The 144,179-nt window shown below is 41.1% G+C and overlaps 3 protein-coding genes and 1 long non-coding RNA gene across 4 annotated transcripts in view; 3 read left to right on the top strand and 1 right to left on the bottom strand.

Moving 5' to 3' along the window:
• The first annotated feature begins 33,265 nt into the window (after nt 1-33,265).
• clmpb (CXADR like membrane protein b) lies at nt 33,266-98,092 on the top strand. The gene is made up of 7 exons (XM_018698949.2): nt 33,266-33,737; nt 80,636-80,787; nt 85,543-85,747; nt 88,551-88,718; nt 90,081-90,203; nt 90,744-90,885; nt 92,898-98,092. Exons 1-7 carry the CDS (start codon nt 33,554-33,556, stop codon nt 93,232-93,234), a joined length of 1,311 nt encoding a protein of 436 aa, XP_018554465.1. The 5' UTR covers nt 33,266-33,553; the 3' UTR covers nt 93,235-98,092.
• A 4,134-nt stretch (nt 98,093-102,226) lies between these two features.
• Nucleotides 102,227-107,002, top strand: LOC108898856 (uncharacterized). The gene is made up of 3 exons (XR_001963497.2): nt 102,227-102,330; nt 102,430-102,585; nt 106,650-107,002. It is a non-coding gene; the product is annotated as an uncharacterized LOC108898856 (long non-coding RNA).
• Nucleotides 107,003-118,206: 11,204 nt separating this feature from the next.
• gramd1bb (GRAM domain containing 1Bb) overlaps nt 118,207-144,179 on the top strand; it is a 153,710-nt gene continuing 127,737 nt past the window's right edge. The window contains exon 1 of the mRNA XM_051065538.1: nt 118,207-118,602. The gene's annotated coding sequence lies outside the window, so the exon portion shown is untranslated. The remainder of the gene's footprint in view (nt 118,603-144,179) is intronic.
• Nucleotides 138,368-144,179, bottom strand: part of LOC108898862 (NACHT, LRR and PYD domains-containing protein 3-like) — a 9,612-nt gene continuing 3,800 nt past the window's right edge. Inside the window, 8 exon segments of the mRNA XM_051065534.1 lie at nt 138,368-139,174; nt 139,342-139,388; nt 140,011-140,184; nt 140,825-140,998; nt 141,101-142,695; nt 142,697-142,905; nt 142,989-143,217; nt 143,380-143,458. Coding sequence (XP_050921491.1) covers nt 138,567-139,174; nt 139,342-139,388; nt 140,011-140,184; nt 140,825-140,998; nt 141,101-142,695; nt 142,697-142,905; nt 142,989-143,217; nt 143,380-143,458 — 3,115 coding nt within the window. The 3' untranslated portion in view covers nt 138,368-138,566.

Below are 144,179 nucleotides of genomic sequence, written 5' to 3' on the forward strand. Positions count from 1 at the left end.
AAAGACTATATCACCACAGGTCCAGTCTAAGCCAATTGTCAAAATCATCTGTTTGCAAGAGAAAACAATGGTCTGTGTTCCCAAAAATACTGTTACAACTGTGTATTTCTGCACTGCAAAACTGTGCACAGCTACAGCAGGTTTGGCAGGATAAAGCAACACAGAGTAACAATGTTAATATTCTCCTCCTTTAACTCTTCCAAATAAACTGTTAAACTTGGAACCTTATTTTAAAAGTAGGAGCTGTCATGATGGCCCATGCCCTCCAGACTGTGTCTGGCACATTATTAAATTACTAATTTTATCTCTGTAATTCACCTTTCAAGAAAAACATTATCATAAACAATGGCAAAATGGACCCATGGCTAAAACTATACATATACTACTTTATCAACTCACTGAGAAATACTGCTGAACAAGAGAAATGAACAGTGAATATTGAACTGGGGATGTCAGTCAGTCAAACTGTCCAGGCAGAAAAGACAGGTGTTGCTTTACTCCAAATGAAGAATTTCTTTTGACAGTAAATCCCCCATTACAGTACATGGAGACAACACTGCAGGTCAGTAGGATGGAGAGACTTCAAACACAAACTGCCGGCAGGAGTCTGTCAGATCGATAGCACCTCTGTGTGCATCTCTGCCAAAACAGCCCCAAAGACCGCCGTAGAGGCCTGTTGCAGACAGCACAGGAAACTTTTCTACAAGTTATGTGAGCAAAGTAGTTAAACTTTAACCATAAACTCACTGAACTTGATACACATTTGCAATAGTGGGGCTATACGTTATATTCATGTTATTTTAAAACAGAAAAACTTTTTGCTGTAACATGCCATCAAATGCAAGAGACAGTCAGACCCAAACACTAACTTACCAACTGACCGTTGACCGAAACTAAAGTCCTCATTGTTGCCAGCAGGTATAAAGATGGTGGGTGGGCAATAGAAAAGTTTAATAGCAGCTACATAACTGCCTTGTTTTACATCTGGGGTGAAAATGGGAAATACCAGGGGAGAAAGGCAAGCACGTTTAGGGGCATACAAGTTACACTGAATCTTTAGAAATAAGGACATGCTAGAGAATTCAAGAATTTGGGGAGTATGTGTGTTTCTGATTTAGAGGACAGGCCCAAAATTCTCTTTATCTTTATCTGGCCACTAATTTGAATTGAAAGAACTGAGACATGTAGCATGATGAATGACAACCAAATTTACATGACAACCAGAATAACGGTTTTGACATGAGCTTGGAATACACTCTTGATAACCCAGGTAGATTCTGTTGGTTCAAATGAATGCATTATTCCAGAGATAAAGTCACGCCACGCAGCATTTGAAAAGTTGTCGCCGTGAATAACTGCCAGGATGTGGTGAACCACTGAACCGTTGCCTGTGTTGTGTCCTCGCGTGCTGATATTAATTTTTGCTGACAGTCCCTTCCCAAAACCCCTTTATCACCCATTCTCCTGGACATATTTTTGTAGCATGTCAAAAGAAGGTCTCTCTCCCTCAATCACAGGGATGCAACCTTCCAGATGCAGACACACAAGTTTTCAGGTGTCACGAAAGTATGTTGCTACAATCAGCTGCCCCATTCTGTGCAATGATAAGGAAAAAGTTGAGCATGAAAGAAAAAGGAAAATAATAACACAGCGTCACTGGACTTGAGTGAATGACTGACTCAACTTGTTATTGAACTGTGCAAAGCTGACAAATAAAAAAGGAGATGAAAACACAGTATGTCAGTTCTTCAATTTCACGCAAGACTGCCTTGCATCATTGCAGTGTATCCCTATAATAAAGAGCCTTTGCGTTCTGAATAGTGATTACCTCTCCTCCTTCAATGTGCCACACAGCTGCTCATCTAGCTACTCCAAGGCTTCTACGCACACAGCGGTGGCCTCACACCTGACCTCAATCCAGTCATATGAGGACACCAAGGTGTTTGTTTGCCTATGCGTCTGTATGTTTGTTTATGTGCTGAAGCGTCTGTTAAGCATTTATGTACAGGTCACTTGTGACATATTAAAGAGGGAGCCACAGAAGCAGGTGTCTTTCTATTTCACCTTTGTCTTTGTGCGTTCCGTATCGACTGGGACACCTGTCACACGAACAGCCCTCTAGGGTACTGCACCTCAGTGAGGAAAAGAGAAGAAGGAGAAACAAAGTGGTGCAAGAGGAATTAGGCCGACAAGGACACCTGTCAAACTAGCAGGCAGGTTGCCCAACATGGTCTAGCAACTGTGAATGTGATCGATATTGGGCTGACGTCGTAGACAGATGCACACACAAGCATGATCACACACATACCCCTAGCTATCTATCCTAGCTATCTCCACTCCCTGATTACCCTAACTCACTTAGTTACGTGTCCACTTATGCCAGCAAGAAAAATGTCCTGCATCAGCATTGTGCCGCTGGGCCGTGTTTGCCATTAAGCTTTTGATTGCATTATGGGACATAAGCATGATTGATGCAAGTAGGGAAAATGGTGATGCTGCAGAGAAAGGACAGTGCACCTCCACAGATAAATCAATCCATTTGCAGATTGATCATTTCGATCATTGCATACAGTGCATGGCTTGTTCAAGGAAAGATAATAGTCAAAAATCTACATTAAAACTATATCAATACACAGAAAGACAAAGTATATACACCCAGATGTTATGTTCCAAACCTCATAAGTGATAGATTACATTTTTAATCATTTAATTCATATTGGTGCCTAAGATGTTGGGATAGTCTGTGATTATAGGAGGCTATTAATTCTACAGATTGTCTTTGACTGATAACATCACCAGTCTGGCACCAGTTGTGCCAGATGTGATGATTTTGACTTACCTCTAGTCTTAGTAGGTTGTATAAATGTATTTTTTTCCACACTTTGTTAATAATTATTTAACCATTGTTGATTTTGTTAATTTTTGTCTAGTTTTAGTCAATGAAAACAGAAGACATTTTAATCCAGTTTTTGGTTGTGAATCTTTAGCCACGGTAACTTTCCTTTACCGAACACCTATGGGTAAAGGCATAGATGGTTGACAGCCTATAGGAATTCGACACTATTCTCACTATTAGCCTATAAACACGAAATATAAGCAACTGAAATTAGCATTAACGTTAGCTGCATCCATAGCCCTTGTTATATTTGTGTATCTTACCTCTGTGTGTGGGTCTGCATGTTTTCAGAGACATAATGTTACTGAAAAGCGTAATGCTGCCTATGAGTGCAGCTATACAGCTAAATCAACTCCTGAAGAGGAGATAATTGGAGTAGTTGTGTGTGTGTGTGTGTGTGTGTGTGTGATCTGCACTTCACTGTTTTCATTGCATAAGAATGGCTTAACATGACTGATTGAGTGGCCAATTTATGATAGCTTAAACAGGTACAAAGCATGGGGAGAATCTGTATATTATTATCAGTATTTTCTCAAATGATAATAGAAAATATTCCACAGTATTTGGTTATTATGAAGGGTTTTAAGGTGATGGTAAAAATTTAATTATTTAGAGCAGTAACACAGGCTGGAAATCAAAGATGAACTATTTCAAACATGATGCAATGGTACCTCAGGATAGCATTGCACTATAAGAAATAATCCGCCGTAATAATGCCTCCCAATAATCCCCTTGTAAAATCATTAATTCATAGCCTGATCAACTGAGTAAGGAGTAATTTACTATTATAATATGGCATTTGCCCTTTACATTTGGTCTGGATGCTGAGTCAGAGCATTATTCTACATTGCTACTGCCGAAGCCTGCTCCTCAGGGCAGGGTCTGCAGATGATGACCATGACTGATGACTTGGTTGTGCTGTTCTTGCCATTTGCGTTTCTATTTCTTAGACCTAACATAGGGATTACTTCCATATCACTTCTAATTAAATCAGATGTACGCCTGATGCTCCGTTGTTCTTCACTCTCATGATAGCTCTGTCACATTCACTCATCGTTGCCATTTAATTCACTCCAGAGCTCGAGCTCTCTGATTTACATCCTGATTTTGTTCTTACAGCTACAGCTAAACATTAAACACACTGTCATTGTGTTTGGGGGGATTTGGTTACATCTGCAGTCGAGTTCACAACAGCATACTCCATTTTACTTCTCTGCCATCCTTTCCCTCCTCTCCCCCGCTTGTCTTTTCTTTCTCAGAGAAATGACAAGCCGATGTTCTGGAGCCAGCCAGACACGCTCTAGTGGACGGACTTCGATGTAATGAGTGACAACTGCATGCTAGTCAGTCCCAGCAAATCAACAGTGAAAACAGAGAGAACTGATCCGCAGGCCTAATGGAAACCACTGGTCCTGTAAGTGCCCATCTAATGGGCCGGACACACAAATACACACAAACACACACACGCCCACAGAACACAGTAAGTCAGAAGAGATCAAATCCAAGGATATTGTCCGTTCTCTCTAAAAATATCTCTCATGTTGTGTAATTCTACAGATTTCTGTCACCACTATGGCTTGACTACATAAAACTCTGAGAAAAAGATGGACATTTAAAATAGCAGAATATGCCTGTGCCAAGGCTCAAGGGAACTAGTGTGCCCATTAATAATTCATGGTCAGACAACAGGAGAAAGACAGGTTGTCAGTAACCAGATTTTTTTTCCTCCATAGTGTGAAAATACAGGATACTCATGGCTGCAGGGGAGGGCAACTCCACACTTCTTTTCACTTCTATTCTCTTCTCAACATCCCCGTTTTTTTCCTGATGGACCATCTGACCAAACCATCCCTCAGTTCCCCTAGGCAGAGCTTGGTGGCAGACAAAGGTCATTAGTAACCGTCTGGACATTCTCCCCAAACAGTACCCACTATGGGAAAACCACCCAATATTAGGCCATGCGCCTATCATATTGTATTTCCTGCAAACTGATGATGGCTGGCACCTCTGTTGACAAGTGTAGACTCTATGTCCCCCAAGTCCCAGTCCTGACAAGATCCTGAAAATCCTGGACACCTTGTCTCCAACACCCCTTCAGTCATCCCTCAGAGGCTGACTGTGGGATGGATGGAGAGAGGCAGGGATCCAATGAAGGGAGGGGCTCGCTGGCAAAAGGCTCTTAGCAGCTCCTTGTCCATGCACTTTGATACACATGAGACTGGCAAAAAGTGAATAACAGGGAGCTTTGTGAGAAGTAATCAGTCAGAAAAAATCTGGAAGGTCACTTTACTGAGATAAGGTGAGTCCCTTCTTCTCGGCTGTCACTTTTTATGTGGGATCAGATCGTCTTTTTGGAAATGAGATGGTTATATTTGGCCTCTGTCAGGTATTCCGCTTAGGGTAAGTCATGGGAGACACATGCAGCATCCAATCCACTTTTCTGCTCTGTTCTCTTGAACACTAAAACAGCTCTTGTTGATTACTGAGACCATTTGATGCCAGGTGGCAAGACCTATAAAGCACCATTTAATAAATGATGATCTATAATGGTGGTGGTTCACAAGTACATTTAACCTGTGAGTAATGCTGTCATTTTCTCACTTGTGTGGGTGCTAAAAGGCAAGAGTTCCCATTTGCCCTAAATGAACGGTGCAGATGGGTTGCACAGTGGTTGGATTGTGGTCTGTGACTGGCTTTTGCCTGAGCTAAATTGAGATCTGTTGGGGGAAACCACTGATCTTCTACGTATCCCTGCTGATGCTTCTCACTAAATGTAAAGGGGCAGGAATCCTTTCAGAGAGAGGCATGTAGCGTAACAGTGTGCGATCTGTGTGCCCGAAAGCCCAACTTGACTGTCTACTCCAATTATGATGCTCTCTTTAACTTGCTATCTGGAGTGTGCTACTCTTCATGGGTTTTCGCTTGTTTGGCGCCACAAGGTAACTGGCTCAATTACAGCCCTCATTCAGAAAGAAGTGTCTGGATGTAAACACATTAGCCTCAAGGAAAGAAAGGTAGAAAGAACAAATAAGGAGGCAAGAAATGTTGAGAAGTACATAAATGCTCTGGAGATCTTTGTACTGGAACTAAGCAAATGTACCCTTTCCAAATCCACAAGTCAGCATGACTCATATTAATGATTTCCTGGCATATGATTTGAAAAAAGAAAGAATGCTCTCTGTACCTGGGCAGGTAGTCAAAGCTGGCCCAGCTGTGTGATGCTAGCTCCCTCTGTGGGCACTTAGCCAACATTTGCATTTATTTACGCTGTAGCTTGCTCACCCAACAGGCCTCGATGATACCCTGCCGGTATTATCTCATCTGCTGCCTCGTGACTTAGTGCAAACTTACATTCTCACCTTAGGGCCCCTTACTTAGACGCAAGCTGAATTATGCATGATCATTATACACACATACATACACAAACACACACACACCAGACTTAAAATATATATTACGTTGTAGCCTGTTGTAGCCCACACAACAACAGTGTGAGACTGAAATCAAGTTTAAGATGATTTGAAGTGTAGATACCTCACCTGCTTTGTCAAAGGAACTGAGTGCTTATCCTTCAATGTCTCATCATCATCTACACTACAATAGTTGTAAATCTCAATTCAATACACTGGACAATCCCATCCCCCTCATGGCGTGAGGGGCACCAGGTTAAACACTGTCCGGTAAATGCATTAATTTAACTTTTTTGTACCAACTGTAGTTTCCTTCAATAAAATACAAAAATGCTACAAAACAATGCTTTTTTCAAACAGCAAAAAAAAAAGAAAAAAAATAGCACTGAGATGATAACTGGAATGGCTAGACCAAGGATGCAATGTTTTCACTCTAGGCAACATTTTGGAACATATAGTAAGACATAACATTACAGGTCATCAATTTAATGCATAATTACACACAGTACTACTTGATGTTTATGTAAGAGGGTGTAATTTGTTCTGTCAAGATGTTATTTTAGAGCATTTTTGTAATCCTTTGACCACTATTTGTGGTACGTCATGCCACTTAAATTGCCAGTAATATTTCCTAATGTATGTGACATTACACATCTAGATATTATTTGACCGCTAGAGTACAGCAGCACACAAATTGGTCGTCATTGGGATTGAAAAGATAAACAGCTTTTGTTATGAGAGGCAGTCTTCACAACAAGACAGTGAAAAAAATGAATATGTTACCTTTCACCTTAGTGTTTCTTACAGCTCGTCTTCATTAATGTGAGATGAGTGTTGTATATAAAACAACATCGCCTCAAACAGTTGGCCGGGCTCCATGATAGATGCGCAACTTGGCTGGCAACATCAAGTAAACAACAAAATGACTGGAGGTATAAGAGAAAATCCATGTTAATAGGTTGCTGAAGAATGTAGACAGGGTTAATGTCAAGATTAATATAAAAATGTGATTTGCCACAGATTACTGATTATCCAATGAAAAATATAATTACTAATGTCATCCAATGAAAAGGTCAAATCCACTCAGTTACTTGTGTTAAGTCTTTTATTACTTGCAATTAGATTAATAAAACAGATTCCTCAGCTGACAGAATGCTGTTATTTTTATTATTATTTTATTATATTTATTATATTCCAAATGCATTTTCCCTACAAACATATTCCTAAAGTAATCACCTATTTAACATCATCTGTCACCTTATTAATCTTCATTTAATAACTGCAGTATATTACAGGTACCATGTTCTGGAGCACTGAAATTTAACAGGCTCACTCAGAATGAACTGTCCATGTGATACAATTTAACATACAGTATAATACCAGAGCTAAACATAGTTTACACTAAGCAGAGCCATGATGACTTAAGTGTAAACTGAAGATTTCCTGCCTGGTCTAGACTTTAAGTTTGGTTTCTGTCATATAACCTGCCGTGTAAACAGAGCCCAGTGTCACAATGTGTGAAAGAACACTGTGGCGTGTACAGAAAGCTCAGGTCTCTCACCTCTCTGTCTTTTCTCAGCCTCTGTGTCTGTGTTCATCTCTGGTATGCTCGAGAGAGAGTGGGTATGTGTGTGTGAGAGAGAGAAACTGTGTGTATGTGTGTTTCTTTCTGTGTGAGGGAGAAAAAGATACTGAGAAAAGACAAAGAGAGACAGAGACAAAGACAGACTTAGTTGTCCTCATGTGCCTCCAAAACCGTCTTGTTCCTTTATTCACATATCTACAAGGCAAGGCAGTTTTATGAAACAGTATCCTGAGAGTTGCCATGCCCACAGGGTCTCCTTGTTCTCTGTAATTGCTTTCACTGCCATTAGCCAAACCAGCTCTTACTGCTCCGCACAGGACATAGCCTGTCATTGTCACAAGCAAGCAGGCACTGACCAAAAATGGCCATACTTTCTTCTCCACAGGCCCATCTCTCAGGACGCCTCACCAACAGATGTCCAGGGATTACCCCATCCCAGTGGAAAGACACAGGCTCTGTTTTTGTTTATGAATTTGCTTTACTCACTCGAAAATGTCAAGTATTTTTAGACAAAGACAGTGTTGAAATGCTGAATGAGTGGGCTGCAAAGAACATGCATCAACACACTGGAAATTTTCCGTTCTGACAGCAGGTGATGCCTCTGCAGTGTGGCATGGTTTAGTCTGCGCTGCAATCTGTGTACCATTTCAATTGAATGAGACACGAGTTGCTTCATTTGAGGGCATACTGCAGTGGTAAATCATAATTTAGCCTTTTTCATTTTAATTCAGGAATATATATGAATGCAGAATACATTTTTGCGTTACCAAAGGATAAAGCCTCCAAATATTATAATACATATAAAACAATCAACCCACAAACATATAACCTTAAACTCAGGCTGAAATAAAATTAAAAAAAAACTCAAAAATAATTCATATTATCACTACAGTTCCAAAGGCCACACAAGCTTTTAACTAACTAGGGGGTGACATGAGCCATTGTATAGATGGCTTAAGTCACCACTTATTGCCTTATCAATAGTACATAAGTAGCATAATGTGGGCAAAAACATCTCATATCAACATTTGTAGGCTACAGGATTAAGATGTAATCCAGTCAGCAGCACACCACGGAAACTGACGGCGCGTCTTCCTAGTATTGCTCAAACTCAAACAAACCACAAGTCACTCAAACACTGCAATGAGAAACATACCCCCAAAGGCCTGAAGAGACATGGTTTCACAAATATATTCAGAAACTTATTTTTCAATTATTTTGAAAATTTGATAATTATGCATAATAGCTTCAGTATCATTTTACAATATTTCCTTATGAAGACAGTGGGGAGAATTTAAATTTCTGGTCATCTTTCAGTATATTAGTAATCTTATGTATGCTAATTGTCCCATTAGATGCTTACTAATCTCTGTATATATCAATTAGCTGAATCAGTGGTTGCAAGTGTGTCCCTCCATCAGGTAGTGTTTATATGCCTGCTTGAAATGTGTGAAAAGGTAATTGCTGTAATGTAATATGGAATCTTATGCCTCTCCAGACTTTAGTGTATATCTGGCCATAGTTATTAGTTTTTGTAAGCTGGTTCTGGAATAGGTCCACGCAAAATTGATCCAGTGATGCTATCCTGTCTCGAGTTGTGTCTTGGATGTAGAGCAATAAGTGTTGGGGTGGAGTTATTGTTTTGGATCTGAAAGTAAAATTTAATGGCTCTATAGATTTTTTGTCTGTGGTGTTTTTGTGTAGGTTATAGTGTGTTTAATTATTTACGTAGAAGGATTTCAGTATGTGTTGCCTTTGCCTTTGCCCCTTTATCTATCTATCTATCTTAAAAGCTCCTCTGCCTGTCAGTTATTCTATTCCCACAATGACTCCCTGCCATCTGGCTATCTGATATATTGATACATATTAGCGCTGTAGAGACACACATTAAATGGTAAGAGAAAATTTAGTTAACCCTCTCTCACATGAGAATCCATTTCCATCAGTTCCTTTGCAAACTATTTATGTTCTCTGCCTCCCACACACCTATTAACCTTTAGTTTCACTCAATTGAATTTGTGAATGATTCTCTTGTGAAGGCAAAACCAGAGATAAATTCTCCACTGGACTGAGGTAATTGTCTATCGATGGAGATGTAGCAGTTTGAAGTGGTGGCTTGTGCGAGGCTTTGAAAGAGGTTGTATGAGTATGTGTTGTAATAAATGCTGCAGAAACACACGCCCATTCACACAATCACTCATACTCTAAGGACTGCTGCTTCAGTAGAAAGAGAGACAGGCAGGCCGGCAGAGAGGTGACAGCATCCAAGCCAAGGTGACCCTCTTAAATCCATCAGCTTCTCGTAAGTGTGTGCATAGCTGGGAAATACGATGTGCTCCAGAGGGAGCAGCATGCCCACTAAATGTGGTTTCATCCTGGCATGAAAACACGAGCATCCAGCTTTGGATAAAACCTTCTGTATTCTGATGATGTTTCAATGCTTCAAGACCCAAACTGCTGTTACAGTACAACAGTACGAACATGAATGTAGCGCTTCATTCATTCAAAAAATATGTTTCCAAATGAAATACATGATTTTGAAAGTCAGCTGAATGTCACAAAAATAATGGAAAATTCCTGTCCATGTACAGAAATCAGTACATTAAGTTCCATGACTATTTTACTAACCACCTTGAGAGTGGGTTGTACAGTATGACAGTATGATACATTTACAAACTGACATCAAAGTACAAAACTGTTTTCTTTATAATGGAAAACTTTAACAACATGCATTTATATTTAAGAGTTCTTGTGTGACAGAAAAGTTTGCATTTTGTATGAGAGATTTTAACCCTATTAACCTTGTTATTGCTGAACTTTGCCTTTGCCCTGCTATCTGCATATGTTTTGCTGCAAGAGTAACACAGCTTCACCAACAGTTATTGTTTGACCAAGGTCACCCCATCTCGCAGTGGAACTTTACCAGGAGTGCCTCTAGAGAGGCGTAGTATGAAAGTGAGTGTATTCATTGTGCATGGTCCATTTTGTCTGACTGTGACATTACGGTCCCTTTTGTACAAATGCTAGAGGATAATAAAAGGTAGAAAAGACAGACTTCTCTTTTGAAAATTGTATTAGAATTCCAACATCATCTGATACAATAATGGCAGGGTATGGCAAAACACATCTGCACTATATTAGACTTAAGGTAAATTTTAAGATCTGATTATTATGATATATTATTATGAGTTACAGTGGCTTGAAAGGAATAGTTCAGCATTCATATTCTTACAGATTTAGGTTTGCTGAGCTGGTCCCAACTAAGAAGGTAGCAATAGCCCCCTGTAAAACTGCTCTTTGTTCTTTGTACAGATTAAATAAATGATAACGTGCTAATGAGCAAGCTTTAGAGGTGCTGGTAGGTGAATTTTCTTTCCTTCAGACAAAACAGGTTAGCTGTTTCCCCTTGTTTGCAGTCTTGTTTGCTAAGCCCAGTTAAACAACTGCTGGCTGTTTTTACCAGATAAATATCATAGTGTTACTGCTCTGTACTCTTCTCCTGGAAAGAAGGCAAATAATGCTATTTCCCAGAATGTCAAGCTATTGCTTTCAGAGAAACAAATCTAATTTTTCATGTAAATAATATTTTTTTTAGGACGATAAAGAGGTCTATTCAGCCAAACCTTCATCACATCATTGTTGTAGTGTGTACATGAGTTGTCAGCCCTTAACCAAGATTTTAATAAGATAGTTTATTTTGAACAATATTAAGGCATCTGAAGAGGTGGAAAAAATCCAGTATTTCACTAGAAAAAAAAGAAAGACAGAAACATCCAACCATTCATTATCTATACCGATTATCCTTAAGGGTCACGAGGGGGCTGAAGCCTATCACAGCTGACAGACAACAAAATTTTGCATAACATTTTTTTCTTCTTTATACCTATAATAATTTTGTGACACCTCATCTTATTGATGCCAGCATCTTCTCAAGAACTACCAAAAGCCATTCATGGTGTCTGAATCTTTGTAAGTTGAATAATGGAATTAAAAGTGCTCTGATATTAATGTGCAGTCAGCACATCCCAGCCAAGCTTCTCTCTTAACACAGTCATAAAAATATATATATTTACCTTCCTTAGATGTAATTAGTGTTTTCCACTGGGACTGTGAGACAAGCCTGCTCCCTCTGATATGCAGCTAATTGCAACCACCTTCTTGTACTTTAAAGGTCACAGGGTGCTCCTCCCCCCCTTGCTCCTGCAGTGCAGCAAGTTACACAGGATCATCCTTCAGGTACTGGTAGTACCTTGCTGACAGATGGATGAGAATATATTCATTGAACCATAACACCTCTGGGTCAATTTCACTGACGTGGTTGTCCTTGGGTTGTTGTTGAGGGAGGACTTCTATAAATGGTGGCACTTTTTCTTTGTCTGAGCTTACTATCTCTTTTTCCACACTTTGACGCCAACTCCTCTCTCTTCTCCTCTCCCTCACTCTTACCCCCCCACTGGCAAAAGTGCTGGCTCTTTCCTCCATTTCCTTTGAGCAGACTAATTACAATAACTACACCTGCGGGATCCATTTTTTGGTTTGACACATTGGGTAATAGAGAGCAGCGATTAACTGCTGTGATTCATTGTTCACGCTGCAGTCACGTGACATGATGAGAGTTTGCTCTCCCCACCCAACGTGAGCAGGTAGACAAACAATCCTATGAGTATATTTTAATTAATTAGCATACAATAATAACAGTTCTAGAGAATTTTAAAGTTATTTTTCCTCAAAGCAGCTTTGATGTCAAAAATTTGCAATTAGCAAGACAAAATCAAAGAAAACAGATTAACCTTGCGTGTCTTATTAATAAGTAGATTTATATCATCAACTGACAGTTTATAAACCTTAAATGTTATATAAAGTGTGTCCCTAATGACATTGGCCAATGGGCACAGTAATGTGTTCTTCTGTAATTGTATGCACCAAGCAAACAACACTCCAGCTGAGAAATTAGCCAGAGGAGCACATAAACAAAATGTGTCCCAAAGCTTGTTAGCCCTCCTTCTATCACAAATTAATTAGAACAAAGTTGGACTTTTCCATAAAACAGCTGCAATATGTCCCTGGAGATCCAAACCCAATAGAACCCAGTGAGTGACACCTGCCAGCAGACAAGGCATCTCTCTGCACCTCCATTAAGGCAGATTCTTCAGGGCAATGGACTCTCCTTTCTTTGTCCTTTAAAATCAAGGGGGAAAAAAGAAAAAGATAATCAATTCTGCTTTACTGTGGTTCTCTGTCCCTACATACAATAGTAGGATGGTGAATGTCTTGTAGGAGGATAGCATCATATGGGGAGGGGGCAGTGGAAATCAATAGATAGTAAATAATAATACTAAAAACAGAGTCACTAGATTAAATGTAAAATAATAATAATAATCTCTACTGTGACCTTTTGTTGAAATGTTCCATTTGGTTAATAAGGCCATAAAGATCAAGCATTTATATTTACATGTCAATTGCATTTGGAATGAAGAAAGAGTTGGACCGTCAGAACTGAGCACTGTCGTCACCATTTTTCTCAGCAGAGTTTCATTTTACTGCTCCAGTTATGGCAAGTAATTGAACTCTGGACTGACCATTCAGAGGTCCCATTTTATCTACCAAGCCAGAGGTGAAGAAACCTCTTGGTAAGAGGTGCAGAGGAAAAGGTCTCTCCCTAGAAGATGAAAATGATGACGATAATCACCTCTTGAGTGAAAAGAGATAAGAAGTGGAGAACTGAAAAGGTTTTCTCTTAGGGTTTAACATACTTGACCTCATGGCCCTGTAAGATCAAGCAGTCAAAGTCAAAGCTTGATGTTTAAAGTCAAATCTGCCTTATTTTTTGTACTGTGAAGGGGATTATTGAATGTGTCTAGAGGCAGGAATCCGATGTTATACAAAACATTTTTTACAGCAAAGCTATTTCAATAGTTAATTTATTTCTCTGCAGCAGAGTAGACCGATCAATGTTGTATTTCAGTCTGCAGAACATATGTGAATCTTTATTCTTTTGTAATGTTTCAGAGTTAGTGCTGACATAACATTTCTCTCATACTGCATACTAATGGATTGAAACCAGGGCTTGAATTAATAGGGTTAGTCACTCACCTAAAGTACAGTGTTAGGCAGTCACCTACTTTCCATCCACCAGACTTAAATTTTCCAGTGCCCAGGGACATCAGCTGCCCTGTTAAAATCTCCATCTGTCCAGTCCCATCTGTGTAGAAACATGGATTTGCTGTCTGCTTGCTCACAGGTGAACTTGACCAGTGATCAAGGTGAGCAACCACCTGCAGTATGTGTACTATGTATGACAGTTGGGTTGAAGTGTTTCTCTTGAATAAGAATGAAATTATAGACTCCCTGAAATTGTATTATTTGAAAGGTGGAATGACCTTGGAATGAGTCAGTACACAGCATTATGATCAACAGTATTTCCTGGAGAAGCCTAACTGTAGATGAGAATGTTTTTTTTTCCTTTTGTATTTTCCATGTGAAATAGAATAAACTTGGACATTACAGGGGTCATTACTAATCCTTACTAGGAATGTCCTGAGAAGACAAAGTGCTATGAGGCTTCTTTTTTTTCTAATGTCAGCAACGTGCCAACATTGGGGACAGTTCATCAAATATTCCTCCTAAAGTCATAGTTCCACTGACTAAGCGTTATGACCTTTTTTAAATTAGCTGACTAATCCAGCCATGCTGCTATATCATTCAGTACTTTTTTCCATTCACTGGGCACATCTGAAACAAGACAAGGCTATGCAGGAGGAAACCATCTGGCCTTTGACTTGGTGTATCGATACATTATTGAAAACATCCCAAACACAGCATTGTCTTACTCTAATGTTCCTGCCTGCATGTCCCATTAAACCATCACTCTAAGCTGCTAAGCAGTCAGACCCACTCAAACTTGTCTTGTTCATCTATGTCCAATGATGATCAGCTGAGGGGCTTAAATTGTAGAGGCAATCTTGGCATCTCTGCTGTCTAAATGTCTTTTATTGCCCAAAGTGCTTTGGATCCTAAGATCAAAGAAGATGATGCATTTATGTCCATGTGAATTACTTTATAAATTCCAAGCAGAAAATATCCCTGGTTGCTCTCTATTCTGTTTTTAGCTTTTAAGCTTTCAAGTGTGGATAGATCTCTGCTCCTTTGTTGTCAGTTCTATTCCACTCAGCACACTTTGAGCTGTAATTGTGCCTGTTAGACAGAGAAAGTCTTAAGAAGTTCAACAAAGTTGCTGTCATGGTGTAAAAATGAGTGACTCATTTACGGTACATGTACTGTGGATTAAAGAGGAGAATGGAACAAGGCCTGCAGAGTTTTCACTCACAGCAATAATCTCAGGGATCTTATGAACTACTTTCCACAAGAGCTAACAAAGACTGTCCCTAAGGGACAATGACTTGTTATCCTAGATTTTTACATTGTACTGAAGTGTTACATAGACTTGCAAGAGAGTGCGGACGTAGACTTTAGTCAAAGGTTGCCCAAATCATTTCTGGATCAAAGTCTGTGACCTTTACACTCTTGGCTATTTTTGTTAGTATCAGTAACTGCTGAGTAATCTTAATACTGGTATCAGATATCTAAAACATAAAGAAATCTCTGATTGAGTGACATAGTGAAATATTGCCAGATAGGAGCGAGATAGAACTTCAGCTCATCAAAATTTCATGTTGAATCCAATAATATTCAGAACAGGTCTGTAGATATTGAGTTCTCTTCACCTGCCACTGATGAAGAAAGCCACTTGCATGATTTGGCTTTCAACCACCACATACTAGACAAATAGTGTTGCTTCCCAGTAGGATTGACAAGACTAGCAAAACTTCAGCACATAAAGAATTTTGTTCAGTGTAAATATTAAAGTTTTAAGTTGATGTAAGTTCAAATTAACAGTTTGTCTGATGTACTATGGACATGGTCTTAGATTTAAAGATTTTTTATTTGATCAATGCAAACTTGATTTCATGGTTGAATTGCATTTTTTTCTTATTCATTAATGAGATCAACACAGTTCTTCAAAGATGTTTGTAGGTCCGCTCTTGCACAATCAGACGACCAGGTTTGCCTCTGACTCCTGAAAGTGGAGTCTGTTTGTCAGGAAGTGAAGTTTTAAGCCCCGCAGAGGACCAGACTGGAGCCTCATGGCAGCTCTGCAAAAGGGAGCTTTATATTTAGCAGTTGAACAACAGGAAGGAGAAAAGGAGGCCAATTCTACCTGGCAAGATATGTAGGAATGATGACATACGGCTCAGTGGAGTGTAAACTGAGCATGGGGAGGTTGGTACAGTTTGATAGGTTGAACACTGTTGGGGGAGAGGGGGGGTGAAAAGTGAGGTAAAGAGAGAAAATAGACAGTGGAGCAGTGACAGAGGTTCCACTGGACTCAGGTCAGAAAGTTTCTGATGATCAGCCACAGGAAGGACTTAAAGGAGTCCTAGGATGCTCTAGTGAAAGAACGAAAAGAAAGGAGCATTCAAGTGCAGTTATAGTTCATGCAAACACTGGCTTATTACCCTAGTCAAAGTCATATTCTGGAGAAGCTATTTATATGTATTTAGATATCAAATACACCTGTCTCTGTAAACACTTAAAAGATGAGCTACAACAATTATTAATGTGGGAAAAAGGCTAGAGTAACTAGTAAGAGCTTTAAATGCATCCCAGATAATATTAGCATATTTCAAGTTTGCTCTCATTGTTGAAATTATTATCAGAATATGACCTTTTACTGTTGGTAGTCACATAATATTACACAGAATACTTGCATATCAAAGTAAGAAGGAAAAACAAAAGAGTTTGGTATGATCATCCAACCCATTCCCAAAGCTGGAGAGCAGAGATTTTCTGTGCCACCAGTGGATGGTTTCAGCATACTGAAAACCCAGCTCAGTTTGCATTGTACTGATACTGAACACTGACAATAGTAGTAATCTGGGGACTTGCTGATTGAACAAGTCAAGATTATTTGTAATATTTTAGCAAATATATTTTGACATTATGTTCTCACCCATTTAGTTGTCCATTAGTAATTACCAATACATTAAATAGCTATTTTATTTTCTCACTTTGTGACAGATTCTTCTCATCTGTTTTTTGTTGGGTTTTTTTTACCATTGACCTCTCTTCATCACAAGGCTTTTGTACACACGAGTGTACTGTGCTGACAGCTCTCAGTATTGGCACGTGACCCATATACTGAAATCTCAAACTTGGCTCAGTATGCAATTGGTGGTAACTGCATGTTGGAGATACTGCTCATCTCAGTGAGTGCCGCTTTTCAGTGATTCGTTCAGGTACCAGGAAGCCAATGAATTCAATGCTTGTCTCATGACAGGCTGCAGTTACTGTGCCTGCAGGGTTTGGCGAGGCAGGCTTTTGTAGCTTTGTTGTTAGTTTTGTTGTGTTGAGCATCGGTGTATTAGTGTATGAGAGGACTTGGACTGTCAGCAGCTACTTCAGTATTCACCTGCATGGAAAATATAATACATGGTCTCAGGAAACTGTTTACATGGCTTTTTATTTGTCATCCAAGATATCATAATATTGTGCTTAAAACAGAAGGGATGAATTGCATCCGGGCTTTGAATTGTCTGAGGTTTGTCAGAGTGACAGTGGAAAAATTCAGTTTGACATCCAGCAGCCCACAATGAGTAGTTTAAAACACGTAGTGCAATGTGCATGCTCTCAATTCTAAATGATCACAGAAGACAAGCATCATCTTAGCCTACATTACAGCTTGTTGTGTTTCCTCTGTTCCACCTGTATCCTGCACAAACCTCTGCTAGACCCACCTCCACCCACCCACCCCCTTTAAGTACTGCCAGCATTTTAAATGCAAATAACATATCAGGGCAAACTATACAGCAGCCTGTTTAGGAGGCATTTTTGTAGATAGAGATTAGTGAATAATTTAATGGCAAATCCAATCTGCAAGTCACAGGGGTGGCATGCGTGTGCGTTAACTTGGCTTACAAGGTAGTGCTGCAGGGGAAGGCCTTCTCTTCTTTTCATTACAGAGGGCAGATTGGGAAATAGATCAGGCTCTGCATTCATTAGTGCGCACACAGAGGCGTGATTACGGCACACAGACGTCCAATTCCTCACCTGTCAGGATTTTCTCACAAGGAAGTATTTATCAAGGGGAAAATGAATGTTTCCCCTCATAAACACCTTTGATTTCAGCTTTCTCCAGGTATGACAACCATTAGCAGTTAAATGGCATTAGGTGCAATTAAAAGAAATGATGGGGAGGTAATCACTGGGTGCCCAGAGCTATCACCTCTACTGATGTGTCTGAAATATGCATAAGGAGAAGAAGGCGGTGGCACAGAACCAGGTTCAGTCTCTAATTAAGAGAGAATGCCCCCAGTAACTCAGATGTCACGGAAACAGCTTGATGGTAAAATCTCAGGGGATGAAAGGTCAAGTTAGAAATCCAACAAATCAAGATACTGTATGTACACATGGTCTAAGACTATTACAAAAATCCCTCAAGCACACTTCTCAGACATCACAATTTAGTATTAAATGGTTTTTGATCATACTCTTTAAAATTTTAAAAAACCTTTTCATCTCTTATGAAGATCACTTTAATAACAGCCTTATGAATCAGAGCGCACAATATGCTAATTAACAAACATCTGATATCCAATTCCACAATTCATTCTCACTTGTGTATTTTCCTTGTTTCAAAATGTTATCAATAAATAATGCTGACAGCATCCGTGAGTGTGACTGAAATGTAAATGAGATTTGGTTTCTAACTCCCTTGTTCCACTCCTTGTTCCACTGTTGGCTTCTGGTCTTCCAGGGAGTTATTTTTGAGCTAAATTTGGGTCACGACGCGCAAGGTGTTATTTTTAAACATCAGCCCCTTTAGCCAGTGTCTGAGCCACAATAACTTCAAGCAGGCTTGATTAGCATTTTTAGGAGGACAGCTTGGAGATTTGGTGTACTTTGTTGGTCCTTTTACTTCTTCCACAGATGCCAGTTATTTCAAGCACATGGGCAGATGTTGTGTCTGGCTTTGGTCAGATCCATTGTGATGTAGAATAAGACAGATCACATTTGAAAATGCCCAGACTCTCAGCATATTGAAGTGAAAGGGGTTGACTTGGATGCTCGCATGGCACTGTGAGTCACACAGACGGGCTTTAATGAGTTTCTAGGTTCCGTGTTACAATCCTCAGTGTCTATATTTGGATGTTGAAAGGCTTACTTCTCATATTTGTTCCGGAGTTTAACTTCGCCATTAATGTTTGGCTCTGGTGACTGACCACATTTTGGCATGGGGTAAATGATATGTGAAAAATTGCTTCCAAGGCCGCAGTAGGCGTGTGTCTCATTGATGGCTTTTCCACTTGACCCCTTTTCCATTACAGAATTTGACAGAGCTAGTATTTAATATTCTGCTACTATTCCGGGCCTTTCAAAGATCCAATTAGGCTCCTGAATTTGCTGGATTATGACACGACCATTTGGGATTTAAAAAGCCTCAGTTCAGTCTTTGTAGAGGAATTATCATAGATATTTTAGTGGAGAAAAATTTAATTGGTGCTCTATTTGTGTGTGAAAACATACAAACGTGTAATAAACAATCAATTTGCCCTCCATTGTGAACACATTATGTTTTTTTCTGAAACTTTTACACGTCACAAATTATAGGCAATTACACCTGTAATGGGATATCAGGTATATAGCTGTAAAATGCATTTTATGACAGAAATTGTTGTAACTAGCACTAATAGTTTGACGCCATCAGGAGACAAAATGTGTTTTTGTAATTTTACAGCTAATAAAGCCCAGAACTCCCCAAAACAATCCTCTGCTAGTAGTGTAAGTTTATTCATGAGGTGTTCTCTGAATGATCTCATAGTAGCACATTGAGAAAATTCATTATTTACTACACTTAATTATGCTATTTGGTTCACACCTGCTCATGGTAACATACACACACTAATGTCATTCTGTTCAGTAAATGTATGCCATCTTGCTTCGAGGAGTGCTATCAGACATTTTAGTGGAGGCACTGGTAGGGAAAAGTGTGACCCACATGTTAACAACAGAGTCCCTGTTACACTGCGCATCCAATTTACACCTTCAGATGGTTTACTTTGAAACAGTATCACTCTTACATTGCAACAGCAAATTAGAAATCATATTGCAGACAACTGGCTGTGTTTGTTTTCCATTGCCTCTGAATTTCATCTGCCGTGCTTGAATGATGCCCCCTCCCCTCAAGTGGTGCAGGAGCCCACACCATTTGTCTGAGCTCTTCCATTTTTTATGTGCACAGGAGGTTTTGCCGTTTTTGTTTTTTTTTTCTTCTGTCACATTTTGAGTAATTTGTTTGCTGAATCACACAAAAGCCACTCTCAGTTCAACGAGCATCCCCAAAATGGTTCAGCCAGGAAAAAAAAGTGTGCTCCTTCAAGCACAACTCTCATGTCCATGCAATGTTCTGATATTTTCCCCAGTTGTTTTGCATGCCAGGGGAAAACACACATTGTGTATTCACCAATCACAAACAGCAAGTGACAGAGGATATTCCGCCACAGTGGCCAGATATGTAAAATCTCTGGGAATGAGTTTCAGTCTGCGCTTTGCCAGAGTGATCTGCAAGTATAATGGTTCTGGCCTGCACGGGCTTATCCAAAGTAAGGGAAGTATTTAATGAATTTAAAAGACCTATTTAGTGTTACACCATTGTGGAGAGAAGCATCCATCATTTGTTGGACTACTCACTCACAGCCTTATCTACTTGACCATGACATTGCCACTGTAGTGGTACCATGGAATGGATATAATTAGAGTCATTGTATTGGACTTTCACACAGTTAAGTGACCCGAAGCATGTGATGCTTTCCTCTTAAAGGCTTTTTTCTATGTGTGGTATTCAACCAGGCTCAAGGTGAATTCTTACTGTGCGTGTGTTTTATGGCATGTCTGGAAATGATTCTTGTTTGCTGTGGACAAGCAAGTGATACATCACCATACCATCTTTGCCTTCCACTTCCTCTCCATGTACTTCATTTCTGTCTGTTGGAGCTCATTAAACAGGGCTAAGGGACTGGGTTGAAGTGAGCAGTATGTCCTGAGGAGGAAGCTTGTCTTCCAAAAGCATTACCATAACCTAGCACATCTATCCTCCAGGCGTGCCAGTCCGCCTCGCCCCACTCTGTTTGCAGTGGCCCTGAGCTATGTGTGTATATTTGCTATTATTAGGTGGAGATCTGCTGGAAGGTATAGAAAAATGCCAGGGAGGGCAGCTATTTTTAACAGCTGGTGCTTGGCCTTGATCCGTCTTTTCCTTCCCACTTTTTTCCTTTTTTTCGTCATATTTGAGCACGCTGTGCGCTCTCTTGCACCGCTGCAAATTGTACCATGTGCTGGCTGGGCATCAGTGCATTGCCCCCTCTTTCAACTCCCTCTCCACCTCCATGCCTATGTACTGATAAATCACAGAGCTCTTCCACCTCTTTTACCTCCCACTTGGTAACAGACGAGTAGATGCAGAAGTTGACTATAGAGAAAAAGGAAATACAACAGTGAGACGTACATTAAGGGTATCACAGATTTGTGTAGGGTCTATTTTTAGAAGATTTATCTCACATCTTTTAATTTGACTCGGCTAGCAGCCAATTAATGAACTGCATAGCTGAGCTTTTAAATAAGTTTGTGCAGGAGCTATGCAAAAATCCATTCATATAGTCAGTGATATACACTAGTCCTCACTGACATTGCAGTGCTAATGCAGGCAAGAGAACCCCTCCTCTTCCACTATGCAAGCACCACAAGCTGAGAGCAGCCACAGAAGCAGCTCTCTCTCTCTCTCCCTCTCTCTCTCACTCTCTCACTCACTCACTCACTCTTTCTCTGTGTTCCTCTCTCACACGTGTGCTCTCCCACTCTCTACTCAAATATTTGTCTTCACAGTTTTGTTTGACTATCATTTCCTTCTCTCCCTCCTAAAATTACAAAACACTTCTCTCTTTCCATTCAGTTTTTTTTTCTTTGACCCCTAACTATCCCTTTCCATCCTGCCAAAAGAGAAGAAACAGGTGGAGGAAAAAAGCTAAACTCTTTTTCCTTCCTTTGCCCTGTTTCAGCTGCTTACCTCAGATGCACAGAGCAGAAGTGTTATCAGCCACTTTAAAAATCATCAGATTAGATAATCTCTTGATTGCCTTGATCATATTGTTTCTGGGACACTTTTGAAGAGAAAGACATGAGAGTGATATGACTTTGTGATAATATCATCCTCTAAAAATATCCAATTTGTGAGCTGTCATTCCAGACCTAGAGTGTAACAGAACAGTGGAACTGCTCCTCTATTCTGCCCATTCATCTGTTTAAAAAAAAAAAAAAAAACATGATTTAACTGTTCTGCTTCCAGAGAGTCTTTTTGGTATGTAATGTGACAGGTATAATTATGACAGCCATATGGCATTTTCTTATCTTTTATATTTTGACAGTGCAGAGGTCATTCCACCACCCGTGCTCAATGCTGAAGTTATCAGTGTTGCCAAGGCTACCGCATGCAGGATGTGAACCAAACTCAGCACACATTATTTTCTTGTTCCATTTTTAAAGCTATGACCGCAGTCAACAATTCATGCATAGCCTGATGTGTTCCCACTTTTATACATCTGATTATGAACTCCATGCTAGCATAAAGGAAGCTGTAGCTTCTGAGCTTCTGTCTCATTTGAGTTGGTGGTTGGAGAATCAAAGTGGTAAAAAAATAATGCTTATGTTAATTTCCTTTGGCACTAACCAGAGATTTTATCAAGACTGTGGGCCTGTAGAGTCAACCTCAGCTATTACACACACCATAGCGGTGAATGTCATCACCCACAGAGAAAGAGCACAGAAAGAGAGGATGAAGGTTATGAAAGACTGTAGATGGAAAACGAGAGAGGAAGTGACAGAATGAGAAGACAGAGAGGCTGCACAGCTGGCATCGGCCCAATAAGTTCATTTTGTGGGGCCACAAATCAGTCAGTGTTATGTGAGTCAGAATCCACAATTTGTGTTTGCAGTGAAACGGCAGCAAGTGCTCACAGTGTTGGAGTAAGATCAAAGTGGATTGCGGTGCAAGTGAACACACCCACTGGAGCGGACCTGGAAAACATTTTGCTTTTAATTCACTTAAGTTCCTTGTTTAGCTTATTTAATGAATACATGCGTTAGAAGCATTAAATACAGTCCTGTTATCCACCTACAGCTCAGCAGCTGACCCTACGTGGTGCAGACCAGTTCAGTCATGCATAAATGGCAACTATCCCCATGAGGCATGTCGTGTAGAAAAAAATACCTTGTTTAACCTTATCTTGTGAGTGTACATTCAGTAAAACTGACTTTCACCATTTTATACAAGAGAGTAGCATTAAGCCTGACACTTACTATACCAGTGTAATATATTAATAGTGAATACTATTAAGTGGATATACTGCAGTGAACAACACACTGATTTAGCTACCAAATCAAAACACACACATCCTGGAATATGATGTGAATACAGACCAGGATTTATCTGTGATACATCACAGTGTGTCCTTATTAGAAATACCTCTAGAATAGATTTTTTTTCATGTGCAGCAGCCATATCACTCGGTACAGTAATGAGCTAGGTGATATTTAGTGGGTGGCCCTCCAGACTAAAGCAAAGTGACAGCTGCATGCTAGGTTGTAATTTGTTTCTTATAAAACCCCAGTTCGGTGTCCAAGCTCATTATATGTGAGAATGTGTCACAGGCTGTATTTCACTGGTAAGTAAACAGCAGTTTCAAGTACACAGAACCTCCAATCTCAAGCGCTGATGCAAGATACAATCATATCTCTGCTAAGCTATGTCTGACCAAACTGCAGTGTTATGCATCTGACACATCATAACTGCAGTTTTTCAGTGTAATGTGGTGTCATGTTGTTGAAATTTGCATTGGTTTACAAGATGTTGGCTCACCAAGAATTAAAAAGAAAAAATGACTTGTCATTCAGATTTACGTATCAGTCCAGACGACCTAAGTGCTTTCTTAGAGAAATATTTAGACAAATACCACTTAAGACCATGGATATGTTAAGTCTCTGCCTAAGGACAGTTCATTCACTGTGTCTTAACTTGCACCAGTCTTTCATGAAGCTTGAAACCACTGAAATGTAAAATCCTGGTCGGCTCCATTGACACTCACGTCAAAATGTGCTGTTCAATTATACATGGCTAATGGCAATAAATACAATTGAAATCTAATTTGGATGCATATCAGCCAGTGCACCCTTCATTTCTTATTTGGCACTGACAGATTTTACATCTTAATCCACAACAAACAAACAAAAATATGAGATTCAAGAGATTAACATTTACCACTTGGCTAATGTTGATTATATGATGAAGCCATCTGTGTTTGTCAGGTTTGGAAAGATTCAATCTATTGTGCTGCATATTGTCATCCTCAGAGCCCATGTTTTTGATTAGTTCTCATAATTTATATATATATATATATATATATATATATATATATAATAATTGCACAGCTCCCCTTGCCTATCACCTGCCAATCAATTAATTATGTCCCAAAACAAGAAGGTGGCTAATGCTAGCTGATTAGCTCTTAGGATACATTCCCTGACAATAAAGAAATAATAATATGTATCAGGAACAAACAACATATAAATAAACAACATATGACGCTTTCAGCAGTATTGCACTGAAAAGCTTTTTTTTATTATTTTCATCTGAAATATCTACTGCCTGAAGGTTCAACTGGTGAGTCTGGAAAGTCTGGAAAGTTTTTACATTCAGTTTTTACATACATTTTACATTTCACAAAGAACGGCAGCTGTTATTAGCCTGAATATACTGTACCTCTCAGACAAGTCAACAGCAGAACCTGATTCTCCAGCATTATTTACTGTGTTCAGCATGTTCCAAATATACAGCTAGCTACGCAAGATAGCTGAACACACTGTGTCATGATAGAAGCAGTGTTTACCAGTTACTCAATAGCAGAAGCAAAAAAAAGTCATCAATATTATTGTAATTTAGTGTTACACAGTTAAAAATTACTGCTGTTTCAAAGCTTCACCAGCAGCAGCACCTGTGTCTATCAGTCCTGTAGTTTGTAAATCCATCTTGTATGTATGTTGCTCTACATACAGCATCACCAGACTTCCTCCTTTGCTCCTGGCATAATTACCAGAGCTGCTAGACATTGCCTAACTGTAAAACATAACTCTGTCACAATACCCTTTCGGCCACAATAGCCTGCTTGCACATTTTGACAGGAGGACAGTCTTTTTATGCAGTATTTTTCAAATTCATGCTAAATATCTCATTTTGAAATAAATAACCTCATATTGTTTTGAGAAAGATCTCTAGAAAAGTTACTGCATGTAAAATTCAACGAGTTCTGTGTTAGGCCTATTTATGTGCTTTGTGCATTTGAATAAATGAAAATAGCACAGTTAGACTATTTTTGTAGCAAGAGGTTGAAGCAATCTCTATTTAGAGTTAGCTGCAGGGCATCCCAGAGGACCCGGGACTTGTAGCTGCATTTGATTGTGTTTCTTCTGTCCATGTCTCTGGAGCATTTGCATCTACTCAAGCGTGATCGTTTCCACAGAATGTGCCACTTTACCTGATTCAAACATGATTGACATATGAGGCAGACTGAACCTCCATTATAATATTCATTACCTACGTTATTGGAAACCACACATGCAGGGCTGGGCTCGCCACCTCATATGCAGGCAAGCCTTCCCAGGAGGTAAGAGGTTACTTGTGCCTCCTTTCTCTAGCTTATGTTAGTCTTATATGGAACTACTTTCATCATGAGTTGTCCCATCCAAGCTGTGACTGTGTGTGTGCACAGCAAGATCCCATCAGGACAAATTAGGAAGACCATGAATAAACTTGTCTGTGAGGAAGGAGGCAGAGAATCAAGACAGACATTGGAGTAGCACCTCTAAGGCATTAAACTGATCTTATTTGATTTACCCCAAATGGCTGGCTTGGATAAAACCAGAATGCTGGCGCTAACTGTTGTGCTTTCATTAGAAAGAAGGAGTGATCTGTAGAGATATCTTTTTTTCTAACTTTGCTGATAAATGAAACCTGTACCCAGTCCTGAAAGGTCAGGACAGAGATTGAGGCTTGTGTCCACAGCCAGAAAGGTGATAAATCGAAATGGTGATAACCAGGAATGAACTTTTTATCCGTATGGTTTGTTGCTTTGTTTTTGATAATCTGTTGCTATATCATCCCATCCATCAACAAAAACAGATTTGATGTGAGTTGGTAGACAATGTCAGTCATTCAGAACTGTTTGTTTTCCCATTGTGAAAATGAGAACTGAAAAGAGAACTCTTCTTGATCATATATTTTCACCTTCTCATATCTGTTTTTTTTTTTTTTCTTTTATCTGTGATCATGTTACAAACCATCTCATTTTTAGTGTGTGCATGTGCATGCTAATTCAGCTGTTGCTTGTCAGAGCTTAAGTCAGGAAATCATGCAGAACCAAACACCAGTTTCGACACCCTATGAATGGACAGATCAATTGATTGATTTTTGTAAGTGTGGAAATCCTGGTCGCCTGCAGATGGTCCTAAAATCTCCTCAGTGTGATTAGCAGCTTCCTACTGAGAATGCTAAGTAGCCCAAACAGCACACATATCAGTGCTCAGATAGAGGGGGTCAAGTGTGTGCATGTCTGTGTGTGTGTGTGTGTGTGTGTGTGTTTTGGGATATGGTTTTAGTCTGCTAGCAACCTTTGGCATTTCTCCAAAAGCAAAGTCTTCTAATTGTTTGATCGCTGTGATGAGACAATGTCAGTGCAGAGAGGAATGTGTTTCTCCTTTAACTTTTGAGAAGGAAAGATATTTATGGAGCATCACTGATATTTCATCAGAGTAACCAAAGCTCAGTGAGGCACATAGGAGCCTCTTGATCATCTGTATCAAAAGAAATCCCTGCACAGTCAGATGTATGTGAGTGTGCATCACATGGTCCATGTTGCCCAATAAGGGTATCATTGCTTTGTGCTGAACTTTTCATTTCTTGTCATTCTGTCTTGGTAGGGCTTGTCAAAGAAATGATCTTGCTTCACTGGTCACTGCATCAGTCACGCCTCAGCCCATAGTTGCTCTAGAAAATTGCCTGGGCTTTAGAATAGTCCCCAGCTCGGGGCATGGAATTGTCTGTGACCAATATAGTTTTTTCTTTTGGAAAATGATTTGTGTTTTTTTCCATCTCTTGCACAACATAATCCTAAATCATTTTTTATGTCTAGTATAAAAAAAAAACCCACAGCTCATTTTATCCTTTGGCTCTATGTGTCCCTACTTTATTTATTTCTTTTTCTGTCTTTTTTTAATTTTATTTTTTATTATTTTTTTGGCTTGGCTTTGGCCATGTCTTTATCAGACAGGAGTTTAGTGTCCTCATACTGTAGAAGCAAATAGCCAAAAGGACAAACTAATGTGCATGTGTTATTGCACTGTAGCTGCTAGCCAGTCATTCCTCAATGCTGACTTATAAACAAAATGCCCAGCCACTTAATACAGCAATAATTGGTTTGGTTAATAAGCTGGAAAACATCTAACCGATGTGAGGCAAAGTAATTTGCGGTCATGTCTGTATCCTCCTGAATCCAACAGTCACTCTCCTTTTAGCTCAGTTTTGCTTTCCACCAACTCCTGTGGGAAATATCTTGTTATTGAGCTGCAAATTCCTTCATTATGTTTACCAGCTACTTGCTAATCATGTCTGTCTACTGCTTGGTATTGGACAGGTAGCATAAAGTCGTGGTGTAAATGGCCCAAACAGTTAAGTTGCATGAAAATCAAAATAGTAGATAGCGACCACAAAGCTCCACAGAGCTAAGGGGAACTGCAGAGTCTGTGGTCATTCTCTCTTCTTCTTACTACTATTGTTGATTTAAAAAAAATAATAATAATGCTCTTTAAGTGTAAATGGACACTTTTTATAGTACATATATTTCCCTCTACTTCCATAAATGATCTGAATACCTTCACCAGAGCATAATTTTTATGCTTTTTTTTTGGTCTCTCTCCATATGAGATCATTTTACATCAACATACTGAAAAATGTCCTTTTGGCCTTAGCTAAGTGACAAATCATTTGCTACAAACAACCCTTTCAAAAATACAATCACACATTTGACCTTGCAGGCTCTACTGGCCAAGAGAGCATAAGGGGATAGAGAAGCATCCCTCAGTCATTTAAAAGACAAATGGAACAGGTTTGTTCAAAAGCCCCTTGACATCAAGAAGAAATCTTCACCTTTTAACACACACACACACACACACACGCTATCCGTTTGCACAGCTGCCTTTCACTAGTGGAATTACAAGTCGTGGTGTCTTAATGTGCAGAATTGTGCCTCAGTTTTCATTGGGTGCAGATTTAAATACCACTACTTAAGTAAATGTTTCCCCAGTGGTATTGATATAGTATGTGAAACTGAGGTTAATTCTTAAATATGCCCAGTGGTGTTACTCTCAAAGTGTTTACCAACAGCTTGGTCATTTCCTCAAGTGATGAATAGAGACATGCTGAAGATGGATGCCTCCCAGCTACACCCACACCTGACATACAGTATGATGCAAAGCGTCTGCTGATTTACGCCAGCTCCTCGCCACCATATGGTTCACATCACTCACTCCCCAATGACCAGGATGGAGAGCACTTCATCAAGGAGAGGGCAGCAGTAGTAATAGTCACAGTTAGGATTGGACAAGGGGGAGGGGGGAGCGACAGGAATTTCAAAATCAGCCAAATCAAACAAATGCTCTTAGCACTCCACCTGCCCACCCCTCCCCTCCGCTTATTCCACAATCAAGCTGGCCTTGTTTGTTTGCTAAACAAAAACGGACTCGCAAGCTCTCCATCCTGTGTCAATAAACCTGAAGAGGGAAAGCGATCAATGACAAAGAAGGCATTCAATTTACGTTTAAATCTGAGGCTAATCAGCTAATTTGCTTGGTTCAATGTGGTATCCTAAGCTCCCCACAAAGGCTACTCAGATGTCCTGGTAATGAGCATAAAGACTGTTTTCTCATTTTACATAAGTCAGTTAACTGTGGTTGGAGGGGTTGAGTTATACAACTCCACAGTTTCTCATTTGTATGAGCTTATTTGTCAGAAAAGAATGCTCCCATGGAATAATGGGGCCATAAAAGAGCAGAAAAGGTGCTTTTGGGAACAAAGTGAGTCACTGAGGATTGAATTTATGCTTGGGTTGTATTCCTCTTATTAGTAGATCATGGTAATAATGCTCAAATTAGTTTACAAATAAATAGTTTTTCTGTCAGGACAAGCTTTAGAGATTATATATTTTTATTTTAAAAAGGTCATAAAATGTGATTAAGGTGGTAAAAATGAAATACTTGGTGAGACTCACATGAAATTGCAGGATTTCAGTTCTCAACTTACCGATGACACCTTCATGGTGACAGTGTGGTGTTCTATTATACCTTTTACTAATGGAAAAACATGTCTAAATAGACCAATAGACCTCCTCTAATTAAACATTTACTGGATTTTTCTTTTCAGGTGGTTTCTAGAGACAGGCAGGATGCAGCATTTTCCTGTATCCGCTGGTGTGGAAAATTCCAGTGTTGAGGAAAACAAATTCTAATGCAGCATGCAATGTGGTGGAAATTATATTCAGAAGTGATTGATCTGTTTATCCTGGATTGGAGCGGGCTACAATTTAACATTATTACCTTTCCCAAAGCCAGAGTCATGCGATTTAAAATAAACAACCATCTGTCTTATTTCCCTCTTTCAAATGACACCATCATGCATGTTTGGTTTATTCAGCTGTTTGCTCTTGCTTTTCTTGATGAATTCATTCATTCATTCATTCATTCAATCATTCCCACTCGGCACATTCATTTACCTACAGACCAAACTAACAGATGTCAAATAAAACTGAGTTTGCTGTTGGGTTCCTGGATGTGATTCCGTCATCTGCCTCCCCTTTAATTAGAGCATGATAACATGTTTTTAAGCTCTATCCCTCCCTGCCTCATGTTTCCTGTGAAAGGCTCATAAATAAATTGAGGAGGAACATCTACTTTTGAACTCACTGGGCTTTACAGTACAAGGAGACAAGTGTGCTCACAGAAATGTGGAACAGGAAGTGGTTTAAGATGGGTATTAGCTCCTTGTCCTTTATCACAGTTCATATCTAATCTGTGGTACTGATAAGTTAAATTTTTGGAATTTAGTTAAAATCTTTTCATCTAAGTACTGCACGATCATAGACACTGTAAAATATAATTATGTAACAAAAAATGTACACTTGTTAGTAGTCTCTTTACAACCATCTCTACACTTTACAGCACTGCTGGTACACATCTCTGACTGGCTGTCAGGATCTGCTGCATGTATAAGGAGAGGCTAAAATAATGAGCACTGACCTGGAGTACATTTGTTTTATTGGCTTAAGAAGAAGTTGATAATTTGAACGTTCCTGAGGTGGGCTTGGTATGGCACAGGAGGAAAAGAGCTTTACTGACGCATAAACAAACATCTGATTTGGATCAATAAGCCGAGTGGCCAGTGCTGCCTTGAGATGCTCGCCATAAATCTCAGAGGGCCACCCTCTCCCTCATTAAATTATAAAGGATCTGTGAGCCGTGAAACACTAACAGCGAAGCATCACACTGATCGCTAAAAATAGAGAGGCCTAAACAAAAGAGGCTTTTTTTTTTCTCCACATCCATAGTGTTACTCAAGAATCCTTTTAACTATCCACTTCTCTCATTCCCTGAGGTCAGGAGAAAGAGGTGACCAAAGCCTGGCATCCCGGGCGTGCTCGTGTGTGTTTTCAGGGTGTCGTCCATGCGTCAACAAAACACTAACACATTCCCGTGATGTCATGATGAGGGAGATACAGCTGTTCTGGCGGATGGGACCAGTCTTGCAGAAGCGCTCTGTCTCTGCCAGGAGGTCCGAGGCGCGTCTTGTTGCTCCGACTTAAATTACAAATTCACTTAAAGTACATAAGTCAAGAGTGCTCCTAGCTAAAATGCAAGCCGTGTTGAGTCTGGAAGATTTTTAAAAAATCATGGACCTTGCACTTAGGAGGATTACATTTTCATGCGCTAAAAAGAAAAAGAGGGGAGGAGAGTCCCAACACATCATCATCATCACCTCAAAAAGGGGGCAGGCCACATGGCAAATGATGTTTTATTTTAAAACAATATCATGCATTTCTCCTAATGTCTTACAATAAATTTCACAACTGGTCATATGTTCTCAGTGCAGTGAGAAATGGGTGTGTGGAGATTGCTGTGCTCTGGGTGATGTGAAACTAATCAGGGAGAAAGAGCAGTTTCCACACTAGTGACTTTTCAAGGCCCTGTGGTATAAATATCAACCATCTGTGAGGCCATCTGCATTGGGGTGCTATATCATGCACCAAGGCCAAGCCACCAAACACAGACAGGTTGCCTCCCATGGCACTATCTACACTGTGTGCAAGAAGTAACCTATCGCACAATCACTACAATCAACAATGGATGTGCCCTCATCTCTCATAGTGGTCTCATTCATTTATACACAAGTGAGGTCATCTTTTAAAGGAGCAATCATGATAACCTCATTGTTGCATGATGCATTTTGCAGCTGCATGGTCTGCCCTGCCTCTAGATCTCACCTTTGCGTAGAAATATCTGGGGGGAAAATTGAACAGTGATGTAATATATTTTGGCTATCAGGTGCTTTTTTCAATCAAGTGTTTGTATCTGGACTGTAGTGATTTCAGGGGCAAACATGTCCGTTACAACCAGCCATCCATCATCATTTGACAGCTGATATTGCAACAGTTGAGAGTGGTTTTTGCTTTTGTACTTTACTGCACTGTGTTATAGCTGACTTCTGTGAATACACACTTCTACAGAGATGAGTTGCAATGAGGCTGTGACCTTTAATATTCAGTTGGAAACACAACGAAAAACAGAGCAACATGAGCAAAGGAAAAAAAAAAAATGTTGAGCGTTATTATAAACAAAATGCCTGACCACATGAGACTGAGGACACCACTTTACCGTGTCGTATCTGCCTCTTGTAACATCTGGAATTGTGTTTTTGTATTTGATGCACCCTCTGTGTCTCATCAACTGTTCACTGTCTGCATGTGTTTCTTTGTGTCTGTGCGTTTGCATTGTGAAAGAAAAGGAGAGACAGAGACTGGATGTGTGTGCATGTCTACTTGCGCATGTGAGACATTGTTTCAAGCTATCTACTTATTGGAACGGAAAGGAATGGAAGGAGGCTGGTGCTGAAGAGTAGGCCACTTGAGGGGGAAAGGGATCGCAAGAGAGAGCAGAGGGGCCACCGGGCGAGTGAAAATCCTTTTGTTATATCTGTAGATTGTTGAGACACAGAAGAGGGGGATTAATTTGTCAGTACACAGCAGCAACCCCCCCTTTTTGCTGTTTGTTTACCTAACTTAGACCATGCTGCTCTTGTAAAATATCCTACGCAAAGCCAGTGAAGGGATAAATCTGGTGTGGCAGTTTTGAAAAGATTGATAGAATAATCCTAAGATTGAGAAGCTGCTGGACAAATAAAAAATGGTAAGCGAACAAAAATATGCCTTCTGGTTCAAAACAGATGTTTAAACTGCCTTTGATCACGAGCATGCGTCATCACAGCCTGCAAAATATAAATAGCCAAGAAAATGTATCATGCTTTTGAATTTTAAACATACTGCTCATTTTGTTTCTTCTCAGTTAGCCTGACAGTCCAAATTAATTTTAAAAAATATTTTAAAAAACATAAATAACTAAAGCTAATTACTATAGAGTCTTGATGGGGCTGCAAATAACAGTTATGTTCATTATTGATTAATCTAATGATTATTGTTTTGATGGATCAGTGAATAATAATGTATGTCTATAGCTTGGCCTATAAAATGTTAAAAACCACAGTTCACTAAAGCCCAGAGTGATGTCATCAAATTGCAATTACAAGAGAAGTTTTGGCAGTTTTGGTAGAAAAATGATTTAAATGATTAATCAGTGATCAAGTGATTGATTAATCGATTAATTGATTAAGTAACTAATTGTTTTAGCCAAAAGAAATACAGAGAAGACGAAATTCAGTGAATAATGAACTTATCACTTTAAACCCTGTATGTAATTGTATGTAAATAAGACTATTAGCTCATTACATAATCTTCCTCAAAGTCAACTTTAATTCCGTTCTTATTAAAGAAATCAGCTCCCTCATGCCCGCAACGCCTAACAAGAGGACCCACACCCTCCCAACCAGCCGCACAGTGTTTGTTGCAGGATGCTCGGGCTGTGTAAGAGAACTTCAGACTCTAGAGGTCTCCATCCTTCAGCATCCCCTCATCATCCACCTATTCGCCCTCCTCCTCCTCCTCCTCTTCTCTGGCATTTTGTGCAGCGGAGGAGGAAAGGAGGAGAGACTGCTGAGTAGGATACGGAGGGGACCCTGAGACAACACGTCCCACGCCAGAGCCAGACAGCCGGGGAACTTTGATTTGACGCCAAGTAGCCTGCGATGAAAATGACGATGAAGAGAAAAAGCCACGTTTCTCCTTCTTCTCGGGAGGCTTAGATATGTCGGGCGCGTGCAACATATGATGTCCTTGGACTCATATGCTCAATGAAGATTTATTTATCTCTGATTTTGCTCCTCATTTCGCTGATGGTGCCGCTTCGTTGTGCCTGCACTTAGGTCAGCCGAATGAATTTGAAGGCAGTCTGAGCGCATTGTTTCCAGCTCCGTTGCATATGGGATTTCCAGCCGTGATGTCTGCAATATTTCGCTCTTTGTTTCTGGGTAAGTCACTTCCCATTCCCTTAAAGGATAATTAATTAATTTAAAAAGCAGCGGAGTGTGTTCGTCTGTCATTTGTCACTGAGGATGTGGACACTGATGTCTGTCCTTACTAGATTTACAAAGATTTATTTGGGTGTACAATTTTATTGTTGGAACACGTCAGTAACAACACATCTGGCAAATGTTTTCAGCCCCGATTTAGGATGATGTCAGAATATTTTTCCCTTTATTTTTGTAGCACTTGCGCAATTGTTAAGATCTCGTTATTTATATTTACATGTCTTTGATAAAATGGAAAAGCACAAGTACCCCTTGATTTCATAATCACAGGCTGCTTTGTTTGGGGGAGCTCGCAAAAGGAAAAATTAAAGGGGGTAAAAGTTCACCTGACCCCTCCCTTTAAATCTGCCGTCCAGATTCTATCGACCATGTACCTATGTGCATGTACTGAAACCAATTTTTCAAAGGCGCGCTGGCTGCAGATAAACAAAATGCTTTTTTAAAACCACTTTTCACCATCATTTGTAATGTTCCACGTACAGAAACCACTAAGACCCTACAGGGTTTGGTATTTTTCATATGCTGTTTCTTATTTTTTGGCCCAATTTGACATGAAACCTTTGTTTTTCTTTGGAAAGTTAAACATTAAAGGGTTGATTGAAAATGTTAGTTTCTTATGATCACAAATTTTTCTATCAGCCATGACAGTAATTAATGTTATCACCACTACTAGTGATACTAATACCAACACTGCTCTTCTTACTACCATTGCTGCTGTTATTACTGATATTACAGTAATATGCTTAGAGCCTGGAGGAGATTCCAGGTGCAGAGTTAAATGGAGGCTTTTTTAATTCCACTGTGACTCCACTGACTGGAAGTTACTGTAGCACTGTGAAACAGTGTGTAAAAATGACTTCGAGTAAGCAGTTTCACACTCACCACTACTGTCTCATCACCTGCAGTGAGAAGGAACAAAAACCCCTCAAATTTCCCTAGTTGGATGTAACTGGAGTTTACAGTCTGCAGTGTCTCTGGACTGATTAGTATGAAAAAGTTTGGAAACCCCTGAGTTAAAGTAAGAGTATTTAAGAGTGGTCATATGAGGAATAATGTACTCAAGACCAAGTAGCTCATTTGCTCTGGTTTGAGTCCAGAAGCCGTGCTCTAGCCTCCTGTACTTGCTGTCCATACTGCAGTGTCGAGAGAAATCACTAGCATGCATTTATTTTTTCATTTGATTAGTTTAGACAAACAACTGATGTTATTTGCTTATGCTTGATGTGGCTTGTGCTGTAGGCTTGTGAATACCTTAAGAGTTTGTTATCTTCAACTCCCATTATTCAGTTACTTCCATACTGTGATGACCTCTCGGGGAAAGTACCCTGCCCCCTGCTCAATGCATTCTGGGAAAGGCTACATTCCCCCATAATATGAATAAGATAAGCAGCGCAGAAAATGGAAAAATTGACATATTCCATGGTCCTGCATACATGCTGACTTGTTAGGGGTTACATTGGTCTACCAGTGAATCCAGAGTATGTGCTCAGTGGTGATGGTTACTGATCCTTGGTTTAACTAAAGGAGCTGACTCGGCATTGGACACTGCAGTCCAAGACATTTTTTAGTTTAGTTCATCGGTCTTCTTCAAGCTAAACACTAAGATTATCTAGATACCAATGCCCTGATGATGATGATGATGATGATGATGATGATGATAAAAACACAACCAGTTCCTAGCTGGCACAGTGGAGTCGGCAATGGTGAGGTGAAAACATTAGACATTAAATTACACAACAATTTATTCCCCTAATAAAAATAATAACAATACGCTTTTCTTAAAATAACCATCAGCCTGTGCCAACAGTATTAAATGACTTCTTGTTGCCATGGTGAGGAATTCTCTCCTTCCTCTGTCATGTCACAAGATATGACTGCATAAAACAATTCATGCAGCTGAAAAATGATATTACGCTGAATGTCCAGTACAGCTGCAACCTGGGTCATGCATCTCTCATGCGAGAACAAAAATATCTGCCAGTCAGCCAAAAGAGCAAGGAGATGTATGTAGCTTTTCAGGCTAGGCTGCTCTGCTGTGCCAGACTGAAGGACATTTTCCTTAACTTATAGCCTTTATTAATTCAAGATCAACACCAAGGCCAAGTAAAGAGAGGAAGTGGCTGTTTTATTATAAAAGAATCAATAGTCATTAATAGAGGCTCATTTCCTTTTTATTTGGCTTTAGCCTCGCAAGTCATGAGACATCCTTAATTTAATATCTGTTGGAGATGTAATATCCACTGTTCACATTACAGATAAGTAGCACAATTAATTGCCACAGAGAGTTCTGTAGCTCCCTTCAGTAACTCTGCTGATACAAAGTAAGAAACAGAACAAGGTCAAATAAAGTAACTCATGGTGCAGTGGTAGATTTGGCCAGGTAAAAGGGACTAGTGATGGATTGCCTATCTGTCCTTGTGCCAGGATTAAATGATTCTGAATGAGGGGATTTGAAAATGACTGTCCAAGAAGTAATAACATAGTGTAAGTCACTTGACAGAAATGTAATTGGAAAGAATGAGCAGCCTTTCTATCCCAACCCTGCACCCTTACATTGGAGTCTTATGCTTGAGCATCTGTCTGTAAGAGAATGCAATGTGAATAATCATGGGAATACAGTACGGTCTTAACATTAGTGTGTGTGAGTTGATGCATGTGTGTCTACATGCATGTGTATACTGTTTGTGTCTAACAGTGAGAATATGGCAGTGTCTATGCACGCATGCTAGTGTTAGATGTAGATAAAGAGAGCAGTGGTTCCAAACAGAAATTCTGTCCCTATTCTATATTTAGCATGTCTGCCGGGGTAGGCAGAGGATCTCTGAAATGTGAAGATGACAGGAGCCTCCTGAGCCAGAGGTTATGAAGTGACATCTTGATGTGTTTGCGCCTGAATCACACTCCCACACACACACCCAGGCACAGACTTCTGACATTCCTACAAACCCAGAGACATTTCGATATTTGACGTCTAGTTACCATACATTAAGGCTTCGTTTTGATCTCCTTTTGGCTCACATTATTCTTCAGCATTATCACGTGGCATCCCCTATGCGTGTTTTCATATTCTCAGCTTCAAAAATATTTGTTCTTTGAGATCATGTGATGAATTTGGCAGATCTGTTCTGTGGGATCTGAGTTTGCAGGATATTTGAAGCATTTGTCAGTTAGGTGTGGAGCTTTGCACAGTGCATTGAAGTCACCTTCATCTCACATTGTAGAAGCATAAAGTTTGAAATGACTTTCTGTGTCACCTCAATTGGCAAGTGCAATGCATTTACACAAAGTTTATTTGATGATTGTGGTTAAGGCATACTAACACTTTCAACATATTCTCACACAGTCTGACCAATGAGACAATGCAAAGCATCACAGAACACATAGTATGTACCCAGGGATCAATATCCAGTTCATACTGCATTCAAGCTGTAGGACATGCAGCACAGTATATCTGCAGCTGTTGAGGAAAAATAGCAAAAAGCTAGCAGTGCATTGCTCCAGATAGTGAAATGACTTCCTTTCCACCTACAATGTCAGCTATTTGACATGCAGAACAAAGTGTAAACAGATTTCCATCAAGAGAGGATTGTATTACTCAAAGCAAAAGTGGCAAATCTGAATGGATCAGCAAGGGCAGAGCAGATTGGAATACAAAACCTCTACCAAGGGTGACTGAAGAGGCCTACAGATGAGTACAGAGGTCCAGCCGTCCTCAAAACAATTGACCCATATCATTAACAAACACTGATTTGCCTTCCAAGCACTTTACCCTGGTGTGCACAGCCTTTGAATGACAGCGTGCTTCCCTGAATAACAAGCCGTCCTCCTTCTGTACCTGAGGGATTCTTCATGTTTCATTGATTATGGTGCTTTTAGTCAGAAGGTCTTTCTATTCTGTCGCAGCAAGCTGGATGCCATGCTTGAAATAAGAGTGTTTGTAGGTGAAAGTGTGCCTGCTTTGTAGAGTAAGTGCTTTTTTTCCTACTAGCAGAGGGTCGAGGTCAGCTGTATTTTTATAGCAGCCCAAGACATGCAAGGTAGAAAATAAAGGTCACAGTGTCTTTGTTGGACAGTTTTTTCATTTTCCTCCTGCTTTCTGCCACACCCATAATTCCAAGCTATCCACGTATCATTCTGTATGGGCCTTTTGTCACTTGCATCTTGTAAAACACAAGACACATGCCTAGACAGAGCTGGGTTTGTGTCGTGTTTCTGACCTATAAACCCTCCCCCTTTTCATCCTTCACTGGGAAAATTACTGCCAGATTATTTTGGAACGTATGAACAGGAACTGCCTATTTCACTTTACTGCTAATCTTTGACAGATGTTCTGGGGAGGCTCACATTCACATTAACTGGAGCCACATGCGCAGTCTACACATGACAGTACACCACACCAGCATGCTGTACTGCTGTACAGTACACAAGCAATTAAAGACACACACGTTTTAAGCAGATAAACTAACACACATACACATGACAGCTACCTGCTGTTTTATACACTAGGTGTATCATTTTTATTGATCAAAATTCTCATACCATACCATATCAGATTGAGGAATCATAAAGTTTTGCAACAATCTAGACACTTCCATTGTTAAAAGGTGTTGTTAGGTGGTGATATTTTGCAAATGATATTTTGTTTAATTGCTTAAACAGTTAGCAGTAGATAAATGTTTTAGTCAAGTTGCGGAAAGCACACACACTTGGTTAAGGTTAGGAAAAGATCATTGTCTTGGTTAAATATTATGTCAACAGTGAACCAATGCAGTAAATAAATGTAGCACTTGTTCTCTTGAAAACAACATTATCCAGGTCGTAATTACATTTTCTCACAGATCATATTTGGCAATACAATGTGAACTGAATAATCAGAAAGTAGTCAATAGATCACTCGAGAAGGAAGATAACTGGCAGTCCTATATATTTCCGTTCATTTTGTTACTTCTGCTTTACAGAAGGATAATTTGGATCAAGCGTCCTATTATTTGACCTCAAGACAGCAGTGACAATAACAATCACCTTACAAAATAACCCTTTACCTCTTAAATCACTTGACCCCACTTCACCTGGATCTCTCACTAACTGGCCTAAGCAGAAATGCATTCAGTAAACCATGTCATTAACAACATCTTTAGCATTGCATTATTGCATCAGGAGGATGTAGGAGTCCCTATCCATTATGGATATCTAACAGTAAATCACATTACAAAATTACAACAAGAAACCCAGCTTGCTCTCACCTCCCATTACTTGTATGATTATAATTTTTTATTCATCTTGTTACTGAGTGAGTTTAGCTTGTAACATCCCATAATGTTTTGCCATAATGTCTGTAAATTCTGTCCTATTTACCACCATCTACCTAAATCTATGTCTTTTGTCATGTTATATAAAAAAGTAAATGGGATAAGACAATGAAGGAAATAACCAAGACAGCACATTTAGCATATTAAGATCAGCTACTCCAAAACTAAAACAGATGACCCTTTAACACCTTGAGTAGTTATGACTCTTAAAGGTTTCATTGGCCTCTTAGTTCTCTGTAATCTCTACAGCCATGGCCATACCCTCCAAAGGGAGGATTTCTACCCTATTTGCAGTAGTGAATAACCATGAAAGTCAATGAAGCAGGAACAATTACTATTACTACAATTACAATTATTAGCTATTTTCTTAGAAAACGTGGAGCGATTTGGTCCTTGTGAGCATAAACATATTAATCAAGGTCTATGATTGTTTTATGTAAGCAATGAGGAGATCAAAGAGTGAGCTAAACGGTGAGATAAACTCCGATGCTGTTGGTGAGGTGGAGCATGGAATTGTCTCGCATTGATTCACCTCACTGAAGGTCTGTCCTGATATTAATTCTTTGCAGCTATTGACATTGTTGGAAAAAGGATTACATCTATCACCAACCGAGTGCTCTTCGGCTGCGAGAGCAAAGGTGATCAAAATTCATACGTCTTGCAAAAATACCATTTAAAATGATTTGTTTATCAGCGGTGGGGTTTGAGATACTATCATTGCAGAGCTCCCGGCCCTGTTGTGGAGCTTTCAAGTGCTTTCTGCTTTACTGAAACCTGGCAGTGCGGAATAAAGCTGGCATGCTTGTCTTCTCTAAGCAGAACATGCTTTTGATCTATGTTCACTGTCTCTGAAACCAGGTATGTCTCTGTTTTCTGTGCAGCTGCTCGACGCAACTGTGCAGGAAAATAAACAGCTCAAAAAGCAAAATCCCCATTGCCAAGGTGTCTTTCACTTTCAAGCAGCTTAGCATAGTGCTTACATCAGTGACACAAAGGAAGAAAAAGCAAACTATTGATGAAACATTTACACCCAGCGAGCAGCACAGGAGTGACATTGGTTGTATTACAGTAGAGGTCAAGCCTGTGTGCCTCTTCAAAGATTTCCTCTGTCACCTTGAAACCTGTTAACATGACAAAGGTTGACCAAATCTGATGGTGCTGATTGAATGTCAAGTCAAGATGATATCACCAGAGTGGACCTTGATTGGTGTGTTGAGCAAGTTATGTGCTTGGCTAACATTTTCAGTGAGTGACAGAGTGTCAAAACCACAGTAAACCATCTGCCAATAATTGATCATTTCTTACCAGTCGCTTAGCGCTTTAATTGGTCATGGGGTGCACCTGTCAGACTCCAACCTGTGTGGTGCCTTGTCTCACACTGTGATTATTGATTATCATGTCCAAATATCAACTTGGACATTCAAACAGCATCATACTGGTGAAATGAAAATCAGCAAGAGAATACAGCTCACAGCTAGACTGCAACCACGGGGAATCCCCCTCCCCTCCTCTTAAATCTGAAAGCAAAGGATTTTTCATGCAGACAGAAAGAATTTTGAAAATCTCAAAATATTGACTTTTCTTTCATTCCTATGTGGCATTCAGCTGTAATTCAATCCCCACAATTGATTGCAGATGAATAAAAGCAACTTGCATTTTACCAAATAATGGCAACCCAGGCAAGGCTTATTTTCTTCGTCTCCTGCTTTTCCAATTGGGAGCTGACTGAATGAACAGAAGGAAATGTTCCACGTCGCTCTATTTAGACGCCTGCTGTTCCTTTCAATTTGAAGCAGTCTATTAGCCCAGCAAGCAGGACACTCCATTAGGTGTTTTGAACCCCCGTGCTACATTGTCTCACTCCATTTCCTCTTTTGCTTGCCAGTCTTCCCTAAAGCGTTAGTGGCTTTAATCAGCAGAGGCCCTTCTGCCCTTCAGACATTTATCTTCAGCCGCTTTTGGTCGTCACCGAGCAGCCTGGAAAGACTAAAGATGGATGGTGTTTGGAAGGGAGGGAATTCAGTGGCCATTGATTAGAGTGGTGGAAGACAAAGTGGTCACCTGCACAAGACCTGAACACCATCTGGAGGATCCCCCTCCACTCTTAGTGCATGATAGCTGAAGTCAGGACTCAGCCATCTGTCAAATTTAGATCTGTGCTGAGCGCAAGGAAAAAAGGATTTTGGTTGGGTACTAAAAACATTCAGCTCATGCTATAGCTTTAAATTGTAGGCCTAATCTGTTTATTGACTGTAATAAAATGTTGGCCTTTAAAGCTCTGCAAGATGTGCAATTCTGCTAATTAATTCTTTATTGGGATGAAATCCTTGGTCATCAGAACCTTACCTCATGTCAGTAGGAACTGTAAAAAAAAGCAATAACTTAGGTCCAGCCTTTGGTGGCCACTGCTGTTCTCTTGCAGTGGATGTTGTGTGATGGATGGTTTAATTATCCAACCACAATGCTAGCCACTGGGTCTGTCATAGCACAGCGAAAACATTGTGAACTTAATATCATTGATCAATTGCCAAGTTGTCCACAAATTAAGTATGTAATGCCACTGACTGAGCTACAGCTCTCCCCTCACTATTTCATATTAAATAGCACACAAGCCCTTTATCAGGCTGAAAGGTTGAGAAGTTTGTTCCCACAGGAGATTGAGTCACTTATTCAGAGCTCAGACTGTGTAAGTGTAAGTGGTGGTGTAAGTACAATAAATATCGCTAGGGCTAAAAAAGCTCTTTCCCTCCTCTTCCTCCCTCTTCTTTTCCCTTTTCTCAGCAAAGAGCGTCAGAACAGATGGAACCACCACCTTTGTTTTTTCCAACTCGTTAGACTTGACTTGTTGATGAAATGGAGCCTTTACGCTATGCTGCACATGCAGATGTGTAGCTGTACGTTTTTTAATGTAGCCACTGTCAAAAACTGCCCTGCAGTACGAGTGATATCATCTACAGCCTAAAGAACCTACAGTGTGAATGTTACATTTTTAATCTTAAAACAGCCCTATGTAGCCTTTTTTTTTCTATACTAAGACCAGTTTTCATGATCAAGAAAGCAGCACTAGCTTTGCATCCTCATGAAGTGAAGGTGGAGTTTGTTTTTACCTCTTACTGCTGATAAACACAAATGCTCTCTGCAGCTGTAGGCTAGTGGTGCTCTTGTGATTGTGTAAACACACTACAGTAATGGAGTGTACCTCAGAGAATAGCAAACTGATGCCAACAATTTTGCAATCATAACTTGCAACTCATTCAGTGAAGATAATGGCATGTTTCCTCCATTTGTGTTTGACATCCATTTCTGTTTAGTGCACGCTTGTTTAGCCTGGCCCATCACGCAGCTTGTCAGACTCAGCTTATAGAGCACCACATCTCTTGTCGGGAGACAGACAGACAGGGCCTTAGGACTGCATTCAAGATGCCTGTCATGGTTTGGCATTGTTGTCCAAACTGTCACACTTAAAATTGTCTTACTGTGGTTGCTGGATGAGGATAGTGATGTTCCTCAGCGTGTGAACGGTGCAGCAGTGAGTGAAAACTGTGCTGTACTCCGAGTTTGACGTCTCCCTCAAAATTATTAAACATGAGGCTTTTTTTGGACCTCACATTTTCTCTCAGCAGCAGACATAACTTTTATTTTGTGTGTCTTTCTTCAAGAGGGAAATCAAGAGTGTTAACATTTGGCTTGATTTGCTGTCTAGGGTCCAAAGACGCTGTGGAGGAGGAAATAGCAGAGTTTGCAAATTCAAGCTCTTAAAATAATTAAAGTTGGCATGATGACTCTGCTTTCTAGATGGGTCCAAGCTCAAAAAAGACAGCTTTGGGAGTTACACCACAGTAACAGCAATCTATACTCTGAAACTAGGAATAATGAAGGTTATAATATGCAATGTGCAGATAAGATGAAATCAAATGCATAATTCTGTCACTGTGGAGTGAAATTAAGCTTTTGGCCACTGACCCGTCATACTGGAAAACAAACATTTTTCCATTTAGAGGGAGATGCTGTTTACTCTATTAACCTTTCCTCTCGGTTGCACTCTTGACATTGAACAATGTGGAAGAGGCCGACTCCTCGCTGGCCCTTTTGCTAATGAGGCAATTAAGTCTATCCTGCCTTGGTTGAGCAAGGGGCCGAGAGAGCAAGGCAAGTCATCTGCTGTCTCAGCAAACACCAAGCATCTTAGCCGTGCCGCAGAATACATAACAAGCCCTACTTTGTTGTAGTGGTCGCCCAGTCGTTGTGGTTCTCCCTTGTCAGTGCGACCCTTAGCACAGCTGGAGATCACAGGCAGCATCAGGCCATATTTATCCATGTGCACTGAATCGCAGCAAATGGAAATGGAAGAAAAACACTGAAATAAAATTACATTTGCGCTCTATTTGTGCAGCTACAGTGAGCGGCAACTGTGTAACATAGCCACAGCTATTTTCATATTTTGGGATAACACCAACACCACATAAAGCACTGTTTAGGGATCAAGTAGTGGACTGTTATTTGTACTCCCTGAATTACAATCCATTTCAGAGTAAATGTTGCTTAATATTTTGTTAATGCTTCAGAAACACAGAATATCTCAGAAATTGTACTGTAAAAAGTAAAGGAATAGAGATGTTGTATTCAGAATCTATACATACATATATATATATATATATATTTGTATGTATATTTTAGCAGTAGGGTGGCATGGTGGTGCAGTTGCTAGCACTGTTGCCTCACAGCAGTAAGGTTCTGCATTCGAGCCCTTGTTTGCCCAGAACTTTTCTGTGTGGAGTTTGCATGTTCTCCCTGTGCCTGTGTACGTTCTCTCCAGGTATTCCGGCTTCTTCACACAGTCTAAAGACATACAGGTTAGGTTAACTGGTGACTCTAAATTGCTCATGGTATGAATGTGAGTGTGAATGGTTGTTTGTCTGTATGCATTGGCCCTGTGATGGACTGGCGATCTGTAGAGGTTGTACCCTGCCTCTCGCCCAATGTCAGGTGGGATAGCCCCCCCCCCCGCGACCCTTAATGGATAAGTAGTATAGATAATGGATGGATGGATATTTCAGCAGTGAATGTACAGTATATTAGTGCTGCCTGCATTTCCGACATAGCCTGATCCCTGTTTCATTTCTTAGCCTCTGAGTGTTGACTTGAGTATTTACCTTGTTTCTTTTATGTTATGAGTTATTCATGCAGCTAAAAGAGCTCTTGCTGGTAGACAGACTGAGAGGATGTGACTGGAGACCAGTGTCAGGAGTGGTGCACACTGTGGCTGGAGATTTACCGTAGAGTACAGGGGAGCAGAATGAGGATGCAGCGCTGATCCGAGTCCCACAAGACCTATAAGAAAAGGTTCTGCCTCTCCTTTTCACCTGTATACTGATAACTAGAAGAGCAATCCACTGTGTGTGGCAGAAGGAAAGATGCAAATATACAACCCTGTGAATGCATATGTGATTGTGTGGATGTCAACGTGTGTGTTCATGCCTAGTTTTATCATCAGATACCCTCTCTGACACATGTTCGAGGGATAGCGTGGAATTGCAGTTGCCTCAAGAGCTTGCCAGGATAACGTTGATTGCTGTAAAATGTGCTGATACTCAGTAGTCTCTAGTTCTCTGGTTTAAAAAAAGACACCCCCGTTACCCAATTAAATGAATTTGACAGCAATTAGCATGTTTCTTCCCTCTTAGCCCAATGACTGGCTGGTATGAGCAGCAGCTGTGTCATACAAAAGGGCCCTGCATTAGGGCCTAAGTTAATGTGTTTAAGGGATGCACAATTCTAACGAGCGATAACGGCAGGCTTACGGCTGCTCAGAAGGGATTAGGGGACATAGTTGTCTGTCTTAAAGCTCAGGCTTAACCATCACACTCTTTTTTCCCTCCTCCATCTCTCCTCCCTGGTAATGAATCGCCAGTGTTTCCTGACATGAGGCGCGAAAAAGAACGTCTCACTCAGCAGGGAACGAAAACGGCTGCTCATTAGCCGCGGAAAGGTGTACGGAACCAGAAAGAGAAGATGTCCGGACAGATTTGTTTGAAATCAATGACTGTCTTCTGAGGCTTCCTCTACAGTATGTGGCTGCCACAACTTACCAGACAAGATCCATAGGAGCTTACATAGACAGGCAAAGGTGTGCTTAAACCACACAGATGGATGTAGAAGAAGGAAGAACAGAGTGAGCACTGTGGCTCCTTTTAGAATCAAATTTCAGCACTCTTGTGCAGCTTTTACTGTGCACTTTAACATATTTGCCTTTTCCATGTGACCAGATCAATATTAAGAGATTACCTCAGCTTGGTATGAGACACAGATGCCTCTGAAGTGGCAGGATTGGAGAGTGACAGAGCTCTGGTTTTCAGTTACAGGACAGTAAAGATGCATAGTGGCAAGGGCGCCAGAAAAAGTGCACAGTTAGCAATAGGCTGCACCGGCAACTGACCACGTGTGTTTACTGGTGGCTACAATTACTGACATTAGACACGACAGGTTACATGCCTTTTCCGCAAAATATACTGAATAACACAGAAACCACCTTCATCGCACATACACAGCCTTCCTTTTCCTCATTCTAAACTTAATCCTTCCCTCTACATATACTTGGGTAGAGCTTTTATGATGGCATTTCACTGAGAAATGATTTTCAATGACTATTCATTCAATATTCACCTTGTGCCTTGTATTCATTGTGCGCTAATGTCACCACTCAATAGTCTGTGGCTACATACCCAGGACAGATGTTTGCTTCATGTATGCTTCATGTATATGTTTCATGTATAGACCTGAGCATTGGTTTTTCCAAAGCAATGGAAGCAGTGTTGTCACTTGCCACCCTGTGCTGCCCCTGGGAAGTGTATTGGGAGACCTTCTCATTGACATGCAAGTTAGCACCATCTTGTTGTCTGGTAACTGTACCACACTGGGTCTTCAGGGAAATCATAATGCAATGGCGCCAGCACATTTTTGATTATGAAGAAAGTTATTGCGTTGAGGCATGGAGCTCTCCTTGCAACCTGGATAGAGCACCGCCCACCCCGGTGTCTCCTTCATTTCCTCGCTTCACTTCTCTGTTGTTGTCCTCCTCCTAAGCCAGACCAGCTGAATATATAATCACCTCCTGCAGTTGTCTCATAGAAGAAAGAGTGGTGATTATTTGTGGGGGGAGAGCAGGCATTTAACCTGCTCTGTCCAGTGGGTGGGGATTTGATGTATTATGTCACGCATTATCATCTGAATGCATTATCATGGATAGTAGAACTTAGGTTTTGAAAACCCTTGTTATTTTACATATTGATTTTTGCTTAACTTCACCTGTAGCTGAGCTAAAGTAATCCCACTTACTGTTTTTTTTTTAATCCTAGCTGTCACAGCGTGTAACATTTTATTTGATAGGAAGGTGGAAAAACAAATAGATTTTATTTTTTTCAGGCCCCAGATGTTCTCTTTATTGCTATTGTTTGCCTACATGGCATTGGAACGCAATAGAAGTATGAATTATGTTTCACTAGACTGACCAGCATGGTCATTAATCCTAATATTTAGACTGTAGCTGCCATCCACTCCGAGCTGCAGCTTGACTACAAGTAATCATAGCCATACACCCATGTGTATTGTGCTGCAGGAAAAACACTACAAGCACAGAAGCTCAGTCCATCAATCTAAGAGGCCAGACATTTTTTCCTCCAACCCTGGGTTGGAGGATTTTACATGGCACCCTCCCCCATCCTGAAGGAGTATGTTTATGAGCTCTTTTTCTTACTGTCCTGTCTCTTCCCAATCCCCTCTCTCTCCTAAGAGACAAGGGGTCTGAGCGGACGGAGTGTGTATAGCTTTCCGCTGCAGGGTCGTGATGGATGGCCACTCTAGCTATACGCGCCTTGCTCACCAGAGGCCGGCCATATTTCTCCTTCACTGCCCACGTAGACCTGCATCTACATGAGGACTGTCAGGGATGCTGCTTTCTGTGAGCTCAGCAGGGCCGAGGAGGAGCATGTGATTAGATGTAATGGAATAACAGTAATCTGATTCCAAAAAGATCACATCTGTAATCTGTTGTAGTTACTGTAAATATGCAGTAATCAGATCACAAATGCTTATGATGCTTCAGAGTGATTGCATTGTTTAGTACAACCGAGGCATCTAAACTGTGGAATGTTTCATATATTGCAGAATTGTGGATTAAAGTGAGCCATATTTAACTGAATGCTTTTATGAGAGTGTGACGTAAATTAACAATTCTAGTAGCATTACCTGTTACAATTTTCTGCAGGTAATCAGCACTTTAAGTAATTGCCTTTGAGTGTAATCCTCCTAACCCTCATAACTGGTGCTGCAGTGAATGGTGGGCTGGTTGGGGTTGGTGGGATATGTGGGGGGATGGATGGATATGTTGAGGTGGAGTATTAGCAACGGGATGACCTAAGGGCCTTATTGGAGGCTACTGCTCGGTCATAGAAGGAATAAACGCTGCAGGGTGCTCTGCATGGCAGTGCGCTGCTGCTTTTGGGTCAGAGAAATGAGGGGGGAGAGAGAGGGAGAGAGAGAGGATCTGTCATTGATCCTGTGGCATTAGTCTGGGCTGCAGTCATAATGAAGCGAGTACTGTGTGCTCTATGTATGTGTATGTAACTTACAACTCCTGTAAATATCTGCATCTGGAGTGTTTATATCCCGCTCATTAATTATAACTCGTGTGGACACAAATAAATCACTCAAAGCGTGTGTGCACATCCATGTGTTTGTGTATGTGTGTATCCCCAGATGGCCTCGTGTGAGCATATTTGTTGTGTATGTGTATTCTGTTTGTGCAGGTGTGTGTGAGTGCATGTATTCTCACATGCCTGTGTGTGAACATATTGCAGGGTATGCATTGTCATAGTGTGAGTACACTATGTGTATGTATTTCCCTGACTTTCAGTGCATGTTTGTGTTTGTGTGTGTGTGTGTGTGTGTGTGTGTACACAGTGATGAAGCAGGAGAGGCTGCTTGGCGACTCATCCATCATTTCCCCTCCTGGCCCGCGGTGCCCTCAGAGGAGCGTCGCGCTGTCACGGTGACATTGGGCTCATTTTGGACTAGAAAAATGGTGCATCCACCCCCAGTGTTGACGCCGCACGTTGCCTCCCCCCCTACAGCCAACTAGCCAGCTTAGACGCCGCAGTAACAATCCCTCTATCGGTCTCAGACTTGTTCCCCTGCGGTCAGCTTTACATGCGGTATCCACAGGGACAGACTGCTAATCAGAGCCGGCGCTCTATTGAAGGGCCCTCGTTTGTCCACGGCCGTTTAGTGTAGTTGCGTCAGGTAGGCTGCCACCTTCTCTGACTCCCCTCCCCCACCCTGCTGGATAACCTTGGAAAGGGTGGAGGTGGGGAAGCAGATGTGAGAGAGAGGGGGAGAGATGAGACCATTTTATGAGTGTCCCGCTGTCTCTCTGCCACATCCTGCATCTCTCCCTTGCTGGTAATGTACAGGGTGAGTCAGCATGAGAAACTGCAGTATAGCAGTCCAATCAATCTGTTTACACTCTGAAGAGACAATGCCAACACGGTGCCACCAAGCCACTGCTAGTGCTGCTACTGCTGCTGTTTCATGACCCAATGTGGTGTATGTGTGTATGCGTGTCCTCCAACTCGCTTCATGGATTTGCCTGTGCAGGACAGCACTAGCAAAGATAGGGCAAACTTTCACTGCTGAGAGTGATAGTTTTCATGGTCAAGGAGACATGCTGGGCTATGAATTTATAATCGAGCAAGAGATGAGGGAATGAGGAAGAGGAAGCAGTCTGTCAGATAGTGAGAAAATTGTATGCTTGTGTGATATTTTCCAGTTTCAGACCAGTGTGTGCTGCTGCACTACAGCACGCCGGGTGCAGCACTCTGCATGGTTTGTATTGCAGGTAGGCTCTTCTCTAAGCACAATTCTCTGAGGACAACCTACACATGGCTGATATAAACAGCAAGATCTAAAACAATCAAATTACTTCATACTCTGAAGCACACAGAAAGTGGGTGCTATTTAACATAGACACAAGAAGAGACAGACTGTTAGTACAGACACTGATAATCACATAAACGCATACAGACATAGCTTAACCAGCAGCTCTCTTATGTAACTGCAGTCACCACATTTTAGTGTCATTCCTCCCAAAACGACACCTTGTTGTTGGACGAGGGGAGGGGATGAGAGGGAAACAGAAGCAGGGAGATAAAGAAAGGAGACAGACATAAAGGGAAAGAACAGAGGGACACCAGGCGAGACAGACAGAGGAATATGAGCAAGAAAAGAGGAGTTTGGGGATTGCTGCATGTCTTCCCCCCTGCCATACTACTGTGTCTGCAGCTAAAACAGTTGCTTATCAGTCCTGCCACAGAGAAAAACATGCATGCACTGTATACACACATATCTACTGATACATCAGCAGTGGAACACACACAGACACACACGCACAGCTTTCCCTCAATAAGCCTCCTTTCATAGATAACCCCTCTCCAGCTGACAATAGCAACAATAGCATAAATCCTGATCCCAACAACAACAACAGCGATGGACAGCCGCGTCCTTCACTGAACCCACGTCAGCACATTCTCCCTTCTCTGACTGTTCTCCAAACCCGTCTTTTTATTTTGAAAAGGATCACTTTCCAGAGAAGCAAGCATCCTGTTAGGACATGTCGGGTTGGTGGCCAATTGATCAGTCTGTTGTGTCACTTGAGATCAATTGCCATCCTTCCTCTCCTATTGAAGATCTGGTTTCTTCCACTTGCCTGTAGCAGCGTGCCTGCCGACCTCATATTCCCACCTGACCTCACCTTTCCCATAAGTCAGGCTGAAGGTCACATCTGTTATTAATTTGTGTGACCTTGTTGACTGTAATGTCCTATTGAGCAGTTGCGTGCCCGTATTGTCTTTCATACAGCCCTGAGAATAACTTCCTTCCTGTGTAGGGATCAATAATGTAGTGCGGGCCGTAAGAAATAGTACGCCATTTGCCTTGCAATAATGACAGGAATCATGGAGAATATATGCTAGCCAGCCTAGAATCAATAACCCTAATGTAAATGTAAACTCTTCCCTTCCTGTTTCAGTGACAGTATTGTGGCTTGTTTATGTACATTTCTATATACTAAAAGCAGGTAGGGTTGTAGGGTTACAAATATCACTCACTTTTCTTTTGAGCATCACAACCAAGCGTTATGATGCAGTGCTCCATGGCCTCTTATCACAGCCTCTCACCATGAAGGAATAGTGAATAGCACATTTCAATCATTCTGTCACGAGAGAACTATAATCTTTTTCTTCTGCGAGGCATATGTCCTTCCACTTCTAACTAATCCTTATTATGCCTCAGAAGCGAAGGTCATTGTCAAAGCCGAGGGGTGATTAAGTTAATCCACTTGTTTTCTGAATCCGATTTACCTCATTTTCCAAACTAGGGAACAATGTTCTGGCACAAAGACATCAAGATGATAGTGAGGCACGCATTAAGGAGGAGGGCCCCTACACTAGAGAGGCTTCTATTATCTGTCTAAATCATCTGCATCCCATTCTGCTTCCCAGTTCTATCAGCGGATTTCTAATGACTGCATTCAAAGCTATCTCTGCCATATGGAGAGTGAGAGTGAAAGTGAGAGGGGAGCACCCAAGTTAAAAGCAGCATATTCATGAATGGATCTATGTCGCTGCAGTGTGAGCCACTAGCAAAGCAAGGCACAGCGCCCCGGTGAGCAGGAGCCCTGTGCTGCGGCCGGCCAGCCTCAGTGAGTTACGCAGTGCAGTGGCATACAGTTGACTTCATTAGCAGGGCCCTCCCTTCAAGGGGATGGGTTATTTACTACTGCACCAGGCACAGACAGATGCTCCACTGATATTATACTATAGAGATTTCTGCAAGAACAAATAGGTGCGCATAAGTGGGTGAATGTGTGTGTGTGTTTAAGGGGTAAGGCTGTTTATATCCCTTACAGGAGGCACATCAAGTTTATGGAAATAAAGAGATTAAAATGTATGCATGTGTGATTGTTTTTAACTGTAACTCTGCATGTAAGCTCACATCCATGGATGGCTAATGTCCATGCATGCACATTATTATGTTATGTTATATGTACATATTCATTCGTATGTCATGCAAGTCTGCATTTATGAGTATTTGTTTATAGATTTATTAGTGTGTGTGCCTTTCAGTACATTAGCCATTAGCTGCCCCCTGTCCGATCCCATCACTCTCCTCTGCCTTGTCGTCTTGTGCCGTGTAAGCTGCTGTTAGTAGTAGAGAGAAAGGGAACCAGTGTGAGAGAATAGAGTTGGCAACACACAACACTCATATTTTCCCAATTATAGACAATGTTTGGCTCACAGACATTATTTTCATTTGCAACAGAGTTTCTACAAAGGACACTCAGCACAGATGAACAGGTATTGTGTATGCGAGGCATTTTTTTTTTACTGTAATCACTTGTCTCCCAACACAGTCCCAAGGCTGCAACTCAAATCTGAATGCAATTGCCAATGAGAGAAAACCCCAGGGGAAAACAGGAAATAATTTAAAACTTCAGCTTACATTTTCACAAGATCATGGGCTTGAATGGCATTACAGCACACTATGTTTTCAGTCTTTACTTTACCTTTGAATGTGTTCCACTATGCAATTACGGAAAAGCAGTGAATGATAGTTGTAAAGTATGTGATATTTAACCCGTTCAAGCTTCTCGTGTACAGTAATAGTCTCTGCAGGGGCCTGTACTAACCTGGCAGAAAATATTTGTTTTTACTGTCATGCACGGACTTTTCTAGTTTTCCTCTCCTATAGTAGCTACACACAAACACTCTTGTCTGATGTTACAAGTTATCAGCCTACCTCTGATGAAACATGAACTAATTAGCAAACCAACAGGGGAGATCATGTTGTCTAAGTTCCCATGGTGACATTTTTCTGACTGCTTCTTTTGTCCAAAAAAAAAAAAAAAAAAAAAAAAAAAATCCAGATGTGTGTCTACTCAGTTATATGCTCATTTTTGTGACTGAAGCCAATTTTTTGTTGTAGTTGTGGACTGTAATATGAAAAGGTGTTTCTGGTACAGTTTTTCTTCACTGACTGCAGTAATAAAATCATCATAGAATCTGTAATTGAATTACAGACTACATGATTCTTGTAAAGTATGATGTGGGCCATAATATCCAATATATGAGATGGTGGATATTTATTTCCACTTCTCTCCTGACCTGCAGTATGCACATGAAATGGGCCCCAACTCTGCCTGAATTTGTCAAGCCTGTTGGGAGCTTGGGCTTGGCTGCAGATTTTCTTTCATATTGTGTATCACAAGCATGAGGCAAGAGAGGAGAGGAAAAGACAGAGAATGAGGAGGCAGAGAGGGAGACAGAAAGACAAAGACATAGAGGCAAAAAGAAAGGGAATGTGATTGAATGTGGGGCAGACAAATAAACAGACAGTGAGTTAACAGGAAGAAGAGAGTGAGGCACAAGTGAAAAAAAGTGCAGATGTTTAAGAGTGTTTAGCAGATCCTGTTGTGAAGCTCTCAGTCAGTCATAATAAACAGCCCTAATTCACAGTTAAAAACACCTGGAGCCCCTCTATCACTTATTAAGTCAAGCTTATAATCATTAGATGGGGGGGGGCAACTCCACTGCAGATCTAACAGCACTGTGTGTGTGTGTGTGTGTGTGTGTGTGTGTGTGTGTGTGTGTGTGTGTGTGTGTGTGTTACTCCTCTCCTCTCTCGTCTGTCACTCCCACAGCTTTGCAAATTAAGGTGTGACCAAGCCAGAATGAGATCTCTCCATAGCCAGAACAAACACCATAATAGGCATTTCCAGCACAGACCCTATTATTTTTCTGTGACGGGTGTGCTGCACTTTATAAGATGTTGGTGTTTTTCTTATCAGCTCTGGTTCCTCGTGATCTTCCCTTCCCCCAGAAGATTTGAATCGTAACGTTCTTGTCCCTTCCTGTAAATGTCTTACTCCTACGCTCAGCAGTAAATGATTATATAACTAAAAAAGAAAGGAAAAAAGCTTGATTGCTTTTAGGTGAGAAATGCATAAATGACACATTTGTTTGAAGAAAAATTGGAGCAGATCAGGGTCACCTGAGATGAGCTGCTTTTCACTTTTGACTATTTTAAACTATTTTTGAGCCTCTAGCTTTAGAGACAGGTTGTGTAATCCACTGGCAATATTATTAGTCTTTTTCAAAGCCATCAAACAATGAAAGATGATTCTTATGTTTGAAAATGGAGATGTGAAAAAGTCATACTTAAAAATAATGTCTGAGCCACTTTTGGGTTTTTGGGGAGCAGCCTTTAATAGACCTCTGATGTTGGTGGAACAACTGGGCAGAACCTAAGATAGCTGTCCCCATTTATTTAAATATCTGAGGGGGAGTAAACTGTACCAGGTTAAAATAAGTAATGTTTCTCCCTCTTGGCTTTGGACTATGAATATAATGCAGCAGGTTGGATGAGGTGTGTTTAACTTGGATTCATTGTGAGAAAGGCCAGAGACTTGGTGTGAAAGCTCGCAAAATAAAGGGTGCTTTTATCTTCTCTGTTGTTCTCCACATTTGTGCTTGCAATACAGTTTCTGGTTGTTTATGTAGCTGGCCTCTGGAGCTAGAGCAAACTACAGTCAGCAGAACTTTGAAGTCTTCCACTTTTCTTCGTTGCTGGATTTCTTTCTCCCCTGCAGCCCACCACCCAGGGTTTCTATGTGTCCACTTCATTTGGCAAAGCAAGTTTGCTAAACAAACCCTTTGAACCCTGCCTGACTTAGGTTCATTTAGTCGAGAGAGCAGAGGGAATAATCCATCCCAAGATGTAGGAGTCACACCAATCTAAATATTTTATCGCCTCTGATTCTGGAAGATGCCTGAGTCTGAAGCAGGGAAGAGGGAACTTTAGCTGAACTTAATTTCTGGAAAAATCCCATGACTGCATCCACCACGATTAAGGCTTAAATTAATTATTACGGAGCATTTCATTAGAGAAAATAAAAAAGTATATGCCAGGGGCAGCTTAATCGCAGCCCATTTCCTTGCTTTATTGTTTTCTGAGTGACTGTTCGTGATGATTGAGGCATGCTGGTAGTGGCCAGTGTGGGAGTCGATCCTTATCACTGGAGTTCTCATGGCTTTTGCCAGATGGAGCTCTTGGTGGCAATTCCTGAGCTACAGCACAGTGAAGTGCGAAGTGTGGCACACTGATGATAGAGAGCCTTAATGGTTTTAAGTGTTAAACCTTGTCTCCCCACACGTTCCTTATGGGCTATTGGAGTTTATGTTAATTAGCTTGTTTAACAGCCCAGCTGACCTTTTTTTTGGTCTGTCTAATATGTTCTTCCTTGAATCCCGCTGCCTAGAAATGATTACAGGTACTTTAATCAGGGATGACTATGAGTTTGGGTTTTTAAAGAACACCATTAGCTGAAAGACTAGACCCTCAGGATTCCCACCCTTTTGGTGGATTTACACAGACTTTTGTTAACCCTTTCCCCTACAAGTAAGTTAAAGTGCATCTGTTCAGGACCCTGGCTATCCAACTAAATCAGTGTCTGCTTTGAGACTCTGCCTGTCCCTACAAATTATCTCTTGCCTCACCCTGGGAGCTGGAGCGCAATGATCCATTTGAGCAAGAACGACACCTCCCCCATTACTCTCAGATTGAGCTTGGCACCCCTCACACTGCCACGCTGGTCGTAGACAGGGCAGAGTGGAACTCATTTGTGTGGAAGAAGGGGTGTTTAAGCGCATTAATCTACCCTAAATGGATAAATCTGGGAAATTTGAACAGCCGTACCTGCATCCTAATCAGACAAGACACCATTTACAAAAGCTCAATTTACAAAAGCCATTGCATCACCGACACATGTTGGAAAATTAGCCAGGCGAAGAGAGAGAACGACAGCAAAGCCTAAGACTCTGACATGACTGATTATAAGATGATTTAGTGAGTGAAAAGCGGTTTTGACTCACTGAGAGAGCCATTGAAGACAAGCCTCAGAGGGTAACAGAGTGTGGTTTATGTTGTTTCATTCTTGCCTATCTCTGAGGAGAAGGTAGGAGACGAGGAGTCTGCATAGCTCAAGGTGTGTGTTGTTACTTATTGAGAGGGCAGGTAGAGATCAGAACTCTGGTCAATAAAACACCATTTCTCACAATAACTTGTAACTCCTTACTTTGTTTCCTCTCTCTGTCTCTGTCTATTGTTCTTCAACCATCATCTTTCACAGTGTGCCAAATAATTTGTCGAATGTAATTCCTGCAATCAAACAATTATGAGAACAGTCTCTGCAGAACAAATAAAGTAGAGAAGGAGCCACATCAGGCCCCGGAGGTGCACCAGATCAAGCTTTGCATATTTGACACAGTTTCCATTTTACTTCTCTGGAAGCCACTGATTCTGACACCTCGGCTCCACTTCATCTGCATAACCCCTAATTTACTAATCACAATAAAGCTGCTAACAATCCAAGTGGAAATGAGAATCTCTTGATGACAGTGAGTGCAAATCCTCTGGCATGCAATCAACATGTTTTTATTTGTACTGTTTTTTTTATGCTAAAGCTGTTCCCCATCAGTGTTAATCACTGCCTCTTGGTAAAACTGTACATCTGTAATTCTGCTTTGCATAGGTTATCTTTTGAGTTATGTGTTGAATTAGCAATTCATATGAACTGCAACTCCAGCATAGTACGTTAGAATTCTACTCAGTATATTAAGTTGCTAATTAAAACAATGAAATAAATCACAATTCTTCAGGCAGTTCATTTCATAAGTAAACTCCCTCATACTAAATTGTGGGCAGAATACATTTTGTTACAGAAGAAAAGTTTAGGACGTCACTTAGCTGGTATGTTAACATGGAAGAAGAAGAAACCTAAGAGTGTTTAACTTTAGAGGCCTGTGAAGGCCCAGTTGGATTCACTAAATGAGAGGCCAGGGAGCTGAAGGAATCTGGTTTCTCAGTCACCGATGGGCTAGGATAGGTTGGATGGGTTGGGTGCCAGATGTTTGTGGACATGCAAGGAATATGGCAGGGTTGGCCCCATACAGCATGCTGCAAAATGTGAAAAAGCTTGGCACAGTCAAGGCAGCTCTCTCCTTGGCAAGTGTATGCTTGTGTGCAAACTTCTCCATCTTAGTCCTGTCCTTCTCCCCGGCCTAGTCCCAACCCCAATCCAAAGACATTTGTTTCTCATGATGTCACGTTTAACTATTTCACTTCTTTTTCCTTGCTGTTGCTTCTTCCCTCTCTTCCTTCCTCCCTCTTATCTGATGTGATTTATTAGAGAATGACAAAGCATATTTTTCTCTCTAAAAAGAAACCAAAGCTACACACACATACTTTAAGATATGATATTAGTTCACTACAAGGGTATGATATTGTTGTAACACATGCTTATAAAATAAACAACCTTATTTGAATTCAAGTGATGGAAAGAAGGAAGCTAATCAAGGAAATTAGCAATCACTGTCATGACTGCAGCTCCTCTCACTTTTTGCTGTATTGGCATCCGGTGGATCTTTGCAATCATCTCAGCAGTGATTCCTACATAATCCTGATTGGCTTTTCCATCTCAAAGTGCAGAATCAACTATATTACAGGTTTAACTAATAGTAGTTTAACTGCCAGCAATTGATCCAATGAAGAAGATAGATTGAATGAAGTTATGTGTCCACTGCCCACATTCGTCTTGCTGAGATGTCTAGTCTCAAGGTTGTTAGTCCTCTTGGCCCTTGGTTATTTCATCCTGGGTTTATGGCATAGCATTTTGCTAACTTATCACTATCCTGCCTAAGGGGTCAACCAGAGGGCTTGATTGGTGACCTTGCAGGTCACTTCAATGACGGATGGCCCGTTAGCGTCACAGGGGAGCACCCATGCGTCCCTGAAGCTGATTAAAACAGGTTGATGGGCATTATTTACTGCATGGCCCTGGTGTATATTTGTGCATCTGTATGTGTGTGTGTGTGTGTGTGTGTTGTGTGCTCTGTTTACATGTGCATTTGTCCCAAGGACTCTGGCCCTGGCAGGTTCTTGGCCTCATAGCTCCCCTCCCATCCCCCATCCCCCAGTTGTACAATGGATCATGTGAGGGAAGGAGAAAGGGGCCAGGGAAAGCAAAGATGGCTGTCATTTCTTTCTGTTGGATGTGTCACCTCTTTAGCCTTGGTGAATAGCTGGTTGAAGGTTGAGGGCTGCTGACATACGCTCGGACCATGATATGCCAGAATGTGCTGTTTGTGTGTGCGTTGGAGTGTTCATGTTTTGTGTGGCCTATTAGCACATACTGTATGTCTTTGCACGTGCATGTATGCGCGTGCATGAGTGTATATGTGTGCACCTTAGACGACATTGCTGCTGATGGCTTGTCACTGATAGTGGCCCCACCGTGAAACGAAGGTCACAGTACTCTCTGGGATTCATCTGGCTCTCTCATAGGAGTACTGCTGTAGCTGTCAGCTAATGAGACAGTGGAAGGGAGCAAGGGAAACAGAGGATAGATAAAAGCCCTGAGAGAGAAAGAGAGGGAGGGAAATGGTGTGTTAATGAGAGAGAAGAGAGGAGAAAGGGGGATAGGTAACGAAGAACAGAAAGGAAAAGAGAGATGAGTACTAGAGGGGCAGAAATATGGAATCGGGAGATGGACAAAACAAAAAGTGAGAGAAATGAGAATGAGCACAAAAGTAGGAAAAAAAGAAAGCAAGAAATAAACTGCAACAGCAAAAAAGAGGACATCAGATAGAGACAGAGATGTGCTCGTGGGAAAACAGCAGACAATGGGGACAAGGGAAGGAGGGGGTAGGGGTGGGGAAGTCGAAGAAAATTAAAAACAAAACTCTACTTCAACTCAAGCAAGCCATAAAATGTGCTACCACAGAGCAGCAGAGAGCTGTTGCAGAAACAGTAAGGGTGTGGCCTCCTGCAGTCTGCCATGCACCACACCTTCCTACAGAGAGTATCCTGCCCTGTCGCCTTCACATCCTCTCTGTCTTCTTGTCTTTCTGTCTGTAACTCACTGTCTTTCTGTTTTGCTCCCTTTTTGACTTCTCCTCTTTTGTTTCCCCTCATTCCTTTAGAGAGCTCCCAGACAGTGCCTTGAGGCCACCATACTCAGGAATGATGGATTGGGTCGAGGGTGCATGGAAGCGGAGGGGGTTGCGGAGCACTGCAGTGTAGCATGACTGATGGGAACATGCATTATTTTCCTGGAGGGCTTGGCCAGCGAGGGCCAGAATGTAGTATATCGCTGGTGCACGCTAAAAGGGCCTGCAGCACAAAGAAAGGGGCACTTTTTTAATGGTCATTTTGTAACCCTGAATCATGACCTGCTATTTCTATCAGTGTGTAATAGCTCATGGCAGCGACAGAGGAGGATATTGGCAGATGTTCAAGCCACACTACAACACCAGCTTCTTGATAGTTTGCCGACCAACCCCTATTCTCCTCCACAGACTTCAGAGCAGTTAGCGTGTCCGTAAAAGGCTGCTTGGCTGAGACACTATCCAGTGACTCACCCCCACCATGGGACATCATCCCACACCCACTTGCCTCGCTGTCATACAACATACATATGCATTACTTCGGCCACCACCTACCTCAGACTCTCCCTGTTTTGTTTTTACTTCTCCAGGGTGAGCGCATGAGGTGGAGTCATTTACAAAATGGCCATAAACATCCACCCAGCTGCTCCTGCAATGCTTTTAAGTCTTGTCATAATGTTTTAACTTAAAATCAATATTCTGGACTGTGAATTTCCTGTGAGTTGGTTAAAAAAAAAAAAAAAAAACCTCTGTAAATGCCCCATCCATTACACTGTGCCTGTCGTACTGTGCATATGTACTGTAGCTTCGGCCCAGCTCATTCATTTATAATGAGTTGGTTATGACTCCCCTGAGTCATGCTGGAGACTAGAGTCTTACTGTTCAGTCAACCAGAACCTCCTGTTGGAGCAGGAAAGGCAGGGATGTGCCACTATACAGTGTTAGTAACACAAGAGTGGAGAAATGCTGCTGTGATATTAGCATGTCGTGTATGAGGGGGATCAGAATTACACTTCTGTTTAGCACACAGCATTTGGTTATAATTGTAAATTTATCATCACAGAGCAGAAAGGCATAAGAAAATAAAACTCCAGCTGTGGAGTTTTTCAAGTGTTTTTGAAGTGAAGCTTAATATGACCCATTTGAGTGAATTTCCTGAAGCCTGAATCTGAAAACTGGCAAAAAGAAAAAAAAGAAAGGCCTAGGCTTGTTGTCTATGTAAGATACAGTTTTTAGAAATTAACAGTGCTCATCTTTATAGATGGTACACAGTTATTTTCTTTCAACAAAATTATATATAACACCATTTCCTTAACCTACTTGTCTATAGATGTTTGATTTATACATCTCTAAGTAAGAGCTTTTAAGTTCCTGTCATTCAATTCTGCTTCATAGCTTCAAGATTTATGTTCAAGTCATTAAGGTATAATTTCGTAATGAATATTAGGTACTAAAGGAAGCTCACAAGTCTTTTGCCCTGCACTTCCCCAGGCAATGAGCAGAATTTCTTTATGATCACTGCATTTAGTACATGTCTGAAATTTTACTGTCCAATTTATGCTGCTTGATTCATGTAACCTACATACAAAACAGTCAGTTATAAATGAGTATTTGCTCATGACCTCTGTGCTTCATCACATGCTTTTCTTACCAGTCATATACTCAGGTCTTTCCTTTATGCTTTTAAAATGATCTCTGAGGAGACCAGACTGTTGACCAGACAATCAGGGAAACAAGACATCAGACTTTTATCCTTTAATACTTGCCTGTCCAGAGAGAGGATTGAGAGATCATAAGTTTGCCTTTGGGCTATATACATAACATTTTGTATTTGAGAAAATTAAAAAATGAAATAAAAATGTGTTCCATAATTAAGGTGGCAATTCTATGTTGAGTCAAGCAATTTTAAAACTAAATATTATCCAACTGTGGAAGACCGAGAACCCAGGCAGGTTGGGTGGCAATTATTCTGACAGGGAATATTTATAATAATAGTCATAATAATCACAGCGGTGATAGCCTAGATATAGTCTGCCTGTGTCAAATTCACTCTGGGAAAAGTTCAGCAGTTCCCAACCAGTAGTATCAGATTTAACCCCATTTGAGCCCAGTCACGTCAGTGTTTCCATAAAAGCATTGTAATTCAGCAGAACAGAATCCTGTCTTTGAGGTGTTTGTCACTCAGCAGTTGTCGTCACACAGCTCTTTAACTTTTATTGCTACTTATGAGCATTAGTAGACAGATCAGTGAAAAAAAGAATTTACAACAACAAATAGTCTTTGGCTTTAGCTAGGAGTTAATGTCTCTGCCGTTGTTAAAGATACATGTGTTTGTTCGGCTGCAAAGAAATATGTATACCCATCTTCAAAACGTCAAGTAAACAAGCCTGGAATTGCATGTGGCCATCTTCTTTCTCTGACAAGCCTACTAAGTGATCTGTTCTGTGATATGTCTACCTCCTGTGACTAGTGATATTTTCCTCTGGTTTCAAACTGGTAAATTTTGTTTTCTGCCCCTGAGAGTAGTTTTGCAGATGACATGCTTATCCAGCCGCTTAAAAGCTCTCATTATTTTGGATTACTTGAGCGAGTGCATTACTTTGGCATTTTATTTACACAGTTATGCTCAGTCAGGTTCACTGTCACTCATTTGTTTGCCACTATTTTAATATTTTTGGTTTTTTTGATAGCTTGGATGCATTTGCCAAATTGTTTGAATAGGTTCAAGGTTTCCTCAATAATTATATTAACAATGTGTCAAGGCTCGTTGCCGTTTAGCCTTACACCAGAACCATTGTCTGTAAAATTCTGTTTTATTATATTGCATTATCTTGTGCCTTAGCCAATTCACTCTGTACGCAAAACAAGTGGCAACCCATTATATGTTTCATGTCAGCAGTCAGTGTTCATCTGTGAAAGGATGACTCCATATTTATAATGAAGACAGGACTTAGTGTGAATTCACTTGAGCTGTTGAAGACAGTTGAAGGCACATACTGTTCTACACACTGCTGTCACAGTCCAGCCATCTCCTCTCAGCTTGGATCTTGTGGGACTCTCTCAGGTGTTTTGGAGTCTGGGAACAGGGGCTTTGTGAGGGGAAGAGGCTGGTGCCAAATGACTTAAACCTAAACACTGTGAGAGCACACTTCATCCCCTCTGTCTCCTGCCTTGTGTTCCTCCATTCTTTCATCTGTCCCTGCCTCTGTCTCTGCTCTCCTTCTGTCATATTCCTGCTCTCCCTCCTCTCCATACCCCCACCCTCACTCCTTCTCTTCCACCCTCTCTTCCTCCATCCTCTCCATTTTCACTCTGCCTTTGCTTTTTATCTGTGTTTCTCCATCTTTCTCTCCCTATCCTTCACTCCCTCCATCACCCCCTCCTCTCCTGCTGTGATCTAGCTGGGCTGCAGAGAACACAGAGCCCGAGGACAGAATGTCAGGAAGTCAGCTCCCATGAAAGGCAATGGGTCGCCACCATGCCTGTATAAGGCCAGATGACTGGCCAGTGCTGTGTGTGTCAGTGTGAGTGTGTGTGAGGATGTGTGTGTTTGTCTATGGGCATTTGAGTAAATTTACTTACCGCTGTGCATTCTTGTGCACGCGTAAGAGTTTTTGGGTTTGAATGTGTATGTGTGGGCATGAGCACTCACTTGTATATGTCATGTCAGTGTGTGTGTGTCTTTGTGTGACTGCAGCCCAGCAGCAGGCTGACGTGTGCCGTGTAGCCACAGGGACCGAAGGGGTTCTGCTCTCTCTCAGCTAATCCAAACAAAGCTCAGGCTGAGCCAGAATGAGGAATGTCTGCACTGTTGGTCATAGACGCAAAGGGTCAACCAGGATGAGTGTGGAGGGGTTAGTGTGTTTGTTTTGGTGTGTGCATGTGCGTGTGTTTTGTGAGTGTCCTGTTTTGTCCTTGCATTTTCCTTTATGTGTGTGTTTGCCTGCATCCAACTCAGTATTCTCTTGGCATACATGAGTCAAAGCTCTGTGTTAACTTGCAGGAGCCTCTTGGTGGGCGGGCTATTCTTATCCCCAGACTTACCTGATTGCCATGTATAGTCACAGAGAGATGATAAATTCACTCCGGCTGGAACATATTCAGTCTGCACCAGAATCATACACAAGGGAATTAGAAAAAACCCACATACACACACACAAGAACACATACCCCACTGCACGACTTTTATTTCACAATATCTATGTGATTCTTCATTCTATTCTGTTCGTCGTGTGTTTATCCATCTTCTTCTTCTGTTTATCTGAGTGTGAGTGCTTCCTCCAAGACTCTAGGCTCTGTATACGAAAACAACTCATTCTATTTCCTGAAAGTGGAAACCTCATGTAAGGTTTTGTTTTGTTTGGGGGTTTTTTTTCCATTCCAGTAACATTTGCACAACACATTCCCTTTTGGCTCCTTCCTCAGATTCCTGTTGCATTTCAAAACTCTAACCAATGACAGTGGATCTGCAGCTTCCTCTGGGTGACTGGTGAAATACAGTCAAGGTTTGGAAACTTGTCTGTTTGTGAAAGCCAGAGGGATCATTAGGCGTTTGTCATCAACAGGGCTATTGCATGTCATGGGTTTTCCAGTGAGCTAAGAGGACGCATATGAGGTTTGCATTTGCAGCCAACTCAGTGAAGATCATAGACACTGTCACAGCACACTGCACCTTTGTCTTGAACTTAATCGTGTTAACAAAAGAGGGATTTTAATGTTTACCCTACCGCACAAGCTAACAATCGAGTTGAAGAAATCTGACGCATTCTTTAAGAAAACACAACCCAGACCTAGCCCAGCTGGAAAAATCTAGGGAGCAGAAATACTAACCTTGAATCATGATGTGTGAACACTCTCAAAGCCACTTTCCTCTGAAGAACTGCCATGTATGTGAGCAAACAACAGGAACTCTCTTCACTGCAGTGTGCTTACAGTGCTGCTGTGGTCAAGAGGCTATGGTGAGGCCAGTAGTCTGGCACAAGTGGAGACACCCATCACACACATTAGTGTCACTGTGGTCAAATGAGAGAAAGAGGTTGGCAAGGAATTTGATATGTGATGTCCAGCAATGTGGTATGTATGAGCTTGTGTGTGTATTCTGTGCACACAATGAGGGTTTCGAGCCAAAGGACTGTATTTCAGCTTAACAAAAGAGACATTAAATATCCCTTTTTGATCCAGTTTTACATTTTGGACATTTTTGGATGATTTATGGATTAATTCAGTCAACATTTTGTGAACATAATGGATGTGATGCTGGATACTGTAGGTCGTGTCAAATGATTTTTGTCCTATAATGTCACTAATGGTCTTTTTGGCTTTGCTGGGTTTTATATGTCTGTGTGAGTGAGAAAGCAAGAGAATGAATGTGTGTGTGTCTGATTAGTCTCCATGTGTCCCTGGAGCCCATCGGTCATGGACTTTAGAGCAGCTGTGACTGGTTTGACCTCTGACCCCTGAATATTTTACTCCCAGGGCACTGCATCTACAGACTGATATTTTTTCTTGACTGCGTGAGAGCATAATATGCATTACAATCTCTTTTGTCCTGTATGTTATTGTTTATATTATACCACTGAAGTGCAGTGGTTCTGTTAGTATAAAACTTTGCAATGCATCAGTGACCCTGCAGTAGATTTTTATGTGTGGTGATAATAAACATTTTCTGGCACTGAAAACTAAACTTTTGCCTCCTGTGCACTTTCTTTCACACTTCATTGTGTAGAATTCCTGGCAGTAATGAAACAATGCAGCAGTGGAGCGGTCCATTTACAATGGGGTCCGGTCCATTTGCGGTGGCACGTGTTCAAACACTTTAACTATTTGGCACACTGGGGGTCTGGTGCACTGTAGCATAGCTTGGTCCCAAAAGTGGAACTAGTTAGAATACAATGAAACCACAGTCGCTTTATGTAAACCTCCTCCCATCCATCTATAGCTCGCAGCCACAAGTAACACTGCCATTTCACAAGCAGGCCAATTAAAAGCCAGTGACATTCAGGTGTGGGAGACAGAGTGACATTAAAACTAATTCCTGCTAAAACCCAGTGACATTACAGCAACAGTCGGCCAACTAGAGCACACGCATTCACTGACCATCTTTAATCTACTGCGTTCTTTAGTGAAGAATGTTGTACTGTGTAGGGAAATTGCCAGTGGGAACTCCATAGCAATGAACAGCCCTTCAAATGTCATTAGGCATTTTTCTTAGCGCTTTTAGCAGTTGAGATGATCTACATATACTGTACAGGGGAGCTGGGGGATTGAGGAGGAGGGACACGGCCTCCTCCTAACCGTGATCAGAATCTAAATCACGTTTATTGCTGGGAACATTAACATGTTAGATGCATTTGTGATCCATACAGAATGTAAACCTGCACATGGTTATGTTAGTTATGCATGGTGCGTATGAGTAAAGGGAATTGCTCATTGTTACTGTAGTGACAAGAATACATTAGTTATTCAGAGTGGATGTTCTAAGAAGAAGGGGAGTCCCCCCCACCCATTCTGCTGTTATATCCTTGTTCTCGTGCTCATGCAGATGTTATTCCCACCCCCCACCCCTACTGTTGCATTAGTGTGGGATAGAAGCAAGGCTGTAATAAAGGACATCTCAGGGACGAAGGACACTGGGGCTTGAAGGTCATACCATGGAGTCTGTAGCACATTGCTTAGGGCAGCATTACTCTCTCACTCAAGTGTGCATGCACACGTATGTTTACAAATCTGCTAGGTATGCACAATATAAGTAGTGTGAATGTGAGTGCATGTGAGTGCATATACCGCGCCTGTGTATGTGCTAGCACAAATGCATCATTAAGTATGCATGCTCTATCTAGTGAGTATATGGGAGAAGAAGAGGACATTCTGGCTATATGCTGGATGTGTGTTTGCTCCCAAAGACCTCGCCTGAGGCTAAACTCTTCTGCTCATTAAACCGTACAGGAGCAGTCTTCTTCCCCATCATTCCCAAGCAGAGCACCTTAATCAGCATACGATGCAGCCCTGGTCACACTGCTTACACGCTAAATGAACATCTGCATTAACAAGTCCAGCAGATATTGCTCATATATATCCACATACCACATGGTTATGCAGGTGCACTGATACACACACTATCTATGTATGGTGCACATGATGCACACAGACTAGCAGTGGTGACAGATCTCAGGTGGAACAAAATCCTCTGTCTCTCTGACTGACCTCCTCTTCTATCCCCCTATTAGCCTGGCTTCTCATGCGGAGCCACAAGTGTCACATCGCATCACTGGAAGGCACCACTAATAGAAATATTAATATGGGGAAGATGAGAGAGAAAAGCTTTTTTCGCCCCCTCTCTCTCTCTCCTTTTCCCCTCAGCAAACAGATTAGTACCTAATCCACCAGGGATAAGGGGAGATAAATTGTTCCTGATTGGCTGCATTGGGATAAATAAACACATGTCTGCTGCTGCAAATGGATCCGCACTGCAGAAGGCAATTTTTATCAAGTCATTTCATCTCATGTTTAGCCTTAAAATTGTGCTTCCTTTGAGATAATTGAATTCTGCCTGTGGGATAACTCCACTTGTTTTCCAATGCAGTTTTACTTATTTCAGGAGTTTTCTCAATACATCTTGAGATGAAAATACAATACGATAAATCAGAGCCAAAGCTTAAAGGAAACTTTTGACTTTTGAAACAAATTCATTTGTAGAGAATGCAAATTAAATTTCCTCAACCTTAAATGACTTTCAACACGGATCTTTAGCTCTTTCTTTAAGCATTGGTTATGGAGTTCAAGCCAGTGTTGCAGTTCAACGTGGACTCTTTGATATTTCTCTCAATATAAGATGCTTTTTTGTGGGCTTGCTTTTAACAAAGCTGCATTGCCACCTTGATCTCAGCTTTGGTGTTTTTACTCAAACCCTGCTACCTCTTCAGACAGAGTTAGTGGTTAGGGATGTGCTAGACCAGCATGTGGCACACAGGAGCAAATCTGAGATGTCTGAACAGTTTCTTCTTCTGGGCTCAGGGGAGAACATTGTCATCGTCCTGGCATTGGTCCAGCCATGCATGGCACAGGCATTATGTACTCTCGACTGAGCAGGTGCAATGCAGGGGCAAAAAGTGTGCTTTTACGGTGATGACTGTCTGTGTGTGTGTGTGTGTGTGTGTGTGTGTGTGTGTTGTACTGTAAGGCTGAGAGATAAGAGAGATGTAAGATAGATGATGATAATGGGGGATGGGGCAGTGGAGCTGGTGGTGGTGGTAACCTCACCCTTTAGGCTCCCGGCCTCCACCATTTCCCATGTGAGAGCAGACACACAGGGGATGGAGAGTGAGTTTTGAGATGCCTGTGTAGTGTAATTCACAGCAGAGATCAGAGGAGATGCTGTGTGGCCAGTGGCACATTTCCTCTGGAGCAGGGCTACATCTGCTTCCCCACCATAAGAGAGTTTCTCACAATTTATCTTAGGGACAACCTGGTATAATATTTGAACAGTTCCACCACTAAAGATAAGGCTAAGTGCTTATCTCAACATTTTATTAAGGAAGCTTTTGAGAGTGTATCTACCCAGAATTCCCCTGCCTGCTGGCTAGAGGTTTAAACCTGCTGTCCTAAGTTCCTAAAACAAGAAATTCATAATGACTTAAGAATATACCAGACTGCTTGTAAGTCACCTGACGTTGTCCAGACAGATGAGATGGAACCTGCAATTTTATCCTGGCTCTCTGACTCACTTTTCAAAATGATAATAGCTATGCTGGCACACCCATGCAAGTTCCAGGTTGCTTATACACTGAGGCCTTCTCCTGTGGTGAATGTTGCATGCTGCAACACATGGACACACAAGTACATGCCTGACCTGATGGAAAGTTAAAAAAATATATATATATATGTGTCGACATTCAAAATTTAGGCTAATGGGTGTCATTTTTATCAAATTTGTCATCACAGGAGAGATGGAGGCAGATGTAATGAGAGAAAATAGTTCGAAATGCAGCTGAGCTTCACTTTGTTATTTATTTGTTGTGCTGGTATAAATTGAAGAGAAAGTGTAGGATGAAAGAATTGCCTCCCTGAGTGAGCAGAACATTCTCAGTGGTGTGCCACATAAACCTTTCACTGGTCAGAGGCTGTTTTTAACCTTTGTGTGGGATCCAAAATGCCAAAGAGCCAAACATCTTTCATTAATCTCAAGACAAAAGCTCCTGCATCAGCACAACCTGCAGAGTGCCGGCAAAGTGAGAATCATAACCCGAACTTTTTGAGAAAAAAAAGAACCCACCAGGCCCAGGCTGCTCCCACCTCTGTTAGAGCACACTGCCTACACCGTTTTCCTCCTGCACCTTGTTCTTTTTCTAATTAGGAAGGAAATACTGCCAATGGCTGATGCATAAGGGACAAAGCACTTAGCATGTCTGGCCCTAACTAAGATTCTACATTCTGGTTCCTAAAATAAATCCATTTATTGCTCCCTCCTGGGTATGCTTTCTCATGCCTAAAAGGAGCACGATGTTGATTATAGCTTTAGCTGCCACACTCTGTAGACTACCCAAGCTTAAGCTGTGTGGCCAAATTTAAATGAAAGGACTGTGGGACATGAATTTGCATAATACACACATGGAGAAAAAGAGGGAGCTCGAAGGTAAAGCCTGAGATGTGAAGTGACTGTAAAATTAAAGTCCTGCTAGCTTCCCCCTACCAAAATATTCACCCCCAACATCCAGATGCTATAATGTGTTATATTACTACCTCAACTCAATGACATATCCTCAGATACACCTCATACTCATTCATCCTAATGTTTAATTCACTTGAAACTTCAGCACAGGGCATGTTTTCCCTTTTCCCTGCTTCCTTTTTCTCCATCTCCCTGTGGCGATGTCACAGGGGATTAAGTCACAGAGGCCAAGGGACTTGTTTATGATTCATCTGGAGGGAGGCTGGAGCCGGTAGTAGTACCCACAGGGCAGGCAGCTAGCAGGCTACATCCCCAGCTCCCTCGCTCTCCTGTGCACTAACACAGGACACTGAGCACCGAAAAGTGTCTAATGGCCCTCATAGAGATGACGTAGAGAGAGAATTCTTGTTAAGTCACATTACACATTTCAAGATGACGTAAATCTTTGATGTAAATCCCGCATCATGGTGCATAATATCAAAAGTGTATCAAGATTGCTCTTTTAGAAAGGCGATAAAGCATTAATGAATGCGTGTTTGTCATGTTACCTTCCTTTTGGTCAGAGGTCATTGTGTAATCATCTTTGTACATGTTGAATGGTTGGATGTCATATTGTTGTGCATTACTAAAAAGAACATATTCTCTGTATTTAAATCAGTTTATGATAAATACTAGGACAAGTCAGTGAAAAAAGTACAGATAATGTAAATTACTTTATGAGAGATGATGTATAAAAAATAACTATCTTGTAAAATGTTATTATTTTCTTATAATTTATTGATCTAAACTAAATTTGACTATAGTATTTTTTTTGTAGCATACCAGGTAGATTCAAATACAAAGTACTGGTGTAATGTGTTGCCCTCACTGATGACATTTGAATCTCCTCCAGCCCAGTCTGAACTGACTGCATGTCAGATTTTTAACAACCTGTTGGAGTTGATTAACTGCTATAATAAGTGCGTGTGCATTGTGGTGAGGTTTGTTTTTAATAAGGCGTCTCACAGTAGGTAAACCACAACCAGTGCTAAAGGTTAGTTTGAAACACATGTTCAACCACAAAACAAGCTCATCTCGTGCCAGGTTTTTCTATTGTTCCACTATTAGTCGTCTCCTTTGTTTGGAATGAAAAGTGGTTTGTTATTAGTGACAGACTACAGTAGAACAGTGTTATTCAACATCACTGTGCTGGTGTCAGGGGAACTAACATATTACTGCAGTTCAGTGGGACTTACTGTCTTCTTTTAATTGCTCTTTTAATTAACTTGTGTCTAGCCTTCGTCTTGTCAGAGGATGCCCGAGCTTGCCATTTAGCACAAGGTAATGAGATTAACCTCTCGTTGACCAAGCAAATGTAGATTACACATTATGACCAAATGAAATGAGCTGGGCTTTATTTACTCATGTGTACAGGCAGGCGGCAGGCAGGCGAGCCACAACTCTCTCAGCGGTAACATAGCTAAAATGTCAAGGGGATAGAGGGGAGTGTGTTTGGCATCGAGTCGAGAGTGTGGCCGACCAGCTGCATGGGGAAGGAAAGAGAAAGCAGCCCAGCGATGGAAAATGGTACTGAAATTCTCCCAGTCTGCCTTGCTATATCAGGAGAGGTGAATGCAGACAGTCGATGAAAACAGCCCACTAATCAGTCAGTCACACTCACACAAGTGTTAAGCTCCACACATAAACACAGACACACACCTACAGCATCCAAACTGTCTGTCTCATTCTCTTGCTGTTTTGCTCCTCACATTTACTCAGAAGGAATGTAAATGACACCCCCTCCCTCCATTTACACACACATGCATACAATGACATGACTTCCAGTGTAAAAGACTAAGCATACTAACTGGTCAAGGCAGGAGGAAACAACACGTGGCATGTTTGGCTGTTTTTCTCCCTCCTCTTTCCAAGTGGATTCTTGTTGAAATGACATTTATGACATTGCTCAACACTGACTGTAATGTCTGTGGACACAAACATGAACATTATGCCTCAGAGATCTTGAAAACAGAGTCATATCCTCTAAGTATTCAAGATTTATTTTTAACGCGCACACTACACCCTTAAAAGTGCATTGTTTTTTTTGGGTTACATGATACTTTATACGACCCCACACAGATATTCTCAAAGAGGCATTATTCAGTCAAGCATTATCCTAAAATATTTCTTCACACCAAAACAGGCCCCACTATTGTCCAAAATAAAAAAGGCATAGGAATTTTTCTGTAATTCAAACACTGATTTTTGAAATGAAATGTGTCCAAAAGCATCATGGCTTTTTTATTTCTTGTAATCCATATCAATACAGTGTCTAACTTCTGTATGATGCTAATAATTCTTGCTCCACAATTCTTGCAGATTGCCCTCATTTCCTTTGGCACATCAGTTAACAGTTTCCATGCCAATGTCCTACTTCAAACATCCTCAGCCACTGTACTCCCCTCGAAAGAACACAATGGGACATGACAGATTCCTCAGTGTTTTATAGGCAAATTCAGTCAAAATTCATCTTTAAAAGAGGACTGTGGATTTATTTTATAAGTGGAACTTCAAGAACTGGCTGTGCTTTATTGAGGAAACCTCTCCTGGGACGACCCAATTGCACAGACTTTGGTCATGACCTTCGCCCTGTTTTCTTCCTTGCCCGGGGTGTCACTGCAAGCGAATGTCCTTCTCCGAGCCGGAATAAGCTGCCTTGGCCCAGCTAGTGCCGCACCTCGTTTTAATCAGGCTTTGGGGAGTGAAATATGGGCCTGGCGAGCAAGCTGTACCCGAGCTCCATTCATCTGGTTTCAATCTTCTCTCCGCCCTCGGATGAGGCCGCGTGGGCATTCCTTTTCCAGACACTGGGGGGGTGGGAAGAAGTGTTGCTGAGCAGCACAAAGGGCAGGCTTATTTGTTTGGATGAGTGTGTGTGTGTGTGTGCGCGTGCGTGTGTTTGTGTTTGTATCACTGTTAAGAGCCTGCAACAAGCAGACAGGGACTAACTCTGGTTTCTTAAGAAAAGCTGCAAAGGCTTTTATATGGTGATCTTCTTCAGAAATGGACAAAAGGATTCATTTAGGACATTTAACACGTGAACATGTTTTTTGCTTTATTTTTTTATTGTTGAAATAAATGCATTCCACATACATTCTGTATGGAATATACTGTTTTTTATTAGATACAGCCCAAAGGCACATAACACACTGTGGATACTTGCTCTGTCTGTTTGTTCCACTACATGTCAAGTCAAGTCAAGTCAATTTTATTTATATAGCGCCAACTCACAACAGAAGTTATCTCGAGGCACTGTACATATAGAGCAGGTCTAGACCGTACTCTTTATCTACATGTTTACACACACATGTACAAATATACTGCACTGTAGGTGTGTTTTATGTGTGTGTGTGTGTGTGTGTGTGTGTGTGTGTGTGTGTGTATGTGTGTGTGTATACATACGTGTGTGCATGTGAATAAAGTTAGTATCCTGCATGAATGGGCTTAGCTAATCATAAGGACAGATGGTAGGTTGGTCCATTAGTTCTCCTAAATGAGCCTAAGTGAGGCCTTTCCTGGAAGCCTTGCAGCCCCTGTTGACCTCCCTGGTGATCATGCAGCCACCGCTCTGCCTCTGTCAGCTGCCCCACCCGTCAACACCTTTCAGTATACAGCTGCCAAAACAGACGTGGCATCAGCTCACCTCTGGGGAAATAGCAGCCATTGACGTGTCCTTCCTAGTCACAGGCTTGGATGGATAGGTTACCTCTTTGTCCTTTGCAGGAGCAGCAGCTACAGTGTGAACGACTGTAACAATGTCATCCTCTCATTTGTGTATTAGGTGTTTCCTGCTTTGTTATTTTCCGCTTAACCGATCGGGTAAAATGATATGTAGGATGCATACCATAGGACTGGCGACAGCGCTAATATGTCAGTGACGCAGTGCTGGGCGGATGGAGAGAGGGAGTTAGCGTCCCGTCTGTTTTCAATTAACTCATGAAATGTACAACATGGGAGCTGCTCTGTTGTATTCAGTTCCTATTCTCCCGTGGATCCAGCAACGTAAATTATCTTCTTTTCTGCGAACGGCTTCACTGTCTAACCCCAGGTGAACTTGGACTTTAAACAGTGACAAGAAATTGCAGTGACCTAAATAACTGAATTAAATCTGTGTATGCAGAGATGCGAGAAACAGGAGAAGAATAATAAGGTTAGTGTCCAGAATCCCCACACACTCCCCACTATGAGCTCCCAAAATGTAGTGCTTACATGTCCAGACTGGGGCTATCTCACAGTGCTTCTAAAACTGAGCTTTAGTGCTGCTCCAAATATAGCACTAGCTCTAGGCTTGTTTTCCTCCCATTCCACTTTTTCGTCTCGTGCCAGCAAACTTAACCATATAGCCTACTGTGGCTTTTATTGTCTTCCCACAAGTTGTTAAATGGTTCTTTGAAACACCATTGGGGTATTGAATTGCATTTAATAAAAGTCAGGGGTGTAGTACTTTATAGTGCATGAGGTAGATAGTATTTGAAGTTTTCATCGGTCTCACACTATTGTGAAGCATCCATCATCAGGGAGAGCCTGGGCGACCGCGATACATTCCACTTCCTGTGGTCATACACCTAGTCAGCTCTATTTTCAACCTAATGGACATAAAAAATTGCAGATTGCAGCAAAATGGACTTGGCAGCACAAAAGCTTATTAAGTATCGATCGGCTGAGGTCAGTGCCCATGTCCAGCTACTCCAACAATGTGAGAGGAGTTCGTTCACACGCTTGCCAGCCACAAATTGAGATTAGACCACATAAATAACCAGGGAAATTGAGGAGCATTTTGTGTCCTGGGGAACAGAGACCTGGTCCCCATGGTTGCCTGATGTTCCGAGAAAAGCTGTAGGAGAAAAAGGTTGTTTATATGTGCACTGTGGGCGTTATGGCTGTTTATATCATAGCTAGCCCATCTGTTCAAACTCCAGCAGTACTTTGCTGATATGATATCATGCCATACCAATGCCCACCAGGAAAGCTTTAAGTTGATCAGCAGCAGGCAAACCTGTCTTCTACAGTGCTTTAATGAATACAGCTCATCTTGTTTTCTCTGCACCATCTGTCAGCCATGCAGGGTCAAACAGAACTTGAACTCAATGAAGAATAGCATTCCACTGTGTTGTCTTTACTGTGGTGTCTGCACCTACACCAGAGAGCTCTGTGATGAATATTTTCTGCTCTTATTCACAAAGCCATGCCAAGAAAAATACCTTAATGCCACACAGACCTAGAATATGCTCAGCCCTGGGACAAAAGCTTGTTGAAAACGAAGGAATAGGAAAAATGTTTTATGCAGGAATGGAAGCAAAGTTTTCTTTGTGAGGGAAACCAAATTTGATTTCTGTCAAAGCAAATATAATTTTCCTAACTGGATTTGGAGTTGTTTTCTTTTGATAGCCCAAATCACTGACTTACTACTTTGAAACCAAGCAAAGTTTTCTCTTCAGTCTCAGACACATGCTAGTGAAAATGATGTTCTTGGCAAAGAAAAAAACGGGTTTCATTTCAGAATGAAGCATTTTTTGTGTGTGTCAAAGGACTCACTCTCCTCTGTCCTCCATTAAAATGTGTTTTCTCAGTGGGGGGATGGCAGGTTTATTCAAGGCTGTGTGCATGTGCTCCAGGGAGGATGTGCCCTTTATACACACGCACGTACCCACACACAGCTTCAGTGATAAGTTTCCGCAAGATGTCAACTCTCCCTCCTCTTTGCTGCATTCTTCTCCATAGTCTCAGATTTGGAGACGGTCATGCAGAACAAAGTGAATGTGCACACACGCTGGTTTGTTTAGGCTTTGCCAGATGTTGGGAGGATCCCTTGCTGCAGCAAAATAGAGAGGTCACTGTCCAAGCCCCATTTAACTGAAGCGTGTTATCTGGTGCAAAACAGACCATTTGACATTTGGACCTTGTTCAGTCTCGACACATTAAAGGGAGGAAAAAATTGTCTTGAATGGTGTTTTTTGAAGCTGAATTTAACTCTGTAAAACGGTTTAACGCCACACAAGCTTCTGGAGATTATTCTGCAAGTCAGGCTGAAGTCTCTAAGATGCATTGCTGTAATTAACATTTTAAATGGGGACCGTCCTTTCCAAAATGATGAATTGGTTTTTAATTAAAAAAGAAAAAAAACTTCCAGCCAATGACAATCACTGTTTTCTTTGTGCAAGAGACTGGAGTTTGTCTAAGTCTTTACTACTTGTCACTCTTTCCACTTGGTCACGTGTCTAGCTGTGGAAAGAATTAAATGTCAGAGTGCATACAGTACTGTGCAGTGTCTCAGTGTTCTTTTTCTTTTTCAATATACTGTAAATGCTCATTGTGCTCATTTTTGGAGTTTTTGTAAAGAGAACCCAAACCCAGAATCGTAAACTGGATGGATGGTAAAAGCAAGCGGACAGGCAGCATTTGTCATGCAGGTTGGTTAAAGTTTTGCATGAGAATGAGAGAAAGAATGAAAGTGTAACCCCTTATGAGAAGCTTTGTGCTCTTTGGACCGTTTCAGGCCAAAACCAGAAGATTTATGGAGCAGCCATAGCATCTTGGACAGCTACACCCATGAATGCGAGTGACGCCACCAGATGCACTGTTGATAAGATGTGTATAGCACTGTAAGCAGGTTTCACTGACTCTCCCTCGGGGAATGGTGCAATTAGCTTTTTTCCCCATCTCCTCCCTGCTTCCTTATTTTGCAGAGGGAAAATGCAGAATACTTTGGGGGAATTAAAAGTGCTTGTCGTGAAACTGATTTCGGATCTATTTTGGTGATCTGTCAGTGGGATGGCGTCCCTATTGCTCGACATGACAGCAATGACAGGGCCATGAAAGGAATGCTAATGAAGGCAATAAGAGCACTACGAGGTGAACATTTACCACAGGGCCTTACATTATTCAGACCTTGGTGGTATTTCATCTCCTTTTTCCCATTCCCATTGGTCCCCTCTCTCTTTTCCCATTTGCCACCTCCCTCCAGGTTCAAGGGATTATTGTGGGAATGATTCTTTTCCTTCTTTTCCTCCTCAAACCCACCCATTACCGCTCCAGCCAGAGTTCTTAGAAACCTCTCATCAAAGATGAACATGAACAGGATGGCCGTCACTTTTACAAGTTTTCCTTTCAAGTGACTTATTCTTCTTGTGACCCTATAGTACTATGGATAATGGAAATATAAAATGTGACACTTTGAAGCTAAATAGCATAAAACCAATAAGATTTTTTTCCTTTCTTATTATGTCATGATTATTTTAATTTCTATGTTTAATAGTTAGCTGGCTAATGCAGTATGGCTGTCTTAGGTGATAATGGAGGTGATACAGTCTCTTTTTTTGTGAGATTTCAGCTGTGTCTTACAGATGTCATTCATCAATAAATGATACAATGTCAGTAAAATCGTACTAGCTGCTTGTCAGTTGGATGTGCTTCTTGAGGGGACACAAAAATAACAAGTTGTGGTAAGATAATCATGAAGTAGTGACATATTTCAAGCAACAGTTCTTACTATACCTTACACAAGGGTGGTACAGTAATAAGTAATGAGGAAGAAGGAAAGAGTTATTCAGGAACTACTTGTAAGATATTTCTAATTAGCAGTTAGGTCTTATTTGTTCCTTACTCATTTCTTGGTAATGACTGTATGTACCTTACTATAAAGTGTTACCGACAAAGGCTCTGTGTCAGCAGAAAGGAGCGTTGGTCGCTGGGTGTGAGGCAAGGAGGATTATGGGATTTTATCCCATCAAAGCGCCAGCCTCCAGTCAGGGAAAAAACAGCCCCTTTGATTTTCACAGGAGCAATATATTCATGAGTTGGACCTTGAAACTACAAGGAGACTAGTGTAGTGTGCCATATGCAAAACATGTGTTTTAATGGGGCATGATAACTTGGTACATTTAAAGAGACTTACCCCTTAAGAAGCTTTAATTAAAAAGCGAGTTGTGGCTTCAAGAATAAAGGACTTGCTGCAAGAGTGTGTATGGGGGTTGTTTTTATAGGCGCTCGGTTTCCACTAACAACTGGAGGCGGCCTCTTGTCTGCTGAGACATCTGAGGATTTCATGGCGTTTCAAGCTAGTCTTGTCTCCAAATCCTAAAAGATATCGAGAGGAAAGGGCAAGATGTAACCTCCTGTCTGTGAATCTGTGCCACATTGGTGGTATTTATTATGTATATGTTTGGCATTTGAATAACCAATTCAGGTCACACGAGTGCTGTATGTACTACTAGTGGGAGCAGACACAGCCTTTTAAACAGCACGCTGAGCTGTGAGTATTTCACTCTTGTCTCATCAGCCCTGTGAGCCCTCTCAGCATGTCCCCAAGTCAGCTAAAAACTAGCTTTATATCAGCAATAAGAATGGATGAATTGTATATTCGCCATGTCAGATTTTGCTGGTTACATGCATGAAGTCCTATATTTTAGAGAATTTGTATGGAGCCCAAAAATGTCTCTTTCACCCACATTTTATCCTTGATACACCAGTAGTTGACAGAAGATAAAACAGTTCTTGTTCAGATTGGCAGGGGCGGAGATGATTGTTACTTTTGCCTGCTTCACTGAGGCTATACACGTTACTCAAATGTGACTCAAGACTGTATGCCTGATGACAGCTGTATTCCAAATCATAGGTTTGTGTTCTGAGGCGCTGATTTACTGTCAGCAAAAGATAGTCCCTCACATCTCTTGTTATGCAGACAGGCAGCAGTAGAAGTGCCTTTGTGACAGCGCATGTGTTCCCATAAAGCATGCATCATACACACCAGCAGTCACGCATCTACATACAATGTAGATGGGCGCACATGTATGCTATACAGAAAACCCAGCGTGGATGCACACTACAGGAAATTGCCGACAGAAATAAAACAGTGATACCACCAATCTTTTTCTCCTTTTGTGCATCTGTGCAACTTTTGTCTAAAACCACCTTTGTGATGGTATAATCCTTCCTCCACACCAGTGACTTACAGCAAGTGCTCAAAATAAGGCACTGCACCATCCCTCCACCCCTCCTTCAACCCATTTTTTTCTGTTCTTTCACCACCACCCCACCACCCCCAATCTCTTGCTGTCCCTCTCCCCCTTTCTGATCTGCTGCGTTTGAGTACCAGAGGTCATAAGCTTTGGACATGGAAAAGGCCCCAGCCAGACCGATGTGCTGACAGAGGGGATATGGGGCTTGACTTTGGGCAGTGTGAAAGATCCAGGCCTGCCTTGTTTGTCTGTCTGTCCGTCTCACTGGCCACACTATAATAAGATTGCAGGGCTCTGTAAGGCGGATTTACTGGAGCACAACTCCCCCTAGGGCCTTTTCATAGAAATTGGTTCCTCCATATTTCACCCTAGCCTCTCACTCTCTCTCTTTGTCAAATGTGTCTATCGTTCTCTCTCTCACACTCCCTCTCTCTTACTAAACCTCTGGTGTTAGTTCCCACTTTCTTTTGTTAATTATGATATGCTTCTTTCCTTTCTTTCTGTGGGTTAATATTGAACTTTGCCACAAATGGAAGCATGAAGCTGAGCCAAACGGAGCTGAGAAAAGCAGATACAATGGAGGAGAAAGAGAGTTGGAGGATATGGCATGGGATGTGGCACCAGTTACCATATCACAAGTCCTCTCCACATTTATCTCTCCCTCAAGATGGCCATGTTTATTTAGATGGTCTTTCCTGTGTCCCTATGGAATCTCATAAAGACATGTGAATGGTTGCACACCGCTGTGACCAGGAATCTTATCTAGGTTTAAACTAATATGGTTCACAGTTTCTATTTGTGGGTCACCTTACTATAAGTTTAAAGCCAAGGTCAGGAACCAAAAACACGACTGACAATTCCATTTTTCATACTCTGTCTGTGTAGCTGCCACAGACATGGATTCTGTTGAGTCTCATAGTTGATGTTGACACAAATGATGGGGTCTTGCAGTCCAACCATCCCAGCTGTGCACACGGTGAATGAGGCCAATCCAAATGCGAGCGCAAACTCACATCAAGGCGAGCTTATTTTGGGAGCACTGTGTCATCCATTCCACAGCACAAAAGCCCCTCTGCAAGACCATAAATAAGTGGGAAAGTGGGGAGCAGCGACCGTATATCGTATACTAACCAACCCTCCGCCAATCTGTCTGCCAATTTTTTCTGGCAAAAATGAAGACGATTTTCTTTCCATCACAGATACAGCATATTTGCCTTTTTTCTGTGAAATACAAACAATTTATGGCACTCGAAGCCTCACTGTTGGGCAATGAAGCACAGTTTTGACATCCGTATTGCCAGAGTTTGTGAGCTGACCCCAGTAATTGTTTTTAAGGTCAATTTAAAGTCAGCTGGAGAAAAGTCAAGTACTTTGAGTGAACAAAGATTCCAATTCCCCGTTTTCTTCGGTCACCCTGGCCCTATCTATCTTGCACATGAACTCTTACATTTACAGAACCTACAGTTGAAGCGATGGGCAGTTAAGGATGAGGTGGTAGGTGAGAAAGGAAGCAGGGATTTCTTATCAGGCCTGCTACGCAGTGCCAGGTTCAGCCCCGGGCTGCTGATGAGTGTGGGAGCACTGATTACAGAGGCTAGCCAAGGAGCCAAAGGGAGACCGTGGGCCCAGGTCTCCCATCAGACCCCTGTGCCACCATCAAGCATTAACTCGCACCATTAGATCCAACTGGCTGCACACACACACACACACACACACACACACGGTTTGATCACTCTTCCTCTTCAGTATTCTTTATACTGCAAAGCTCTCTCCCTCTCTTCTCTGACATCCAAACTAATATCAGTGGGGAGTCCACAAGATGAATGACCCTGCAAATTCTGCATTAAAAAGTCATAAACGGGGATACCTTCAGGGTCCAGGAGTTCCTCTGTGTGGAGGGGTGGCCCTTATTTTTCTGCTGACTAATGATTTGAACCGAGCAGGTGGTCCAACAGAGCAGACGGACCTCAGCAATTCGTCCTGTCAGTACTGGACTTCCAACGGGGCACACAAACACTCTCACGCCAACTGTGAAGTGCTCTCTCTCTGTCCAACTGGTGAATGCCAATTGGAAACCTTAAATTTGACTGACACTGAGTAGCCCAGAGCTCGGGTTTATAGTCCAAGGCTCACAAAGTAGAGATGGAGCTTAAACAAAACTTAAAGAACTGCTGAAATCCACCAGATGATGTCATCTGTGTGGGTGAAGCTCTGGTGGAGGATGTGGTTTTTGTGAGCCCACTCTTTGCCTCTGTGTCCTGTGTCAGCACTGACTCATTGTTTTCACAGTACAGAGCTGACATTTTCATTGGCCCAAAGATCACTTATGGGACAGGGTGTTGGCTCCTGTGAGGCTGGACCAGTGAACAAGTGGACAGGCGCCCAGTGAGTGCTGATGCATTCATAGGCCACATTTGGCCTCCTGTGGAACAACTGACAACATGTCATTGTGTCTGCAGAGCACCAAAGCATTCTTTCAATGACTAGCTGTGGGTTGAATCACCGCACCGCAGACACAGCACCTGTGAACGTACATAGTTGTTGTTCAAATATGTGTCCCGCACCATGATATGTATTTATTCTGTGCAAACAGAAGAAAATATTGAACATCTGAGCACCTATTAAGCAGCGTGACAATGAAAAGGAGATATAACAATATTTACACAACTGTACATTCCTGCACAATTCAAAATGAGCATCTGCTGGGCTTGATAACTTCATTTTAGGGCCTCAGGATCCACCGGAGCTATTGACTCATTCTGCAATTAAATTAAAGGCAGGTAGTTAAGTTAAATGTTGTAGAGCCAAAAATATCTGTCACATATGAGTCCATAAGCTCAGTGGAGCTCTGCAGTATTGTACAGTGTTTCTACCAGGCTGAGGGAGTCGAATATCTCAGCAGTTCACCACCACCGCTCTAGACGCACACAAACACACACACACACCATCCATAGCTTCAGCTTCCAGCAACCCCCGTGACGCCTCTGGCTAATTCCCCTCAAGCCTGCAGAGCTGTCCAGCATCCTCCAATAAATTAGCCTTGCTGCTCCCCTACTGAGACTCAGGCCCTGACAGTCTGGCTGGTGCCCAAAGTCACTTGCTTGTGCACACACTGTGCACACTACTTTTTACCGCAGTCCAAACTCTTCACTGAGTAGATTGTGCATTTTTTGGTTTGTTTTTGGTATTTGTGTCATTACCACTGCATGATTCATTTGCAATAGCTGTGGGAGGAGTATTATCTCAAACTTGTTTCCATTTTGTCTTCTCATGACAATAGAAAAGTGGGCAGAGCTGGTTTAGAAACTTTTAGTTATTCAAGTGACTCAGTAATTGTATCTCTTCAGTCTCACAGCAGAATTGTTCAAATGTAAGCAGTGCAGCTCCTCAGTTGTCAGAGGTTCTGTATCCCTTCCCAGGCCACAGCTCCCCAAAGCTGTTGCTGTGAATAAGAATGTGCTCTTTGACTGCCCTTGTCAAAAGGGGTTAACAGAAAGATCACCATAATACCTCTCTCTCTCTGACCTCTTATACCAAACTATACTTCCTGTAAAAAAGAATCCCCAGTCTGTCTCTCTTCAATGTCTGGGTGTGACATATCTCAACATCTGTCAGATAGTGATTGGGATTCTGGGTCATATCTCTCACTGCGTCTTCCGTCTCTGTTTCCTCTATCAGTTTGGTTTTGCTTCCTATCTGCAGAGTCCGCCTCTTGTCTTAAGTTTGGATCGAGCTAGTGTACCAATCTGACATCTCTCTAACTCTCCTTCTCCCTTTTTCCCCCTCTTCCCTTCTCTGTCTTTCTCTCCCTCAGTTCTGTTCGGCCTGCTGTCGGTGAGTGCCCAGACGGAGATGAAGAAGGTTGTTGGGGACAATGCCACCTTACCATGCCACCACCAGTTCCCGTCATCCAACTCTCTTGACATCGAGTGGCTACTGCAGAAACCAAACTCTAAACAGAGAGTGGTGAGATAAGATTCCTTTTGCTTTTTAACTTATTCCAACATTTCCACATGTGGTGTGTCAGTACATTGATTCCATTGCCAGCAAGATCACAAGATCAAAAAAGTTAAAACTGTTCTTATGCTATGGGCAAAACATAAACACAAGAACAATTTAAACACAGTTTTCCTGGCCTGCAAGTTACAAAGTCTGTAACCCTAGACTTACATAACGGCAATGGGAACATTTGTGCTAAAACAGAAACTTCTGTCTTATGCTGCTGTAATTTTTTTTACCTGCCTTACATATATCTTTTCCCCCTCCTTTTTCAGCCCTCTCTCTCACTCTTCAGCACACACTTTTTTATGTTTCCTCCATTTGGGTCATGCTGATTGATTTCCAACAGGAGCCATAATAGTTGCACATTAACTCAATGCCTAAAGTTACTGTGGCACTTCAGGTTTTAGTGCCTTCCACAAAGGAACAATCATGTTGCAGAATGTTCCCCAGCTCATTCTGTAGCTGTAACCTTGGACCCTTTACTCTTATCTTTTTCTAGAGCATAAAGGGGATAAACACCAGAACAACTTGGCAACTTGAATTTAGAATTTTTACATTTCCAAACCTTTAAGAACGTTTTCAGCACTTTTCATCTGCAAAGTTGCTGTTCATCAGCTCGTTAGCATAACTAACACCACTGTAGCCTGACATTTGGAATGTTTTCAGCAAGATGGAAATCACTTACTCAAGCTCACGTTAGCTAACAGACGGAGCTGCACTACTCCTGTATTTCTCCTTAAAAAACTTCACGAGAGACACCAGGCTCTCTAGAGATTTTCCTGGACAGCACTTAACCAACACACAACAGCTGTGGTTCGACTGAGACTCCTTTATAAGTTCTGAAGAAGGCACACTGTTTCCAAAACATAAGTTTATTGAACTGAAGTCTACACTGCATGTGATATGCATATAATTTACAAAGCAACTCATAATAAGATTGAAATACATATGAGGATATTAAGCATCTGTTATATACTCGCAGTCTTCTATCTACAATTTTACATGTGTAACTATTTTATGTTGCTTTGAAATACATAATTATGATACTACATGTTCTGCTATGCTCAGAAAATACTCAACTTACAGTGATATTTCTTTGGGTTTCCTTTGCTGAAAGCTTGAAACTACGCAAAATCAGTCAATGGCAGCTGACTCTAGACTTTATCATAACTTCCAGCCTGAAGCAGCAGCTGGCTGAAAGTCTTTAAATGTCCTTAACTCCACGTTTGTTCGTGCACTGATGTGTTGGCTAGCAGAGAAAAGTGTATTACTGTTAGAAAGAGAGGAAAAAGAGAGGGTGAGAAGGAGAAACAGAGGGGCTAGAAATGAAAGAAAAGGGAAAACAAGTGTCTTACGCTTTGATGATTCAGAGGGGGGCTGCCACATTGCAATGAATATTTAACAGGAAGATAACATTGAAGGCGCCATTAATTAAAATCAAACGTCTGAAAATTTGATTAGGAAAGAGCCTGCGCCTGTAGCTGAATGAATAAATCATTCTTTTGTTCTACTGGAAGGCCGTGTTGAGAGGGAAAGAGCATCTTGTCAACATTTAGCCTCTGTTAGCAAATGTACAGACGACATGTGTCAAGGACACAGAGGGGCTAGAGACAGGACATGTATGTAGATGACCAAAATTCATCTAAACCCATCAAGATGGATAGGAAAAGACTGGCTCCTGCTTTTCACTGTGCAGATCTGCAACCATAAGCACAGTTACTCAAAAAATGTGTGTTACTATAGCGACAGCTGTGGCACAGACCTAGAATGATGTAAGTTTCCAAAAAGTTTAAAACAATAAAAAGTAGGCTGCTTAAAGCTGAACTTCTTACCTTTCCACAAATTAACATCCTTTCTTGAAAAACACACCAGCAGCAGTGTGACATTGTATTACTGTATGCTGTTTCAGTGCAAAATTGCTGCCCCTCCAGCACACAATTTTGAACAAGCTTTATTGATATTTATTACCAATTGTCACGGACCCAGAGTGAGACTGAGAGAGTTTCTACAACAATGGCAAATACGACATTGCTCACATTGTTCTCTTCTTCCTCTGCATTCACTACACAGATAGATACATTAATGATATATTAAAAATCATTATGGACAGCAGTTTGAAAACAAAACTTAAATGTTTGAATGTACTCTTGGTTTGTGTGTAATCTGGTTTGTTCCTCCTTCATCAGAGAACAGGTGATGAGCTATCATGTAACTATCATGTTTTAAACAAAATACTGTATGCTTTGAAAATAATCCTGTATTTCTGTGCAGGCAGATACAGTATAGACAGAGATCATATTCTGATACTAACTTCTCCCTGATGTTGCTAACAAACCTTACAAGCCATCAAAAAAAATCAATCAATTTAAAACATTTTTACTGTAAAAATAACTGAACCAAACTTTTCATCTAATGACTTCTTCCCATTCAAAAAAGCCAGAGATGGCAGGGACACTCCATGTCTGCATACCGTATTTTCAATTTTTACTGAATAAACAAACAACCTCATTTTAATTGCAAACTATGCTAACAGCCCCCGGTCATTTGACTAAATTATCCTTAAATTCCTCACACTCACTAGCACTTTCGCTATCTCTGTATCAGTCTCATAAGCATGTGTTCAGAATACACGCAAACATAACCAGAAGCAAAAATCCAAATACACATGTAGTATTGTTTATGCTCACGTATATGTGAGTAATAAATGTCCAGAGTTCATGTGGGCAGTAGAAGTGTGTCCACAGGCAGATGCTTTTAAAATACTTAATTTACAGTGTCGTTTTTTGCCTACAGCTGTGGCACAGTAATGTATGTCTGTTTGCATTCATGGTGTGTTTGTACTCTACATGTTTGCATAGAAGCTAGTTTATGTGTGTAGGTCTGTGCATGTGTGTGTGTAAATGGCCAGTCGTCACCTGTGATCACAGCAGGTGCCCCTGTTTCTTAGGCACTGATGCGCTGTGGCACCGGCATTTAGCAGTCCCCATCTGCAGGCTCTCACTTGCCCTGAGTAATAGGCCACTGTGACAGCTGTGTTTGTTTGTGTTTGTGTATGTGGATGGAGAGAGAGAGAAAGAGAGAGAGAGGCAAAGAGAAACAAAGAGAGGATAGAAATAAGCAAAGACATTAACAGGCAGAGAAGAGGAAATTAAAGCTTCCCAGTACAGGTTTACAGATATTGCATGTCTACAGTGAAGTTTCAAATCATCAGATTTTTCCTTTGAAGACCCAGTCACTGCAGACATCAGTGAAACCTTGTGCTGACAATAGAAGGAAAGACGAAAATAGATTGTGTCAATCGCGAACCATGACACAACTATCCCTGTCTGTACTAACCTAATTTTATTAATTATTAACCTAATGTTTTAAAGTTCTGATAAATATGCAGTTCATCTGCCCATTGTTTCCTTTATGTTTTATATTCAGTTTATTTTGTGACAAATGCAGAAAGTTCACAAAGAAAACAAAATAAAATATCAATATGTACCCACAGTAGCGCATATATGCACCTTACACATATATACATATACACACGTGTTTGTATGTATGTGTGCATATGTATGCATATGTGTGCACCTTACCACCCACAGTCACATACACATGCACATATATAACTGCATAATAACACATAATATCCTGCCACAGTAACACATCAATTTGTATATTTAATGTATCTCAAAAGATTACCACCTTTGGTCATTTTACCAATATTACCTGGTGTGTGATGATATTTCAATGCAATGCTAATTGTAAGTGATTCTTTATATCAACTCAACAGCCACTATGATACATTTTCACATCTTTGTTGCTACGTTGCTGCTGCTAAATAACAAACAAGACAGAACAGAGTAAAAAGAAATATAACCTCCTCGGTAGAGGTAAATAGAGCAAAGTGAAATTATATTTTTTTATTGTCTGAACATGTAGTGTGCACTTCAGACTATGTCTGGTATGAGACATTTGTTTGGTGCTATAGCCAGTGTGCTAACATCACATCAGTGCCACTGTGGGTACTTTAATCTTTTATCTCAGGCCCGGAAAAGAATTTTTATTTGGTCAATTTGACAGCTCTGCTTGTAGAAAGAGCATAAGGAGATAACAGTGCTCACAGACAATCAGCTAAATGAACGCTGGCAGGATACTGGCATTCCAGCAAATGCATTCATTTGTAAAATATTGCTTCCCAAGTGTTAATTAATTAAAAAGTGATTGTTAACAGTGTTACACATGGGTGCTGGTATTCTGTTTTCATCAAAACTGTGCTCCCAGTGGGGGACTGTGTAGAAATGTCTGAGCTGTGCATACTCATCAGTGCTATGTAATTTTAAACTTTAATGGCAGGATATCAGTCAAATATATCGAGGTTATTACTGTTGGGATATATAAATTAAGTTAATCAAACATGTTCTCAACCAATACCAAAGCCATATTTGGGGAGTTGGTTGCATGAATTAGATGAATACTGACATCACCAATGATTAAAGTGCTAGTTGATCTTACCAGGTACAAGAGGAAAAGTGTAATGCAGGTGAGCTGTGATCTAGCCCCTGCATGAGACATTAGGAGCTTGTCGCGCCAGAGTTTGGTATTTAGGATTTAGTCCCAAGAACAGATGCCTGCTATCCTTCCTCCTGAACACTAGTCTCTCTCTCTGAAGATCTGAGTTTAATACAATAAACATTAAAATAAATCTTTAATTTCTGTCTCTTCCATGTCTAGATCATTACTTTCTTCGGGGGCCAGGTGTACACCAATGAGGCAACAGGCAGCGAGGCCAGCCGCCTGTCCTTTGCTGGGGAGTACCTGGGTGGAGACGCCTCCCTGCTGATCAGTGACCTGCTCCTGACCGACTCTGGGGAATACTACTGTAAAGTCAAGACTGGGGGCAAGTACCACTGGAGCCAGGTCAACCTCATTGTGCTGGGTGAGTGTTCTCAGACACATTGTAATGAACACACACACAGACACACTCAGGTTACAGAAAGGTACACACACAGGTGCACATAAGCAAGCACGTCCACACACATGCCACCAGGTTATGAAGAGACCCAAACCCATACACACACACACTTGCTCTCTCTCTCACACACAGAGCTAATCACTGGATCATTAGCCTGGCACATTTCCTCCGTCTTGCTGACTGATCTAATGATTCAATTTGATTCAGACAGTGTGATTTGATTTTGCTCATGCTGTTTGGGTTCGTTTGGATTGGTTTGTTGATGAGGTGAGACCAGAAACATGCGACTGGGTCTGGAGGAGCACAGAACTGATTGATTAGGTTAGGGACTGAGTTACGTGGACAAGTATCAAGTTAAAGTCATTTCTGTCCTCTGTAAGATCTAGAAGAACAGGCAACAGACTCTTCTCCAAGTTTGAGGTACATTCTCTAATGAAATTTAGTAGTTGAAAATGACATTGAAAAAGGCAACTGTCATCATTCAAACTGCTGATAAGCTACTTAGGAAAATTACTTGTACAAGTCATGTCTTAGCTCCTGCAACTATAGAAAAGCTTGTTTTGGCTTCATAAGCCACAGCAAAGTCATCATTGTGCATTTTATCCCACTCTTGTTCATTCTTTTTGTTTCCCTCATTTGGCCAATATGCAGATGTTTATAAATGGCTTAGCTTTATAGCTAGCTCAGTGGTAATATGTGTCTGTCTGCTCATCTCAAATAGCTAAACAACTCTGAAGGACAGACAGCAAAAGGGGAACGGCTATACCACAAAAGCCAGCCACAAAGTCCGGCGGGAGGAGCGAGATCGTTCTCAATGTCAGAAAAGCAGGAGATTTATTAAAACATCATGGGAGATTAGTTCAACCCACGGTTATTGGTTTTCTAATGGAACAGTCTGTTAATCCTCTCGCTCTCACTCTCCTCTCTCTTCCATGAAGACATTTCAGTGAGTTAGTGCCTCGATTTTTACAAATTGCCCTCAGCTTTGCGGTGACACTTTCGATTTTGAGAGAGACGAACATTTGCATTTTTCTCTCACTCCCCACGCTAAGATAATAGCTTGGCAGCCGAGCTGGTAGCTGGCTTGGCATGAGACAGTGTGCGTGTATGTGTTTGTGTGTGTGCCAGAGTTTATTCGTGCCTCCAGTAGTTGTGTATGTGTTTATGGGCAAGCTTGCACATTCACGCCCGGATGCCTGCACTGTTTTAGTTAAATGTGTGTGGATTTGCATGTGCAGATTTTTGGCTTAGTTTGTTTGAGTGTATATGTGCTACTATTATTACTTGTGTGTGTAGTGGCAAATATAGGTGTGTGTGTGTGTGTGTGTGTGTGTGTGTGTGTGTGTGTGTGTGTGTGTGTGTGTGTGTGTGTGCTCCAACTGCTCCTGCTGCAGTTAGGCCTAACTGACCCTGACAGAGCTGCGAGATGCACAGACGAAGCGTCAGTGCTCCCCGCTCTGCTCCTCTCATTATATTCCTTACTGAGTGTGTGAGCAGAATATGCTCTGCTTCTGAGAGCAGGGGATGGAGAAAAGGAGGGTTAGACCAACAAAGGGAGAGATGCACCTAAGCCATCTGGCTTTATGTACCGGCTACCACTAAGTCACTACATCTCAGCATTACTCAGGAGTTACTTATTCTGCTACTTTGCTGACAAGCAGCAACATCCAAATACTGTACACAGAAGTCGACATCGCTAATGTGACAGTGTAACAAAAATACAAAATAGATGTTTAAATTTAGTTTACACTGATCTAAAAATATGTCACTTGGGAGGGAGAAAAGGCTGTGCTATTTTCCTGCTTTTATATCATAGCTGTGCCTTTCAGCGCAAATCTAAACAGAGCAGCTGTACAGGGCTCAGCAGGCTCCAGCTATACTGTACTCTGCCTCCAGCTACTGGACTATGACCAAAACCTTTGACCTGTGGAGAACATATTACCACAAGCGCTCAGAGCCAGCTTTAGGGTCACATTGATCCATTCCCTATGGGACTGGGTTTTTTTCTGTGTGTGTCATCAGCTCTGAGAAATGACTGTGATGGCAAAATAGATTCACCTATCCCTCATTTAAAAAAATGTATATGATACCAGTAATGGATATAAATGGACACACAGTTTATAATGTATTAAACATTTCAACTTTATGCAACTACATAAACCATTTGAGTTATTATAACCTCACTTTTATTCCTTTGCTCTTCGTTTAATGTAGTGTTTTATTCTGAGGTGATATGCACTGGCACTTGACTGTTTCACTTGACTTTACACTATGGAATAACTAATGCTTCAGTAAATTTTCTATTTAAAGTCTGTTGTAAACTGTAATTCAGCTCACTTTAAATGCTTGGAGAATAATATTATCACTAACTGATCCATCCATCAACAGTGAATGGAAGATTGATTTTATGAACTCATGTTTGAGCTTTAAAACTTTATTTTATAATAGCAATAACACTTAGAAATTAGGAAATGTGTCTATATTCCTATATCACACACAGTTCAAGTAGCAGCAATTGGACAACCACAGAATGCCTGCTTTGATGGTGCTACAGATTAACTGAGGTTAGCTTGTATATACAAGTAAATAATTTGCTAAAACTAATTTTAATTTAGATTAACATATTTGCAATATGGTAGGTAAAAGTAATAATGTAAATGCTTAAATGTGTATATATCTATCTGCACCAATATGATAAAGAGGAAAAGTGTGTTTGTTTGTTGCACATTTGGATTAAACTGTTTCTGATTCTCATGTGTTTTTACAGTCAAGCCTTCCAAGCCGAGGTGCTGGATGGATGGAAAACTCCTGGAGGGCAGTGATGTCAAGCTGAGTTGTAAGTCCAGCGATGGTTCAGACCCCATCAACTACAAGTGGGAACGAGTGCTGGACAAAGGCAAGAGTCTGGGCAAATTGCCAAACCTGGCACTGATAGGTAAGAAAAATAATTGGCGCTGCAGTGACATGCTGATTCACCATCCAGCGCTCTGCAGAGAAATGCTGTGAGGATTCATTTTCATATTAGTGATTTTTATAGGCTGCATTTATCTGAGGAAGTGTTTTGCTGAGCACACCGCCTTTCCGTCACCTCCTCCCATTTTCATATTCATACATTTGCAAACACTGACACCTAAATTTGCCCAGTGCCACTACATTCTCCCACTGTTTGTCCCTGAGCTGCTTCCCTACAGTAATTAACAGTGTTTTGCTCAAGGGCACATAGATGGCCTCAGGTTGTCCCACATCAACCAGTGATTCTTCATGCATTTATTATCTTAGACTTCTGCCACCCCCACCAAATTTGAGAATAAGCCCAGGACTGCATCATGTACACTTCACATTTTTCTCCAGGAGATCAAACAGAACACAGCCCTGTGATTTCTAGTTGTATTCTGTTGGGATCAGTTATATAAACAGGCCGATACTATGATCTGATGGAGACATCTGTGACGTCAAAATGTCAGCCTGGCTCAAGTGAATTGTACCTGTATGCATGAAGTCAGTGTAAAGTGAGTGTTTTCTTGGATTGTGTGTAAAGCAGAGAAAATCAAATGTAATACACAGAACTGGACTGGCAGCTCCCACTACATTCTGTACAAAAAAACCACACATTGGCTCAGTAGTAGCCCTGAGGCGCACTTCATTCACATGATGTGGATTCTGGCATTCCTGTTGGATCATAACCAGACATATCTGCCTCTAAATAGTAACAGAGACTGTTTATAGCGAAAAGCTAATGGTAGGGCAGTTCTCCCCACTGTGTAGTCTCTAAACCAGAACAAACACCTCCAGGGTGTCAACCTCTCTGTCTCAGCTTTCCCTCTAGTGCTCAACTGGCATCCGTGGTGGCACGTGCCCAGACAAGAACCTTCAAATTAATGACCTCCACCAAACAACACCTGTTCAGTCTAATTAGTTTTCATTGGACAATAACACACACAGCGTCAGTAGCCATTATTTATGGGTCTGGTGAAAGGTAATATCACATGGTTGTCATTGGTTGGGATGACTAAATATCCCATGGGGCTGTGGGGCTCCATTGCTCTCCCAGACACACTCCTGCTACTCTCTTTAAGTCCTCCTCAGTGTGATGGGCTTCATCCTTAAGTAAACACTCCATCAATGTCCCTCTCTCTCTCTCTCTCTTCCTCATGCGCTCTCTCCCATTCTTAAGTCATGAAACTATACATATTACGTTCTGAGGATGGTTAACATGCAGAAATGCTTGAACAACACATATAGTCATTGGTAAAAAAAAAAAAAACAGATGTCTGTATTAACTGTTTTTATTCCCCAGATCTCAAGAACCCAGAGATTGTGACTCTTAGGAATCTCACTATGGACAGCACAGGTGTCTACAGGTGCACGGCGAGCAATGACGTGGGGGAGGAAAACTGCACAATTGAGGTCACAATGCAGCGTGAGTTTTGGGAGGGAAGGGAGGGTCAACCTCGCAGCATTCACCTCACACCAAACTGACATACTGATTGATGGTTATTGTTTCAAACTGCAGCTGGAAATACATTTTATTCCCCCTCTCGGCCTTTCCATCTACCTCCCCACACCCTCACCCTCCCAGTTTTCCCCCAGTGCTCTAGCACTAGGGACTGCACTAAACTTAAAATGGTGGCTACTGGTCACCACCTCTGCTCCAACAGTTATGTGTCACTCTAATACATTTCCTGAGAGGCCGAGGACAGTTGGGGTCATGTGTCGAGAAAATTACACATTGAGCACTGCTCCACACCGCACCACAATTTGATGGCCCTGTTGTTAAATTGTATTCAGCCATTGTGGCACAAACATGGCGAGTGTTGAAGTTTTACCAGTGTTTTCCAGTACTAATGAACAAGAACCATAAGAATTTGCGAATTTAAGATTAAGAATGAAATGAAAACTACAAACAATATGTGACCATAAGGGACTCTGTCTCTCATCACGTCCTCCTTTCTGTTCACAGACGTGCGGGATGTAGGTATGGTAGCAGGTGCAGTGGTGGGAATATCCCTCGGTGTCCTCATCGTCATATTAATCATCTGGCTCGTCTTCCGGAAGAAAGAGAAAAAGAAGTATGAGGAAGAAGAGACTCCAAATGAGATCAGGTTTATTCATCCTTCTTTCTTCTCTGATTAATTAACTTTTTGTCATTTTGCACTGTTTTACTGTATTCAAATGCAAATGAGTGCTGATAGTCATGCACGTCAAATAAGTCCAAGCCTTTTGCTGTCATGTGAAAACCATCAAGCACTATATTACTATACTATAAAATGTGTAATATCTGACTTAATTGTGTTTAAAACCAGTTTGACTTTTTTTATTGTCAGAAAAATTTATAACAACCATAAAATATCTCATAAAAAACAAGGTATCTCAGACAAAAGAGACAGAGGCATGTGGAGTATATAGAGACAGAAAAATATATATCTCACAACAATACAGATATAGCCTTCCTCAGCCACCTGGGGCTGGGGGCGGTGCACCTGGAGATGTGGGTGCTGCAGCATCTTCAGCATCCCAACTTCCTGCAGGTATGATTTCAGCCCCAGTAGACAACAGGTCACCTGAGACAATAGCAAAACAGCAGAAAAAGCCAAAAGCTTTTTCATAATTAAATGCTTCTATTGACTTATGTTGAACCTAAAATAACAATAAACAACCTCTTACTTTGTGAAGTTCAGCATTCCTCTGAAATATATTGGATCATAAGTTGAGTTTGTAATACATTTAACCGCGGTTCTTCCTAACACAAGCTTGGTTTGATGGAGCATTGATGTTAATCTTAGCACATGGCTATGCAGTAACCTGTGTGTCACTCCTAGTGCACCAGTTCAGCTGAACTGTTTTGAACCATAGCTAAGCAAGTCAAATGCTAAGTGATACAGCAACAGCCTCTACACACATGGATGTGTTTACTGTCTACCTGTCCTCCTGCCTCTGTGTGTGTGTGAGAGAGGCTAAAAATAAAAACAGCTACAAGGTCAAGTGTTCATTGATTATCTTTTTAAGACTCTCTTTTCCAGAACACCCTTCCTTCTATGTTTGTATTTCTTTTTTGTCTGTGTGTGTGCATAGCATCAGAGTGGGGGATCACACTAGTGTTTATTCCTCACTCTAAACCTGTCTGCATTGGTGGACCCTGTGGACTGCTAATGACACTTGTAAAAGCAACAGCAATTTTTAGTGACAGACTGGAGTTGGTGTAGGTGCATATTTACTGATGTAACACTGAATAATGCAGTGTGGTTGAGGAGACAGCTTCAAGTAAATAATGTAGATGTGATAAAGTGTTTTCTGTTTTTATACCATGTTCAGAATATGAGCCTTTCCACTAATGTGCTCAACCCGACCAAACCAGCTGTAGTGATGCAGGTCTCCTGGGTATGGAATTAGAGCCAACCTCACTGCTGTTTAATTTTTTTTTTTCTTCCAAGGGTTATAGAACCTTCTCTGGTATGTCTGTAGCCAGCCGTGCACAGAATGAGAGGTTTCTATTTCTGACTTTCTATAGAGAATCAGGCTTATATCAATGGGATAATATTACCTGCTGACTTAGCCTCACAACCCACACACTGTGGTGACCTGGTAACAGTGATTTATAATAACTGCAGTGATCCTCTGCCATTTTAATACCAACCAACAATCACAGCACAAATTACCTTAGTTCTGGTGATTAATGCTGCTCTCAACTGAATTCTTTTGTTTTTGCCACATTTCTATCCTCCATCTGTCATGAAAAACTGAGGCAAAAAATAGAATTATGAGGCAAAATTTTCATTGTGTTCTCAGTAAAAACTTTTTATTTTTACCTTCAGCAATTGTATCTGGGGAACTAGTGATTTCAGCAGATTTCATTATTCCATGCAAATGTGTTTCACAAAACTCAAGGGCTGGGGGGTATCTCATGAATTACATGAGGTCCCCACATAATTCTTGTCCCATGTGAATACGGTCCTAGAATAGTGCTAGGAAATTGTGTTGTGTTGTTTTGCAGTTCACTGTTCGTGTGTGTGTGTGTGTGTGTGTTTGTGTGTTCCTCCTCTCTATTTTTAGAGGTACAGTTCATATAAAATAAATGAACCGTCATCATTGTTTTCTGTGTGTGTGTCTCTAACAGGGAGGATGCGGAGGCTCCCAAGGCCAAGCTAGTGAAGCCCAACTCCCTGTCCTCATCCCGCTCTGGCAGCTCGCGCTCCGGAGCCTCCTCCACCCAGTCTATGGTGCACAACAGTGCCCAGCGCGGTCACCGCCCCCGCCCGCCTGCTGTAGCAGCCCTCAAGGAAAATGGACAGCCTCCAGGCTTCCCCCAGTCCCCTCCGGCCTACACTTCAGTGGTGCCCCCCAAGACCCCCGAGCCCCCTGCCACTCCCAAATTCAACTCTAGGAACATGTCTGGGCCCACACCCCCAACCCTCATGGTCCCCGCCCAGACCAAGGCCTTTCAGACTGTGTAGGACTGAAAGCCAACCCCTTCCTGCAGCCATGTGAGACTCCCGTCCCTGCCCAAGCCCCCTAGCCCCCTCCCAAAGACTCTTCCATAAACAAAGAAATGCAACTAGTTAAAAGGATGTAATTAAAAGAATCAATACTATAAGTCCAAAAGTACTTTTAATGAATGCATACTTAAAAAGGGAAAATACGACATGCTTGCCCCCTACTGAATTACATAAAACAACAAAACAAAAGAAAAAACAAGATCCGAGATGCAACTGTTTGTGTCTCATGGCTAAAGGCAGAACTTATTTTCTGAGTTCCTTCTTTTGGCTTTGGAAGGCACAGGGAAGCACCATGTGCAGCGAGGTGGAAGGAGCCCCCTAGTAGAGCTTTTATTTATTTATCAAATCAAAGGGTTAGGCATGCAGCAGGGGAAAAGAGAGGAAAAAAAGGGAAGGCTGGATAATAAAGTAGATCCAAACTCTGAGCCAGGTACCAGTGGAGTTAAACAGCTGTTAAGCTTCACTTGTCAACAATGCAAGATGGATACAAGCAAGAAGAAAACACAGAGGAAGAAAGTCCAAGAGCGTCAGACAGCTACTGGTTTTCTTTTTCTCTCTGGAAGGAGGGAGGGCCCATGGGGTGATTCTGTGATTCATGTCACCCTGCACCTCCGACTCGCTGCTTCCAGCACCTGCTTTGTAACCACAAGCCCCTTTGCATCCCATGGGCTGGGCCAATTGTGCCCATCCATGTGGACAGACACGGTACGCGGCGTGTGCATCATCTGCCTCAGTGCTCTCGGTCTTTTCGTGCTCTCATAACGAACCTGCGAGAAACCACAGCGGTCCTGAGACTGACTCAGCTGGCTCACAAACAGCTCATCTGCTTTACCAATCAGCAAGGGAAACTTCAGGTACAAGGATGTAGCATTGGCAGTGGAGTCGAATCAATGGAGTTGTTAGCCCTTCCCACATCCTGTCTACATCTATGGACATCCTTTTCTGGTACTGAATATATTCCCTGAATAATTAAATAGTATGTAATAGGCCTATAGCAAGTCAATATTTTAAATATAGGGGATAAGCATCTAGTAGACCAGCTGGACTTTCTTTTGTTTTGTTTCTGTTTTCCCTTGTCTCTTCTCTCTGAACAGGTTGTAAAGGGTGACAGACAGTTATGTGTCCATTCATCCATATTAAGAAGTGCCACCAATCCCTAGGATGGGTTATTATTGTTGCTTTTTTTACTCTTGTGTTTACCTGCTACATTTCTGAAGTGAAACCAAAATCTGTCACCATGAATGTGTGATGTACAAAGATGGCGGATCCCATTATTTTCAGCCTCCTATAAGGTGCTGAATCAATATTCAAGCTAAGGCACAAAGAATTGACCTTGACATTCAATTTTACAGTCTGAATGAAGGGAACGAGGAGTATGATTCTGGAGACGTTAATTGTATAGGGTGCGTATGGTATCATTGTCAGTACTCTCCCTGGATCCATAACAATGGAGTGGCACTCGATTGCTGTCTCGCTGAATCATTGGGTCCTGCTTGGTTATTGGTTGAGCCGTGCTATCAGCCAATCCCCCCTTTGTTGTATCCTCAGACAGAGCCGGTGCAGTTTGATTGAAAGTAGCTGAAAAAAGGGCAAGTAGCCTATCTAGTGTGCCTTTGCAATCCCTCTTCCCTTTGATGGTTTCTTTCTTTGTCCTTATCTTCAGCACACCAGTGGTTAAGTCTCTGTTCACATCCAGCTTTGAGGGTCAACAGCAGAAAATACTGAGAGATACAACTTCACAAACTTGCCCTAGTAATAACAGATGCAGCCTAGGGAGCACCAAGCAGAGTGAATTATCCGTGGTGAGAAAGCAATCCCAGGTCACAGGACAATGTACTGTATATTCTGTAATCAGTCTTGTTTTATATTGTACATACAGATAGATATACGCACATGATGTCATTTAATTTAATAAATAAGGGTATGTGAGGAGAGATTTCCCCCTTACAGATGAGTGAAATGGGAAAGCCCAAGTGAATTTAAAGCATGTACTTTTGGTGCACATGTTGTTTTCCAATTATAGGTCATGGAAGGTGCAAGTGTAAAAAAAAAAAAAAAAAACACATAAAAAAACGTATCTCATAAGGCCCAAAGCAAGATATCTTAACAGCTACTGGACAGATTCTCATGACATGTTGAATGGATTTTATTGATCCTGTGAAAATAATTTCTTTTGATTAAAGTGACCTGGTGACCTCGCCTGAAGCATCACTATTGGGTCAAAATTTTCCCTTGATCAGCACTTTGGTCAATAATAAGTTATCTTGAAAAGTCACTGTCAAATTTCCACAGAATCTGCAATGAGCATTTATAGTCAGCACATGATGAATATTTTGGTGAGCGCTGACCTTTAATCTGATACGCCATCCAGCTTATTGTAATGATTCTATGGCCTTTACTCTCAGGACAAATTCACCAATTTAAACAGCTGCTTTTCTCTGTGCACCAGGAGCAGGGTTTTACTCTTGTTTCACTGATTTTTCACAGTAAAGTAAACCAGATAGATAGAGATAATTTAACCCCAAAAATTCTGAAAACCAACATCTATCTGAAAAGCACATGGTTTGACTTCATCTGTGGGATTTTACATGTGACTTAACTGTAAGGGAAATTTAGAAAAAAAAGCCTTTTATATTCAACTAGAGACAGCAGTACATATTTGACCAGGGAAGCTACTGTGTGTGTGTCTGTGCGTGCGTGCTTGCGTGCATGCATGCATGTTTGTGAATGTGTGTGAATGAGTGTGTATGTGTGGGTGTGTGCATGTAAATTCAGTATAAGCCCTTGGGCCACACCCACACATTCTCATGTTAGCCATTCAGTGAGTGAGAAGGATCCAGTCAGGCAGAGTAACCTCTATCCAAATTGATATGACTGCAGACTGGCAGTGTTTATTTTTGTTTTCATTGACTTATATGCCTATTGAACTTGGCTTCACAGGCGGGAGTCATGTTTTTGCTTGTGGGGGTGGCATCTCGAGACAAAGTACGTCCATAATTCATAACCATCGTCAGCTCTGGAGGCCACTTGTACACTCTCCCCCTTCTCTTGCTGTCTCTTAACATAGAATGCACTTGGCCCTGGGTGTACTCATGGCATCTCAAGACGCACAAACAATAAAACAGTTAAAAGTTGTAAATACACACACACAAACAGGTACACATGGCACATTCAGGTGCACATGGGAACACAGGTGTGTGCTTCATGCACATTTACAGTTGCACATGCATACACACAAACACACACACACACACACAGTCACAAACACACACATGCAGTTTGCACAAATAAAAAGCCCAAACAGCAATCTTTCTGCTCCTTCAGAATCAGTTTGATGGATTGAATGTCTGGAGTTATTACACCTGACTGATGGAGCCAGGATACTAAATGCAGCACAGAAAGGGACACTCAACACTGCATCACCCAGGGGACATCTGTACATTCGCAGATATACAAAAACAGCTACTGTAACAACACACAGGTGCATGCACATGCACATGCACTCAGACAGACAGACACTGCTATGCATCTTAACAATCTGGGTAGCATATGCTTCAAGACTTTTTTTAATGGGAATCTGCAAGAGAGGTACTGGGAATCAGGAGAGGTATAACAGGATTGATATTGAGCCAGGGCTGTAGGCTCCTGCCATTGAAATTCCCTCCACTGCAGATAAAAGTAGCAGTGGAGGTGGAGGATGGGATGCAAGTCTTCCAGCTGTTAAATTCCTCCAAGCTTTTTGATTTGCTTTCCAGCAACTGCAAGTCTCAGGTGGCAGATTCCCCAGTTTATGAGCCCTCGCATTGCATCTCTCCTCTCATGTGTGCAGCTTTGTGGCCTGACAAACTTGCGCTCTTTCCAATAAGTGAATTTTAAGCAGCTTTTGCCAGTTCAATAGCGAGTGGAGGAGGAAAGTCTTAACACACCTCAGAGTGTCAGCAGCACATCTAATATCATTCTTTAAAACAGTATCCATCAGCACTATATATTGTCTTATTATCAACACTCAAAGGTGCAGTAAAATCATTGATGTATGAAATCATTAATGGTTATCCTGTGTTATATGATAGGAGTATGAATCTCATGTAGCCACAATGTTTTATGTTCTATTAAGCAGTTTTATTTCTGATTAAAGCTGTTGAGCAGGGCAAGTGATGCTCGGACTTTGTGGTTTGGCCTTGTGTGTCAGTATAAGGGAATGTGATATATTGTTACTTGTAAGAGAGGAGAAGGATGGGGCTGAAGTCAACCTCAAGAAGGAAAGCAAAGGTACCTGCATGTCATAGGAGATTGAGCAGATGAACGGGAATGCTTTGCTTTGATGTAACATAACTGTATTCAGCTAAAAAAAAAAAAAAAAAAGGAAAAAAAAAGGAAAAAACAGAAAATCTACAATTGTAAATATATTCACAGAAAAATTTTATGAAGCTTTATTTTTGCCTTCTTCCTTATTTAGATTTTTTCATTTTTCATTCATGTACTTTGCACTTTTTTTGTGTGCTATGCTCATCACCGGCCTGCGTGGGATCTGTGTGGTTGGCTGTTTCTCTTGACTGCATTGTTCCGATGTCAGGGGGAGACATGCTCAGCGCGGCGTTACTAAAGGGAAATATAAGACACTTTTGTTTTTCTTTACTCTCATCTGTTTTTTCTGCCGTGGCTTCTCTTTGGTTTTGTAAAACAGAACAGAATTTTTTTTGTTCGTTCGTTTGATGAAAACAATCCATGTAAATATCACAAGTAAAAAATGTATATTTTTACGACTTCTGAGTTATTACTCTTTCATTTGCAAATAAAATATTCAATGACAACTTAACTGGTCTTGAGGGATCTTGATTTGGGTTTTGCATGAGATAGTCTGTTCGCTTCAGGGATTTGGAATTCTTTTGTTAAACCTTTCCTTGCTTCCTACTGTAAATTTGTGAATTTATTGTCACTCCCCATTCTCCTCTGTGCTCTGGTTTTTGGGGAGTGACAAGGTCAGAGCAGAAATGCTAAATATAAACTCTTCACCTGATTTTTACTCCCTGAGGTACGGTTCATATGTTTTTACATAAAAAATAATTAATTCCACATGGGTTGGCTGACAGAAGTTTGAGTTTGACAGCCGCCAAAAACCATTTCATTCATGACCTACTTGTCAGAAAAATCAAATATGGAAGGCAAAAAAACAAGAACAACAAAACATCCACATAACATTTAGTTACCATTCAAAAATCCAAGAATCCACAAAGGAGAGATTTCATAATAGGCTCTACATGCTCACAGTAGTATTACCAAGTTGTGTTGTCAAGTGATGTAATGTAACAATGGTTAACGACTAAATGTTCAACATAATGGATTAGCCATCTCAAATGAGTTTCAAGATTCAGCAAGTTGACCTTCACAATACAGACGAGCAATCTATAATCTTCATGTGAGTACATTATCAGACTGCTCAGTAATGTTATGTGCATGTGCTGTGGGCCCAAAAATACAGATGCCTGTGGAACGTTTTCAGCATAAACACCTGGTGAGCAACTTTAATTAGAATGAATCGTGGAAAACTATTTTCAGTTCTGTGGTATATCCATGGCTTAAACATAAAAGGACACTGGTGTAGTTCTTTATGGTATTCTGTTACAAATATGAGCGTCAAATTCTGAACAGTTGTTCTAACAAAGCTGGGGATGAAGCATGGGGCAGCGTTATCCTTCTTCTCTTTCCTCCTCAACAGTGTCTCTTGATCTCCAGCCCCTCAACGTGACACTCACGCCCGTGGCAACAAGGTTAGCGATATCTATTGACCTGTCAGACACTTATTGACTGACATTCATCTCTTCCCTCTGAAAACTTCTTCTCATGTTGACAATCTATTGAACTGCCAAGATGGAGTGAGCGTGTCAACCCTGGTTAAAGAGACAGGGTGTGACTTTATCTTCAAGCTTCGAGGATACTCACAAAAGGTGCAACAAAAAGTCTCAAAAGTGGGTTGAACACATGGAAGCGACTCGCTGAGTAAATGCACATGAACAGGTCATGGTAGATAATGCAATTACCAGTATGTTCTCTGACATCTGTTTGTAAAGAAGCTGGCTGCAGACTGCTTGCTAAATTTACATCTTTTGAAAGCTTTCACAGCATCCATATTAAGCAGGATCAAATTTTCAAGGCCAGATCACATTTCTCCACCCCCTGTTCCATGCCTCTGTGCCCATTGTTCCACATGATTAGCCATGTGTGATGACACTGTCCCATCTCACCGGCATGCCCACGTACACACATGTACACACACACACACACCACACACACACACACACACACTTATAAATACATGCATATACTGTGTTGATTTGGTCACAGGTCAGAACATCCGAAAACTCTAGATGGAGATTTATAGCGTAACAGATAATATATGTTTATTTACATTTAACATAGAAGTAATCTACATCTGGCTTTTTTGTGCCTTTTTAGGACACATCATTGGTGTTACAAATCATCTAATAGCATGATGTGTCACAATTATAAATTAACACGGAAAAAGGACACTCACACTCTAATTAGACCAGATACAAAAGTGATAAAATATGCCATCACACAGATAAGAAATCTTTTGGCTCTGAGCAGGCTTTGTAGCCTAATTAATACTAAATCATATTTTGCTCTTGGTCTCCCTCTTTAATCTGCACAGTAAATACTTGTAGATTGCCACACAAGGCCTTTACAATTGAAGTCACTTATGTAATTGCACCCCCTGGTGTTGATTGGGGATAGCTCTGTTGTTATCTGTGATGCCAATAGGCTCATAATGGGATGAGAGAAATCATAAGTCACATATCACACATTACCAGTTGAGATTAATTAGAAATCTCACGCGTAATCTATGCTAACAAAAAGGGTAATCTCGGGAATATGATGGTCTATTTTCAGGATGTTTATGTCACTCTTTTTCAAGGTTTTTCAAGTTTTTATGTCTGTTGGGCCTGGGTAATATTTCCTTCATTCCTGGACATTGACCATATCACTGATCACCAGATCTCATTTCCTGGTTCTCCACAGATAACTCTAATCTAATTGAACCATGAGCAAAAGATTTCAAAGAAAGAAAGAAGTTATCAGTTTAGCAATTGTACTGTGCACTGTTGTCCTATATGGTTCATTGAGAGAACACAGTAGTAATGTTGTTAATGGGTCTCACTGGGTACAGAGTGGCTTTGCTTAAAGCTCCATCTGGTGGAACCTGATATATGTATCAAGGGCAACTCACAGACATACAGTACAATGATCAATAAGAGTGTAGGAGAGGCGTAGAGTGTTAGTAGACTGTGTTGAGGGGTAGAACAGTGGGATAGCAAAAAACAAGCACTGCGGTTCAAACTGCTTCTGGGTATTGATATACACTTTATTCTCATGTTAATAAAACATCTCATTCTTGTGTTCCGTTCATCTGGGAGCTTATCATCTATTATCTTTGGCAATCGAACAATACAGCACAGTGTTGATGTCGATAAATTGGCTTCACTATTGTCAGTCTGTGTGAATGATACTGTGGACCTTTACCAGTGCTTTGTGAGTCTTTGCACTGATTATGTCTGGGTAATGAAAATTACACTGTGACCCACATTTAAAGTATATTTCACTTTCTGACAACGACACTAATTATAGCGCTGCCATAAATTTACAAAGAGAGGTTAATAGCATGCTATTTTTGACACTCGTTCCCAACTGAAATCCCACTTTAAAAACTTGACTTGTCTTTGCATATAGATTAAGTATGGAAAAATTATGCACTTGTGGGGGCAAAATTGCAAACTTGCACTGTTCTACCTGACAGCGCAGATTATGATTAATACACCTACGACATCCCTGAAATGTAAGCATCACTCTACATGATTCTCTTATCTTTGTAGCTGAGAAAAACTGCTGCATAACTAGAGCAGTTGTGATATTTTTTTATGCCGAGCTTTGAAGTAAGGATGTACAGTATGTGTCACCCTTTTTTTGGTGTAGTGTCAGAAAATGCCTGATGTTCACAAGATACAAAGCAATCTTGATATTCAATAATGATATATTCGATTTTCTTTATTTAACAAGAAAAGCAAGAAGCATGAACATCAATTTAGTAAACTAGAATCTTAATTCTGAAAGCTATTAGTCCGTCTAATTGAAAAATGAAGCAATTAATGATGCAGTATTTTTTTAACGAAGCAAGCAAGTAAAACTAACTGTAGGCTAAATTAGATATAGGAGATCCATAATTCTATACTCTGAGGAGAACTACTCAGCTGAGGATTTCACCTTCAGGCTCTAATACGTGGTATAACACGTGTTCTTCTATTGACTTACAGGGTGTTTATGTAAAATGTGCTCCACATTAAGGGTATTACTGCAGTTTGCATCATTTCAGAATCCATTTTTAACATCACAAAAAAAACACTGGCATACAAATATAACATTCAGAAAGGCTCACTGATAACTACACATGGTTATGGATGGTTTTATAATTCTACACATACTGTACAATGCAGTAAACTCTGTGCAAAATTTGACCCTACTGAATTCAAGTCTTAAAATGATCACCTTTATAATAATCATGGCCATAACCTTGACATATTTCAGGCAAACATCATTTACCTTTTCAGAAAAAAAAAATTAGCTTGAAAAATCTAAAAAGGTGTGTGCAGTGTGCTGTAGACTTATCTTTTACACATTCCAGACAGCCTTTGTAAGTTGGCTTTTATGTAGTTACAGTTTTTAAAAAAAAATGAGTAAAGCACGTTGAAATGCCTCTGTACATCCCATCTCTAACACACTCAGGTTCCAGATTTACAGACATAATGAGGACAGAGAAGCTTTTGATGAAAACAAAAGTTTTTTGGGTTTTTTTTAAGCCATAAACATTGTGTTAATGACTAACGAGGCACAGAGTCAAACTCATTTCCTCGCTTTACTAGGAACCTCATCAAGGACACCTGCAGGTCCCCAGACTCCACCTAGAAACAAGAAGTAGTTCCACTTCGCCTTGCAGCCTGCAGAGCTGAGGGAGAGACGCTCCAGCTGCAGGTGTAGCCCTCAGTAAGTCGTTGTAGGATCCCTCAGTGAATAGCCTACCCGCTTTACCTCTCTGACAACTATTTGATAATAAGTTCGTTAAACATCGTTGACTTGTTACAGAGAGGACATGGCCTTTGGGCATCTCATCCCTCAGCTGAGACTGGAGGAGCCAGCGGAGGACAGGGTGTTCAGGAGCATCGCCTTCCGTCCTTTCCAACATGGACACCACCAACGTGGGAAGTCAACTTCTCCTTGCAGTGATAGAAAGCGACACGAGTAAGAGTCTTTTTTTAAAATATTACAGCACTGGGTTTGAGGGGTTTAGGCTTCCAGCGGGGAGAGAAAGTTATGAGTGCACAAGACGATTATTGTTGGTGATGTTGAAAGGATTAAATTTGGGTGTCAGGGAATACAGCTAAGGCCCAGCCCATGTACTGTAATGAAAAATAAACCATAGTAATCCACTTAGAAATTCAGCCCTGTTCCTGCTGTTTTTAAATGTCTGAGATGTCACAGTGACACCGTGGAGGGAGGGAGAGAGACGGCAGGAGAAAATATTAAACACACCGTATGCTACCTGCTACCTGTCCAATAAGTTAGCAAACAACAGGTAAAGTTAGTAGCTGGCAGGAGAACATGTGAACATAGAAACGCTAAGCAAGTTGAAGACCAAGAGAGGAGAGGGTATTGGATTTAAATTCATTAGGTGGCTTGAAACACGATTCAAATTGCATGCTAACGTTACACTAATGTTTCCAGTCCTAAGGTGTCTAAGGATATCAGTACAAATTGTTTTTCTCGCTCTTTTCCAGAGCAACATTAGGGACAATTTTAGCAGAAAAAAAGTGTGTTAATTATCCCAGAGTACATTTACAACCCTCTGATAATGCAAGTTTAAATAATAAATTGTTAAACTTGTGCACATGAGTTGCACTTTCATTGTGGGTGAGATGATAGTTTCTTCCGTAGGCAACAAGTTTTTCTTGACCAGCTGTTTCCCATTGTCTTGATGACAGTCTCACTGATTTTAAAGTTTTAAAGTTTTAAAGCTTTAATGAGCAACATATTTAGAATTTTATGAAAATGTATAACACAAGACATATCTTCACTATAGAGCGTGTTGTACCTATGCAGCTTGAAATACATATGATTTTGCTATACTGTAAACTGAAGGCTGCAGAGATATACATAATTATAGACTGTGGCAGTCAGGCAGTACACTGTCATTTTCAGTTCATAAGAGAGAAGCTGTAATTTTCTAGGAGTGTAACTTCATGCCCTAATTTTATACTCTAATTAGTCCTATTTATATTTTGTGTTTTAAGCACAATGTTAACACTGGAAACATGAAAAAAATCAAGTAAAATGCCAGAAAATAAATACATTTTTGTTTTGTTTTTAATTGTCAACACAAGGTCCAAAAAAAATGAAGATACTCGAAACTAATTTTATTATTAATTAAAGCAAATCAAGTCCCTAGAAAAACACAGTAGTAGTAAAATCACAGTAGTATTCAGACACAGTTCTCCATTCTGTTGGTGTCTGTGCGTCCTCTAAATGTGAATTTTCTTGTAAATGTCAAAATAGTGCAGTGTGCTATGTACTCCGTATGTAGTCTGGAATTAGACCACAGTATTTTTTCATAGTGAGAATTTGTATCATCAGTGTGGTCCCACATCCAGCAGGAGGCTGGACAGTTTTGTGAATCTTGAGCTTTAGTTAGGGTTTAAGGAGCTTGAATGTTGCAAGACGTTACAACATGACTGTGGTATGAGATATTGCTGTGAAACTGCAGACATCTCTGCCTGTTGCTACGGGAGCTGTCACCTGGGACAATAAGGACCTAATTGGGGCTTTGTCTAATATGAAAACTGGCTGTTAGCAGCCACAGTGGTGTGGTGATTAGGCATCCATCTCTTCCTCTGTCGAACAGTTATCAGCCCCTCCGATGTCGTGAATCTATCTTGTGATTCTCTGGGTTGAAATGATGCATGCCAACTGTGTCAGAGCCAGATTACACAGCTCAGTGATGGTGTTAGAGCACTAAGGGGTATCTGTCTAATGATGTGGCTTCTAAAGAGAACTTCTGGGCTGAAAAAACTTTGTTCTGCACAGTGATCAGATTAAGCCAAAAGTGTGAAATATGCCAAAATTTCTTATGACATACTCTCTGGGCAGAAATTCACAAGGGTACTCTCTGGCCTAAGGAGCTGCTTTAGTGTTGTTGCTTTTATCACATAGGAACCATGGTTATCAGGGAAAGAAACTGAATGTTTGTGTATATGTGTGTCTGTCACTTTGGCTGTTGCTGGAAGCAGTGCAGTACTATCTGTTCTGGTCAAAACAATCATCAGCTTAGGTCCCCCGTTAACTGTTGAACATAGTATAAAGAATGTCTTCACACTGGCAATTTGTGGGCATCATGATGCATTTTAATGTTGCAAATTGTAGATGAATATGTAAATGGTCTCCAGTAGCATGCCGTTTAACCTCCCCACCAGAGAAAGAATGGGTGACATCAATTATCTGTGAAATTATGGGCTGAAGGACACTGTCAGCTCCAGTGAGTGGTGCGTAGTTGTCACTTGTAAGGTACCCAAGCTTGTCTCAAGTGGATGTAATTTGAGGTTTTATATAATTGTGGTGCCAGCCCCTCTGGCAGTCTGTGTGGCAGTATGACACTGTAAAAATGTCACTGCTGTCCTGACAGTTTTTTGGGCTACATTGCAGCCGCTTCGTGCTGTGAGCTAGTTATAAATCTGTGACATTATTCATCGCTGAATCATATTTTTTGCATTGCCTGCAGATACGTTTGCTGTCATTGACCAAATGATGGGATTCACATATCAAATGATAATGTGACAACTTACAAAACTCATGTTATGTAAGTTTGTGTCAATGCAACTTTTTACTTTGGTGTTATTCAGAAAACTCCAGACTTCTGCTCTTCTCTTTTGGTGCATACAGTACAGGTTCAGTCAGCGACAATTTTATTGCCAGTTGATTAAATTGCTCTTAGGGAAGCACTAATAAAGAACTCATCTGGTCCAGCCTGTAACACTTCTCCTAGGGTGGCATCTTTCCAAATAGATGAGTATGGATGCTTTCATTACTTCACCTACTCATTTCCAATCAGCAAAATTAACAGCCACTCCTGCCAACCTTGACGTCATATTGTATCCATTTTGGATACTGAGGACAGGGAAGGAAATAGAGGGATAATTAAACAGCTGAAAGAACAGTTAAGGTATTTTGTAAGATATGATATAGCATTATAACTTGTCCAGTTTTACATTAAAGCTTAGCTTATTTCTAGTGTTTTAATTCCACTTCAGTACATTCAGTTAAAGGCGACACTAATGTGACACTATTTTACAGCTACGTATTTAAAAACATGTATTGAATAAACATGTTCAAATTTAGTCCATGTGCGATTGCCAATAAGAGAACAGGTAGAAGACAGGTAACATTTGGAGGATTTTTGTCCAGATTGTAGTATCTCTGGAACCTGCCAGAGTTGTACTAATATACATACAGTGCAAGTGGGCAGATGGAGAAACACATTTCTCCTGTCCCAGCCTGTCAGTCGGGTGTGTTCATCATGAATCACTCATCCTGTCTGAGCTTTTATATCCAGCAGTAGCCGGGAAACTAGTGTCACAGTGTTCAGCCATGGTTAGGAATCTTCCTCTTATCATTCATGTCAGTGGCTCTTTGACTGAGCCTGTCAGACCTGAGTCAGAACTGGCATTCCTTTAGTTACTGGGAAATTCAGCCCAGCTCCAGGGTAACACGTGACTTATGCTGGTGGCAGTGGATTTGGCTGAGGTGAGGTGAGGTGACGTGCAGGCCTACATCAAACGAGGTCTGGTGATCCCCACACTGTCAGCAACTTTCTGTCTCCATTTTCATACTTGTAACAAGTGTGTTCAATGTGGTGAGGCAGAAACAGCTGAGGATCTACTGAGACCTGGCCCAGAAACTGATTTTTTTTTTTTTTTTTCCCAACATTACATTGTGAGTCAAACCAAATGCTGTGGGTGGTGGATTGGATGGACAGTGGCGGTGCACACATCAACACTCACACGACGACTGGATGCAGGAAGAGTGAAGTGATTCCAATGTAGCAAAAGGAAATGTGTGGGCAAAGTATTCAGGCTTTGCTGTGATCCTGCTTGTGAAATGCACGTATATACTTCATGTGCCTCAGAGGGATGTGGAAGCATGTAAATTTCTCATTAGTCTGTGTGTGTGATATGGGGCCTGAGTGGTTTAAATGATTGAACTGTGTCAGTTTGAGCTTTGCAGCTGATTCCAATGCACTTTCTTCTCTGTCACAGCGTCCTACATGAATGCTGCAACAGTGGATCCAGTATGTGTATAAGGATTCTAATGAGGACTCAGTCAAAACTGTGACAGGGAAATGAGGCAGATCCAAGCCTTGGTCGCGGAATTGATCTTTTCTTTTATCCCTGCGAAATCTTATGCAGCAGCTCCCTCTGATAATCCACGAACACAGCTAAGATCAAAGCCACAGCGTAGAGCATTTTAAATCTGGGTTTAAGAAATAGGCTCCCCTGTCCTGGTCTATTTTGGCAAGCAAAACTATTAAATGGGTGATTGTTGACAATAGAGACACGAAACGCTGTTGAATTGCCTACATTCTCATTAAAATGTTTTACTTGAATGCAAATATGAAGCGAAGCAGTTTTTTTTTTTTCTTCACCAAAGTTGGTGTACAGTTTTCTTTCACCCGACATTTGGGCCAGCACATGTGTATAATAGAAGAGGTCTGTGCTACTTACTGGTACTCATTTGCATGCTACAGTGCTGTATTGGGCTGCAAATCTTTTTCTACAATGTTCTGTGAAACCTGCTGGGAAACTTGGGAAAACACTTCTCTTTAAATTTCAAACTCCACTTGCAGTGAGTGTTCCAGACTTTAAATGAAATGCTTTTACATGCCCTCAAATATTCCATCATTTCAATGAAGAGTTAGTTGCTTTACCTTTAGCTACTTGACCTGCAGCTACCAATATTTAACATAGGAGATTTAGTTTTTCAGTTATGGTAAAAAGTCCATCTGGTAGACCTGACTGCTCTAACAAGAGGGACCATTCATATGTTGCTGCAAGAAATTAGCTGATCATACAAAGGCAGATACCTTTAGTAAATGGCTGCATTTAATAGTGCTTTTATCCAAAGCGTTTTACGATTCACCTCTCATTCACTCATTCACACCCACACAACTCACACACTGATGGCAACAAGCCATGATTCTGATTGAATATCTCCCGATTAGATCTGTTCTGTAGTCCAGAATCGATTCATTTCAGTTCAATTCGATTCAATTCTTGAGGAGTTCTTCTACATCTTGCGTCAGGTATCAAGTGTTGCAGAAAGTGATTCTCAGAATTTATCCTGGGAACTTTATTTTTTTTCAGCATTAAACAAGTGAGCAGCTCTGTTGTGCACACTATCGACTAAATTGTAAACATATATCCTGGTTATAAAAATTTTCTTTGGAAATTTCAAAGTGACTAAAACTTGACACAGCAATATTTTTTGGGCCCACAAAAAACCTACACTACTTACAAGGGCATTACCATTATGCATATTTAAAAATAAATGCTATCCCGTACAGCTGTACATGGAATGTTTCACAGACATCAAAGTTTGCTCACTAATTCACCTACACTGTTTGTGTTGACAGGACAACCAGCCTGATCAGTCAGCCATATATGCAAACAGCTGGTAACTAGTGTGAGTTCTCAGCAGAGACAAAGTAGAATCCATACAGTTTGTAGCCAGAGGTTATATCTCTACAACAAACACAAACAGAGCTCAGACCAGTGTGAGTCTTTTTTCAGTCAGATTCTGGATTTGCTATTAGATAGTCAGAAGTCAGCAGACTAGTCTGAGTCATTAGGATCCCCTAAACTGCTGCAGGTCCACATAGACTGTAGTTTCTTGTGTGACAGTTTGCCTTTTTAGCTTAAAACAGCCTTGTTTTGCACATTGTAATAACAAAGTACACATTTACAACTCACAAGTAACAACTGCATACGCAGAACATTTAGTGCAGATATACATGTTTATTGTTAAAAGGCACAAATGCAAAAATTAATCATAGATTTTTCTGAATTTGTGTTGGTTCGGTTAGTGGTCAAATAATAATTGTGATTAATTATCAGTTATCAGAATTTTTCTTTAAAATTTGAAACAGCTTACCACATGATGTGAGATCCTCAAAATCTATTAGTTTTTAAAAAGTTGTAAAAATGTTTTATTTAAAGACATGGAAAGAGGAGATAGGGTTAAATGTATTGATATTCACAGTTTCTGGGCAGCAATGCAGCAGAGGCACAGTAGTCTTTGTTGTTAACATGATTCAGGTCAGGCCAGGGCCACTATGAAAATAAGTGTTGTTTTTTTTCCTGTGTCATGTTTCAATTTAATGTACTTAACACACACTTAACATACTATTTGTTTGCTTTGTGTGCTGCTTGTGGTTAGTTCTGTATTGTGTGCATTGTACTTCCTATGCATATATTTGGAAGAGTACGTTAAACATAGGATTTCTTTTGACAAATCAAATCAAAAATTGTGTATAAATTTAGATTTTAGAGTGTAAATAAAGTGATCCTCAATTGTAGGGACAGGAGTATTGTGGAATGCCAGAGGGGGATATGTGCGTGCAGGCCAACAGCACAAGCAAAGTATGACCAGCAGGGGGCATGTCCTCTACAAATATTAATATTCATTTAGTGTGGTGGCTGCAAATGGGATATTAGTTGAAGGAAGAAGGCTGAGACTCTTCACAGCGTGATATTGGTTAAAATCAACATGTAAGTATAGTATACACCTCAAACAGGTGTATACAGCACTTTGTTGAGTTCAACTTAAATTATAGAAGAAGTTCATTTTTGAAATAATAAATGATAAGCTAGTCTGTTTGGTCCATAAATTATCAATTTCCCCGGCATTCAGCGACAGCAAAGCAATCAGGCCGATAGGCTGCAAAGTCAGTTAAGCTCCTCTGCAAGGTAATTAGATTCAGATAATCCAAACAACAAAAGCCATAATCCTGCTCAAATTCACTGCATTCTGTTGAACTGGCAGACCTGTTAACAAACTGCAGCCAGAGAGATTATAGAACTGAGCTGTTCATTGGATCAGAAGGCACAAGTTAACCCACATTAATGTTATGCCATATGTCATGGTGAGAGCTGGATAAATGCCTCGCTGTACAGAGATACACTCGTGTGTTTGTGTGTGTCCAGACAGAGCTGTCTCAGTAGAGCCCAGCAGTCTAACAGATGAGGCAAGGGCCAGATGGTTAAACGCACCATGTTTATTAATCAAGTCAATGTACCAATGTCGAAAAAGTTAGAACTCCAATTTTGCATATATGATGATGGTTAACATATAGACCAAATCATTCTTTGTTAACACCTACTGATGACTGATGTAACTGGTTGCTGAGGTTGTCAGGGGTCTAATGTAATACACGTTTTCATATTAAAGGTTTTCAGATGGTTGATACTAACAGTATGTGATAAATCATATCAATCTTCAGACACTTAGTGACAATGAAGGCTGACAGCCAACTGCTCACTGTGTTAGGACCTTGATGTGATCTGTGGTCAAAACTGACAATAACACATTTTGTGCTGAAAATGACAGTGATTGAGAGTTTTTTGTAACTGCTTGCCTAAATAATGTAATTAATTTAAAAGTGGTCTACACCAGAGCAATTAATGACAAATGGTACACAAATAAAACTAAATAAATAGTTAATAGCTAGTAGAAGAAAGGATAAACATTTTGAAAAAAATGTTGTGACACAGTTTTGTACCACTCCCACTGTTGTAGTATGATTTTGTACAAAGCATGTGTCAATACCATATTCCATAATACCATATATATTCATTTCCTGGCTCCACAAGCCATGCCTTAAGTTACTCAGCTTTGTTTCTCCATGGGTATTCACAGAAGCTAGCTCACCCAAGGGCCCCAGCTAATGAGCCAATGCAGGGAAATTGATTTGGTCTCCACCTTCCTATCTCCATCCCATGCAAGCCAAAGATAAAACAGGGAGAGTCCCTGGGGTCATGGCTCAGTAAAGCCCTCCAAAGTCATTTCCTTTCCTCTGACTGAAGAGAGCCAGATTAATTATAGACCAATTAAAATCAAGGATCAGGTCTAATTAGTGAGCATATTGAATATATGCAGCCCTGCACCATTAGCATGGACCTTAATGGTTGTAAAGATGCACCTGTGCTCTAAAGTAATTCCACGTGTTTTTCCTCAGGCTGCTGTGATTTATCTGTGTTTTGTGACAAATTTTAAAAAGCATTTCAACATGCAAAGCCAGGTTGCCTGAGGTAATGCACTCTAGGCTCTCTGGTAGTAATGTGCCTTGTCACTGACCTCCATTAAAAGCCTTCAAATAAAGTCAAGTCTTTATTATCCCTCAGTGCAACATTTGGGCATCAACATGATCAGTATGGAAAAAAAGGTCCTTAGTTAAAATATTTCAGTGCACAAAATATTATACAAAAGAAATAAGTCATGGTGAAAGCCCTGTCTTTCCAGCACAATGGATTTAGACTGTATTTTCTGGGTTTAGAAGATGAATATATAGTATTAAAAATCCATGAGACTAATTTCATTAGTCCCTTGTAAAAATTATTTAAGGTCATACATACAAATTAACAGAATTAGTCTCATACCTCATCTACATCCCCCATTCTTAAAGTAGTCACATTCTACTTTCACTATTCATCTTTGGTTTCCATATCATTCATTGTGGTGTAGATTACCGTCCACATGGGGGCACAATAGCTTTACTCTTACTTGCTGAGGCGTACAGTGCTGAGCAGTTCATCATATACAGACGAGCAGCTTAGGAAAAGTACAATCTTGTAAATTCAGCTATTCAGTGAGCTAGGCCAGGTTACCCTTGTAACCTCAATGTATTTTACAGTAAATAATTCAGGTCATGGTCCTGCCATGACTTTCTCAGACAAGCCAGATGATGTTGCAGGTGGAGGCAAAAGAGTAATGCTTCCTTTCCCTGTGTGGATCCAAACAAATTTCAGATAGTCACTGGAGCACAGCCATAGTGATACACACACACTCATGCACCAGACTGTTTCATGTACCAACTCCCAAGTTTAACTACAGTATGGGAAATAGGCATGAAAGTGGCCTTTTAACACCACCCACGTGGGACAAACATGTCAGGAACTATAAGTGGAGAGACTCTCTGTATGCTGCTGCATTGTTTTGGATTATTAATCTGAAAGATGCCTGTTTAAAGGAAGGGAATCATATTTCGCTACTTCTGCAAAATTGCATTTGCAAACCTCAGCAAAGCTTTCAACAGCTATATGTGCAGCAAGCAGCAGTAAATATTATATCTTCACACTTAATGAGCCCATAATTTCAATCCAATTTCTACCATGTCCACTCAAGTCATATTCCATCAACTAAGATAACAATATATAAGATGTTGATGGACTATCTGTTGTTTTCTTCACAGTTGTCTGGCTATTACACCACAAAATTAAAATTCAATATTCTGTTGCATTTGGCAACTAATCCTGCACATGGTGAGAAACTGTGTTGTTGGGCATTAACATGTTAAAGGCTGGTCTGTTTATCACACTGTATATTAAATATATGGTGACTTAACAATCATTTTGTGTCACAGTTGTGTATTTTATTGCTATATTCATCCCATGTGTGGGAATAAACAAAGCAATTTGCTTTGTTTTCATTCTAGATTTTACAAATTTTAGAAGAATAAGTTTAGAAAGATGAAACAAATGATGATGCTGATCAAAATCAAACACTGGTCATTGCTCACAATTTTAGGTAGATGAGAACAGTAGATACCACTCTGATATCTTTCTGTTTAATATATGGCTTCAGCAGTTAGCTTAGTCTACCACACAGATTGGACACAGGTGGAAGCAGCTATCCTGGATCTTGCTGACAGAAACAAAATGCACCTACCACCACCTCTAACTTTCACTAATTAACACATTACATCTCATTTAGTTTGCTGTTTTACAAAGAGAGCAAGCCAATGAGCGTATTGCCCAAAATGTTGAACTGTTCCTTTAAGGCCTTGTTTCTCTGTTTAATTAAGCAGCTGTCCTTGAGTTAGGGTCCTACAGTCCCAGACCATTATTTTGTGGCTGCTCGTAGGTAGGTAGGTAGGTAGGTAGGTAGACATTATCTGTACAGAATTTCATTTACCACACAGCTGAGCGACCAATGTAAATTATTCACAAGCCAGTACATCAGTAAACCCTACATGCACACATTTCCTTTCCTGTCTGTGCATTTCACACTACCTCAGTCTTCCCTCTAACAATGTCCTGCGACACCTATCATTTAGCTCATGTACTTAAGCCTGGTAATAGCTCCTCTGTAATCAAACACTATTCATCCACCATAAGAGGAATCAGCCTGTTCTGTCCCTGATTATACCTGTAATACTAAATACTAGTTTGTGTCTTACAGTACTTTGCAACACCTCCACACAGCTGCCCCATCAAAACCAAGCATATAATTGTGTCGTCATGCAGTAAGAACAATTTCACTAATCCTTCTCAAATGTATAATTTATAATGTATAATAATAAATGTTTTTTGCCTCTCACTGACAAAGAGAAGCAGAGAGGGTGGAATCAAGTGTCACTTTGTAACAATAACTTCCTCTGTGCTATGACTTTTATCTTCCTCTCCTCTGTAATTATACTCTTGCTATTGCTTCCCTCTCTCATTGCTTTGGACAGAGAGGTTATGTTGAGTACTCTCTGCAGTGATCAAGCCTTTCAATTATAGTGTTGCTGAATTGAGGGATTTGAAAGTGGAGAGAGGTCAAATTCATCACTCAGTTCTATTAAATCTATTAAGATAAATATCCAAAGCTGCAACCAGAAGCTCATATAAATTACACTCTGTCGACTGAACAATACCCATCCTAGAATCCAAAGTGCGTGAGCCAATGTGTTTTTTTTTTTTTTTTAGTTTTGCTCCATTGGAAAACAGAAGCTTCTCATGAAAGCAGAGTGGGTTGGCAATACCCACTAAGACTGATAGGCCAACTTCGATTGGAACTTTGTCTGTTCGTTATTGAGGTCTGGGAGAAAGTGTGAAGTAAGTGAACAGTCAGTTCTTGTAGTCAGTGTGTGTGATAGAGGAGAAAAGGACAGGTATAAAGACTTGAGTGACTAATCATTATGTCCAGATGACTCAAAAAGGCTTGTGAGGTGTTCTGGGTCAGCATTGGTGCATACCAGAAGGAGAGACAGTGGTCCAGAGAGACAAACCACAAACTGCAGCATCATCAGTATGCAAGGGCAACAAAAGCTATCCCATCTGGTCTGAACCAACAGAAGGATTCTGTGGCACTGGTTGCACAAAATTATAATGATAGTTATGGGAGGAATGTGTCATGGGGCTGCAGACTGGTCAGAGTGCTGGTGCTGGTCATGATGTTTTGGTTCATCACTGTAAAATATTCATTAATACAGTTTTAAATATACAGTCTTTCATTATAAACAGCAGGGAGTCATCACTGAGGACCAGTGCACCAATCAACAGACAGTAGGATATCTGTCATTTTTTTTTATTGTGGACCATCAAGAGACACTCAAAAATCCAGATGAGAGAGCTTCTGATTTGATTGAAAGTACAATCATCCTGATGATTATTCTGTTCCTTTCACTTCTAATTAGAGCTTATTTTAAATGAATCAAGCTCTTGCATTGGAGAGCTATACATGCTGTATGTATGGTTAAAGAGGTTAATTTTATTTTCAGAAAAGATTTTACTCATTAGCAAAGACATGATAGCCCATGATAATTAAGTTAAGTTTAGGCAGTGTCAGGTTCTCGAAAAAGTATTTAGAATATCATTACCAACACCAAATGGTAGCAGGAAAGAACCACTGGCAAAAAGCGACAGTGTGATCAGACTTTCTATAAAAGTGAGGACAGGACATTTAACAGCAAGGTTAAAATCACTATAAACTGCAGTCCGAAAATATAGTGTGCAGTTGAACCAACACTTCTACATCTAACAGTCTAAACAAACAGATCATTAAAAGCTTAACACAGGTAGCATCTATTGCAGGGTCATTGGATTGAAGTTTGTCCCTCTTATTCTTCTCCCTAGGAATGAGTGGAACATACTGCAGTTTATTTCAGTGTTGGTGATCACGCAGTAGAAATGCAAAGAGAAGAACTATCTGCTAATAGTTTACCTGCAGTCTAAGCAGGTTGAGACTCACTCTCCTAAAGTACTAGTCACTATTTGACCAGATGTTTTACCTCAAAATATGCCAGCAAGTTATTAATTATAATAACAATTAATAATACATGTAATCTCCCTCCACAACCTATTTGTTGCTATAGATATCTGTGTTTTTAGCAGTTGTCATTTTGCTTTTTATTTGCTTATTATCAGTCAGCATGTTTCAAAATATGCATAAAATGCAAATGATTAATTATTATTTAATCATTTTGACATTTTGATTTATTAGAATAGCAGATAACTGAAGATAGATGGTGCTAAGGACCTGAAGTTGCAAAGTGCTGTATTATTCTAATTAAGCAGATGCAGTTAGAAGCCTCTCTCACACAAAGGGGTTGGGTCAAACTGATATTTGTTTCATTTTCAGATTAGCATGATACAGTGACACGTCTTTCCTTTGAAACTAGACAGATGAAGGCTACTTTAGGGTGTCATGCTGTAAAAATGATTGAAAGAGGGAGCAGGGTAGGTACACAGTGGCTACCAGGAGATGATACTGTTAACTTGTGAACCTATATGAGAAGACCTGTCAGTCTGACCTCACAACCAGCTTGCTGTTGCACAGTTTAACCTTGTTAAACACTGCTACAGAAACTTAACTTGTCACTATTTGTATGTTTAGGTTTGAAAGAATGAGGCATATGTAGAATTTAAAATGATTCAATCCGAGATGCTCCACACAGCATTCCCACAAATCTCTATGGACTAATTTGCTCTGTGCACTCTGCAGTCGGAGGCAGCAGTAAAACAGTTACAGCTGTTAAGTGCAACCAATGAAATGCATGTAATATGTAATTATTATTAGTACTTCAGGCTGTTAGGTTCAGAGATTTTAAGTTTACAGTGTTGTCATATTTGTATGGTAACTGCACTTTAACATGTTTTGAAAATGCTCTGATTCCTTATTAGTTTTGCAGAAGCCATAAAGTGTTACTGTTGACAGGATAATCATGTAATCATGCTCAAAGCATTCAAGTGGAGAAGTACATTATCCACACCTCTGTAATACTTGTAATGTTAAAGGCCACATTGTTAACTTTGGATTAAAATAGTCCAATTAATTTTAATGGAGTCTGAAATACAACACAACACACAGGACTGCAGAATTTAACAATTCACATTTTCATTAAGTAACAGGGCACATTGTTCCCTGATCTTGTGTCTTATTAGCTGTGTGTGGGAAAATCTGCCCTCAGCTCGCTTTAATAACATGAATTTAGCTATCAAACAAGACAACAGAAAAACATCTTTTTTGGTTCTTTCAGAAAAATGCCATAGCAACTGAGTTATTAATGCCCTGCATGCCCTGTGGGTTATGTACATTGGTTGCGCAGCTAATGGCCAGTCTGATGTACTGTCAGATTTATTGGCTTGGTTTAAAAATCCTCTCTGACCAATACTATCACATCTATTGGAAATCTGGTGGATGCATTGTATGCTGTTGTTTCACCAGCAAAAAGAGCTGGCGAGAGCATTTTTAGTGCAATACATAATTCATCACTCAATTTCAACCAGTGAGATATGGATCGATTTTTTGTTTTTTAGTCAAACATATCTATGGCTTCTACTTTTTAGTCTTTTCCTCTGGAGTTCTATGTTCCGTGGTCTTCAGGATACTGCAAAAGCATCTGAAATGTGATGTGTGGGTTCTGGTCTGTATTGGTCTCTAGCTACTTGTTGGCAATAAGAGTGCAGGCAGGTGACTTCCATGTCTGTGCAGACTTTTTAAATCACAAGCTTATCCACAGATTAGAGCTGCCACGCTTTACTTTTTAATCACAATGAATTCCTTGTGCTTTTTTAATTCTTGGAAGAATTTCAAGGCTTGTTTGACTACAGCTTCATCAGGCTGGCTTACATACATTCTCATAACTGTACTTGCTTACCTTAGTGTTTTTATTTCTTTAGTATTTTTAGCTACATATAGTTTCTTATTATAATGGTTTTCTTTATCTTCATAACCATCACTGTGTAGTGTGAGATCAACTGGACAAGGGCAGATATTTGTGTGTTCATGTTCAGATTGTGTATGCAAGTATATGTATAAATTTGGTATTTTTGTACATGTATGTGTGTGTACATGCACACAGGCATGTGTTTCTTTGTAGATTACACGTATGCCCTTCACAGAGAGAACATTTCCTTCATTACACTCACAACATCACACAGGTAGTGAAATATTAATGTCTTTAGGTGAACGGTAATGTGCTGTTTGACACATCTGACTTGTCCTCATCTACTGACTCAAACTCTGTAATCACGTGTCAGTAAAAAGGGCAAGATTCCACCTGTGACACATCTCAAGACATAATTCAAATGTAGCTATTTATGTGCTGAAGTATGATCCGATATTTTCAGTCAGATTTTCAAACTGATTGCCATAACAATGTGTCACTGCATGTGGACTTGTCTGACAATCCATCAGAGTGTTTGTACTTAGGAAGACAACTAATTCACCTGGCATCCTCACTGACATCTTACATGTCTCCACTCAGCATGGTTGAATCAACAGAGCTATCTTCTTCTTGGCATCTAACACTGTGACTTTACTTTACACATGAAATCACCTATTTCCTGAATGGCTTCTTTCTTTTTCCTCAAAAAAAAAGCATATCTTAAAAATAAACTCCTCAGAGATTGGTCTCCAAGCCTGCTGTTGTAACTACCTGTCATTATGGTAGCCCCTGGACCTTTCTCTAGCACCTGCTAATGGCTTCAGTCACTCCAGCACTATTTATATCTTTTAGACAGCTCTGTCTCTCCTTACCTCCTTCCCTCCTGCTGTTATCCCCTTAAAGCATGGAGATTTCTCTGCGTGGTGGGGAGAGAGACTGGGAGGTGGCGTGGGAGAGCGGCTGTTGTAGTTTTAGGGGAGATTCTCATAATAGCGCCTAGCTGTCCTCTTTCTTCTGTTGTGCATTACGGCTGAAGGCTCAAAATAGAACATCTCTCGAGAGCATCCAATAGCGCCTGTGGTATCTTTATGCACACAGGCACACAAACATACAATGTAGCCCTTTTTTTATATGATCGTGTGGAAATAGGATTTGCAAGTGAGGTTTTACTGTACAATGACTCATTCTGAAAGATTCATTTTATTCATTACATCAGTTTTTACATCACAGCCGAGGCTCCCTCCATTCTCTCTGAATCCCTCTACACACATTCTTTCTGGTTGAACGTGAGAGTAATTTTATTTGTCATACACAAAGCAAGCGTTGACTGTCATCCAGTTTTTTGACATGGAAATAGGAAGCAAATATTTGTCATAGCCAAATGTGCTTACATTTTCTGACCCTCATACTGTGGTATGTTTAAGAACACGTCAGTAATGTAACACAGATGCACATGTTCCACTGTAAGACCAATAACAACAGTGAAATACTCTTTGAAGAAGCTGACAGGAGTTTTTTGTGTATGTGTGTGTTTGTCTTTGTCATTTGCATATGTTTGTGTGTACAGTACAGTGTGTGTGTGTGTCTGTGGGTGACTGAGCCACAGTGGATATGAATGCATGCTAGAGTGAGTGAGCGAGCGAGCGAGCGAGCGAGTGTGGAGCAGGATCAGGAAGGCGAGAGAAAGAGAGCAGAGAAGGAGACAGAAGAATCACAGAGAGAGAGAAAGAGAGAGAGAGAGAGAGGGCTTTGTGCAGTGGCAGATAGTGCAGGAGCAAGTCGCGATTCCCCAGGAAAAAGGGAGGTGCGTCCTTCCATCTTCACATGAGGGATTTAAACTGGCTTCAGATTGGCTCCAGTCGGACGGAGGATTCCCCCGCTCGTGGAGTACGGCTCCCTCCTCTAATGTAACACGGGACTTTGTTGTGAAGCGAGAGAGGCGCACAGGAAGGAGGGAGAGGGACACTTGCTCCTACTTCCTTTGTACCCAGCCTGCTTGACAGATGGCACTGGCAGAATGATCTTTGACTCTCACCCAGCGACCAGTCTTTGCTACACTCACTGAGGTAACATATGTTAGCTCCTTTCCACAGCTTTTAGCAAAAAAAAAAAAAAAAGCTGCGTGCTCATACTTGCTTTCTGCTGCTATGTGTTCCTTGAATGTTCTTGAATGAATGTGCAAAATGAATATGACAGTTCAGTGTGCATGCAAGTGTGTCTGAAATTTTAGTTCACAGGCAGTGCCAAGAGGTATGGGAGGACAGGAAATACTGTAGCTCAGTCACCACCTCATCAGCACCTTATCAGAGTGGACTGAACATGGCTTAGTTGGTGGAAGTGTTTATCAGTGTGTTCTTTTTGTGATAGAGGTGTACTATGACTGACCTTCATATGCTATATGCCAGGGTAACCTGAGGTCTACAGTGAAGGATAGTCATGGTAAGCTGAAGGGCAGTGCCCTGCTGCCAGCACTTTTTGTCCTGAGTCTGCACCCACCTGCACTTTTTTTTTAAATCATCCATCCTCCGTAAATAAAACCGATGTTGCTGTTCTCTGAGCCTCGACTAGCTGTAGCAGACTTGCAAATCATGGTGGCACAAGTTGCAACAGAAGCAGGTGCTGTTAGAAATAACAGGCAGAGTCTCTTGAGTGTTGCAGGTTTAACATTTGTGGTGTGAAGCTTGGATAGTGTGGGATTAGAGTGGTTCTGATAGCAGAAAATGTATCATTTCTTTATTGCAAAGAAATGTCTGTTCTAGACCCTGACAATAGTAATAATATATGACAAGTTCATTGTACTACATAAGTAATACATAAATAGATAAATGATAAATAAATATTACATTCCTCAGAGCAATTGTTATTGTATAATTTAGAAATAATTAAAACTAACTTATAATAATAACTTAAAATATCTAGACTTCAGAAAGTACACATAACCAGAGAAACTGGGATTTTGTTCTACTTTTGTACTCTTTCTAGCACAAAAGTAGAACCAGGATTAACATCAGATGACTTGTTGGCCACTCGCCAGCCTTTCTTTTAAAATTTTCTCAACACAATACGCTAGCTTCTCTCAAGCAGCCAACACTGTTGGAAATGTATTGTTTAATTTCCTTGGGAAAATAGATGACACATCTCTGTAATATAGTGAAAACCAGAGATTTTTGAATGTAGGGAAGTCGGCATTAGGAACAATAGCTGACTACCCGTGCTAGGTCTCTGCAATTATTCACTCACCTTCACTCTCAACAGCCCTCTCTGTCACACACACACACACACACACACACACACACACACACACACACACACACAGAGTCTGTCTCTGGTCTCAGTGTGAGGTTGATGTTCAAAAGAATCCTCACAGCAGAACATTGATTGTACCTAAGGGAAATAAGACAACAATGTGACACTACAAAATGAATAGCCAAGGCTTTTAACAGCACAATCTTTTTTATTGAAATATGGCCACCCATATTTGAGCATTACTTGCTTAATAAATCCATAAGAATTTATATGAACAGAAATAGTACATTAAGATGACAGCACAGTGAGAAAAGTTCACAGGTTCCCTCCCCATTAGCATTTGTGTCCATCAACAACAGTGCATCTTGTCACTGTGCCCTTACTGTCCCTACTTACACGCCCACTGCAATATGTAGAGCATCAACTAGATGTTTAGAATGGAAATGCAAATTCCAAATGGGATTTATAAATGCAATGCAAGAATTCCAAACATCATCAGTGTGAATCATATTATCTTGAATGCCACATGACAGCATTACACAGCTATAAAAATGGACCCTGTCCCTTTGATATGTGCATTTTCAAAGCATGTGATTTGGCAGAAGTGAAATCCAAGACAACAAAGGCTCAAAAGTATGTGAAATATCATGGTTTTAAAATTCATGAAAACATACCGTATGTGAAAAACACACAACAAATGGCATCAACAAAGAAGAACATCTGTCTTAAATTGAATTCAAGCAACAGGCACATGATGGTCATATCTGTACAGAATAAACAGGTTGACAAATCCTGCGACTGGGGATTTTAAATATCGTACTACAAAGTTAGAATCCCCTTCATGAAGAGTTTATTTTATCTACCCTTTGTGTGTGTTCATTTGTCATATTTTGAATAAGGTTTTATACAAATTCAACACATTTCTGATTTGAATTCTAATGCATCATTTCCATTCCAGACTGACTTTGAATATCTAACAAAAGCTTGTGTCAAGTAATACATAGTAAGGACAAAAACTGATTTGCAAGAACACAAATAGTCTGGTTATAATCCTGTTTTTCACCGATCACAGACCAGAATATTATAAAGCCATCTCAGTCATACAGCCCTGAGACCCTCAGCATGCATGTGTACAAGAAATACTGTACTTTAAGCTCATTAAATATTAAGCAGATATGGCAGCATCTGTAGTTAATGCTAACAGTTTAACTTAAACTTTGCATAACCATCTGTCAAGACAGGTTAGTATTTAGATATTTTATCATAATTTTGTATATGATTTCCAGACAGGGTTTTGTTATGAGCACATTATGTTGTGTAATAGTGGATCAACAAAATCTTTAGTTTTGACAACATTTAGCTTCATTGTGAAGGCGCGTCTGCAGGTGCATAGTTCAAAGTGTGGTATTTCGTCCTTGTCAGTTTAATGTGTTTATTTTTAGCATTCATTGACCCTGCTCAGAATGAAGATTGATGTTGGATTCCCTCCCACTGCATTCCCAGGGTCACTCTCTCTGGTGCCCATGCTGAAACTCACACCATTAGCTATAGATTAAGGATGCTCTGGCGTCCTCCTGTCCCCTAGACAAAGTGACAAAGCAGGTGATTTGTGGCCCTTGCAGTGCTGTAGTTTAACCAGTTCCAGCCTAATTGACAGATTGGCTTCATGTGGCTCTGAGATAACTGAATGAGGTCAGAGGTTTGAAGTCGTACTTTACAATCAGAATTTGACCTTTTGTTCAGGATGGAGTATTATTTGTCACACAGACTAGGGGCTCTGCTGAACCCATCAGAAACAACCTTGATGTAGTGAAATATTAGCTTTGGATTTTCTTGTTTGATGAAGTAAAAGCGTGTTTCCATGTATTTAGAGACTAACAAGTACTGACATATTTTCTATAGTATTTTTTTATTTAATTATTTCTCTATTTTAGATTTCTTGTAAATTGAATCTTCCACTCAGCCTTTCCAAAGCAAAATTTGATAAACAACACTAAACAGGAGGAAAATTGATTTAACTCTCCAAGTTAATTATTCATTCAATAATTTCAGTGTGTAAGTCTTAACCTAAAGGATAAGACAGAAAACGCATTGGTCGTGTCTTTATGTGTTGCACGCTGTGTTGAACCCTGCTCTGTTCTATTATATAGTATATTAAGTCCTGGTTTGACTCTGAGATTCTCTTGTATTTCATCTCATAGAGCTATGATGCTGAGCTGAGATACTCACATTTTTATTCTTGCCACTAAATTATCTCTTTTGGCCCTCTCTACTCACCCTCTGGCTGTGAGCGGCTACATTATCATTATCTTGGCACCATCTGCCATCTGGAAGGCATATGTTGTCTTCTTTTTGTGTGATACTTTCCCATGCGAGGGTTCCTGTAACGTTTAAATACATATTTCCATGGGGTCAGACTGTGGTTACAATCTATAGGTGTTTTGCACTAAAGCCTTTTCCCTCACAGCGGGTGCTATTGTATAAATTTAATAAAATAAAAGTGGCCTGTGTTGAAACTGTATCCCCATGTAATCCCTGTACTAATAAACACTCTTTATTAGCATTCCCTGACTAATCGCCTGCTCACTTGCTAATAAAAATCAAAAGCTCAGAGGGTTAGCATAGTTGGCATGTTTGACTGGTATTAACAGGTGTTACCATAAGCCAGATTGACTTCGGTTGTGGGGAGACATGCTGAGTTTTATATAGTCCACTCCGCTCCTTCCTCACAATAGACCCAATAGATAACAATTTACTGACTCACTTAATGCTGATTTGTGTATGATTAATGTGTTTATTTTCATACATGGCAAGTTGATAGTGTTCATGTCAGCATGAAATAATGTTAAATGACTCAGTTCTCATTGTTTATGCTATGCTTCACTATTTCATGGATAAAAGTTAGTATTAATTGATATTGTACAACTCAAGTACATTTGAGCACATATAAGTAAGAGGTTATTATTCTGTGGTGGCATTAAAAGCAACAAAGGCTTGTAGTTGTTTATTTTCTAATACAGATGCTTTGTCTTTTTGTGGCAGTAGTCTCTCCTTTGGCGGTGTAGTGAAGTTGAATGAGTATCATGGAAAGCAGCCCAAGGATGTTGTGGCTTTCAGATTAATCTCCAGAGATAGTGAGTGGAGATGGAAAATATCATAACACTTCCATCTAAAAGAGGGAATTATATTTCCCATCAGATCAGTTGTGATTGCTGAATCTGTACCCTAATTTTAAGTACATTTTGTATCTTACATTATAAATGCTCTTTTTTGCTTTATAATCCATTTGCATAAACTAAAAAATTAATATAAATGACAAATTCAGCTCTTCTTGGCCAGTGGATGTTCTATAAACATATTTTGCCAAAAACCAAATACTTTGTCCAACCAGAAAATGGCTCATATCCAATGTCTAGGAAATTGTATTTGGTCTGTGTGTTTATTCCTTCCAGCATTACAGTTGAGTTGATTTGTTTTTCCTCTGTGTTCCCAATAATATTAAACATATTACTTCAGTTCTGGTATTCTGTACTCTTGAGTTTTTCATGTTGTTGAACATCCGATGATCATTTAGTTAATTCAAGGATGCATGCTTACTTTACCTCTGGGAAATTTACAAGTAACTAGCAGGCAAAGCTAACTTCCTACATGTCACGCTAGAGAGAAGATGAGACAAAAACAAAAACCAGGAGGAGGGCAGAGCACAGCACAATAATTAGCAGCTGTCATCATGATGCTTGTATGGCAGAGGAAAGTTTTTATATTTTTGCTTACTGCAAGCAGCAGTTATCGAAGAGCTGTCCTGGAGCCCATTTAACAACAGTAATTTGTAAGCATTGTGTACATTCAGATTACAAATCAGAGTTAATGTCTTTCTGTCTGTCTCTTGGACTTTACCATAATACAAAATTAAACCCTTTTCTACTTTGCAGATAACCTTTTGCCACTTGGCATCTAATGCCGGTAGTTAACCCACACAATGGGACAGAGGAGTGGTGCTGTGCAGCCCATAAACACAGCATGTCAGTGGCCGAGCAGACATGTGGCATGCTGAAGGCTAGATTTAGATGTCCGGACAGATTTGGAGGATCTTTCCTGTACAGCCTCTGCAGAAAGTAGAATCAGCATAATTAATGGCAGGTTTGGTGTTACACAACATGTGTTCAAAGAAGCAAATTTCAGTGCCAGATGATAAGAATAGTAATGCTGACTGGAGAGGTAGTTAGAAGAGGAAGAGGAGGAGGGAGATGAGGTCCAGAGGCAGGATAGAAAAAAGGCTTTAGACACTGTCTAACAACCGTTAATTAGTAGATAAATTAAATGTCTTTATACAGACATTCATGGTCATCTGAGAGCAAATTCTAATAACTCTGGTGATCCCTGACTTTTCCCCAGGTGCCACCATGAGCTTCACATTTGTGGTTGTGAATTAAATAAGAACTGACTGAAATAAACTGCCAGCTAGATGAATTACCCCATGACAACATTAGCATTTTATTTACAAAGAAATTAAACAAAGCAAAAAAGAGTAATTGGGTGAAAAACAATCATAATCACAGAATCCCTGTAATCAATCACAGGGAACCTACAATATGACAAAAAAAATTGCTATCAATCATAAATCATTCAAATATAAATGAGTAGAAAGGTAGTTTGCAGACTTGATGCACCTGTCTGCAATGTATTATCTCTGCAAACACAACACACAGACACAGCTTTTTCTTTTAAGTATTTTCTTCCCACAGAGAGTTGCCCCCTTCCCTTCTCTGTCGCACATTTGGACAGACGTCCAAGGACAATGTCTTGACATCGTTTTATGACAGGCTTACCTTAAATGCTTTTGCTGCCACTGGGGAGTCACTAAAATCATCATCAACACTTTAGATGTGATAAGTGGAATATAATGAGACAAAAGGACAAAGTTGCCCACTATACATCTGAGGTGTTGTGAGCATCAGCTGCACCAGGAGCTGTCTTTCGACCTTAGTATCTGCAGCTCTCACCTTCTCAGCTTCAGCACTGGTAACAAATCCCTAAGGAACACACTGCTCGCTTTATCCTGTGTTGACCACTCCGTCTCCTTTCTGCATCTTATTGTTTAATGTGGATAGAAAATTTGTCTTCTTTGTCTTGGCTGACCTTTGATGACCCTCAAGGCTGTGTCTTTTTTTTTTTTTTTTTTTTTGCTGTCTGTCCCTCTTGGATTCCAGTGTCATGGGCCAAACTAAGTAAAGGGAAACTTTCTGCTTTATCTCCCCATACCAGGCTAATTTTACCATGTCACAAATCTCAGCTCACATAGGCCATGCACACCTTATAGGAAATGAGGATGTTTGAGGGCAGAAAAGAAAAATTAAGTGCAGCACTCAGACAGAGTGAGACAGGACTTATATGAGCTTTTATAGAGCTTTGGGGCACATCCCTGCTCCACCAGTTACCTGCAAGACAGTATGGCCTTATTGTCATGAGACAGCTGAAGCAGGCCAGAGGCTGTCAAACATATCACAAATATAATGAAATGGGCCCCAGAATGGCATTGTTAGCTACATGGATCGATGACATTCTTCATTAAATACATCAACTTTGGTACACTTGGCTGCTGAGCAAACCTGAATGTGTCCAGAACTCCTACGTCTTATATCTCAGCTACAACAGAAATGTTACAAAAGATTTGTCTCTGTTCATTTTACTCAATTTTTAATGAGGCCCAGTGCTTCCCCCAAGTCCTTTTTGCACTTTCTAGCTCCTTGATTCATGTTGCACTTCTGACTCTGTGCAGTGTTCAATTTGTGTGAACTTTTAAACAAACACTGCATGTAAGTGGATAGTGAAATGTGAATTAAATAATAATAATATAATAATAAATCAAATGTAAAATAGACAAAAGTGCAAATAAAGATATTCCATATTCTGTAATACTGAAAGTTATGGGCCTTTCTGTATTACAGAATGTATGATGATCTTGTAGCTGTCTGCATTCATTTTGGTTTGTTATGGTTCTGAATGCCTGCTGGACAGGTTTCCATATGTTCAAAATTAGTTAAGAAACCATATGCGTTACCCTTTTAGATCAAAGCAAAGTGGTCAATTCATCTTTCTGTCTTGAGGGGCATTTATTATGCTGACTGATTTGTATGGACAAATTAAGTTCATGCAGCACTCTGTTTTTTAAGTTCCAAAGTAGGAGAAGCCTTTTATGTGGAAACTGCCCGACTAATTGAGTGGATGGATTTCCCAGTTTTACTCTCACTGAAAAGCAAGAGAAATTAAAGCTGCGAGCAGCGTTGAACGGGCCCTCGCACCCGGCGCCCGTCGGGGGAGCGGCGACCGCGGGACCCCGGCAACCGCGGGGTCAACGCAGGTCGCAGGGCACACGCTGGCGTAACAGTTCACACTTCCGAGATGTAAAAATTTAAAATAAAAGCTTTTACGCTAATTATTTTCTGTGATAATATTTTTCAGAGCTCATCATCTGTGACAGCTCTTGGCTCTCCTGACTGTAACCTCTCTGTGGCAGCTTCTCACAGACTCAATCAACTCCTCTTCCCCTCCCCCCTCAAACACAAACACAAACACACACACACACACACAGATACCCCCTCCCAAAAGGAGATAAAACTCAGTTTTAACTTGAGTTTACAAGCTTTGAGCTTTGAGCAAAAGCATTTTTTTGCAAGTTCTGTTATTGGGTGCATATATAAATCATTTATGCTTAAACAAGGCTTATAATGAAGTTATTTGAACAGTGAATATCTCATCTGCCTAAAGTCAGGGCGAAGCCACTAACCAGCTGTAGGGATGGGTATCATTCGGATTTTATCTTTATCCATACAGACCCCTATCAGTCCAGCTCAGACTGTTACTGGTTTAAGAGAGTGAAGTTTATAGCAATTTGCAAAATTTGGAGATTAGTGACAAACTAACCAGTTAGACTACATACAGACAAGCTTTCATTTTAGCTGTTAGTAACAGTTTGCCATGAGCTTAACCAGCGTGCTGTGCTTCGTGTTAAACATGTCATGAGACTGTGGACAACGTTTGAGCCAGCTTTGACATCTGCAGATATGAGTTTCTGAAGAGGGGCCTGCTGAGGTTAGATGTGCTGAATAATATCCATTTTCATATCAGAAAAAACACTGCATTAAACATTGTCTTAGCTCACTGAGCTGAGGTCAACAGGTAATATAACCAACCTGTGAGGTGGCTCACCCCCGTAAGATAAACACATAAATGATCCCTGATAGAACCGATAATTAAAGGCACATCAGTAACAGGGAATGCTATTAAAACTAAACTATAAACTGGTGACATTAACTGCAAAAGAAGATTTTTATTGATACATTTCAGGTAGAATTTAGTTTTCAATAAGGAAAATGCTGTAAGAAACCTGAATTTGTTGCAACAAATTTAAAATAAAAGCTTTTATGCTAATTATTTTCTGTGATAATATTTTTCAGAGCTCATCATCTGTGACAGCTCTTGGCTCTCCTGACTGTAACCTCTCTGTGGCAGCTTCTCACAGACTCAATCAACTCCTCTTCCCCTCCCCCTCAAACACAAACACAAACACACCCACACACACACACACAAACACACAGAGAAATACCCCCTCCCAAAAGGAGATAAAACTCAGTTTTACCTTGAGTTTACAAGCTTTGAGCTTTGAGCAAAAGCATTTTTTTAAGTTCTGTTATTGGGTGCATATATAAATCATTTATGCTTAAACAAGGCTTATAATGAAGTTATTTGAACAGTGAATATCTCATCTGCCTAAAGTCAGGGCGACGCCACTAACCAGCTGTAGGGATGGGTATCATTAGGATTTCATCTTTATCCATACAGACCCCTATCAGTCCAGCTCAGACTGTTACTGGTTTAAGAGAGTGAAGTTTATAGCAATTTGCAAAATTTGGAGATTAGTGACAAACTAACCAGTTAGACTACATACAGACAAGCTTTCATTTTAGCTGTTAGTAACAGTTTGCCATGAGCTTAACCAGCGTGCTGTGCTTCCTGTTAAACATGTCATGAGACTGTGGACAACGCTGAAAATATTACTTTACTAACTACTGGCCGAACAGGCGCTTTGACAAAGAAAAGGTAAAGGCCAGCAGCTTTTACTTTTCAATGCACTTGTCGTCAACTTGAGTGGCTTATATTCAGCTGGTTCACCTCGACGCTGGAGGACCTAGTGAACTTTTCCTGTCGCCGTACACTGAGTAACACGAAAAAATCAGCTGACCCCGTGTGAAATTTCGTAACTGATCAAAACCAAACTGTAAAGACAGCATCAATCCACGCTCAGCTTTGGTCAAGGGGAGACATATGGGAGAAGATGAGTAGAGAGATGGAAAGAAACAGAAAGGGTGATGGAGAAAGATTACATGAATTCAAAATAACCTACAATTCCTTAAAATTAATTTGAAGCCAGTTTAATTTTTTGAGCCAGCTTTGACATCTGCAGATATGAGTTTCTGAAGAGGGGCCTGCTGAGGTTAGATGTGCTGAATAATATCCATTTTCATATCAGAAAAAACACTGCATTAAACATTGTCTTAGCTCACTGAGCTGAGGTCAACAGGTAATATAACCAACCTGTGAGGTGGCTCACCCCCGTAAGATAAACACATAAATGATCCCTGATAGAACCGATAATTAAAGGCACATCAGTGACAGGGAATGCTATTAAAACTAAACTATAAACTGGTGACATTAACTGCAAAAGAAGATTTTTATTGATACATTTCAGGTAGAATTTAGTTTTCAATAAGGAAAATGCTGTAAGAAACCTGAATTTGTTGCAACAAATTTAAAATAAAAGCTTTTATGCTAATTATTTTCTGTGATAATATTTTTCAGAACTCATCATCTGTGACAGCTCATGGCTCTCTTGACTGTAACCTCCCTGTGGCAGCTTCTCACAGACTCAATCAACTCCTCTTCCCCTCCCCCCTCAAACACACACACACAGACACACACACACAGAGACCCCCTTCCAAAAACCCATCAAAGAGTAATACAATGGCTCCATCTGTAGGATAAAGTAGAGAGTCGCAACAGGAAGTTACCCCAAAATCTGAGGTTTCAAACAGGAAGTTGGGTTTCCGAACTTTGACGGGCCAGAACCGGCACACGCTTCGACCCAAACTCACAATTTTCGGAGCCAGTCTTCCAAAAATTGTCAAGGAGGGGCTGACAACATTTGAAGTGAATCTGGTCACCCGTCTAGAAACTGGACATCACACTATAAAATATGTCATTTCCTGCTATAAATAGGTGGCGCTACAACAATTGTATGAATATTGACATATGGATGTGTGCAGATAGGTACCATTAACAATCCTGTAAAGTTTGATGCAGTTTGGACAAAGTATGGCCGAAATATAGCAAAAATAAAGCAACTTCCTGTTTCGTGGCGAGTAATCGAACTTTGAGGGGCCATAACTTCCACGCCCTTCAACAAAAACTCAAAATCTGCCGCAATTTAACATCGTCTATGTCTTAAGAACATACTATTAAGTTTTGAAGTCAATCGGATAATGCGTCTAGGACTAGTTCGCGTTCAAGCGACCCCTGGAAATGGCCAAAAACACACAATTTTTTCACCTTCCGGTCAAAATAAAAATACTTTCTGTTGGGTTTAGAATATGGCTCCAAGAGACTTTTTGGTGCGTCATGGGATGTTACATATGTGTGCAGATTTTCAGATTTTTAGGCGCAACGGGCTTGAGGGGCTGTTCCGTTTAAAAATGTAGGTGGCGCTACCGAGGGCATTTTACCACGCCCATGCTCAAGACCCCTAAATTATTAAATTTTTCGCCGTGCCTGACGCGTCTGCAAATTTTGGTAAGTTTTCACGCATGTTAAGGCCCTCAAAAAGCCGATCTAAGAGGCGGAAAAAGAAGAAAAAAAATAATAATAATAATAATAATAATTAAAGCTGCGAGCAGCGTTGAACGGGCCCTCGCACCCGGCGTCCGTCAGGGGAGCGGCGACCGCGGGACCCCGGCAACCGCGGGGTCAACGCAGGTAGCAGGGCACACGCTGGCGTAACAGTTCACACTTCCCAGATGTAAAAATTTTAAATAAAAGCTTTTATGCTAATTATTTTCTGTGATAATATTATTCAGAGCTCATCATCTGTGACAGATCATGGCTCTATTGACTGTAACCTCCCTGTGGCAGCTTCTCACAGACACAATCAACTCCTCTTCCCCTCCCCCCTCAGACACACACAGACACACACACACAGAGACCCCCTTCCAAAAACCCATCAAAGAGTAATACAATGGCTCCATCTGTAGGATAAAGTAGAGAGTCGCAACAGGAAGTTACCCCAAAATCTGAGGTTTCAAACAGGAAGTTGGGTTTCCGAACTTTGACGGGCCAGAACCGGCACACGCTTCGACCCAAACTCACAATTTTCGGAGCCAGTCTTCCAAAAATCCTTAAGTCTGTCCTGACAACATTTGAAGTGAATCTGGTCACCCGTCTAGAAACTGGACATCACACTATAAAATATGTCATTTCCTGCTATAAATAGGTGGTGCTACAACAATTGTATGAATATTGACATATGGATGTGTGCAGATAGGTACCATTAACAATCCTGTAAAGTTTGATGCAGTTTGGACAAAGTATGGCCGAAATATAGCAAATTTAAAGCAACTTCCTGTTTTGTGGCGAGTGATCGAACTTTGAGGGGCCATAACTTCCACGCCCTTCAATGAAAAGTCCGAAACTTTTGCAATTTAACTTCGTCTATGTCTTAAGAACAAATTATCAAATTTTGAAGTCAATCGGATAATGCGTCTAGGACTAGTTCGCGTTCAAGCGACCCCTGGAAATGGCCAAAAACACACAATTTTTTCACCTTCCGGTCAAAATAAAAATACTTTCTGTTGGGTTTAGAATATGGCTCCAAGAGACTTTTTGGTGCGTCATGGGATGTTACATATGTGTGCAGATTTTCAGATTTTTAGGCGCAACGGGCTTGAGGGGCTGTTCCGTTAAAAATGTAGGTGGCGCTACCGAGGCCATTTTGCCACACCCATGCTCAAGACCCCTAAATTCTTAAATTTTTCGCCGTGCCTGACGCGTCTGCAAATTTTCAGGAGTTTTGACGCATTTTAAGGCCCTCAAAAAGGCGATCAAAGAGGCGGAAAAAGAAGAAAAAAAATAATAATAATAATAATAATAATAAACCGAACGAAAACAAGAGGGTCCTTGCAACTCGTTGCATGGCCCCGTTGGGCCCACGCAACTCGTTGCTCGGGCCCTAATAATAATAATAATAAACAGACCGAAAACAAGAGGGTCCTTGCAACTCGTTGCATGGCCCCGTTGGGCCCACGCAACTCGTTGCTCGGGCCCTAATAATAATAATAATAAACAGACCGAAAACAAGAGGGTCCTTGCAACTCGTTGCATGGCCCCGTTGGGCCCACGCAACTCGTTGCTCGGGCCCTAATAATAACACATTTCCAGTCCTTTATTTGCTTCTGTTTTGTCAATCCAAATTAATGTTTGTTTCCCTCCTTCTTCCAGGATGTTATCAGCAGAGCCATGTCATGGTCTTGTGGATGTGGCCATTTCCGGTATCTCCACCCTACCTCCAGCCTCTGCAAGCCAGCTGAAGCACCATATTCCATCCTCCACCCACAGCTTCAGCCTCCACCTGTAGCTTCAGACATATCTCCACCTAAAACGTCTGGAAGCTAATTAAACTGCCTCCCTCCATCCTCCACCGACCAACCACCGTTGGACAAACTCTGCCTCCTCAATCCACCAGCCATCTGCTGCTCTAGCCTCCACCTGCAGACAGCAGACAGCTGACAACATGCTCTACCTACTACCAGTTCTCTTTTGCCAAACTTCATCTCCAGCCTCTGCAAGCCAGCTGAAGCACCATATTCCATCCTCCACCCACAGCTTCAGCCTCCACCTGTAGCTTCAGACATATCTCCACCTAAAATGTCTGGAAGCTAATTAAACTGCCTCCCTCCATCCTCCACCGACCAACCACCGTCGGACTCAAACTCTGCCTCCTCAATCCACCAGCCATCTGCTGCTCTAGCCTCCACCTGCAGACAGCAGACAGCTGACAACAGACTCTCCACCTTTGCCAAACTCCACCTCTAGCCTCTGCAAGCCAACTGAAATGCCACACTCCATCCTCCACCCATGGCATCAGCCTCCAGCGGTAGCTTCAGACGTATCTCCACCTAAAACGTTTGGTAGCTAATCTGCCTACATCCTGATGTGTAGAGACAGCTGGAATCTTGAATCCTCCACCCAGAGGGTTGGGCTGAGGCTGTCTACTAGAAACCTACAGTATCATCTCCACCTGAAGATTCCTGCAGACAGCTTTATCCCGATCCTCCATCTGCATCTCACAGTTGGATTCCTCTCCATGCTTCAACTACACATGTAAGTGGAATAATAACACATTTCCAGTCCTTTATTTGCTTCTGTTTTGTCATTCCAAATTAATGTTTGTTTCCCTCCTTCTTCCAGGATGTTATCAGCAGAGCCATGTCATGGTCTTGTGGATGTGGCCATTTCCGGTATCTCCACCCTACCTCCAGCCTCTGCAAGCCAGCTGAAGCACCATATTCCATCCTCCACCCACAGCTTCAGCCTCCACCTGTAGCTTCAGACATATCTCCACCTAAAACGTCTGGAAGCTTACTAAACTGCCTCCCTCCATCTTCCACCGGCCAACCACCGTCGGACTCAAACTGCCTCCTCAATCCACCAGCCATCTGCTGCTCTAGCCTCCACCTGCAGACAGCAGACAGCAGACAGCTGACAACATGCTCTACCTACTACCAGCTCTCTTTTGCCAAACTTCATCTCCAGCCTCTGCAAGCCAGCTGAAGCACCATATTTCATCCTCCACCTACAGCTTCAGCCTCCACCTGCAGACAACAGACAGCTGAGACCATGCTCCATCTAGAACCAATTACAACCACCTTTGGCAAACTCCACAGGTAAGTCACACCTTTGTCACTTTTAATGTATTTTAACAAACTAAATGACTTTGTGTGTACTTTAGAAATTGTCAATCCAAATTAATGTTTATTTTATCTGTCCCTCTACCTGCAGATTTTGCAGATGGCTTAAACCTGATTCCACCACCACCTATCGCCTCTGTAAAAATGTTGTGATGCCACCTCCACCCTCCACTTGCCTCCTCCCCACCTCCACCCTGCGCCAGGAATCTCCACCGCTTCCTCCACCTGCGGATACTTGCAGACAGCTGTGGCCAGACCCTCCACCACCACATACAGCCTCAGCCATCAGATTCTGGCAGACAGCTTTGCCTCTTCCAGCAACCTGCAACTACCTCCACTTGAATTATTGCAAACAACATCGACCACAACCTACACCTGCAGACTCATAGAGATGGATGAAACCTGATTCCTCAACCGTCACCTACAGCCTCTACAACAATCCTCATCCATCAACTTCTGGCAGACAGCTATAGCCCAAGCCTCCACCTCCAGCCTCTTCCTGCAACCTGCAGCCTCCTCCACCTGCAAATTGATCCCTAGAGCACTCGGAAGAAGCAGAGGTAAGTCACACATTTCTCACTTTTAATGTATCTTAACAATCTAAATAACTTTGTATGTTCTCTAGAAATTGTTAATAGAAACTGATGTATATTTTTTCCCTCCATCTTCCAGGATGTTATCAGCAGAGCTATGTCATGACCTTGTGGATGTGGCCATTTCCAGTGTCTCCACCCCACCTCGACCCCCTGCCGTGAGCTCATGGAGGATTTCGGTGAAGATGTGCCTGTAGCTGTCTTACAAACTCTGCAGGTGGAGGCTGAGGCTGTAGGTGGAGGCGGAGGATGCAGGTGGAGGCTGAGGCTGTAGGTGGAGGCTGAGGCTGTAGGTGGAGGGTTTGGCCTTAGCAGTCTTCGACAACTGGCAGGTGGAGGTGGTTGTAGGTTGCTGGAAGAGGCTGAAGGTGGAGGCTTGGGCTATAGCTGTCTACACCTGCAGATTCTAAAAGATGGCAAAACAGTAAATGCAGCCGCTGTCAACAAACTGTTAAATCAGCCTCCACCACCTACACCATCTGCCAGGACACAAACAACATCTGCAAGCAACCTGAAGTGCTATGTTCCATCCTCCACCTACATGCTCCGTCAGCATCATCCACTGTGGCCTCCACCTGCAGATTGTTTGCACTAAGCTGATCCCCTCACCTACAGCCTCTGACAGAAACCTACAACACAGCCTCCACCTGATGATTCTGCAGCTAATGCCAAACCCTCCACCTACATCCTCTGCCAGAAGATTCCACTGTAACCTCCACCTATACAGTCCTGCAGATTGCTGCAACCTAAAACCTCCACCTTCAGCCTCTGCCAACATCATGCAGCTTCCTTCATCTGTAGATTGTAGCAGACAGCTAAGGACTGCACCTCCACCTACAGGCTCTACAAACAACATCTACTGCAACCTACACCTGCAGACTCATAGAGATGGATGAAACCTGATTCCTCAACCATCACCTACAGCCTCTACAACAATCCTCATCCATCAACTTCTGGCAGACAGCTATAGCCCAAGCCTCCACCTCCAGCCTCTTCCTGCAACCTGCAGCCTCCTCCACCTGCAAATTGATCCTTAGAGCACTCGGAAGAAGCAGAGGTAAGTCACACATTTCTCACTTTTAATGTATCTTAACAATCTAAATAACTTTGTATGTTCTCTAGAAATTGTTAATAGAAACTGATGTATATTTTTTCCCTCCATCTTCCAGGATGTTATCAGCAGAGCTATGTCATGACCTTGTGGATGTGGCCATTTCCAGTGTCTCCACCCCACCTCGACCCCCTGCCGTGAGCTCATGGAGGATTTCGGTGAAGATGTGCCTGTAGCTGTCTTACAAACTCTGCAGGTGGAGGCTGAGGCTGTAGGTGGAGGCGGAGGATGCAGGTGGAGGCTGAGGCTGTAGGTGGAGGCTGAGGCTGTAGGTGGAGGGTTTGGCCTTAGCAGTCTTCGACAACTGGCAGGTGGAGGTGGTTGTAGGTTGCTGGAAGAGGCTGAAGGTGGAGGCTTGGGCTATAGCTGTCTACACCTGCAGATTCTAAAAGATGGCAAAACAGTAAATGCAGCCGCTGTCAACAAACTGTTAAATCAGCCTCCACCACCTACACCATCTGCCAGGACACAAACAACATCTGCAAGCAACCTGAAGTGCTATGTTCCATCCTCCACCTACATGCTCCGTCAGCATCATCCACTGTGGCCTCCACCTGCAGATTGTTTGCACTAAGCTGATCCCCTCACCTACAGCCTCTGACAGAAACCTACAACACAGCCTCCACCTGATGATTCTGCAGCTAATGCCAAACCCTCCACCTACATCCTCTGCCAGAAGATTCCACTGTAACCTCCACCTATACAGTCCTGCAGATTGCTGCAACCTAAAACCTCCACCTTCAGCCTCTGCCAACATCATGCAGCTTCCTTCATCTGTAGATTGTAGCAGACAGCTAAGGACTGCACCTCCACCTACAGGCTCTACAAACAACATCTACTGCAACCTACACCTGCAGACTCATAGAGATGGATGAAACCTGATTCCTCAACCATCACCTACAGCCTCTACAACAATCCTCATCCATCAACTTCTGGCAGACAGCTATAGCCCAAGCCTCCACCTCCAGCCTCTTCCTGCAACCTGCAGCCTCCTCCACCTGCAAATTGATCCTTAGAGCACTCGGAAGAAGCAGAGGTAAGTCACACATTTCTCACTTTTAATGTATCTTAACAATCTAAATAACTTTGTATGTTCTCTAGAAATTGTTAATAGAAACTGATGTATATTTTTTCCCTCCATCTTCCAGGATGTTATCAGCAGAGCTATGTCATGACCTTGTGGATGTGGCCATTTCCAGTGTCTCCACCCCACCTCGACCCCCTGCCGTGAGCTCATGGAGGATTTCGGTGAAGATGTGCCTGTAGCTGTCTTACAAACTCTGCAGGTGGAGGCTGAGGCTGTAGGTGGAGGCTGAGGCTGTAGGTGGAGGGTTTGGCCTTAACGGTCTTCGACAACTGGCAGGTGGAGGTGGTTGTAGGTTGCAGCAAGAGGCTGAAGGTGGAGGCTTGGGCTATAGCTGTCTACACCTGCAGATTCTAAAAGATGGCAAATCAGTAAATGCAGCCGCTGTCAACAAACTGTTAAATCAGCCTCCACCACCTACACCATCTGCCAGGACACAAACAACATCTGCAAGCAACCTGAAGTGCTATGTTCCATCCTCCACCTACATGCTCCGTCAGCATCATCCACTGTGGCCTCCACCTGCAGATTATTTGTACTAAGCTGATTCCCTCACCTACAGCCTCTGACAGAAACCTACAACACAGCCTCCACCTGATGATTCTGCAGCTAATGCCAAACCCTCCACCTACATCCTCTGCCAGAAGATTCCACTGTAACCTCCACCTATACAGTCCTGCAGATTGCTGCAACCTAAAACCTCCACCTTCAGCCTCTGCCAGCATCATGCAGCTTCCTTCATCTGTAGATTGTAGCAGACAGCTAAGGACTGCACCTCCACCTACAGGCTCTGCAAACAACATATACCGCAACCTACACCTGCAGACTCATAGAGATGGATGAAACCTGATTCCTCAACCGTCACCTACAGCCTCTACAACAATCCTCATCCATCAACTTCTGGCAGACAGCTATAGCCCAAGCCTCCACCTCCAGCCTCTTCCTGCAACCTGCAGCCTCCTCCACCTGCAAATTGATCCCTAGAGCACTCGGAAGAAGCAGAGGTAAGTCACACATTTCTCACTTTTAAAGTATCTTAACAATCTAAATAACTTTGTATGTTTACTAGAAATTGTTAATAGAAACTGATGTATATTTTTTCCCTCCATCTTCCAGGATGTTATCAGCAGAGCTATGTCATGACCTTGTGGATGTGGCCATTTCCAGTGTCTCCACCCCACCTCGACCCCCTGCCGTGAGCTCATGGAGGATTTCGGTGAAGATGTGCCTGTAGCTGTCTTACAAACTCTGCAGGTGGAGGCTGAGGCTGTAGGTGGAGGCTGAGGCTGTAGGTGGAGGGTTTGGCCTTAACGGTCTTCGAAAACTGGCAGGTGGAGGTGGTTGTAGGTTGCTGGAAGAGGCTGAAGGTGGAGGCTTGGGCTATAGCTGTCTACACCTGCAGATTCTAAAAGATGGCAAATCAGTAAATGCAGCCGCTGTCAACAAACTGTTAAATCAGCCTCCACCACCTACACCATCTGCCAGGACACAAACAACATCTGCAAGCAACCTGAAGTGCTATGTTCCATCCTCCACCTACATGCTCCATCAGCATCATCCACTGTGGCCTCCACCTGCAGATTATTTGTACTAAGCTGATCCCCTCACCTACAGCCTCTGACAGAAATCTACAACACAGCCTCCACCTGATGATTCTGCAGCTCAGGCCAAACCCTCCACCTACATCCTCTGCCAGAAGATTCCACTGTAACCTCCACCTATACAGTCCTGCAGATTGCTGCAACCTAAAACCTCCACCTTCAGCCTCTGCCAGCATCATGCAGCTTCCTTCATCTGTAGATTGTAGCAGACAGCTAAGGACTGCACCTCCACCTACAGGCTCTGCAAACAACATCTACCGCAACCTACACCTGCAGACTCATAGAGATGGATGAAACCTGATTCCTCAACCGTCACCTACAGCCTCTACAACAATCCTCATCCATCAACTTCTGGCAGACAGCTATAGCCCAAGCCTCCACCTCCAGCCTCTTCCTGCAACCTGCAGCCTCCTCCACCTGCAAATTGTTCCCTAGAGCACTTCCTCCTCCTCCTCATCCTCCAAGTTTGCCACTGACTTTTGCTCCTCCCCCAAACTGAGAGTGCCCCTTCACATGGACCCTTTCATTTGAAACTTGAAAAGTGGAAAGAGAACTCCTCTGAGGAAGTAACTGAAGTACTTGCCTACATTAGTCTGTTCTCAACAAATGTTATAAAAATCGACCAGCTAAAGATGTTTTGCTGTTTTGTCATTATAACAGTACAATTGTGAAACACTGAAGAACTAACCAAAGCTCTGATTTATTTCTGATTTGTTAAAAGCTAATGTGTAAACATGTGTATTACATTAGCTGCTGAAATAAACATGAAGCAGACTGTACAAATTGTGTTTCTGATCAATTAACACATCATGAAATGAAACTGGTTTAACACCATAGAGAACATTTTTCTTCGTAAAAGAAGATAAGTTCACTGATTTATTATCGATGTAATAGGTCATGCCAAAAATGCTCACTTGACTTGCAAAGGCACAAAGAATTGAGCAATTCTAACACATTTATAGGGCTTTATAAAACTGTTTGTACTCATGCATGACAAATTATAACAAGATCTATAAAGCATTTTAAGTGGTGAAAATAATATAAGTTCAGCATTCATAATGCCTTATACCTCCATGCAAAAGTGACACTTATATATAATTAAATTCTCAGACTAATGCTAAAGATTACAGCAGTTTCGTTTGAACTGAATCAGCTCAATGGTCCTGTGAGAAAGAAAAAATTCACAGTGATTCTTTTATTGTCAAAAGACAAAAAAATGATGATCAGAAGGAAAGAGAAAGTAATTTACAAGGAATTATTTACAAATAAGCAGATTTTAAAAAAATAATCTGGAAATGTGTTTATAAGTGATATAAATGTACAAACTGAACTATCTGTTCAACAGTGAGAATGTTTCTCTAACAAGAGGTTGCTCCTTTCTACAATAAACACAGTGACACTGAGGAACCAGACTTGTACCAGAACCTAAACCCAAACCCAGGATAAAGAGGTTGAGTGAATGTGGTGTTGAAGGTGTGGAGGTGGATCAGTGTTTCAGAGGTGACACACTGCCAGCAGGATAGAGTGTCAGAGGACAGTGTGTCAGAGGAAACTCTGACACACTCTGGTACCGCGTAGAAGGACAGAGTGCCAGTAGGACAGTCCACATACACTGCTACTCTGTTGGAGACAGAGGAGGGAGAGGAGAGAGATGTTTTCCTGTTATTGTGAAAGACAGAGTAACCAAGATCAGAGCAGGCCAGACTCCAGGACTGATCATTCTCTCCAAACACGCAGTCTTTACTGTCTCCACTCCTCCTGATTTCTCTGTAGCTCACTGATACATGAACCTCTCCTCTCCACTCCACCTCCCAGTAAGAGCGACCGGTCAGACCATTTCCACACAGCAGCTGAGGCCAGTAGTCAAATCTGTCTGGATGATCAGGAAATGACTGGTATGCTCTCACATATGTCACCTTCCTGTTGTTGTCAGACAGTTTGATCTCATTGTTTACTGTGTTTGTGTCGAGAGTGAGTTCACAGAAATCTGATGGAGAAAACAAGACACAATGCAGCTGCAGTTATTAATCTATCATCTGCACATGTATTGATGGTTTGATGATGATTCGAGACATCAATCATTGGAAAGAGTTTCTGAAGATGGTTTAGCATGTGCTGCTTTGTTTTCATGAATCCAATTAAAATTGCACTTACACTTCCTCAGACCTGGCCTTAACCATTGGACTCCACTGGGCTTCACCCTGAAAGGAAGGGGGTTCAAACCAGCACATATTATTTTCAGCATGTAAACATGGACACAACATCACTCTCACACAAAGGTTGTTTCATTATTGTGTTCAAATGTAGGCCTGTATGTATGGGTGTAGATTGGAGGTATTATCTGATAACTACATGGAGCAGGGAGGGTGGAATAATTTCATCATTTGTGTTCTGGTGTGAGACAGTTACTTGCTCTCAAACAAATGTCACATCAAATAAGATGAAGCCACAAATTTAGTGCTTAGTGAAAACTATACTGTAACTCTAAGTTCACTAGACTTCCTTTGCACATAGGACAAGAAGGTATCAGTTAAGAGCCAAGATATGAAGCAATGTGCTTCCCCTGTGTGCATGGGAAGTCTAGTGAACCTATAGCCACTGTACAGTTTTCATTATATATAGTTATAATATCTGAATATCACAGTTATGATTTACTATCTCCTAAGTACAACAAAAGATCTAATAATTACAAGATCAGGATCACAGAAAGGTTATTTGAAATAATCAATATCAGATCTGTCATTAGTTTTGACAGAGGAAAATGTTTCCAGCTCAACCTCCTCTCTCAGACATGGTCTGTAGCTGCAGCAGACCTCTCCATACCTGAGGGTGTCCAGTCTCCAGTTTGGATCCTCCAGTTCAGCAGCCAGCAGCGTCACACCTGAGTCCTCTGGGTGATTGTAGCTCAGGTCCAGCTCTCTCAGATGGGAAGGGTTGGAGCTCAGAGCTGAGGCCAGGGAAGCACAGCCTTCTTCTGTGACCAGACAGCCTGACAGCCTGCAGACACACACAAAAAACAAACACGTACCCTCTGTGAACACGTGGTGGTATGCTTTTTATGTGGTTCAGATACAATATATTTGAGGCAAATTTAGGCAAATACCTTAGGCACCTTCAGCACCATCAGTGGAATTAAAAAATTCTAAAAATTCTAAAAACTAAAAATTATGAAAATCTCCCCACTTTAGTAAAATGTACTTTACACAATCATACACTAATCTCAGTGCACTGTATTCATATAGTCCATAAATCTGTTTCTGAGAGAACATCAGATAAGATTACTGACAGAGACAGAGGCTACAGTGTTATTAGCATTAATTAGTTGATTTGTCCATTCGTCTGTCTTCCACATGTTTTGTTTATATTTGATTTTTATTGTTTGACAAAAAATGCATCAGGTTTTGTCATAATTCTCATTGCTTATTATTTAATTTTAATCATCTAAACCACATTGTAACAAAACATAAATGAGTTTCTATATCTCATATATGTGTGTTTTACAGAATATGAAGCAGAATAAAATAAAAAAAAAAAAAACAGTTTATAAACTGTGAAAAATCACTAGAGAGGCTGTTTACACTGTGTGGGCCTTTCTAATATTTCAAGTCAATTAAAATAAAGTGTAACTTGATCTGACCTCAGAGTTTCCAGAATACAGTGTGGACTCTCAAGCCCAGCACACACCAGCTTCACTCCTGAATCATGCAGGTTGTTGTTACTCAGGTCCAGCTCTCTCAGACTGGAGGACTGGGAGCTGAGAACTGAGGACAGAGCTGCACAGCTTCTCTCTGTGAGGTTACAGCCACTCAGTCTGGGGAGATGACAATAAGGAATTAAAAAAGATTCTTCTATATTGTCTCTTGATGAAAATATGGCAGTGTCTTGGATAAATCCAGCAAACTATACCACTTACAGAGCTTTTTTAGAGGCTTTGACTAGTGGCAGCAGCCTCAGAAGAGCCTCCTCTGAAGCAGAAAATGTCTTCAGGTCAAACACATCCAGATCTTTTTCTGATGACAGTAAGATGAAGACCAGAGCTGACCACTGAGTAGGAGACAGTTTATGTGTAGAGAGACTTCCTGATCTCAGGGACTGTTGGATCTCCTCCACTAGAGAACGATCATTCAGTTCATTCAGACAGTGGAACAGGTTGATGCTTTTCTCTGCAGAGGAAGTCTCTTCAATCTTCTTCTTGATGTACTGGACTGTTTCCCGGTTGGTCCGTAAGCTACCTTCTGCCTTTTTCAGCAGACCTCGTAGGAGATTCTGATTGGTCTGCAGTGAAAGGCCCAGGAGGAAACGGATGAACAAGTCCAGGTGTCCGTTTGGACTCTGTAAGGCCTTGTCCACAGCACTCTGATAGAAAAATGTCAGTTCAGATTTGCCTCTAGACAGTTTACACCACCAGGAGGCTGATTTATTTCCTAACAGCAGATTAACACCAGAGTTAACAAATGTCAAATGGACATGAAGAGCAGCCAGAAACTCCTGAACACTCAAGTGGACAAAGCAGAACACCTTGTCCGGGTAAAGCCCTCTCTCCACTTTAAAGATTTGTGTGAACACCCCTGAGTACACCGAGGCTACTCTGATATTGATGCCACAATCTATCAGATCTGATTCATAGAAGATCAGGTTTCCTTTCTGCAGCTGCTCAAAAGCCAGTTTTCCCAGAGACTCAATCATCCTCCTGCTCTCCGGATTCCAGTGTGGATCTATTTCAGTTCTTCCATCATACTTCACATTCTTCAGTTTGGACTGAACCACCAGGAAGTGTATGTACATCTCAGTCAGGGTCTTGGGCAGCTCTCCTCCCTCTCTGGTTTTCAACGCATCCTCCAGAACTGTAGAAGTGATCCAGCAGAAGACTGGGATGTGGCACATGATGTGGAGGCTTCGTGATGTCTTGATGTGCGAGATGATCCTGCTCGCTTGTTCCCCATCACAGAATCTTTTACTAAAGTACTCCTCCTTCTGTGGGTCAGTAAACCCTCTGACTTCTGTCACCATGTCAACACACTCAGGGGGGATCTGACTGGCTGCTGCAGGTCGTGTGGTTATCCAGAGGCGAGCAGAGGGAAGCAGTTTCCCCCTGATGAGGTTTGTCAGCAGCACATCCACTGAGGTAGACTCTGTAACATCAGTCAGGATCTCAGTGTTGTGGAAGTCCAGAGGAAGTCGACACTCATCCAGACCATCAAAGATGAACACAACCTGGAACTCTTCCAGTGTGCAGATTCCTGCTTCTTTGGTTTCAGTAAAGAAGTGATGAACAAGTTCTACCAAGCTGAATTTTTTCTCTTTCAGCATATTCAGCTCTCTAAAAGTGAATGGAAATGTCAGCTTTATGTCCTGGTTGGCTTTTTCTTCAGCCCAGTCCAAAGTGAACTTCTGTGTTAAGACTGTTTTCCCAATGCCAGCCACTCCCTTTGTCATCACTGTTCTGATTGGATTATCTTTTCCAGGTGTAGGTTTAAAAATGTCTTCTTGTCTGATTGTTGTTTCTTGTCTGTTTGGTTTCCTGAACGCTGTCTTCAATCTGTCTGACCTCATGTTCATCATTGACCTCTCCAGTCCCTCCCTCTGTGATGTAGAGCTCTGTATAGATCTGATTCAAAAGGGTTGGGTTTCCTGCTTTAGCAATCCCATCAAACACACACTGGAACTTCTTCCTCAGGTTAAATTTAAGTTTACGTTGACAAACTGCAGCAAGATGTCCTGAATGAAGACACAAAAAACAATATTAGTAAATCCCCAAAATAATGCATGTACAGTATATCCATTATGTTAAATCCCCTTACTGCTCTGCAGACAGTCAGCCAGCTCCTCCTGGTTCATTTTCCGCAGAAAGTTCAGTGTGATCTTCAAAAATCCCTCTCTGCTGCTCCTCCGCTGCTCTTCATTCTCATTGTCCAAAACCTCCTCATCCTCTATCTGACTCTCTAAGCATTCTGGGTAATCTGGACTCAGAACCTTATGGATCTTCTTAAGCTCATTCTTCACAAAAGTGACAATGTTCTCCTCCAGCACCTGGAACAGAATACTATATGAATCAAACTAAAATGACAGACCTAAACATCAGATCACTGTTCAGATCACTGAACAAAAGGACAAGCCACTGGTCTAAAAAAATGCAACAGAGAGAATTGTGAATAGAACAGATGTAAAAGTAGTTGTTGTACATATACAGACCATAAAGATGGAGTCCAGTTGTGTTTGATGCTGCTGGGCAGACTGATCCCTGGGAACCTCTGAGTTCTCCTGGTTGACTCTGTGGAAATATGAAGAATTCAATTTGTTCTCACGGCAGTTCATGAAATAGTCACCAAATGTAATGTAATCATGTTCAGTAAATGAGGTCCCTGGTCCTTTCTTTGAAAACAATACATGTCCTCCTCTCCACCCTCAATAAATTGGGTGTTTCTGCACGCTTTCTCTATTTGTATCGTACCTGATGGATTGCTTCCACCAGGTGACATGGAATAGATCTGAGCCACAAAGTCTGACAAGGAGCCCTCTCTTCTTCTCCCTCTAAATAAGGACTCCTGATGCTCTCAAACATTTGCATGGATTCTTCTAATACCGCTATGCTGATGACACCCTACTCATCATTGGAGCCGACCTGCCTCCCTCCATGACTTGCACGCCTCCAAATTCAGAAAATAGGCAGGGAATATTACTGTAGACCCCTCACACCCTAGACACAACATAATAACTGTGATATAACAAACAATCAGATGCAAACATGTCTTTCTTTCCATACGTTGTCACTTTGATGAACAGGTAATCAGTCATGTAATGCCAGAAAAAATCCCTGTGCAACAATCATGTAACACCATTGTATCTACAAATTGTAGATACAATATAGAGCAACAAACAATGGTATTTGTTGCTCTATATTGCGCATAGATATGTATACAGGCTTACATAAACCACCTGCATTATGTACATAAAGTAATCTATCACATTAGTAATTATAGTATATGCACCCT

Source organism: Lates calcarifer, linkage group LG21, assembly GCF_001640805.2.
Source record: "Lates calcarifer isolate ASB-BC8 linkage group LG21, TLL_Latcal_v3, whole genome shotgun sequence".
In the NCBI taxonomy this organism is placed as follows: Eukaryota; Metazoa; Chordata; class Actinopteri; family Centropomidae; genus Lates; species Lates calcarifer.

Coding starts and splice junctions, on each gene's coding strand:
- clmpb (XM_018698949.2), top strand. CDS start 33,554: ATGCTCAATGAAGATTTATTTATCTCTGATTTTGCTCCTCATTTCGCT. Junction 80,788..85,542: donor CAAACTCTAAACAGAGAGTG/GTGAGATAAGAT, acceptor TTCCATGTCTAG/ATCATTACTTTCTTCGGGGG. Junction 90,886..92,897: donor GAGACTCCAAATGAGATCAG/GTTTATTCATCC, acceptor TGTCTCTAACAG/GGAGGATGCGGAGGCTCCCA.